Source organism: Hylobates moloch, unplaced genomic scaffold (assembly GCF_009828535.3).
Source record: "Hylobates moloch isolate HMO894 unplaced genomic scaffold, HMol_V3 SCAFFOLD_21, whole genome shotgun sequence".
Classification (NCBI taxonomy): domain Eukaryota; kingdom Metazoa; phylum Chordata; class Mammalia; order Primates; family Hylobatidae; genus Hylobates; species Hylobates moloch.
This window is the reverse complement of record NW_026652296.1, coordinates 1499002-1638873: the sequence shown is the minus strand read 5'-3', so window position 1 is coordinate 1638873 and position 139872 is coordinate 1499002. Positions and strand designations below refer to the sequence as shown.

The 139872-nt window shown below is 57.0% G+C and overlaps 2 protein-coding genes across 7 annotated transcripts; both read left to right on the top strand.

Moving 5' to 3' along the window:
* The first annotated feature begins 19671 nt into the window (after positions 1–19671).
* On the top strand, positions 19672–65947 carry SLCO4A1 (solute carrier organic anion transporter family member 4A1). 6 transcript variants are annotated; one of them, XM_032142175.2, is made up of 12 exons: positions 19673–19770; positions 33716–34592; positions 35989–36079; positions 37753–37874; positions 38534–38645; positions 42215–42369; positions 43570–43765; positions 44931–45096; positions 45197–45369; positions 45660–45724; positions 46113–46261; positions 62638–65947. In XM_032142175.2, the coding sequence occupies exons 1-12, from the start codon at positions 19690–19692 to the stop codon at positions 62938–62940; spliced, it is 2490 nt and encodes an 829-aa protein (XP_031998066.1). In that variant the 5' UTR covers positions 19673–19689; the 3' UTR covers positions 62941–65947. The 6 variants fall into 6 exon arrangements, with proteins under 6 accessions (XP_031998068.1, XP_031998066.1, XP_058288878.1 ...); XM_058432895.1 differs by having other exon boundaries at positions 43528–43765; XM_058432897.1 differs by lacking the exon at positions 62638–65947 and adding an exon at positions 61075–62623 and having other exon boundaries at positions 43528–43765.
* Positions 65948–82973: 17026 nt separating this feature from the next.
* On the top strand, positions 82974–134262 carry NTSR1 (neurotensin receptor 1). The gene is made up of 4 exons (XM_032142758.1): positions 82974–84054; positions 126880–127081; positions 129460–129550; positions 131521–134262. The coding sequence occupies exons 1-4, from the start codon at positions 83341–83343 to the stop codon at positions 131768–131770; spliced, it is 1257 nt and encodes a 418-aa protein (XP_031998649.1). The 5' UTR covers positions 82974–83340; the 3' UTR covers positions 131771–134262.
* Positions 134263–139872: the final 5610 nt, after the last annotated feature.

Here is a 139872-nt window from a genome sequence, read left to right as displayed (position 1 = left end):
GCGGAGGGAAAGCTCTGGGGAGCAGACACCACAGGGGCAAAAGCCAGCGTTAGGGGAGACCACCCACGGGAGGGGGTCCTCCGAGTGGGAATGCCCCCCAGGCAGGTTGGATGGCGGCCCCCATGACAACCATGTCCTAGTCCCCCAAGTCTGTGACTGTCACCTTACTTGGCAAAGGAGTTCAGAACCTTAGAATGGGAGAGGAGCCTGAATTATCCAGGTGAGCCCAGTATAATCACCAGGGCCATCTAGGAAGGAGGCAGGAGGGTCGGAGGCAGAGGAGGGGAGTAGAGGTTCGAAGGCTGCAAGGAGGGGCTTGAGCCAAGGAAATGCAGGTGAGAACGACAGAGACATAGATTTTCCCTCAAAGCCTCCAGAAGAGCTCATTCCTGTTGGCTCCTGGTGCCCCAGTTCAGTCCTCTGCCTCCAGAACTGTAAGGTGACCTGTGAGCTGTGTCGGCCCTTCGCTGGGGCTGTTACTGCAGTCCCCGAAACTCACCTGGCCTTCGAGAAAAGGAGTGCAGGTCTCACTCTGAGGCCCCAGGAGCCTCGGGAGTTCCCAGCAGGAAAGGACGTGGCCTCCTGCATGTTTCTAACTTAGGAGCCACGGTGGGAGTCCGGCCCGAGCCAGCCCTGGCCCACGGCTCACGCTGCCCTGGGTTCTCTATAGCGTCGTCTCCCTGCCCCTCACGGTCCTGCTGTCCCCCGCTTTACAGGTGAACAAGCCGAGGCCCAGTGCTGCCTGGGTGCTGGCCCTTGCGACGGCCCAGCTGGTTGGGTTAGGGCCATGTAGGTGCCAGGCAGGCTGGTGCTGCCTCCTGTGCAGTCACCTCCCGGGGACGCCACTCGGTCACCAGGGGAGGCGGCCTCAACGGTGCCTGCCGTGTGACGCTCCCAAGCCTTGGAGGTGGCCGTGGCTCCAGGGCCTATGGCAGGCCCATCAGCCCCAACAGGCGGGCAGAGCAGCCTGACCTGGTTGAGCTGGGACCTCCAAGGCCGCGGATGTACACACCGTCCTCCACAGCCATCAGGCTGCCCGGGGTGGTTTTGGTTCCATCAGTGAAGTTTTCTGTGGTTCACTCAGAGCGGAGCTGGGCATGGCTTCCAAACTGTGTCTCCTTTGGAGCACTTCAGAACACTCCCGGGGCCTGTGGAGCCTGAGGTGTGTGCTGGCACGCGTGGCACAGGCCTGGGACTCCCAGCAGCGGCAGAGAAACCCGGAAGGGGCCAGGTGCCCTCCACCCACAGAGAGGAGGTGTGCGTGAAGAGGAGGGGTGGGACGAAGGAGGAGATGTGTTTTCTGCTTTAATGATTTAATGGGTATTTAACCCTCCCTTGGTATTTGCCTGGCTTCCGGGTGCTCTGAAAAGTTTCCCTAAAGGGGCTGGGGGAGGGGAGCTGGCGCCATGAAGGCATGAGTCAGGTGGGTGAGGCTACGCTTGCTGGAAGGAGTCCACGTGCCTTCTGAACACACAGCTTACAGCCTGCACCTGTCCCAAAGGCCATGCTTCCCTGTGACAATGACTGGTTTCTGCCCACGTTGGGAAAGCCTTGGACAGCCTTCTTGGCCTCCAGAGAACCAGGGGAGTCAGGCTTATCAAAGTTCCTGGGAGCCAGTGCTTCTCCTGCAGGCTGAGACCAGCCCAGGAAACTTCACTCTCAAACCACCGCCCCAGGGTAGAAACTTCCCTGGCTGCCTGCCCTGGTAATTTTCCAGGGTTGAAATTTTCCTCTCCAGGGGCAGGAAGGACCTTCAGCCACTGACAGCTCAACCAGAAATGTTTCTACCCGACCACAAGTCACAACCGCCCAGAGTATGACTTTGCTCAACCTCAGGGGCGGGGCTGTGGGGAGCAGTGGTCGGGGCCCCTCCCACCTGCAGATCAGGGGTGTGTCTGGCCACGCCCCACCAGCATCTGCGAGGGACAGGACGTTCCAGGGCAGGCGGCACAACAGGCCGAGGACTCAGGACCCCGGCAGAGGGGTAGGGGCTGCAGGAGGCCACCCGCTCCCCGCTGACCTTGGCAGGAGCCCCTGGGAAGCTGTGATGAGCCCACCTGGGTCTCCTCTCGGCCCTGAGGTCGCAGGACTCCAGCCACTGTGGAGACGAGCGGGAGTGTGGCTTCCCCTGAAATGAAACCAGACCCAAACCAAGACAAAAACCTCCCACGCTGATCCTATATTCCTGCTCTTCCTTGAGAGAAAGGGGCAGGATTTGACTTCCCCCAGGGGTGGGGGGCACACGTGGCCGCTGGGCCCATGGGAAGTGGCTGGAAGGGCCGCGTGTCACCTCTAGTGGAGACCCTGGGACCCAGTGTGCAGTGCACCCCGGCCCTGGCAGCGACACCTGCAGCCTCCAGGTGGTGCCCCTGGGGGCCCATGCAGGGATGAGGGACCAGGGCCCTGGCTGCTGTGGGGCCTGATCTGTCTGTGTTGACGGACACACCTCAGAGCCGGGAGAAGGCCCAGAAGGACCAGGAGCCCAGCCTGCCTCCTAAGCAGCTTCCAGGTACTTCTGTATTTGGATATATTTAGGGGAAGCTCTTTATTATCCAAAGATGTCATCATCAAAAAAGGGAAACGATCATCCACCCACACCTCTGCCAGTTTTACCGAAAGAGCAGACTGTGCCGCAACTCAGTGCTTAAAAGGACAGAGCAAACCCCTAGTCTAGTCAGAGAGGAAGGGCACGTCCGCCCCACCTGAGGGAGGAACAAGGACTGTCCGCTCAGTAAGCCTTTGCAAGGAGTGCCAGGGTCCTGGGAACAACAGCAGCCTGTGCTCCCGAGAGTCACCCGAGTCGGGCTGGACGGAGCCTGCAGTGACCGGACCAGGCAGGTGAGCGTGTGCCCAGGCACGGGCTCCGGGTTCAGGCACACAGAGACCCCAGCCTTTGCTTTCCTCCCCACAAATGACGGCAAAAAACACGTAAATCCAAGGCCCAGGGATGAGCTCGGTTTTTCCGTTCACAGAGATGCCTGGGATGTGGAGGAAGAACCCACATGAGGCTGTAGCGACCCGGCCCGGGCCGCCGAATGCTGAGTCAAGCAGGGCATTGCATGGGCCCTGGGCGCGTGGGCGCAGGCCAGAGGTGGCTCTCCCCTGTCCTCCGTGCAGCCAAGGAGTGTGTTCCTTCATCATCACAGTCACATCACACCACCCAGCCCCATGAAATTCCAACCCTTTCATTCCTTAGCTTGTAAGATAATGCTGCGTAAACCAAGACAAAACACAGCCAAGGGGGCCAGGAGGGTGGCGGACACCGTGCTGCAGGCTGAGTGAGCTGCCGTGCCAGGCGACCGCTGGGCCCGGCCCTGCCGAGGGTGTGGTCAGCCCGGGAGAGCCATGCCAAGCAGCGGAGAGAGGAGTGGCCCCCAGCCTCAGCAGGGCGTGTGCGCGCACTGCCAGGGGCATCTGGGCCCAGACACGGGTTGTGATGTGGGACGTCGGAAGAGACAAGAAAGACATGGCTCCATGAAATGGGAGCAGCCTCCGGCTCTCCAGGAAGTCTCACCCTCCGGAGGCAGGTGGAGCATTGACTTGGCCGGACCCCATGTCCCGCAGGCCCGGCGGCCCCTCGTGGGCATCTCAGCTGGAACGAGGCATGAGCAAGGGCACAGTGGAGCCGGCTAGGGTCCCACAGGGGCTGCTCGGTTCAGAGCGAGAAGCCGACGGACGATAGAGTGGGTGGCACTGTGAACTGCAGGGCAGCCCATTCTTTCCCTGGAGCCCCCTCTGGGTGCCTTTCCCTTCACAGCACCTTCCCTCCAGCTCCAGACACCTCAGAGCCCACCAAGGTCTCACACTGGGCGTGTAGGTCCTTCGGGATTCCAGACTGGCCCTGCAGTGCCTGGGGCGGGCCTGTGGGCCTGGGGAAGGGGCCGGCAGGGGTGTGTACCACAGTGGTTCTGCTCATATGTGTCTTATTTACTGGGGTTCTGGGTCACAGTTCAGTCCCGCTGCCTTCAGAGCTAGGAAGCTGAGGCTCTGAGGAGGGAAACCAGAGGAAGGGCAGGGACGGGTGCCCTCGAGGTGCCACCTGGCAGGCGTCTTCCTGAACAGTCCTGCTCTGCGGTGCCGCTGCTCCCGCCTGCTGTGCCTGCTCCCAGACCCAGCTGGCCTTCCCCACCTCAGTCCCAACACAGGTCAGGAGGTGCCCCCACACTCTTGCCTCACCTACTGGACCACCCGGGGTGCAGCCTCCCAGGCTGCCTGTGGGGTTGGCAGGACCCAGGGGCGTCCTCCTGATGTTGAGCATGTGTTGGCCTCTGGACTGACCCCCCAGGCAGAGGGGCACCAGGGAGAGGTTAGTAGCCTCTCCTCAAGCTCCCTGGGCACTGCTGGCAGCCCCAGGGCACAAGCAATGTGCCAACACCCCCTCCCCCTCCTGCTCTTCCAGCCCACACTCACTTTCACCGGCAGCCTCACCCGGAGAGCACCAGCCTTGGTCTAGGTAAATGCCACCTCACCTCCACAGATGACCCTGGATTTCTCACCTCTAAGCCTAACTGCCCCCAAAACCCAGAGTTCCATGTCCAGCTGCTGACCCACTATCGCCTCTGGCACCCAGCAGGTGTCTCAGAGTTTTCCTGCCTAACTCAGAAATTCTTCGGCTTTTCCCCAGTTGGCTCTCCCTGCCCCACCTGTCCTCCTCACCTTGAGAATGGCCTCTTTCCCTCATCTGCCACCTCTGGCCTAAGAGTGAGTCCTGAGCCCTATCTCCAAAACTTTTCTCAAGTCTGTGGCCTCCTCGCCACCCCTCCTGCCCATCACCTCTTACCTGGTCTCCTGTCTCCATCAGTCTCTCTCCATGCCACAAGATCTCCTAAGAACACACATCAAATTATGTCACATGCAGTTAAAATTTCTGTGGTTCTCTGTTGCTCTTTAGATAAAGTTCAAGCTCTTTACCATGTGTTGGGAGGAGGCCTGGCATGAGGAAGACCTTCATACATCATTGTCATTGTCATCATCACCATAACTCTTATCACCGTCACTACCAGCATCATCACTACCACCACCAACCTCATTATTTCAACTGTTACCATCACCATGATCATCATCACCACCACCACAACCATCATCATCTCAACCATCATCATCACCATCACCAATCCCATCATCATCCTCATCACAACCATCAAACTAACATCATCTCAACCATCATCACCATCACCAATCCCATCATCACCACCACCATCAATACCACCACCACTACCCTCATTACAACCATCACCATCACCACCATCATTACCACCACCATCCTCAATACAATCAACATCATCACCACCACTACCACCATTCTCATGATAGCCATCATCATCACAACCATCACCACCACCAATACCATCACCATCATTGCCAGCATCATCACTATCATCATCGTAGTTTGCCTACAAAGCAAGAGCATCTTGGCTCAGTGTAAACAGGCTTTGATACTCCAAGCTCACCCCTAGAAGTGGCAAGCCAAGAACCAGGAGGCAGGAACACCCCCAGACAGTGCCTCTATCACTGGGAATGAGGCCTGTTCAGAGGGAATTGCCCACATTTGTTTTGTGCTGCTATAACAGAATACCACAGACTGGATAATTTATAAAGAACAGAAGTGCATTGACTCACACTTCTGAAGGCTGGAAAATCTAGGATTGAGGGCTGGCGTCTGGTGAGGGCCCTCTTGCTGCATCCCCCCATCGGGGAAGTCAGAAGAGAGGGCAGGAGAGAGAAAACAGGAGGAGGCTGAACTCGTCCTTTTATAAGGAACCCACTCCCAAGATAATGGCATTAATCCATTCACTCTGCCCTCATGGCCTAAGTTTCCAGCACAAGCATATGCAGGGACATACCCAAACCACTGCACAAGTTAACACCTCTCAGGCCATTTAGAGATATAAATAATGAGGGTTACGATGACAATGTTTATTAGCACTCTTGGGGTTTTTCCACTTCCCTGATCTGATGCAGCCGTGAATAATTTGCCACTAGGAGCTGCGTCAGCCAGGCCCAGGAAGTGGCCCCTGCCTCACTCAGCCAAGCATAAAACCTGCCATCCAGCCAGGGCCAAGATCCAGGCACAGACAACCTTTCGGCCACTTGACGCCCCTAGCGAAATCTGCAGTAGCCCCTGAGATCAGGAACTCCCCCAGGGCCCCACCCAGCCCTTCCTTGCTATGTTCTGGCCACTCCAGTGGGCTCTGTGCCTGCCTCCAGGGCCTGTGCTCTTGCTGCCCCCTCCTAGGGCATACTTTGGCCAGTCATCCACTGATGACTGGCGTCTTTGCCTAAATGCCATCCCCTGGGAGAGGCCTGTGCTACCCACCCCACCCCAGCCAGGTAGGTCTGTGAGATTTCCCTGTATGTCTCATCACTACTTAAAGTTAGCTTGTTTATTTGCGTGTTTATCTTTCTGATCCATCTTCCCCGAGTGCCCTGGGAGAGCCACATTCCTGGAGCCCAGACCCAGCCCCCTGCAGGGCTTGATGCACTTTGTGGAGTGAGTGGATCACCATGGTTACCTGGCCCTGAACCTGCCGGGCAGAACCCTTTCTATGTGCCGTGGCATCGGTGCTCCCAACAGCCCTATGAGCTTGATGTTCTTATTAACTTCATTTTAAAGATGAAAATCCTGAGGCTCAGAGAAATTAATATGCTTGCCCAAGGTCACACAGCAGGTATCTCTCAAAGTCAGTAATCCCATCCAGATCTGCTAATCCCAGGCCTGTGCTCTCAGCAGCTGCACACACTGCCCCAGCCTGTGCCACACAAAGCAAGTGCCCATTGCAGGTGGTTTTTAAAAATCATTTTTAAAGTAAGGTATACACACACGCACAAATATAATTATGTGTGCATGTATATATGTAAATAGGATATTATTTATATATATAAAAACAGGGTATTATATAAAGTAAGCTATATATATATATATATGGGGTATTTAAATTAAGGTGTAAGGCCAGGTATGGTGGCTCACACCTGTAATCCCAGCACTTTGGGAGGCTGAGGCAGGTGGATTACCTGAGGTCAGGAGTTCGAGAACACCCTGACCAATATGGTGAAACTCCGTCTCTACTAAATATACAAAAATTAGCCAGGTGTGATGGCACATATCTGTAGTCCCAGCTACTTGGGAGGCTGAGGCAGGAGAATCACTTGAACCCGAGAGGCAGAGGTTGCAGAGAGCGGAGATCACACCACTGCACTCTAGCCTGGGCAACAGAGTGAGACTCCATCTCTAAATAAACAAATAAATGTGTAAGTAAAGTGAGTGACAGAGCAACAGGGTCTTGCTGTGTTGAGTGGATGCTCCTGTTTCTCCATCCATCCCTGGGGAAAGGGTGTGTGGTTGTTTCCAGTTTGGGGCAGTTCCCAATAACCCCTCTGTACACATTTGTGTTCGGGCTTTGTGTGGACGTGAGGTCTCGCTTTTCTTGGAGCAGGTTTGCTGGATCCTACAGCAGGTGCGTGTTCCACTTGGGAGGAAGCTGCCACATTTCCACACACAGCACCTTCTGCATCCCACCAGCAGTGTGGAGGAGCCCTGTCTTTAGGCGTATTTTTTAAAGCTATAAAATGGTGTTTAAAAACACATCACATAAAAGTTCCTACTGTTACGGGATCCTGGGGTGTCGCTTTGCCAGCTAGAAGCCTCTGTGGCTGCTGGCGACTTTGCCTGAGTTTTGCTGGGGCCTGCTAGGCTTGTTCCACCCACTCGGCCGGGCAGGCTGCACTCAGCTCCTGCTACCAGCCTGGATCCCACACCTGCTGAGGGCGAGCAGAGTGGCAAGGGGTGTGTGAGTGAGCGTGGGATCCGGCCACTGCTCACAGCCAGCCATGCCAGCTGCAGCAGGGCGGGCAGCTCCAGACACCAGCATGGGCACCGGCTCCCTGTGAGGCTGCAGCTGGACCGGGTGGACCATAAGCAGCTTCCATGGCTGACACTGGGGAACGCAGTGGTGCCTGGAAGCTTGGAGCTACCAGGAACTGCAGAGCCCTAAAGAGGGTATCACAGCCCTGGCTCCGGGAGCTCCTAGGTCTGGGCTCCCCAAAAGGCCACAGCTCTTCTCTCCTTCTCTCTTCTCTCCTTCTTGTCACCCTCAATGTGGTGAGCAGGGGCGTTTTGTGTTACGGCTCTTTCAGCCCCGCCATTTGGTGGGTCTCAAGTTCTTGTCCTGTGACCAGGAAGAATGAGGTACGCAGACAAGTGGAGGGTGAGCAAGAAGAGGACGAGCGTTACTGAGTGTTAGAACAGCTCAGAGGAGAACCGCCGTGGGCAGCTCCTCTCTGCAGCTGCTTGTCCCATCATCTTTTCTGGTCTGGCTGAGTCCGGGACTTTTTATGGGCCTCAGAGAGGAGGAAGTGCATGCTGATTGGTCCACGGGCAGCCATGGACAGGCCTGGAAAAAGCACCACAAGTTCCCACTCTGGTCCATGGAACCAGCAGCCCAGCCCCCAGGTTTCAGGCCCTCCCTGGCTTAAAGGTGGGTCTTCACCAGGGACTCACCCCTTTCCACCAGGGAGCCTGTCTGCTGCTGTTCACGGCACCCAGGCTGTTTGTGCCAAGGGGCACCTGCAGCTCAGCACCGAGCTGCCCTCAGCACCTCCCTCAACCACCCTCACATGCTCATTGGCACCCAAAGTCTGGAGGGGGCTGAGGTGGCAGGGGGCTGGCATGTGAGCGCTGCGCCAAATGTGCGCACAACTGGCCAGGTTGCAACAGTGCCCAGGCTCAGCTCAGCTTTCCCCCATGATCAGGGCGGGTGCCAACAGTGGGAAGTCAAGTCAGTGGGAAGCACTTCTGGGCCTGTGGGGACAGGGGTCCTTCCCGGGCTCCCAAGAGTGCAGGGATGCCTGGGTCCACAGCCATGGCTTGGACGGCTGTAGCTGTGCCCAGGAGGGCGGGGCTCTTGCCTGCTCCCACCTCCCAGAGCACAGGGGTGACCGGGTTGCAGCTGCGGTCTGTGTGGCTGCAGTTGTGCCTGGGGAGCTCTGGCCAGCTCTGTGGAGTGTGGCACCACCCTGGGGGCCAGCTCTGCCTCAAGACCCCTCTCTCCCCACCCCTCCATGTCCAACCATGCTGCTTTCCTGCCAGTGGGTGACTTGGCCCAGCCCCACTGCGGTGGCTCCCAGGGGCAGCCGGCTTGGTGGGGTGGGGGGTCCCAGGGGTGGGGACTGCCTGCCTCCTCTCCGTGTCTTCCCTGCAGTGGCAGTGGACGAAATGCAGGTGGCGAGGTGGTCTCAACCACCTTTGCACAAATGAACCTGACACACTCGGGGCCGGCCCCACAAGTCCCGCTGTGCCTTCCGCCAAGTGCTCAGGGGTTCCCGAGACACAGTGGGGAGTGAGGTTGAGGCCGTGGTGGAGGCCCTGGGCCTGGGAGTGGGTCCTGGCCGGCCGTGTGAGGGTGGGGGTGGTGCAGTCGGCTGCCTCGGGGACGTGGGGCATGGGGGTCCCATCACCGCCATTGCTGCTCCTGCAGCCACTCCTGCCACCACTGCCAGCACCTTCCTGCTGCAGCTGGCGTGATGGCAGCGGCCGCTCCAGACGCTCCACACGCTGCAGCCATCACTGCCTTTGCCATGTTGAAGGGTACGGTTCAGTGGCACTGACCGAGCACATTCACAATGTGAATTCATCACCACCATTCATTTCCAGAACACTTTCCATCTTGCACACCCAAAACTCTATACTCAGTAAACAATAACTCCCCTTTTTTCCTCTCCCCAGCCTCTGACAACTGCCATCCTATTGTCTGGCTCAGTGAACTTGACTAGGGACCTCCTATAAGTAGAATCATGCAGTACTTGTCCCGTTGTGTCTGGCTTACTTCACTGAGCAGTATGTCCCCAGGGTCCTTCCATGTTGTAGCAGGTGTCAGAGCTTCCTTCAGTTTTCAGATTGAGTGATATCCCCTTGTGTGGATGGACCATGCATCTGTCAGGAGACATCGCGTTGTGTCCACCTTTGGTGATTGTGAATATAGCTGCTGCAAACAGGGATGGAGGAATATCTCTTCATGCCCTTGCTTTCAATTTCGGGAGCTATATACCCAGAAGTGGAATTTTATTTTTAGTGTTTTGAGAAGCAGCCTTACTGCTTTCCACAGTGGCCGCACCGTCATGCGTTCCCATCAACAGTGAGTGCAGGTGCACTTTTAAGAAATCCCTGGAAATATGACATCGAAACAAAGGCAGCACAAACACACACACCTGAGAGTGCACCAGATTAAACAGCTTCAGCACAGCAAGGGAAACAAGCAGAGGAAAACAAATATTTCCTCCGGGCGGGAGGAAATGTTTCCAGCCATACATTGATAAGGAATGGACATCCAGACACATGTGGGACTCACACGGCTCACCAGCAAGAAAGCAAGGAACTGAATTTTAAGACGGTCAAAGACCTCCACAGAGATTTCTCCGAAGAAGACAGGATAATGGGCAACAGGCACATGACAAAAGTGTCCCATCAGCACGCATCAGGGAAATGCAAATCAAAACCAAATGGGCTATTGCCTCACACCCGTTAGGAGGGCAATTATGAAAACACAAAAGCCAGCCGGAGTTGGGGAGGATGTGGAGAAGAGGAACCCTGGTGCACTGCTGGTGCAAATGTAAATTAGTGCAGCCGTTATGGAAAACACTATGCAAGTTCATCAAAAAATTAAAAATACAACTGTCCTAGGATCCAGCAATCCCTCTGCTGGGGAGGCACCCAAGGGAAGTGGACGCTGCACCTCGGGGAGACACCAGCACCCCCGTGTTCACTGCTGCACTGTCCACAACAGCCAAGATATGGAAGAGTCGGATGGCAGATGAGTGAATTTTACACATGTGGTGTAGATACACGTGAAGTACTACTCAGCCATAAAAATGAATGAGATTCAGGCCAGCTGCGGTGGCTCACGCCTGTAACCCCAGCACTTTGGGATGCCAAGGCGGGCGGATCACCTGAGGTCAGGAGTTCGAGACCAGCCAACATGGTGAGACCCCATCTCTACTAAAAGTACCAAAATCAGCCAGGCGTGGTGGCACATGCCTGTAATCCCAGCTACTCAGAGGCTAAGTCAGGAGAATCGCTTGAACTCAGGAGGTGGAGGTTGCAGTGAGCTGTGATGGTGCCTGGGTGACAGAGCAAGACTCTGTCTCAAAAAACAAAAAAGAACGAGATTCGGTCATTTGCAACAACCTGGGCAAACCTGGAGGACATTATGCCAAGTGAAATAAGCCAGGCACAGACAGACACCGCGTGCCCTCACTTACACGTGGATGCTAAAATTCAAGTTGAACTCATGAAACAGAGAGCGGTGGGGTGTTTACCAGGGGCTGGAGGGGGCAGCAGAGACGCCGGCCAGAGAGCACAAAGTTTCAGCTCTAAGATGAGTAAGTTCTGGAGCTCTGATGTACAACATGGTGATTACAGCTATTAATGTATAGTTAAAAATTGGAAGGAGTGGACTTTAAATGTTCTCACCACAAAAAAATGTAAAGTATGTGAGGGATGATGGTGCTAATCGCTTCATCGAGCCATTTCACAGAGCGTACGCACGCCGAAAACCATGGCGAACATTTTATGGAGCATTTTTGCTTGTGGATTTTTTAAAAATGAGTTAATTAAAATTTGAAACCTGAAGTTCCCAGAAGGCAGGGAGTCGGGGGCTGTGCAACGGGAGGCGGGGGCGGCCCTGTTGGCTGCCCTTACTGGCCGCGGTCTTCCCAAATTCAGGCTTGAGAGAGGCTGAAAAGGGGCCCTGGAACGTGCGTTCCTCCCAGCACGGAGCCTCCCCTGCAGCTCTGGCGCATGCAGCAGCCGCTCAGGCGTCATTTGCTAAGATCAAGAGGATGTGCCGTCAGTACAAGAGGCGAGAATAAACCAAGACCCTCGCAGCTCCTCAGACACAGGAGGGGCTTCCAGGCTCGGGGAGTGGGGTCCTCAAGGGAGGGGGGCAGAGGCAAGGCTGGGGCACCACCAAATGCCAAGTGCCCCAGTCTGACACTCGGAACCAGCCCAGGAGAAAGGGAAGTTGGCTGAGAACAACCAGGCCCAGCCAAGGCCTCCAGCCCCCGGCCCCGGGATCGTCTCCCTGAAGCTCCTAGCGTACCCCCTTATTCTCTCCCGGAAATTGTCCCATGTCACCTGGCCTAGCCTGCCCTGCCTGCCGGGAGCCTCCCTCTCCTGGGACCCCACCCCCATCCAGAGGCCCTACCCAGAGCCACAGGGTTGGGAGGGGTGGGTCAGCTTCTCTGGGGGCTCCAGGCCTGGGGTTCAGCGGCATCCTCCTGCTGGTGGTAGTAGGGGTGCTGGGGGCATAAGCCTCCTGGACTGAGTGGGGGAGCCCAGGGGCATGCTGGCCAAGGGCAGTCCTGGACAGTCAGGGGGGTTTGGGGGGTGGCAGAGAGGGAGGGCCTGAGCTGTGTGTTGGATGGTGACACCTCTGGTCAGGTGGAGGAGGGGCAGGAGACAGAGACAGAGATAGACAGCGAGGGTGGGAGGCACCGGCGGGTTGGAGGCGCCGTCTTCCCAGCCCCTGACGGACCATCCTGGGAGATGCCTGGTGTGGTGGGGCCTGGCTCGGGGCAGATGTGCCCTGGGCTGTGATTGTGGTGATTCCTGCTGGGTGTAAGGGGCCACCCAGGGAGCTGGCACCCACTCGGGAGGAATGCACCCTGTCTTAGGACAGGCCCACCCAAAGAAACAGCGCTTCTCTCTTGGTGGACTTTTTAAGCAAAGAAATAGGTGCTCAGTGGACCAAGTGAGGAGCGTTTAGAAGGTGGCACCTTGTCCAGCTGCCCTGTGTCCCGCCCTCCCCACTGGCTGTCTGCTGGTGCCCCCCTCCCTGAAAGAGCACCACGGTTTCAGGGCCCCAAGCTGCGGTGCAGCCTGCTCTCTGGGATGGCAGCAAGGCTGAGCTTGTCTCCCTCAGTAATGCCCACCACTCCCAACCTGTCACTCACTCGACGGCTCCCCACAGGCAGACTCCAGGCTGTTTGCAGTTTGCTGAGCCAGGGTCGCGTGCATTGCATCTGATGACAGGCAATGTCAGGTTATTCTCCCAAAAGGCCCTGGCAGGTTACCCCACACCCAATCCTTGTTGATATCACCTTTGCCAGCTCCCTCCGGGGACCTCTGAGACGTTTCTCCGGGGCAAGAAACAGCACGAACATGTCAGCCTGCGTGGGTGAAACCAGGAAGATGGCTGCGAGCCGCATGCCCACACTGGGGTGTGGCCGTGGCTCTCAGTGTGAGGCTGGTGGCGAGGCTGCAGCACTGTGGAAAACGCAGGCCACGCAGTGAGGAGGCGAGTCCGTCTCCAGAGCTGGCATCATCAATGTGGCTATCACTGGGCAAGAAGAAAATATAGAAAATAGGAAAATCGCTGCTGGACTCATGTCCTTGGGCCTTCAGCAAATTTTCTCCTTTAAAAATTTCCTTTAATACTGTTGTAATGTTGCTTTTGCAATACATAAAATTCCTGGACAAAAAGAGAAGACAGAGAGAAAGATAGAGGCAGAGAGACAGAGAGGGAGAGAGAGCCCACAGTCCACCCGCAGCCCGCAGCCCGAAGCCCGCAGCCTGAAGCCCGCAGCCCGTGAGGGAAGAGGAGGGCGCCTGCAGGCAGCAGGGGGAAGGCTGCAGATGGGGCTGGACCTGAGGAGGGGCTGGGCCATGGGATTCTCTGAGCCCAGAACTTGGAGGATGCCTCGCTGCAGACATGGCCTGGGGCTGTGCAGGACACAGATGGCCGCAGAAGCCAGGGTGTGGCCGGGGCTAGGCCTGCCCTGAAGGCTGCCGACGCGGAGCAGGTGATGGTGGGGTGAGGACTTGAGGAGCAGGGGACACTTGCATTCCCAGAGGAAGCTGCTCACCCAGGGGTGCCTCGGTGGAGCAGAGCAAATGGAGCGAACAGACTGAATTCATGGCATTTTAGGATGGGGGACCTGGGGTGGGGGCTTGGATGGAAAGGCAGGGAACAGGATGAGCCCTGGGAAGGAAAGGGGGATGTGGCTGCCTCTTCAGGGGCTGGGGTGGGAGTCTGCCCAGGAGGGCAGCAGAGGAGGGGAGGGCAGTGCGGGTAGGGAAGGGAGGTGGCCACAGACGCTGGGAGTGCCCAGGTTTTCTGACAACCTCAGCCGCTAGGCCAGAGCGTCTGGAAGGATTTGGGAGCATGTCTCGGGGAATCAAGGCTCTGTGACAGGTGACAGCACAAAGGGGCCCAGCAGGCCTGGCTCCAGCGCCAGCCAGAGGAGTGGCTGGGGGATGAGACAGGCCAGGAAGGCACCCCAGGGAGGTGCAGCACGCACCGACCAACTCAGCCCTGGGCCCCGTAAGCAGGAGCCACCCCCTTCCTGCAGATGGAACAAACCATCTGGGGTCAGGAAATTGAGCTGGCTCTTCTAATCTCCTCTAGAGCTCCACGTTCCTGGGGTTTAAGTAGAACATCCAGGCCTCTCAGTGAGCCAGAAAATCCCATTTCTACCTTGTGATGGGGAAAATAAAAATTCTGTGAGTCTCCTACGTGGGAAAGGGTCCGGCTTGCCTGCAGGATGCTGACTGAGTAGCACCCAATCACAGAAAGTTCTGGAAGATTCCTTGCCCCTATGTAGGCTTAAATATCGTTCACTGGCTCCAACAGTTCACCCAGGCCCTGGGCAACTTGTTCCAGGGCAGAGCAGGTCGGCACAAGATGGACATGCTCATGATGCCATCCAGGGTCACGGGACCCTGGGGACAGCAGACACCGCCCAAGAAGGAATCTCAGGGACCTGTGGGCATCCTAGTTTTTGTGCCTCTGGGTTCTATCACCTGACTTCCCCCAATAATGAGCTCTGCACATGGCCAGGGAGCTCTGCACACGTCCAGGGAGCTCTGCACATGGCCAGGAACTCTGCACACAATCGCCAACAATGCAAATGACTGCATTTAACGCTTCTACCGTAAACACTCTCAACACAATATAATCTTGCTAGTCAGCTGGGTGGGCTGGGATGAGAGTTAGCGGAAGACCTGACGAGTCTGTGCCTCGGCGGGTCCGGGACTGCACGCAGAGTTGTATTGGAAGCTAAGGTAATCACTTACCTAACACGAGGCCCTTCCAGAATGTGAGGTCCCAGCCAAGTGCACCCTGTGAACACCTCCACCCCCAGACCCGCGGGCAGGCTCAGGAGCCAGGCAGACCGAGGCAGTTCCAGATGCCCTCGGGCTGGCAGACGTTTGCCTCTTTGTAAGAGTGTATGTAGAAGACCTCACAAGGAGATCACCAGTGAAATTCAGATGACCCTTCTAGAGAGGCTGTGGGCAGCCAAGGCCCTGGGTGTGGACAGGGCTGGTGCTCTCCGGGTGCTGGGGGCCAGCACGTCTCTTCCTGCAGCTCCATGTGCCTTTGCCACGGAGCCACCGGCATTCAGTGGCCTTTTCCCCACTTGGCTGCTATGTGTCCCCTAGAACTCAGAGCACTCCAGGTGTCCTCAAATCATGTCTCAGAGCTCAGGGCCATCTCGCCAGTCAGGGAAGTCCAGATTCCAATTTTTTCTACCCCAAACCTAATCTCTAACAGCAGGCTCTGAACACACAGGAATTAGTTGGTGGCTTCTAAAGATAACATGATACCATAACGTAGCTGCCTGTCTAGACGCTGAAGCCTGTGCTTTCGCTGGACCCTAGTGCTTGTGAATGATGGTCTCTGTTCTCCTGGATCAAAACTTCCTTCACCACCATCAAGAAGGCCACCCTTTGTCGGCAGGTTAAATGCAGTGTTATTTACATATGGTTTATCTGGGCATCTATAATCCCAGGGCGAGAGCCCACCATCCACCAGCATTTTGGAAGAACGCCTGAGACCTGAGACCTGGTGCAATGGAATCAGATTCCATGGTAGCCGCTTTTAATGGTGACAGATTCTCTGAAACAGACAAAGATTGAATTGAGTCTGTCTCCCTGGAGTCATTCTGCTCTGGGAGATGCAGAGGGAGGGCGGCAGGAGGGAGGACAGTGGGAGGGAGGACAATGGGAGGCCTCTGTTGGTCAACTGCTAGGCTGCTGTCACCAGATGGTGGACGGTGTTTGCACAGCACTAGCCAAGGGCCCAGCTCAGCAGGGCCAGCGCCTCAGGTCACCTCGCAGGCGAGCAAAGCAGTGTGGATGGAAGATGAAGATCTTCGTCCCACGGAGGGCTTGCTGTGTGCCCCGCAGGACACAGATCACCGGGAAGAGCAGGAAGCAGAAGCGCAGGAAAGCCAATGCCGTGCCCGAGGCATGGCCAGCAAGCCGGGCCCTCCAGCCACACCTTGCTCCAAAGGGGCTCCCGACAGGACAGACTGATGATTTCCAAGAGAGAACATGCTTTTTATCATCTATGGAATTTTGCTACCAAAGAGCCTCCCAGCCACCTGTGCCCTTCCCTAACCGACAATCTTAATTCCCCCATGAAACTCCTCCATCGCGGATGTTTGGACAACTCTGGGCTTTTTCCTAAGGCCACTCTGGCCTTGTGTGTCTCTTCTTTGCTAAGCTGTGTGCCAGCCGCCAGCCCACATCTGGGTTGCACCATGATCCTAACTCCTCACCTGAACATAGCATTTAACAGATTGAAACGTGCCACTCTGTAGCTGGGGACTTCAAGCCACGTTTCGCCTGCAGCCCAATCGCCTTCAACCTTCAGCAAAATGCTCTTTCTCATGCAAAACCGTGCAGTCATAACCTTAAATATTTTTTAGAAACTTTCTCTAGAGCCTCCACCACATGGCCACAGCCTGAGACTTTGAAATAATGAAACAATTCAATGATGTTTTCATCATTTCTGAGACTTGTCCATTATCACGAAGCTGAACTAGCCATTTTTTTGTAAGTCAAGGAAGGGCAGTTTCAAATGAGTCAGCTAAGACATATGCCAAATTCATAGAAAATAGAAATGAACTATGACCACAAAATGGAAGCAACCACAGAAATAGTAGCAGGATTTTAAGTATCCTCCTAATCAAGTACTAATAGCTAAGTGAGGTCATTTTTTGGATACCATTCCTGGTCAAAGCTGGGAATGATGTGTGTACCAGGCTGGACCCTCCAGGCAGAGGCACCGGGATCCCACGCTGTTTCTGGGTTGGCCGTTCACCTGCCCCTTGACCTGACAACGTTTCTCTCTCTTCTCTCTCTACACTTCTCTTCTGATCTTTAGATCGATTTTCCTCCAAGTGACAATGTCCATAAGGAGAGAGGGAGGCGGAAATACAGGCTGCCACATTTCAGCTCTTGGGTGCCTCTAAAGATGATGTCAGAGGACAGTAAGTGGCGCACAAACGTGCAGCGTCTGTTCCGAGCCTCCTGAAGCCGCCCGGACAGGCAGCAGTACAGCCCTGCAAGGCCACAGGGGAGCCAGGGGGTTCTTGCTTTCTTTTTCTTTTAATTATTCCCTCTCAAAAAAAAAAAAAAAAAAAAAAGAAAAGAAAGAAAAAAAGCCCCGCTGGTATAGAACTTATTGAGTTCAGAATGTTCCAGGGCACATAATCAGGCTGCCCTTGTTCCAAGACACTGCTGTGCTCTGTAGCTGACCCCCCGAGTCCTCTAGGGCAAGAGTAAGGACAAGAGTCAGCTCCCGAAAGCTGGCGCAGATGGACCCCACCATCTTGGGCCTGGAGTTGGGCCAGACCTGCAGACCCCCTTGATGGCCTGCGGCAGGACCCTTCGCCTGGGTCAAGGCCTCCTGGCGCTCCTAGGGGCCTCTTGAGGAGCCTGGGCACCAGGGTTTGCCTTTGAGGACAGGACTGAGGACCTGCATTTTGCGTGAATGTGCCTGAAATGTTTGCTCTGGATTTACCTTTCCAGTGGTGCCTATGCAGGAATCCTGAAGAATGCCTGGTGGGGTCTGAGGCGGGTCTGAGGCCGGGAGCCCTCCACAGGCAGCAATATTTGGCTAGAATTTAATACCATTTTGTTTCTTTTTATCTATTTTTATGGTGACCTCTTGGTGGTAATTGACACTGACTTTTTTAAAAATAAACTTACCCTTTTAATCAAATATGCGAATTGTTTAAAGGAAAAACATTGTGTAAATAATGTTTTCAGGGGGTAGAATCCAGAAGTGAGTTTTGGAAACAGAGTCAATCCTGCTTTTGACATTTGAATTGCTTCTCCAGCATCGTCCCCAGAAGATGGGCTACCTCTGCTCACACGCCTCCTGTAACAGGGAGCTCACCGCTTCTCAAAGGCACCTTCTGTCAGGTCCGCCTGGAAATGCTGCTCCCGCAGACTCCGCACCTGAGGCCAGGTCTGCGGCGAAGCTCAGCCCCCTTCCTTCACAGGGGAAATACTTCTGGGTGTGCACCTTCCACTCCTGGCAGGGCCGTGAGCCCCTGTGGCAGTGCCTCACCCTCTGGGAGGGACCCTCTCCATCTGGGAACAACGCGGGGGCTTTTTTCTCTTAAAGGGCAGTGTCAGGAATGGAAGCAGATACCCAAAAGCAGTGGGTCTCGCGGCCTCGTGTCTGCTTCCGGAAGTGGAGGGCGGCCTGGGACGGCGGGAGCCCTGAGGACACCGCCAGGGGGGTCCCGGGACCAGATACGAGTGGGCACGAGCCCCAAGCCCTGGAGGAAGGAAAACCATTTCATAAATAACCGCGTGGGGTTGTGGGCCTTTTCTCACCAGCCGCAGCACCTCCTTCGTCTCTCCGCGGTGAACGCGCCCGCCACGCTATGTCACCAGGCCAGGTCCTGCAACACCGCCTCCATGGCTAGGACTTCCTCACCAGCCTGGGGCGTGGGGTGGCCATTTCCCCCTTACTGACTTGTCTCAGGATTCACACACACACACTTGACTTTCGGAAACTTCTTTTAAATTAATTTCACTGACACTAAAAGGGAAGCTTTGTGGAGTGTGATTGTGGTTACCTGTTAATACTTGGCAACAGTTATGAGCCCTGATATGAGCCAACTTCTTCCGTCTTATCCCCTTTGAGGACGCTCTGTTGTCGCCCCCATTTTACAAACGAGGAAACTGGGGCTCGGAGGCCTGGAGCAACGCGTTCCAGGACAGACGGCAGGGAGCCGGGGTAGGAATTCCAACAGGGAATTCCCTCTGTGGTAGGGAACGTGGCTGGCACCTCCCTGCCTTCCACCCTCAGTGCTAATGTGAAAAAGAAGATGGTATTATGGAAAAGGCAACAGGCTGGAGATGCCCCGGATTCCCAGGCGAGGGCGCCGGTCTCACCGTGCGCGCAGGTGGGGCGCGTGCCAGAACAGGGCTTGGGGGTCAGGCCGAGACCGGCGGGCACCTTCACCAGGGCCGCCCGTGGCGTCCCCCCAGCCCCTCTGCCGCGGGCCCCACGTGGCCCCGACCCTGCGGCGGCCTTTCGGAAAGGCGGAGCTGAGAAACGGCCGCTTGGCTCCACTCGGCCCCACAGCGCCCAGGAGCGAATCCCGAGTCCGCTCGGAACCGCCTCGCCGCGTGGCCCGGGGCGGCGTCGCCACCGCGCGTTCTCGGCTTCCCGGCTGCGGCAGCGATGCAGGTCCTTGGAGCTGGAGCGGGGAGTCCGGGAGGCGGCAGCGCTCCGGAGACGCCCTGGTCCCCCGCCGCGCGTTCCCGCCTCTGTGCCCTCGGGGGCGGGGTGGGGGGGCGGTCGCCGCTGCCATTGGCCGTGGGGGGTGAGGCGGGCCCAGCGCAGGAAACCCCGCCCCTCCCTCTGCGGCGGGGGCGGCCCCAGCGGATGAATGAAGCGGCGCGTGGCTGCCGGGGAGGCCAGAGCGTGGAGCGCCGCGCTGCGCGGCGGCCGGGCCCTCGAGACGGGGACGGTGAGTGCGCGGGGAGCGGGGAGCTGGCGCGGGTGCACAAGGCACGACGTGCTGGCCTAGGAGCGCGGCAGGTGCCGCCATCGTGGGCGAGGGCTGGAGCGCCGGGGGGATGCGCGCGGGGGCGGGAGGCCTGGGCACCGGCCGAGCGCCCCGAGCCTCTCCGCGGGGGAGGGCAGGACCGAGCGGAATCGGAGGCCAAATTCGCCGCTTCCCGCCGCCGGCTGCGCAGGTAGGAGCTCCCGAGTCGCCCGCAGGAGGACCGAGGCGAAGGAGCCCCCCGCTGCAGCGGGTGCCGGGGGTAAGCGGGTGAGTAGGGGCTGCGGCCCTGGCAGGGACTGTCGGAGTGGCCGGGGCAGGTGACCTGGGCAGGTGGCCGGGAGCGCGCGCAGGCGCAGGCCCCACAGATCCAGTTGGGGACGAACGCGCCTCTGCGGAGCTCCAGAGTTGCGGAGTCACCCACCTGCGGCGGCCGCTGCTGCCGAGTCAAGGAGGAAACCTTCATGCACGGAAGTTTCTCGGGGGCGGCCGGGCTTTGTTCGCGCCAGAGGCGCTCGAGACACCTCCGGGAGGGGAGCGCGGGCGGAGCGCGCAGGGCTGGTTTCCAGCAGCGGCGGCGCCCCTTTCCCTGCTCCACCACGCGACGTCCTCGCCGTGGCTTGGGGGGACCCGGGCGCCCTCCAGGTGCAGGCAGAGGATCGGGTGCCCTCGCGTTGCTGATGGGCGCCCCTGACCAGGGAGGATGGAAAGGAAGGAGCAGGCAGGCTTGGCTGCCCTAGACCGGCCCTAGACCGGGAACCTGGGAGCAGATCTGACTTCCACTTCCAAGGGAGAAACCGCCTCCCGCATTGGCGCCCCGAGGGGAGAGAGAAGCCCAGCTAGGTTTCCGCGTGGTCTGCGTGGTTGGTGAACCCTCAGGCTGGGGGGTGCCCCACTTGGCGTGCAAGGCCCTCTTTGGAGCTGCCTGAGACCTGGCTATGCGTCCTGTTTCTGTCTGGAGGCGGCTGGAACGCGGTAGTTTTCCACATCGATGCAACCAGCTTGTCAGCTGCTGCTCCTCAGCTGTGGTTTTTGGAACTTGGGTTACCTCCATCTAATCAGAAACTGGCTCTGCGGAGCCCGGTGTCAGCGACGTTTTCATTCCCAGCAGCATGGAGCAAATAGATCTCAGAGGACAGCTCCTTGGTCTCAGCCAGCTCCGCTTGTGAATCTGGTAATGACAAGGACAGTGACAGCAGGGGCTAGGTGTTGAGTGCTGGAATGTGCCAGGCATGGTACCTCTGCTTTGAGCATCATCTCATTCAGTCCCTAGCAACCCCACGAGGTGGCCATTATCACTCCCACTTTATAGATGAGTAAACTGAGGCACTAAGAGGTTAAGTGATTGACTCTAGGCCACACAGCTCGTAAGTGCTGAAGAGGTCTGACTCCAGGTTTGTCTGATCCAGGCTTGGGCTCCTGTTTTACGACTCTGTTCTTAAAGAGGCAAAAGGCGACTGCAGGGTCAGGCCAGAGACCCAGAGCAGCGTCCCAAGAGGTGGGCCTGCGGTTACTGGCAGAGTGTCTGTTCTGGGTTGTCGGTGATCGCAGGAGACCAGTAGGATGTCGCTCGGGCGGAGACCACACAGCCCGACTTTCCTCTGTGCTGCCGGAGGGAGCCAGGGCAGAGGCCGGCCACTCGGTGAGACCTGGACGCTGACCACAGCCAGGCTGCCCTGACCGCCCTCGGCAGGCTGTGTCCTGCCTTCCTGCTGGGCAAGGTCAGTAGGTGGTGCCTGGAAAATTCTTCATGAGGGAGCTTCCCTCCCGAGTGGCCATGACCTAATCTGTAGCTCACTGGGTGTGGCCCCTAAAGCAGGTGCTGGGCAAGTCCCTACCATGGTGGAGAGCTGGCTGGGCACGTGGCAGGCAGGGCAGGCTGGGCCAGGTAAAGGGTGGCCAGGTGGATGGACGTGCTCTCTTTGCTAGACTAAGCCCAGAGAGGCCGGCTCTCCTCGGGGCTCTGATGGGCGCCTTGGCTTGACCAAGCCCCATTGCAGTTTTGGTTCCAGGTCGGTCTGACTTCCAAATGGCAAAGTTTTTCTCAGCCCATTGTAGGATGAAAAGTTAACTTATGGAACTTACTATTGTGCCTACAAGGTCTTTGATCTGGATGTCTCCATGAGTGTTAATCCATTTCTGGGGCGGGTACTGCTGAGCCAATATACATTCCTGGCTTCCTGGACTCATCCACTGGAACGTGTTGGGTCCTGGTGCTCTCCCCAGCGGTTGGTTGTAGGTGGTCAGAGATGAGCCACAGAAAAGCCAATGTGCAGCCTGGTGCTGGAGGCAGGAGGGAGCGGGGCCCTCGGAGCGCCGAGAGAGAGCCATGCCAGGCCAGCCCTCCTGCTTCCTCCAGCAGGCTGTGGACAGAGGCCACAAAACGTTCCCTCACGAGCCACGTGACTGCCTCATTCACAAGTGGCAAGGTGCACACTATTGGCTTTTGGACAAGGACATGGGACAGTCCTCAGACCTTGCCGTCGCCTTCGTTCTGGGACACGGACAACTGTCTGGCCCCCCAGTGAGCTTGCTGAGTGTCAGTTGACTTCAGGCAGGATCTGGGTCTTGCCCACTTGTTGGAATGGGCACGTGGGGATTGCACCCCTTGAACAGGGAGGGAGGTGCCAGCAACTCACATGCTAGGTTAACAGGTTCTGGGTGACTCGGAGCCTTGGCCCTGCCAGGGGTGTGGGGAGGAAACTGGCCCTGCTGCTGGGACAACAGACTCCGGGCGTGTCCTCCCGTGGGTCTCTGCAGAGGAAGCAGACTGGGGCTACAAAGAACAATCTGGTCCTGGGAACCCTGCTTCCTTCTCTGGCCCCTGCCAGCCCTTCAGGCTGCAGTGAGGGTGCAGGTGAGGGTGCGGGTATGGGTGCAGGTGAGGGTGTGGGTGAGGGTGAGGGTGCGGGTGAGGGTGAGGGTGAAGGTGCGGGCGCACTGGGGTCTGCGGCTGTCTCCCACCCTTCAGTTCTTTTCGGTAGCCTCCTTCCCACCAGCATCACACAGAATTAGACCCTGGGACTACATTTCTGGCGGAAGGTGACTGCTTTTTCAAACCACGTGCCTTCTGCAGAAGCCGCTCCCCCTGTAGCCCAAGCTCAGGGTGAGACTTGGCACCACTGGCCGGTGTCGCTTATGGGTGCCAGAGAGCCCAGATTCCTCTCCCTCCTGCGCACAGCCAGGCCCTTCCTGCCCACGGACCTTGCCTTTTCTTGGTGATTTTTCTAAGAAAACAAGCCTTGGGGGGCACCTGAGGCATCGCCCCTCTGGCCCAAGCCGCAGGGAGAGCTTGGGATGCTTTGGGTGGCGTGTGTCATCCAGTCTGCTCCAGGCTCACATGGGGCCCTTGCATTTGCCACTGGGCTCTGCCCTTTGGTAGACGCTGTGGACCTGATATTTGGACCCATGGGCCTAGGAGGCCACTTGGAAGGAGAGTGGCCCAGCTGTGCCAGGCAGGTTCCTCATCCGGAGAGAACCTGCCCCCCACAGCCTCTCAAGCCCCCCGAGGGCCCTTCTGGGTCTTGTCTCTCCCACATGTTGGGGGTCAGGTTTGAGCCCCTTCGCTGGCGGGCCCTCTGAGCTGCCAGCTCTTCCCTCCCACCACCTGCCCTGCCTCCTGTGGTGCACAGGGCTCTCCTGGAGGAGGGAGGTCATGGGCATCCCCCGCCTCCTCACCTTCACCCTCAGGAGTCCCAGAACCCTGGCTGCTCTGCACAGCAGGCTGGGAAGCAGGCCCTGTGCCCGAGGACTAGCCTGAGAACTGGCTAGTCCTTTCCCCAGAGGACAAGGAGACCCGTGAACACCACGGGTCTGTAAAGGGCCCCCCCCACATGCAGGAAAACATGAGTTGTGGCATCACTTACACCTTCACTCACCAGTAGCCGAAGCACGGCGGGGTCCTGAGCATGGGCAGGGCAAGCCACTTCCACGCCAGCCATGGAAGGAGGCTGAGGAGGCCGGGGCAGCCGTGGGGACCTGCGGCAGGCAGGGCCTGCAGGGCTCCGGGCCCGACAGGGTGGATTTCCATTCCGAGTCTATTTCCCATGAACTCGAGTGCTGACTGGACCCACCTTGAGTAGGATGCGCAGTGGCTCATTCTCATTCTCGTGATGTCTCTGTTATGGGGGAAGCTGAGGCAGAGAGAGGCCCGTGACCTGTGTGGCTTGGAGCCAGCCTCTCTCTTTTTCTCAAACACGCCCTTGAATGGCAGGAGGGTTTTCAGTTCCATGATGGGACGATGAGTCAGAAGGAAGAGTAAACCTGCACACACCCGCGGCTTCACCCGTCCTCCCCACGCTCCCAGGTTCAGTGGGTGGAGACTGGGTGCAAGCAGGGACACCCAGGTTGAGGGACAGGTCCTTCTGGGCTGGCCCTGCTGCCGCACCCGGCTCCCTCTTGCTCACACAATCCTTCGTTGTCGGCCCCATGCAAAGCAATGGCTTCCTGCCTGCTCGCCTGTGCGAGGTCACCAGGTATGCAAATGGGGGTGTATCAGGCACAGCTGAGGCCCCCATATGCTGCTCCCAGAGTCTGTGCCTCAAGCTTAAGAAGTGAAAGCTCCCTTCATTCATTCACCTAGCTTGAGGAAGAGACCCCGGGGTGAATTTGGAGATAGAGGAGAGAGTCCCAGGTGTCTTGGGGGGCTGGTCTGACAAGGGAGGCAGCCGAGGATGGTGTGGGGAGCAGGCAGGTGCTCAGGGCGGGGCTGGATGCAGGGCAGGCGTGTGGCTGTGGCTGGCAGCCTCAGAGCCGTCAGGTGCCAGGAGGAGGGACTCGGCTTTGCCAGGCAGTGCCTGGGCTGGAATCTGAAGAGAAAGGAGAACCGAGACCCTGTGGTCCTATCTGGCCTCCAAATTCTGAGTGGGGCCTGGAAGCTGGGACTGGGGCATCCCCTAATGTGGAGGGGTGCTACCCACCCAGCCCAGCTCCAGGCCTCCCTGGGGACATTTGCTGGGCCACAGTAGGTCAGGCAGGCCAGGCCCAGGGGCTGGCAGGCTTAAAATAGGTCTCTCAGGGATCCTGCGTCCTTTCCACGCACTGCGCTGAGAGCGCTTTGCAGGGAGCCAGACTGGGAAGTAAGTGGATGGGGCCTAGGGAAGTAGGTAGGCTTCTAAAAGTGGCACAGGCCGGGCTGTGTCAGCTGCCCACACACGGGGATACAGGCTGGCACCCCAGTTCCCACAGGCCAGGCTGTGTCAGCCACCCGCACGTGGCCACTGGCTCCTCCCAGGCCACTGTCCTGGCTTGAGAGGAGGGGGAGGAAGAGGTTGGATTCGCCTCTAAAAGACCCTAGCAGAGGAGTCAGGGCCTCCTATCCCGGAGATGCAGCTGACTGACCAGGCCGGCATGAGGAAATCGGAAGAGAACTCTGGCCCCCATGGCCTCCTCCTAAAATAGCGGGCACAGACCCATACACAGGTGCACACGCATGCATACAGCCTCCCCAGGCCTGCCGTCAGCCGGAGGCTCCAGGGACACATTATCCCCCGGCTGATCGCCTTGGCCTAATTCACGCCCTGGCTGCCAAGGCCTCTGGCGGCAACCTCCCCCCTTCCTCCCCTGCGGAGTTGTTGTGGGTTAGAGCAGGGACAGGGCCTGAGGGGGCTAAACTCCCAGGGAAAGGGCAGCTGGCTCTCTGGATGCACAGGAGGGGCAGGGTGGTTTGTATTTCTTTCGGGCTGAGAGCCACTTAAGGCTCTGCTCGGCTTCTTCTGGCCTCAGATGTTCTCCCATGGACAGAGGCATCAGGGCAGCTGGGAGAGGACGGGCCAAGAGGTGAGTGGGTGCCCTGGGGCAGGGTAGCCACAGGGGTCCTGAAGTGGCTCTCAGGCGGGGCCGCCAGTCAGGGCTCCGGGCCTGGGCACGTGGGCAGGCTCTGCTTCCAGGGGCTCCTTCCCACCTGCCGGCTGCGTGGGAGCTGTGTGGCCGGAGCCACAGGGGAGACCTTGTCCCTCTTTCTGGAGCAGCCGTCAGGAGTACAAGGCCATGGGAGCGGGCCCTACTCCATGGAGGTGATGGACCCTCCTCCTGTGACGGGGCTGATTTCAGTGACTGTATGTGCACAGGAGAGCTCAGCTGGTTCAGGCCTCCAGAAGGTCCCCGGGCGGCGGTGGTGGTGGTGTGCTGTCAGAGCCTCCTCCCGAAGCCCGGCTCCCAGGGCCTTGGGTGATGACTGGAATTGACTCCAGGCTCCATGCCTCTTGTCCCCACCGGCTCTCTGCAGCCCAGGTGGTTCTAATTCGCAGCCACGGGCAGCTTTTGCACCCAGCTCTCAAGTGAAGGCCGCTGGGCTCCTCATGGGTGCGATGGTCTCCTGGGAGTCCCTGAAGCCCAGGCTTCCCACACAGCAGGCGTTAGGAAGCGGGTGCCAAAGCATGGAAGGACTGGCTTGTATTAGTCTGAGTTATCCAGAGAAACACAACCAACAGGATAGGTGGAAAGAGATTTATCCTGAAGACCTGGCTTAAGCACTTATGGAAGGGGCAAGTCCCGAGACCTGTTGTTGGCAAGCTGGAGGCCCGGGAGAGCGGATGGTTTCGGTCCAGTCTGAGTCCGAAGGCCCAAGAACTGGAGAAATGCTGCTGCAGGTTCCAGCCTGAAGGCTGAAGACCCAAGAAAAGCTGGCATTTCCGTCCAAGCCCAAAGGCAGGAAAAGACCGAGGTCCCAGCTGCAGCAGTCACAGGAGGATGCCCTCTCACTCAGCCTTTGGCTCTACGTAGGCCCCCAACTGATTGGACGAGGCCCACCACCCTGGGGAGGGCCACCTCTTCACATGCTAATCTCACCTGGAAACACCCACAGCACACCCAGAACGATGCCTGGCCAAATGTCTAGGCACCCAGGGCCCACTCAGGTTGACACATGAAATTCACCATCACAGTGCTCTTTGGCCCTGACCCTGAGACCATCGCACATAGCGTCAGAGGCTGTAGAGTGGGCCCTGCAGAGGCCAGGAAGAAGATGCGCTGGTGTTAGATGCAGTCAGGGTGTTCGGATGAGGATGACAGTGGACTAGACCTGGGGTGCTGACAGGAGCCAGGGCGGCCTCAGGGCTGGCCGCTGGCCTGTCCTTCCAATCCCTGCCCCGGGTCTCCCACCCCCTCCTCTGCCACGTGGCTGCCACTGCCCGGCTTCCACAACTGCCTCACAGCATCACCCCACCTGCAAACTCCTCATCTGCAGCACTGGGGTTCGCCTGCATCTGGCCTCATCAGCGGGTGCAGTTTTATCTGCATATAAACCAGCCCACCCCATGCAGCCAGCTTGGGATGAGAGGACGGTCATAGGGTCCCTGTGGCCCTTGGAGGGAGGCCTTTGGAAGAGGCAGGTCCTTTGAATTTGGTCTGGGGTCAAGGCTGCCTGCAGCTCCCTCCCCAGCTCCGTAGTGGGGGCTGTATCCATGCATCAGAAGAAGCCGCTGCCTTTTCCGGGGAAAGCTGAGGGTGTGGCTCTGGGATGAGGATGAGGCTCCATCCCTCACTGTTGCAGGGACAAGCTTGGGAAGCTGACGCACCTTTTTGTCAAAACCAATTCCAAGTGGAAAGAAACTATAGGCACGTGTGCATGTGTACACACCCCTATACAGACGTGCACACACAGGGTGCCAGAAAGAAGAATCAAAAGGACAGGCCTCCCTTCTTCCCCAAGCCCAGCTGCAATGTCCAGTTGCCCTTGGTGGGGCCAGTCCAGGGGCCAGGCAGCCTCTACGGGTGGGGCTGCCATGAGGCCCTTCCAGCCCCTGAAGCTCCCTTGCCCCACCCCACACCAGCTTACCCATAATGGGCCTGAGACCAAAAAACCAAAGGTGTGGGCTGCCAAGCTGCCCGCCTTCACGCGGACCAGACATCGTTACTCCAGTCTCCATTAGCAGTGAACACAGAGGTGATGTTCACCTTCTCACTGAGCCATGAGCGCATCTGCCTTGGCCATCTCGGAAGCTAGCAGATCCCAGAAGGAAAGCCACATGTGAGTGGCGTGGGTGGTCCCCGTGGGCCCCAGCAGTATTTGTCATTGATGGAACTGATGACTGAGACCAGGACGGGGGCGCTGGCTGCCTCCACCAAGCATGCGTCTGGCTGTCCACATCGCTGGACTCGGCTGCTGCCGCTAAGATGCTTTCATGTTCCACGTTGGGCTGGTTTTCGTGTCAAACGTTAGCCCTGAAATGTAAGTCCTGCACCGCATTTTCAACAAGGACTCCCTCAGGTCCGGGCCAAGCATTGACATACATGCTGGGCACCCACTTCTCCAGGCAGAGTTCTCATCCCTCTGGCTCACCAGCTCAGAATGGCACGCTCAGTAAATGCCAGTGCTTAGGACGTATCCACGTGAGGTCTTGGTACAATCCTGGAAACTTCCTTTGGAAAATGCATGAATGTGGGACCGGCCCATTGCCCTGAGAGTCCAGAGTGTTGCCTGCCCAGCGTCACTCAACAACCCATCTGTCCCCTGGTGATGGCAGGGGCCAGGCCAGATGCCCCATCATAGCCAGCTTTTGTATTTGCTCCTGTTGTCCTTTAGCCCCTGAGTCATGGAAGGCCCACCCTCCCCTTTCCAATCTAGACACCGCTGTTTAAGGGGGAAACAGCCTCCCAGAGAAGATTTTCAGCTTCAGAAGAGAACCCGGAGCTGAAACTCTTGGGCATGATGAAGCTGGAATGGGTACTGTCACACGCATGCCGCTTGTGTGAGGGCAGGTACAGATTCAGATAAGGGGAGGCTGGCCCGAAGCCAGGTCGCTGCTGGATCTCGGAAAAGACGTCAGAACCAGGCCCCAGCGGAAGCCCCTGGAGGTGCACAGCTGGTGAGCTGAGTGGTCCCGCGTAATTCTCATCGTCTGCGGCCGTCTGATGGGCATCCGTCTGAAGCCACATGGCTAATATTTAAAATAGGATTTTAAATTTGCTGATTTAAATGTGCATAATAGGTAACTTTCGGCTGAGCTTTACATATTTATGTCAGAGCTTTTAATTCAGGTAAAACAGCCTTCAGCTTGGAGCTGTTTGGACACCTTCAACTACCTGTTCTATCTCAGTTGTGACTTTCATTTTCAAGCAGGAAGTCCCTCTGTTTCTCTGTGGCCATTGCTGGTCACGAAGCTTAGCAATCTGGCTTCCTCTCAAAGCTGTGCCGATGGGATCCTCCCCCTTCCCCCTTCGGCCCCAGAGTGTGGTCCTGAGGCCAGGGCTGAACAAACTGCCTGTACGAGGCAAGCCCAGTGCCCGGGCGTTGAGTGGGTGTTTCACGGCAGCCAGCGTCTTGGTTGGCAATGGTTTATGTGGGCTTGCCCACCACTGAGCATCCCAGGGACCCCATCAGATCCTTTGCAGAAGTGCTGCTGAATCCGACCCGCTCCCCCTGCCCCCGCCTCCCCCCCCCCCCCCCCCCCCCCCCCCCCCCTGCCCGCCACCTCCCCAGCCCACCCCCCAGCCTCGCCCCCAGCATGTGCAGCTAGGCGGAACCTCTGAGCACTCTCCTGCCTGCGTCAGGCTGTTCCTTGGCCCTGCTGAGGCTCCTTCCCTTAATGTTCTGGCCCAGCCCGGAAATGAGGTCAAGTTTCTGCTATTTATGTGTGTGCATGTGCACGTGTGGACCTTGACCTCCAGGCAGTCCTCAGGGTACTTCTTGGCTCTGTGTTTGTGCACTAACAAAAACAATGCGAGGGAAACACACCCAAACGCTGCCTGGGGAGTCTGCGTAGCTCTGAGCCTGGCCTGTACTCCCCCAGGCCTCTGAGGTTGCTTTCTGTTTCAGCAGCGAGATCCTCCGGGCTGCTGAGCGGCACAGCCATTGCGCCTCCTCGCCAGTCCTGCCCCGGGGCTCTTCCTCCTCCATCTTTTCCACTCGATTCCTGGCATTCGAGTTCTTATGTTAAAAATGCTCCTGGGACGTCATCCTTGTGACAGCTCGCTTCAGTAGCAAGCCTGTGGCTTGTGGGTGGCAGTGGGTGGCTCTCTGGCCCTCGGGGACGCGTGGAGCATTGCTCTTACAATATAAAAGTCTCTCCTTCCACGCACGCTCCTTTTCTGACACGGCAGGTCCCAAACCAGCCTGGCCTGCCAGCTCGTGGATAGGTATTGGCATTGTAAATAAAACCCCGGGTGTGGCCACGGGCACCCAGGGAGCAGGCCCCAGGAATGACTGCTGTGGAATCTCTGCTGTTCGAGGCCTCCAAATTCAACCTCAAACAGCCTCACAGCAGTGTCCAAGGTCAACAGTGGCTGCACGTGAGTGCCACACGAGTGTGCACGGCTCTTTCAATAGGTGTCAGAAGGCAGCTGTGACGCAGACACTAGGCTCTGGGGCCAGACTGCGGGGGCTGCCTCCTCATTGCCACCGGCGGGCTGCGTGGCCTCGAGCGAATGACTGACCCCCCTGGGCCTTCTTCCCCTACTGTGAGGCCTGGGACGGTGCCTGGTACACAGCCGGTGCTCAGTGTGCACAGCGGGTGTTAGCACCCTGCCACCCAGCCGGATTCTTCACAGCAGCTGCCTGCATTCGTCCCAAGGAGTCTGGGGCTGGAGCATCCATTCACTAAGAGGGCGAGACCTCTGATTCCACAGAGGAGCCCTGTGGGGACCGTGCTTCGGCGGAGGATGTGGTGGGAGGACCTCAGAGCCCAGCTTTGGGGTCTCAATCCTGAGATCCATGTGGCCTTGGGGAAGGGGTGCTGGTACTGCCAGATCTCTCCAGATGTAAAACAAGCCTTGCCTGAACCTGGGGGAGATGCCATGGCCTGCTCCCGGCCTGACCATGCTGGGCCCAGTTTATCTGCCTTCACAGATGAAGTTGCCCCTTTATTAAAAAACAAAACAAAACAAAAAAAGCCAGCAATTTGTCATCCCCCAAACGCTGTAGTGTCTGTCAGCATAGGCCTGTCCCAGGGCTGGTTCTGAGGCCCCTGTGTCCCCTCGCAGCCCCATGGCGGATCACCGGCTGCGCCTCCGCTCCCACCTGCCACGCTCACCTTACAGTTTGTGTGTCTGTTAAGCTCTAACTCTGCCTCAACCCCAAGGTCATCTCTCCGGGCCCTCCTCAGGCCTCTGTCATCTCCCAAATTCAGGGGCACATGTGACACCTGTTCGCCTCCGTGGGGGTTGCTGTAAGAAATGATCACACACCAAAGGGCTTAAAAAATAGTTTATTCCCAACCAAACACTGCATGTTCTCACTCACAGGTGGAAATTGAACAATGAGAACACTTGGACACAGGGCAGGGAACATCACACACCAGGGTCTGTTGTGGGGTGGGGGGAGGGGGGAGGGATAGCATTAGGAGATATACCTAATGTAAATGACGAGTTAATGGGTGCAGCGCACCAACATGGCGCATATATACATATGTAACAGTACCCTAGAACTTAAGATATAATAAATAATAGTTTATTCCCCCCAGCTCCGGAGGCCAGGAACCCAAAATCCACATGGGCTGTGCTCCCCCTGGGGCGCTGAGGAGGGTCCTTCCTGCCCCAGTGGCTCTCCGGGGCTCCAGATGGTCCTGGGAGCGCCACGCCCATCTCTGTCTCTGTCTGCAGGTGGCCTCTGTGTCATCTTCTCTAAATGCACCTGTCACCGGGTTTAGGGCCCACCCTAATCCAGGATGATCTCTTCTCAGATCACTCATCACATCTGTAAAGACGCTTTTTCCAAATAAGGTCACGCGCTCAGGTTCCAGGTGAATGTGACTGCCCGGGGAACGTGGGGGGCACCGGTCCATCCACCCCAGCCCCAGCGCAGGCCCAGTGGGCAGACTCTGTAAGGAGCTGCCAGGAGGATCCTGGGGCATCACCCAGCCCAGGTCCCCACGGGACTGCCTGCTGTCCCTGCGTCTCCGTGCATCTCTGTGCGTCGCCGGCTGTGGCTGGAAGGAGACCCCATGGCCGGATACTTAGGGCTTCGGACTCTGCAGAGCCCTGAGCGCGGCTGATGTGGCCCCGGCCTCAGCCCGACGTCAGTGGGCAGCATTTCTCACGCTTTGTGTTTTGGAGCCTCCCAGGCTGTGACGTTTCATGGACTAAATAAGCTCCAGAAGCGCCAGGGTCCCTGTTGAATGTGATACAATGTGGCCCAATATGGACACGCCACCGCCCACCCCACTCCACCCCCACAGTGAAGACAAAAGACCCCAGACTGTGGACTTAGACAACGGAAACGAGGCCCCCTCTTACTGCTGAGGATCAGAAATCAGGGATCATGGTGTCTGCAAGGCCGGCCCCCTTGGAGGGAAGGAGCTGCTCCCGGCCTCCCTCCCAGGCAGGGGAATGGTCTGCACATCCACATTCTCTTTTTAGAATACGGACACCGGTCACATTGGATCAGGGCCCACCCAATGTCGCTGTTTAACCTTAGTCAGCTCTTTAAAGGCCTGAGTTTCAAAAACTGTCATATTCGGAGGTATTGGGGTTTAAGGCTCCAAGACAGCTTCTTTTAGGGGTCACAATTCAGCCATAATAGGAGGTGCCCCAGATGGCAAGCACCTTGAGGTCTGCGGGAAAGACCCTCCCAGGGTGGGGGTAGCACAGGTGTTCTGTATCACAGCAGCCCCAGGAAGGACCCGCCCAGGGCGGGGGCAGCACAGGTGTTCTGTATCACAGCAGCCCCGGGAAGGACCCTCCTAGGGCGGGGGCAGCACAGGTGTTCTGTATCACAGCGGACCCAGGAAGGACCCTCCCAGGGTGGGGGCAGCACAGGTGTTCTGTATCAGAGCAGCCCCGGGAAGGACCCTCCTAGGGCCGGGGCAGCACAGGTGTTCTGTATCACAGCAGCCCCGGGAAGGACCCTCCTAGGGCCGGGGCAGCACAGATGTTCTGTATCACAGCAGCCCGGGGAAAGACCCTCTCAGGGCGGGGGGGCAGCACCGGTGTTCCACATCATAGCAGCCCTGTTTATTTGCCGGTTTATTTCTGACGGGGAAACCCCTTAAGATGCAGAGAGGCTACAGCCACCTGGGTTCCCCAGAAGGTCTTGGGCAGTAGGGGGGAACTGTTGCTCCAAGAATTGGTGTGGGGAGGGAGGAGGTGCCCTGCAGAGCCTCGGGATGGTGGGGAAACAGGGCCGGTGAGGGCAGTGGGGTTCAGAAGGAAGGTGGTATGTGGGCACGTTTTCCTGGTAACTGGTCCACGTGGCTGCCAACTGCAGCTTCTGTTAGCCACAGGCAGCGACGCCAGCTGCCACAGACCAAGGCCGACCCAGCACCGGCCAGAGCTCGGCGGCCAGGGGTGTCTCCAGTGCTGGGGGCTTATGTGGCCCAGGAGGCTGCTTCCAGCTCATTCCTGCACCTCCCAAACTCTGCACTGAGAGGAGCTCCTTTTTCATGCCACAGGGTACAGAAAGCTGCCAGGGTGTGAATTTAAGGAAGAACAAGGTCAGGCTCCAGGACCAACGTGGTAGGCCCCCTGTGGAGTGCATCAGGGCCACTCGGCTGCAAATGGCGGGGGACATGGCTGACACCGCGAGCGGGGGCAGGCGGGGTGCAGGTCGGGGTGACCTGGGACCCCAGTGTCTAACTCGGCCTCTGCGTCTCAGCTTCACTCTCCACCGCGTGGCCCCGTCTCAGCTTCACTCTCCACCGTGTGGCCCCGTCTCAGGCCCTGCCCTCGTCACAGCCTGACGCCACACCGCTGAAGCGGCAGCTTCTCCTTCCAACAGTTCTAAAAAGGGCAGGAATCAAGTCCCTGTGAGCAGGCTGGGCACAGCCCCCCACCTTCCCACAGTGGAGCTGTGGCTGGGAGACACCGTGCCTGAGTGTGGATCTGGCCAGACGCCACCCTGGATTTGGGAGGCTCTTGAGACAAGGCAGGCAGAGCTTTGAGCCACCCCCATGATGGGTGTGCTGGAATGTTCCCGCCTGGACGTGCTGTACCCATGGAGAGACATGAGCTTGCTAACCAGACATTCTTCTCACAGGACACGCCAGCCCCTTGGATACCACTTGGCCACTCCCACTGCGTGGCTGAAGCCTTGAGGTCACCAGGCGGAGGCGCGGAGATGCCCCTGCATCAGTTGGGGGACAAGCCACTCACCTTCCCCAGCCCCAATTCAGCCATGGAAAATGGGCTTGACCACACCCCACCCAGCAGGAGGGCATCCCCAGGCACACCCCTGAGCCCCGGCTCCCTGTGCTCCGCTGCCCATAGCCCCCTGGACACCAGCAAACAGCCCCTCTGGCAGCTCTGGGCTGAGAAGCGTGGCGCCCGGGGGACCCACGAGGTGCGGCACGTCTCGTCCGGGCAGAGCGTGGCGTGCGGCTGGTGGGCCTTCGCACCCCCGTGCCTGCAGGTCCTCAACACGCCCAAGGGCGTCCTGTTCTTCCTGTGCACGGCCGCGTTCCTGCAGGGGATGACTGTGAATGGCTTCATCAACACAGTCATCACCTCCCTGGAACGCCGCTATGACCTGCACAGCTACCAGAGCGGGCTCATCGCCAGCTCCTACGACATCGCCGCCTGCCTCTGCCTCACCTTCGTCAGCTACTTCGGGGGCTCAGGGCACAAACCGCGCTGGCTGGGCTGGGGTGTGCTGCTTATGGGCACGGGGTCGCTGGTGTTCGCGCTGCCCCACTTCACGGCTGGCCGCTATGAGGTGGAGGTGGACGCGGGTGTCAGGACGTGCCCTGCCAACCCCAGCGCGGTGTGTGGGGACAGCACCTCGGGCCTGTCCCGCTACCAGCTGGTCTTCATGCTGGGCCAGTTCCTGCATGGCGTGGGTGCCACACCCCTCTACACACTGGGCGTCACCTACCTGGATGAGAACGTCAAGTCCAGCTACTCGCCCGTCTACATTGGTGAGTGGGGCTAGCGGGGTAAGCACAGGCAGGGGTGGCCGAGGGCAGTGTTGCAGGAGTGAGGGTGACTGGCTAGAGCCAGCGCCCCCCCCGCCCCGCCCCGACACCTTCGTATGCCCCTTGTCTGCATGGCCCCGGGGCTGCTGCAAGAGGTGGCAGGGGAGGGGGGTCCGGCCTGAGGCCCAAAGCTGACGTAAGGGACTCCGGCTTTCTCATGCAGACCCTGCTCAGGGCTCCAGGCCGCTGTGCCCGGGAGCCTCAGTGCAACCCCTGCATGGTGTCCAGCCCACCTTGCCAGGACCAAGGGGCACAGTCACCAGGCGCTGGGTGGCACCAGGTCCAATGGCCGACCTCATGCTCCGGCTGGGAGCCTGGCACTTGCCTGGGAAGGAGTTTGATGTGGGATAAGTGACGAGGGACACAGCCCCAAGGCCACACCCATGTCTCCCTGAAAGCACCATGTTGGCTCCATCAGCCACACACAGGTGGAGGGACAGCGCCCTGAGACCACACCCATGTCTGCCCGTAAGCCCCGTGTCTGCTCCGGCAGCCACGTAGGGGTGCGGAAAAGACCGAGCAAATGTGGAGAGTCAGAACTTTAAGGGGAAAAATAACATGAAGCAGCTCGTGGCCACTTCACAGCCACCTAAGAGGAAAGATCTATGTTACAACCCCATGCCCGGCAGCTGAGCTCACTGCCCTGGGGCAGCCCTGGGCCCCTCACTGGCTTCTGGCTCCTGTTTGTTGAGACGTAGGGAAGCCCTATGGCCCGTCCGACATGGCCGAGTTGACCCGCCTGACCCCACTTCTCGGCGTCCACCTGCCTGGCTTGGCTCTCCCCGGAAGGGCATCGTAGGGGTGGTCACGGGGAGCAGCTGGCCCCAGGCGGACTCTGCAGTGACCTCAGCCTCCTCGTGTCCTCCTTGAGCTCTGCTCATCCCAAGGACCTAGGCGGGCGTTGAGATCACCTCACTCCAGCGAGGGGACGTCCCACCACACCGACCCTTCCAAATCCCGGCCCGCGGGAGCGTGAGCTTGGCTGGGTGGAGGGGCTCAGGTCTCTCTGGTCCCTTTCCCCACCCTGGGCCCCTAATTCCTGCCAGGGTCCATTTGTGCGGCTTAGACACCCTGGAAACAGGGCTTCGAGGGCCTTTGCCCTTTCGTAAGGGAAAGAGTGCGCTTGGCTTTGAGGGGAATTTTTAAAAGTTGACGCTGACCCACATCAGGCCCAGTGGCGGCTGCACAGACTCATCTAACTTAAAGACGCCCACGAGGGGAGTGGGCCGGAGATGCAGAACGGCGGGTGCGGGGCTTCTCTCAGGCACGGGGCCCCACGCGGCCCTCCGCAGCCCCTGGGCGGTGCACAGCGGCCCTGACACCTCTGCCTCTATTGCAGCCATCTTCTACACCGCGGCCATCCTGGGCCCCGCTGCCGGCTACCTGATCGGAGGTGCCCTGCTGAATATCTACACGGAAATGGGCCGACGGTGAGTGGCTGCGCACCCTGCTGTCTGCTGCGGGCGCACACCCACGGGAGCCCACCCAGCTGCCTGTGCTGGAGAGACCTACATGTCTCTGGAAGGGGGTTCAGAGCCAGCAGGGCCCACTCTGAGTCAGGCCAGGCACAGCAAAGGGGCTGGGCACCCCCGGGGCTGGAGGAAGTCGAGGCTGGTCTTGGCTCTGGAGGACTCGGAGGGATCTGCAGGGGCCTTGGGAGTTAGCCCCAGGGCAGGGGGCAGGGCAGACAGACAGTGCCCGAGGGCCCAAGCGCTTGCAAAGCCCAGCGAGCCCTGGCCACTGGTTCCCTAATGGAACTGAGATTCTTCTGTTTCTTTTCCTTTCTTTGTATTTTGTGTGTGTGACCCTAGTTTCTGTAAATGTAAGCAGGAGAAAGCAAGGAGGGGTGGAGAGGGAGAGGCTGAGAAACAGAGACAGGGAAAGATGTGTAGAGACAGAGAGGAAGAGACAGACCAAGAGACAGAGACGGATACAGAGGGACAGAAAGAAGACAGCGACAGGCAGAGAGAGACAGATGGAGAAGGGGAGGGAGAGAAGACATGTCCTTGCTGACCTGCCAGTGCTCTGTGGGTTTTGGGCCCCCCATTCATCCCTTGCCCAGCCTGCACTTGTGAAGTTTCCAAGGTCCTCTGTGACGCGGCCTGGGCACCGCTGCACCTTGGGACTCTTTCTGCAGATGGCGCGTCTCCTGGAGGTCTCTAGCACTCTGACCTCTTACAAAAGCCCCTCTGGCCTCGGATTGATAATGTGGGGTCAAGTGCGCGCGTTCTGGGCAGAGCCTTGGAGGTAGGTTGGGGCTCGTGTCCCGGGTCTGGATGCTTCTCAGTCTCTGTGCCCCTTCTGGCTCCGGGATCTGGACCCGCTTTGCACAAAGCGGGGGAGGCAGAGCGGGGTCTGGCCCCGGAGGCGGCCGCAGCATTTCTGCACTAGAACAAGCGGGTGCCGCCTGGCTGCAGCCTTGCAGGGTGTTGGCGCCTCCTGCATCCTGTCTCTGCGGCTCTGCTCCCAGCCTTTGCTGGCCTTTTGCCCTCCCGCCACCTCCTCACTGTGAAGATGCATCCATGAAAGCCCAGAGCTGGTCTCATCACTGTGAAGATGTATCCCTGGAAGGCCAGAGCTTGGATGGGCTTCTGCCACTCCACGGCTGCCTCAGCCCATGGTTCTCTTCCACTCACCGTTTCATTTGAAAGCACTTATGTGCAAATTGCCACGTGCACAACAGTCCCTTTGTGGGGAGCTCTGTGAGCTCCAGCTGAGCCCTTTGGCTTCCCTGGGAACCCCATCTGTCACCCTCTGCGCTGTGGATGCCTCGGCCCGCTGTTGCCTGGAGCGCCTGCTCCTCTTAGCGCCCAACCCCACCATGGTCTCAGGACCAGGCCACAGGTGGCATCTCCAGCCCTGGAGCATGGGCCAAGGCATGGAGCCATCTGTCTTGGGGGACAGCTAAGCCAAGGTGGTGTTTGCTTTAGTCTGCAAGGAAGGGACAGGACCTGTGGCCAGCAGCACCGGGGGGCCTGTGTTGACCAGTGTGCAGACAGACCCTGGAGGTCTGCCCGGAGGAGAGGCCAGGGGCCCCCAGTGTGTGCCATGGAGGGCACAGGTGGGCTGCACGCTGACCCAGGTGCCACTGCCTCTTCCACAGGACGGAGCTGACCACCGAGAGCCCACTGTGGGTCGGTGCCTGGTGGGTCGGCTTCCTGGGCTCTGGGGCCGCTGCCTTCTTCACCGCCGTTCCCATCCTTGGTTACCCTCGGCAGCTGCCAGGTGAGTTTCCCTTCCCCAGCCCAGCCTTCACATTGGGAGACTGTCCCTTAGTCTTTGTGAAGGGGGCACCCCATTTCCTCTGCTGTTTTTGCCCCGCCATGATCAAGTCTGTGGCACACCCTCACTCTCAGTCTTTTGATCTGCATCTTCCCATCTGGGTGGAGAGATGCCTCCTCCTGGCTGTGGCACAAGGCAGGTTGTGTGTCCATCCTGTCTTGTGGCCTCCCCGCTGCCCCAGCGGCTTCTCCCCCCTGCCCCAGCGGCTTCTCCCCGCTGCCCCAGCAGCTTCTCCCCCTCAGGCCACGGAACAGGCTTCTCCCCCTCAGGCCACAGAACAGGCTTCTCCCCCTCAGGCCACGGAACAGGCTTCCCCCCCTCAGGCCACGGAACAGGCTTGTCCCAATCAGGGCAGGGCCTCCGTCCCCTCCTTCCCCCAGCCCCACTTTGGGCCCCAGCTCTCCCACACCTCCAAACCCGGCTTGTGTTGCATTCTCACGTGGTTTCTGTTCCAGTGCCGCTCCCCAGGGCGGCGAGGGCCGCAGGGATGTTAGACCACGACGTTCCCAGACTGGGGAGGCGCAGAGGAGTGGGGGCAGAGCCTCCCTCGGAGAACTCCACCTCCGGGAGCCCCCAGCCCCAGCTTGACTCTGCCCTTCCAGGCTCCCAGCGCTACGCGGTCATAAGAGCGGCGGAAATGCACCAGTTGAAGGACGGCAGCCGTGGGGAGGCGAGCAACCCGGACTTTGGGAAAACCATCAGAGACCTGCCTCTGTAAGGACCGGGGGCGGGAGGGTTCCTAGTGTCCTCAAACCCTTTAATGGCCCCCATCTTGGGGGAGTCGGTGAGAGACCCCTCCAGGATCGTGATGGGGATGCAGCCCCTAACGTCTGTCGTGACCCTGGGCCAAGGGATTTAAGGAGCAACAGAGCCTCCTGGGCCAGCGGCCGCAGACCCCGCCTCAGGGCTGCAGAGCCGTGGGACAGTCCCAAAGTGGGGCCGGGGCCTCGGCCCGCACCCAGGGAGCCATCACTTCACCCCCACAGTGTGGAGGCTCCTGTGGGCTGCACCTGGCTCCCAATGGCCACAGAGCAAATCTCTTCCACACCAGCAAGTCTCCCCATGGCCTGCGTGTCCCGGGGTCCCCAGGGAAGCTGCATTTGACTTGAGCCCCTTCACTCACCATGAGCCCCCACACTCTAATTCCCTTTCATCAGGCATCACCTGAGCCAGACCCCCCGGGCTCTGGGATGTTGCCCCCTGTCTCCTTCCCTCCCTCAGTCTCTGAGGACCTCCCCCCTCCACCCTGCGTGTCCCACTCACCCTCCGGGGAGGTTGCTTGCTCTGCCGTCTGTCTGGGCTGCCTTCCCTTCTTTCTGCTGAGTGTGGTCCGGCCTTGCTTTGCTGTCTTGCTGCACTGCTAGGGTGAACCCGGGGCCCTGAGCCGGTGGGGTCCTAGAGGGACAACATAGGGGCCCAGGCCCTCCCGGTCTCTCCTGGGGATCATGCCTTCCCTGGGGGGGGGGGGGGGGGGCTCTCCCCAGGGCTGGGCACAGGTGGCCCTCAGGGTGGTCACCACCCAAGTCCTCAGCCTCTGAGGCCCCAGCACGGGGAGACTCTTGTGCCCCTTTAGCAGCACGTCCCTGAGCTCACAAATGGCTGCGTCTCACTGGCCATAGTGGGTGGAGGGTGTGGGCAATGGATGAGTCCCCGCTGCCTGCCCTCAACCAGGACAGGAGGAAGGCATCAGGGCCAAAGACGGCCCCTCAGAGAGAGCCCCAAGCTGTCCACGGCAGAGAGGAGCAGGGCTGGATGAAGTTGGGAAAGAGAGGCCTTATTAGGGCCCTGATAGACCCCCAAAGGAGCTGGGAGCTGCCTGCTAAGGAGGGTGACTCCATGGGCCAAGCTGACCCGGGGCCACGTTCACCAGGAGTTGGGAACATCGTGCGGGCACCGGCTCACCCTCTCTCCTCCAGCCGGCAGCAGAGCGGCTTAGAGCTGAGGGCCAGGCGCCCTGTTCCCAGCGTGGCTGTGAGCCCCCAGCGTGGACCTGGGAATCCTGGGCCTCTTTCAGTTCATCAGGTTGATAAAGAGGTTCATGTCCAGGGTTAGTTCCCTAAACCAGTTGCTGGGAAGAAATCAATCATGGGACATGTTCCCTTTATTAAAGTCATGACTAATTCTCCAGGCAAATTCAACACGACTATTTCAGCCGAGCAATCAGTGATTAAGAAATGAAGTTTGCATAGCATTTCAGAGAGTCATGGCCTCCTAACGCAGCCACACACCCCAGAGCCTGGGCAGGTCTGGGAAAAGCCCCAGGGAGGGGCTCCCCCAGGGTGCCCACCCGAGCCGTCCCCCCACATGCCAGGACCCCTGCCCAGGATGCCTACCCCAGCCCTGTCACCCCACACACCAGAACTGGCTGGGGAGGAGGGGGGCATGGGCTGGGGTCTCCTTTGTCCTCTGTCTTGCCTTTTCAAGACGTGGGACCCAAGTAGTTAATCAGAAAGAAGAGGCTTTTCAATCCTCAAGTCAGGAAATAAATTTTGAAAGAATTGGGCTCTCCCATTTTAATCAGGGAAGGGAACAGAAAGAACCCATGTTCATGGTTGCTGAGGTCGGTCTGAGCGAGCCAGCGAACACCTCCAAGCGGGCAGAGTGTCTGTGAGGCTGGAGTGGAGTTTCCGTCGCCAACATCAGCTCTGCAAGGCACCTGTGGGCCCGTCGGGGCTCAGAGGCTAACTAGGGCTGCATCGTCTGTTCCTAATTCTTCAGAATCCATTTACATTTGGCCACGTCCTCAAAAGAGCATTTGAATGTTCCAGGCGTTCAGAGTTGCGTTCATCGGAACCAGGCTCTGGGTGTGGCCGAAAGAGCCGCCCTCCTGTCGGTGGGGGTGATGTGAGGCTGACACTCTGCTCTGGTGAGAGGCTGGAAAGTGCAGGTGTACAGGATGTCGCTAAGCTGCAGACACAGGGATTCAGGTCAGCGACGCTGCGGTGTGAGCAGAGGCGACGTGCTCATGCCCCTCCCGTGTGGTGGACGTGTCATTTATTGCAAAAATTTGCATTATTGTGGGCTGATGTGAGGCTATTGTGCCATGACCTAGGGCTTCAGGAAAAGTCTCTGCCCCGGTCCGTGTTATGAGTTCGGGGGACAGGACAATAGCTGCATCTGCAAACACCCCCACCTGAGGCCGAGAGCCCCCCATTCAGTGGGGGAGAAGGGTCACGCATAGGAGCGTGCTATGAACAGGGTACAGGCAGCTGTGAGCTGGGGTGAATGTGAGCTTTGCCCAGTCTGGGTGATCTGTGTACCCCAGGGAGAGCCGAGCCCCTCTTTGCAGAGGCGGTTCCCCTTCTGTGTCTGCCTAGCTCACTGCTCTGGCTAGGAGGGCTTCGCTTGGTTTACACCATGCAACACGTTTTCAGTCTCAGCATCTTATACGCTTAAGCAGCGGTTGGGAGTTAGCCCTGCTCGGCCCTCCAACACTAACCAAAACAGAGAGAGCCTCCATTCACCACCCAGGGCTTCGTGTGAAGGGATGGGCAGGCCCGACGCACTGCCGTCGGCCGCCTCCTGGACTAGAAACTGCAAAGCCTGATGGTGGGGCCTTCCCAGCTTCCAGGGGGGCATGTCCTCATCCTGAGACCCCACAGCCAGGACTGCAACAGGCAGACGTGGAGGCTGAGGCTGAGCCCTCAGGGCCAGTACAGGGCTCAGAGTTCCCACAGTTCCCCCCAGGGCTCCAGGCCCATGCACCAAGGACTCGCCTTGGTTGAGGCCTCACCACCCCCAGGGCCACCAGCCCCCAAGTGCAAACCAAGCCAGCCAGATCCGTCCACCCAGGGGCTCCTTGGATGGAGGATTCGAATCTCAGAGGCTTCCTGCCCCACTTCTCCCGGGGGCTGGTGGTTCCGTTCCCCTATCCCAGGGCCTTTCCAGTCCTGGACTTGGCCTCTGCCTCCCCCAGCCAGTTCCCTTTTTCAGGCCCTGCTGCTGGCCACTGATGAAACAGGGTCCTGGGTCACTTGGGGTCTCTCCCCACCTGAGCTGAAGCTCTGGCCAAGGCACTGATAAGGTTTTTCCCTAATCAGGGACTGCAGCTTTCAGGATAAGTGGGCCACAGGCATAGGCTCAGCCTGGCACCCCCTGGGTTTCTCTGGAATAAGTGTGGGTGTCCCCCACCTGCCTGCACCCCACTCTACTCCCTGTCAGAAGAGGGATACTTTGTGCTCAGAGCAGGGAGGTGACAGCCTCAGGAACAGCCGGTTCCTCGCACCCTGGGTCTGGCCCACTCTGACCCTCGGTCTCTTCTCCACACCCCAACCTCTGCCCAGCTCCATCTGGCTCCTCCTGAAGAACCCCACGTTCATCCTGCTCTGCCTGGCTGGGGCCACTGAGGCCACACTCATCACCGGCATGTCCACGTTCAGCCCCAAGTTCTTGGAGTCCCAGTTCAGCCTGAGTGCCTCAGAAGCTGCTACCTTGTTTGGTGAGAAAACTCTGAATCTTGGGGGTCCTCTGCTTTTATGTCAGTTCTCAGAAACAGAGAGCCTTCAAGGGCATCTTCTAGGAAGACCCAGACAGGGCGCATGGCAGTGAGTGCCCTCCCACCCCCACTGCCAAAGCAGGTGTGGAGAGCGCCACGGGGGCTGAGCGACTCTGTCCACAGACCGGGGGAGTGGTGGTCCCGCCCTCTTCGTGGGACATGCTCCCTAGGCGGAAGGGTCCGCAGTGGGCTCCACCCACTAGCCACCCAGTCTTGGCTTCTGTGACTTGGTGTAGGAAGGGTTTGGACCTGGCTGTGAACCAGGCGATGGTGCCTCAGGACCTCCTGGGACAGTGCAGCTGAGGGTTTCTCGGTGCCAGAGGCAGGCTGGCCTTCCCAGGCTGGGGCAGGTCTGCAGAAGGTGGGGACCCCTCCGCAGAGCTCCTTCTCCTGCCAGCGTTCACAGGGTAGCCTGGGCCATGGCGAGGTGCCAGGCATGTGGGCCACCACCACCAATCTACTGTGCTCTACCCTCCTGGGGTCCATTATCTGGACAGGAAGAGGGCATCAGATGAGGGCTCCCCTCCCTCCCCCACAGGCCCATCCAGGCCTGGCCCCTCTGGGCTGACCTCGCAAGCCCACACTCAACAGCCCCCCAGAGGTCAGCCCTACTGCCCCTTGGAGAGCCTCCCCACCTGTCCCCCGAAACCTGTCCCCTCCTCACTTGTCGGCCCAGAAGCCAGGTGTCAGCTAATCCCAAATTTGTACTGATGGCAGCCACTCAGGCTTCGACAACTGTCCTTGTGAGTTAGCCTGCAGGGACGCGGCAGAGGCCCCTGGGGGAGGAGGGGTGTGGCTGCCCTGGAGAGGGGTCACTGGAGGAGTCACTGGCTTCCCACTGGGGTAGGGGCCGCTGACCTTGGAGCACTATGGGCTCTCCTCCTGCCCCTGCCCCTACCCCTGCCCTGCATCTTTTGGCCTCTGAGGCATCCCGGCTGCAGGCCCTGGACAGAGGTCCCTCCTAGGGCTCCATCAGTGCAGTACTGAGCGCTCAGGTGTGGGGTTGAGTGCTGCCATGCAGGCAGGAATTGATCCCTCTATGCCTCAGTTTCCCCACCTGTAAAGTGGACCCGGCTGATGTGCCGCCCTCTCCCACCACAGCCTCCTGCCCGAGTCCCTGGCTGAATCCCTCCCTCTCCCCAGGGTACCTGGTGGTGCCAGCGGGCGGTGGCGGCACCTTCCTGGGCGGCTTCTTTGTGAACAAGCTCAGGCTCCGGGGCGCCGCGGTCATCAAGTTCTGTCTGTTCTGCACCGTTGTCAGCCTGCTGGGCATCCTCGTCTTCTCCCTGCACTGCCCCAGCGTGCCCATGGCGGGCGTCACAGCCAGCTACGGTGGGAGGTGAGGGCCAGGTGGCACCTGGGTACAAGTCGCGGCCCCGAGCACCCGTGGTCCCTGGGGAGGAGGAGGGGTGTAGCACTTGGGAGACGTGGTTTTTGGAAGGGGCTACGTCGCAGGACAGCAGCAAGGGCAACACGCGCTCAGCAGGGCACCCGGCAGCATCCACATGAAAGGGCGCCATGCCAGCTCTCAGAAATGCCTGCTCTCCGGTCCCAGGTGTGCCCCTGGGCAGTCACATGCCTCTCTCGGCCTCAGCCCTCTGCTCTGTAGCTCTGTCAAATGGAACAACAGCCCCAGCGTTCGGGGTCCTTGAGGCTGGTCTCTCGGTGACATAAAAAGTGTCCCAGGATGCGCTTCTGGTATTGCCATGTGCTGGGAATGGGAGGGGGATCTGCTGGTCAGGTGGCAATTAGGGGATATCCAAAATATGCACAGGTAGCCTGCACCTCGGCCCTGCCTGCAGGCCCCGGGAGTGCACCTACAGGTGCCGTGCAAGGCCGAGAAGCACAAAGCGGCCGTTGTGGCATTATCGGAAACAACCTAAGAGTCATCCGGGTGGACAGGGTCACTATGCTGTCCTCACAACAGAGGCCCTGCCCACGAAGGAATGGAGGAAGCTCATCCTGGGCCACCGCCAGGACACGCCGTGAAGTGGGAAAAAGGAAGGAGTTGGACAATGGGCGCAGTGTGCTCTGATTCAAGCGAGAAGTGCAGATGTTTGTGACTGCCGAGGGGCGTGTACGTGCAGACGACCCCTGCAAACACACAGCCGGCCTGTGGCTGGAGAACCGAGGACTGGGGTGGGGCCGGGGCCGCAAGGCTGCCTTTGTGTACCTGGCGCTCTTTCTTTCCTAACGTTTGCATTTGATCCATATGAATGTGTTGCCTGTCCAAAAACGAACTAGGGAAAGGGGCTGTGCATCAGGCAGATGGTGCTGGGGGGCATGGGTGTGCCTTCCTTGTGTGAGAAGGAAAAACCATTCTATCACCAGAAGGCAGTGCCCAGCTTGAGTGCCCAGCGTGCTAGGGGCGGTGCAAGCTTGGCAAATTTGTAGACCCAAAATGCAGGCTGCATGGGGACGAGCCCCAAGCCTGACGCTGTGCCTGCTGGGCGCCAGCATGGCTCTGGCCTGGGCCCTACCGCTTGCTTGTCCCCACTCTGCAGCCTCCTGCCTGAAGGCCACCTGAACCTAACGGCTTCCTGCAACGCTGCCTGTGGCTGCCAGCCAGAGCACTACAGCCCCGTGTGCGGCTCGGACGGCCTCATGTACTTCTCACTGTGCCATGCGGGGTGCCCTGCGGCCACCGAGACGAATGTGGACGGCCAGAAGGTGAGTGGGGCTGCTGCCTACCGCCTCGTCCTCCCCTGGACCCTGGGAAGGGGCCCCTGTGCCTTCCCCTTGTAATCGGAGCTATTGTTGGGCTTCCCAGGTGTACCGAGACTGTAGCTGTGTCCCTCAGAATCTTTCCTCTGGTTTTGGCCATGCCACTGCAGGGAAATGCACTTCAACTTGTCAGAGAAAGCCCCTCCTTCTGGTTTTCATATTCGTTGTAATTTTCTTTACATTCCTCAGCAGCATTCCTGCACTAACGGCAACTCTACGGTAAGCCGGGGTCGGGTGTGCGCTTGTCCAAAGCTTTCCTTGCAGCACCCTGAGGCGGAACTCTGCAGATCCTGAGACGGGGGCACTCCAGGAAACACCCAGGTCTAAGCAGGCCTGTCTGTCACTGGTGGCAGGAGAGACCTCACTGTCTCTGACCTCTGACGAGGGGCTTCCCACTTGGGGAGGTGACAGTGTGCCTGGGGGCTGGTCCAGGAGGCCACTGGCCTGGGGGGTGACTTGGCATGCAACCCCACTTCTGTGGGTGCTTATGCTGTGGTTTTCTATTGCAGATGTGTCCGTGACCCTCAGAGATCCTTTGCCCTGGGAATCCAGTGGATTGTAGTTAGAATACTAGGTACTGTGCAGTGTGAGGAAGCCATGGTCAGTTGCGCAGTGTGCTCACTGCACAAGGGCGTGGGCAAGTGTCTAACTACCAAGCGGATGTGGTTTCCAGCAGGGGGCTGTTCCCGCCTGGGAAGGGGTCCATTCCCTAACTGTCCACTAGAGGGGCCCATCGTCATTTATTTGCCCAAAGGCTTTCCCTGGGAGATCATGGGAAGCTCGCAGCCCCAGTGCTGAATGCCCAAAGAAAGGAACATTTAAGCTCTCTTTGCACCCCCTGAGAACTCCAACAGCCAGTATCACCTTCCCAGAGCCCATCATTCCGGGCCTTTTGGCTGCTTGCCTCCTGCCCGCCCCCTGCCCACTGGGAGCATGGGTGCTGAGTGGGCTTCTCTCCGCAGGGGGCATCCCGGGGCCCATCGCCTTCGGCTGGGTGATCGACAAGGCCTGTCTGCTGTGGCAGGACCAGTGTGGCCAGCAGGGCTCCTGCTTGGTGTACCAGAACTCAGCCATGAGCCGCTACATACTCATCATGGGGCTCCTGTACAAGGTAAGCAGGCCCAGGGAGGGGACAGAGGGTCTGCTCTGAGGGCGGCTGGGGGCTCCGGACACGCCGCAATCTTCCAGCAGCTTTGACCACAGCCTAGTACATCACAGATGTCCCCGCAGCCGGTTTCTAGAAGGCCCTTCCCGCATTCCTCATGAGTTGGTTGTGGGGGGAGGCAGGCCAGCTGCAGGGCCTCCTCCTGGGGTTCACTGTCCAGGCCCCCAGCAGCTCCAGCAAAGCCCAGGCCCAGGCGCTTCTCCCTCTCCCACCTCCTGGGGCTGCCCCTCCACAGTGTGGCCTTTCACGTACCTGGGGTGCCCGTTAACTAAAAGCTTTGCAGAAATAAGCAGCTCCTCCTGTTAGAGCGGCTTGATTAGCTGGTCCACTCCGGGCCTCGGTCTGGGGGGCCGGTGGGCAGGTTGCAGCCTCTCCATGATCAGTGCACCTTGAATTCCGCTGGGTCTCTTTGGCCCTCATTTTTCAAGCTAACAGAAACTTTCTGTTGTGACTCTTGGCGTATGCTACCTGGGAGGAAGCTCAGTATTTGTGTTTGGAATTTGCCCCCATTAGAGGAGAAAGCACAAAACCTTCTAAATAAAATGCGGTCCCAGGGCCAGCTGTTCAGAGGATCTTGACGCTCTTCCTTGGCTGATGGGCCCAGGAAAGTTCATCCTGCAGGAACCCCTGGCCTCAGGCTTTCCAGGAGGGAGGTTAGAGAAAGGGAAGGAGCCCAGCTGGTTCACCTCCCCTGGCATTAGCAGAAAATAGGCGAGTCTGAGCAGGGCCTTGCGTGGCTCTGGAGAGAAGCAGTGGGTTAAAGAGAAATATACCTGTTTCCACCTCATCTGAGGTTTCACTTTCCACAGTTTCAGTCACCCGAGGTCAACCACAGTCTGAATGTATTAAATAGGAAATTCCAGAAGCAAACAGTTCATAACTTAAAGCATGCACCATTCTGCACAGTCTGGTGAAATCTTGATCTGTCCTGCCCAGGACTCGGATTCTCCCTTTGTCCAACTTTGGAAGAAGCAAGGTCAGAAATTATTGTGCAGGGAGCTTTGGGGATATTGGATACTAAGGCCCAGGCCCTCTGTGATACGTCTTTCGCTTTGGCATAAAATAACAGATGACTCTGTCAGGCGCATCTCTGCTCAGGGAGTGGTGGTGTTTGGGGAGGCCCAAAGGCACATGAGCATCAGGAAATTGGCCAGATGACTTCATAAGACATAACCTTTGTCCAGCGTGTCCAGGCTGTCCACGCCACCACCTGTTAATCACTTAGCAGCTGGTGTGGTTACCACATTCCCCATCACCGTATCACAGTGCCATGTTCAAGCCACCCTTACTTACCTAATCATGGCCCCGAAGCACCAGAGCACTGACGCTGCCGTTCACCTCTGCCAATGGGAAGCCGGAGGTGCTTCCTTCAGTGAGAAGGTGTGGTTCCTTGGCTGGGCTCAGTACCACCCTTGGAGGTCACGCGTCCACAGGGGTCTCAGTGTCTGCGGATGAGGGGGCTGCTGTACATTCCCAGGGAGCCACCCCCACAGTCTCTCTTTGCTGTGTTGGATGCATCCCTTAGCTGGTAGCAGCAGGCTGAGAACCCTCCACACGCAGCCATCCCCTGGGCTCAGCACAGCCAGCGGGAGCTGTGTCCAGAGGGTCAGACTTGGCCTCAGCAGCACGTGCGTCCATGTTAATTTTAGCAGGGGAGCACACGGTGTCTCCTTATAAACACCCTCGCATTCCACTTTGTCCTGCACCGAGTCAAAACAGCCTCACTCCCTGAATGCAGGCTCAGGGCCATCAGCCAGGCTGACACTCCAGGAGGCACAGTGGGTGTTTCTGGCCCACGCCCAGCGTGGAAATCATAGTGGTGCACGTACTCTGCGTGGGCACTGCGGCAGCATCCGTGCTTGGACCGCACCACCTCTGGGGCCCACGCGGGATTCCTGCTACACCGTCTCCTAGCCCTGCAAAGTTGGTGCGGCCCCTCATTGTTGACAAACCAAGACCCTGAAGCTTAAGAACTGCCCATGATGGCGGCACCGGGGCTCGAACCCCGGCTGTGATGGTGACCGGCGACTGGCTCTGTGTGAGGTTCCTGTGGCTGCCACGACAAAGGACCGCAAACGGGGTGGCCTAACGTAGCAGAACCAGATTCACTTACAGATCTGACGCCAGAAGTCAGAATCAAGGCGGGGGCAGGGCTGTCTGCAGCTGCACGTGGCCTTTCCCTCTGTCCCTGCCTCAAGTCTTCCTCTCCTTTCTCTCATGAGGACACCAGTCATTGGATTTGGGGCCCACCTTAGATCCAGGATGATCTCATCTCAAATCCTTCATTACATCTGCAAAGACCCTGTTTCCAAAAAAGGTCCCATTCACAGGTGTCTGGCAATGTCCAGCCCATGACAAGCCCCCCAGTCCTGTGCCTCTGTTTTTAGTCAAAGGGTCTGTTTCATTCCCTCTTTGACAGTATTGGTGTCTGCTCTACAAACCGGTTATTTGGGAAAGATACCCTCTCAGGGCAGGATGGGTTTCCGTGGACCTGGCGAGGGTGCTGCAGGCTGGGGCAGGGACAGGACTGGGACAGGCCCACCAGTGTCCAAAGGCTCTGGCCGGGCTCCCCACAAGGTCCGGTGGGCTCCTGTCTCCCCAGGTGCTGGGCGTCCTCTTCTTTGCCGTAGCCTGCTTCTTATACAAGCCCCTGTTGGAGTCTTCAGATGGTCTGGAAGCTTGTCTGCCCAGCCAGTCCTCGGCCCCTGACAGTGCCACAGAGAGCCAGCTCCAGAGCAGCGTCTGACCACCGCCCACGCCCACCCGGCCACGGCGGGCACTCGGCATTTCCTGATGACAGAACAGTGCCCTTGGGTGATGCAATCACATGGAAACTTCTGTTTGACCTGCAACCTTCTACTTAACCTGTGGTTTAAAGTCGGCTGTGACCTCCTGTCCCCAGAGCTGTACGGCCCTGCAGTGGGTGGGAGGAACTTGCATAAATATATATTTATGGACATGTATTTTGCATCAGAACATATTTATAGAATGTGTTTTATACCCGATCGTGTGTGGTGTGCCTGAGGGCAAGCTCTGCAGCCCGAGGAAAGCTTGTGTGTCCTCAATTAAAACTGTGCATATCGAAATATATTTTGTTATTTAAGCCTGTGTCCCAGTACCGTGTGCTTTATTTCTATGAGTTTGCAGAGTTTGGTGGTCTCGCCATCCTTGGCCCCAAGTCCTGTAGTCAGCCCTGTGGAATCCGCCGGTATGAAAAGTCGGCCCTCCTTATCCGCAGGCTCCCCACCGAAGGATTCATCCCACCTTGGATGGAAAATGCAGTTTTTGTGGGAGACGGAACTGGAGGGTACAGAGGGCCGACTGCACATACAAATGTGCATACATGAGTGCACATACGTTCTCATAAAATATGAACGTGTCAGGAAAATTGCTCCTCATCTTGTGTTACGTTTCCCTTGTTATACTTGGGGTGAACAGCTGGTGTCAACTGCCTTGTGTCCCCCAGAGCCATATGTTGAAGCCCCGGCCCCAGGATGGCTGTGTTTGGAGGCAGCGCCTTTAGGAGATGATTATGCGCAGGGTCATAAGGGTGGGTGCAGGTCCCACAGGACTGGTGTCCTTAGAAGGAGAGACCCCTGCCATCCCTCCTTATGGCCACACCCTTCCCGCTCGCTGAGCCCTGCAGCCCCAGGCCCTCTCTGAGGACTTAGTTTCAGCTGGGTCAGATCAGAACCCACAGGTGGTCCCCAGCACTGAGGACACCACCCTTGCCCTCCGGTGCTCACAGTCTGCAGTGCCTGCCAGGAGTTCTCAAAACCCAATGCGTCAGTCAAGATCCCCCCCAAATTAGGGTGCAGTCCAGGGCTGGTGACATTTTGATTTGCCAAGTAAGGAGATAAAACACAGCCATAAGGAGAGGGGCCCTGGGCTCACCAGGACGCTTGTGTGGAGCTCACTGCTGTGACTGCTGGGCCAGGGAGGAGCATGGGGGGCGGGCACAGAGGGCCGAGTTGGGAAATGAGGAGCAGGAGGTGCAGGGAGAAACTTCCCGGGGGAGGTGACGTCTGCATCCATTTCGAGGTGACAGAGGGGAGCACAGGGACAGACCCCAGAGGGAGTACGGGGGCTCCAGGGAGCCAGGGAAGTGGATCGCCACTCAGAAGGGAGTGGGGAGGACGAGGAACCTCACCAGGTCCCACCTTTGCCATGTTCATCAGGAGTCCGGAGATCTCCGCTGCGGTCGGGAGTCATCAGAGGTGGGTGAAGCTGGGGTCAGCATGAGGCTCGGGCATGCTGGGCAGTGCCAGCTCCCAGTGACCTGCCTCCTCCAAGTGTCACCGGGACCCACTTCCAACAAGCAGGACTTAGTGCAGGGCAGATGCCACATCCCTGACCGGGTTATGAGAGACCACGACACCGCCCAGCCCACCTTCTCGCCACTCTTCTCAAGGGCTGTCCTGGCGGGAACCCCACATGACCAGGAACTGGCCTCTGCCCACGGTCGGCAAGAAACCGGATGCTCAGCCCCCAGCCTTCGAGGACCGGAATCCTGCCAAGGGCCACATGAGCCAACCAAGAGTGGACGATGCCCTGCAACACCTGGAGACCTGGCTCCGTGGCACCTGAATTCTGGACACACAAAGGCTTTGACGTAGTCAACGTGTGCTGCGAAAAGTCACCAAATTCTGAGGCAGTTTGTTCTGCAGCCATAGCTAACCGACACATTGGGCAACAGCACAAAACAAGGGCCAGTCCTTTGCTGCTCACCCGTTCTCCGTGGGCGTGGACCTCGCCCCCCAGGCTCATCTATGGCAGTGGCTGGCTCCTGGCCACTGGGCTGGGGCAGGAGGGAATCGGCAGAAGGCGCCAGCCATCTCCTCCCAGAGTCCCACGAGACCGTTTCAGTGGATGCCTGCCCTCATGTCCTCTGCTCAGAGCTACGTCCCGTGGTCCCGATGAGTGGTGGGGGAGGCAGGAACCAGCCGTGCTCCCAGCTGAAGGAGGCGTTCTGGTGCCGGATTGTAGGTGTTGGGGCACAGCTGGCCACACCTGTCAGAGACGTGTGGCACTGAGCATCCATGTGGAGGTGTCCCCAGGGCCCTCGGGGAGACTCATGGGAGCTGTCAGCCTGCAGGCTGAGCTGAGATTGGTCAGGGGAGCTTATCCGGGAAGGCTGGGCAGATCCAGATGGAACCCAGGGACCTCAGGACTGAGCAGGTGCAAGAGGCTGTGTCCTCACATCAGGAAAGGGGAGAAGAGCCCAGGAACACTGGGCAGAGAAGGGATGGGAGGGAGGTGGCACACGCGGTCTAGCCACCAAGGGTGGTGCCTCCTCTCTGCTGCCAGTGGTCGGGATGGTCTCTGACTCACAGATGACGATTCCAAGGGTCTGTGTGGCCCTGTGTGTTCCCCGATGTCTCACAGTGACAAATGGACAGAGGCAGCGGCTGTGGACTGACAGCATCCCCCAGTTCATAGGTCGAAGCCCCAGCTCCCGGTGTGATGGTGTTAGGAGCTGGGACCTCCAGGAGGTGACTAGGGTGAGATGAGGGGGTGAGGGTGGCCCCCCGATGGGATTCGTAGCCCTGTAAGAAGAGGAAGAGACCAAGCTCCTCTCTCCTCTATGTGCTGACACGGCTAGAAGACAGCCATCTGCAGACGAAGGTGAGGACCCTCCCTGGGAGCCCAGCCTTGCTCATGGGCTTTGGGCCTCCAGAACGTGGGCAAGGCGTGTCCGTTGTTCGAGCTGCCGAGCTATGGTTCTGTGACGGCCGCCGAGGTGACAGAGGTCGTAGAGTTTCGACTCCGGTCTGGGGGCTCCAAGGGCTGTCCCACTCCATGCCCTCCCCCACCCTGGATGCCAGGAAGGAAGAGAAACGCCCCGAGCTGCAGAGAGGATAGAGAGAGGGAAGGAAGAGGACCAGCACGTTCGCACAGGGCACACAGTGGAGGCTCCGGCCCAGGATGGAAGGCAGGGTATTCCAGGGAGCGGCCCCCAAAGCGACCGGGTGTATGCTGGGCTGCTCATCGGCGTGGCAAGGCGTCCATCTCCCTGCAGGCAGCGAGACTTCACGGTGCGTGACGGATGAGGCCATCAAGCCCAGACTCCCTTCCCAGGTCCAGGAGGGCCCCTCCGGTGGGCAGCCCGGGCTGCCGGCCACCCGCTCAGGCTCTCCCACCCCTCAGGCAGCTCCCAAGAGCTGCGGGGTCTCTGCAGCTCTTGAGCTCTGCTGCCCTTGTCTCGATCTAAGCTCCCCTTGCCTTTCCCATTGACAATTGGCCTGGCTCTGACTCAGGCCCAGGGAGGAGACAGGAGTAGATGGCTGACAGGGACAGTTGGGACACAGGGGGCAGAGTGGAGTCTGGTTGCAGCCTGGTCCCGGCCCCAGCCCCCCAGGCCTGGTGACCCAGCCTCTGTGTGACTCAGTGCAGGGAGCGTGTGGCTCCTGGCCCTGCCACAGAAGCCAGAAGGCATCTGCAGATGCCCACACAGCCCCCCACTTCTCCGGGATCATGGGCGCACCCAGCCTGGCGGGCACATGGGCCCTGGGTACGCCCTCGGCTCCATGCTGGCCTGGGTCCTGGCTGCCTCCCACAGCCGGCCCCTGTCCTCCCACGTCCTGGGAGGAGCCCCTGGGATTAGCCAGGAGGGTGCCGGCCACAGGGCCTGGCTGCCTGTGGGGAGAAGAAAGACATGCGTCCTGGGAGAGGGAGAGGCAGGCAGGAGTCCTCCAAGCCCATTGGGTTTTCCATCGAGAGATTTTCCACGGCTGCTGGGATGAGGGCTACTGGGACCTCCTGTGTGCTGTGCATTAAATGCTCTTCCAGAGTCAGACGCCAGTAGCAGCTGGAAATGTCAAATTTTCTGGTTGTTGGACAAGTTCCTCTTGTTCTTGTGTGCATTTAAAAATTATCACTGAATTTGGCCGGGCACGCTAGCTCACGCCTATAATCCCAGCACTTTGGGAGGCTGAGGCAAGCAGATCCCTTGAGCCCAGGGGCTTGAGACCAAACTGGGCAACATAGCGAAACCCTGTCTCTGCAAAAAAATACAAAAAATTAGCCGGGCATGGTGGCGTGCGCCTGTAGTCCCAGCTACTTGGGAGGCTGAGGTGGGAGGATCGCCTAAGCTTGGGAGGTCAAGGCTGTTGTGAGCCATGATTGTGCCACTGCACTCTGGCCTGGGTGGCAGAATGAGACTCTCAAAATAATAATAATAATAATTCCTACAACCCAACAATTAAAGGATGATCCAATTTAAAAATGGGCAAAGGATTTGACTTTTATTTCATCACAAAAGACATAGAAAAGGCCAACAAGCCCAGGAGAAGATGCTCAAGATTTTCCCACTCAGGGAAGTGCAAACCAAAGCCACAGCGCTGACTGTATCAAAAACAAAAGCAACAAACAAACAAAACCAGAAAACGACAGGACGTGGAGAACTTGGAATCCTCACACACTGTGGGTGGGAATGTAAAACGGTAAAATGGCACAGCCACTTTGGAAAACAGTTTGGCGGTTCATCAAAAAGTTAACCAAGGAATTAGCAGATGACCCAGCAATTCCACTCCTAGTATCTACCCAAGAGAAATGAAGACGTATGTCCACATAAAGACATGCATACAAATGTTCACAGCAACATTGCTCATAATAGTCAAAAAGTGAACCGGCCCGAATGTCAACTGGCTGATGAGTAGGTAAATCAACGTGGGCTGTCCACACAGTGGATCTCGCTTGGCCGTCAATCAGAAAGAATGAAGCCCAGCGCTATGGTGTGCAGGTGCACATGGACCTTGAAACATGCTCAGTGAAAGAAGCCAGACACAAAAGGCCACATGTTTTGTGATTCTTTTATAAGAAATGTCCAGAATGGACAAATCTGTAGAGACAGAAAATGGACTAGTGGTGCCAGGGGCTGGGGGAAGTTGAGGCAGGAGCAACTGCCATGGGTGCAGGGTGTTTTGGCACAGTGGTGAAATGTCCTGCGGTTAGATAATGGTGATGGTTGCACAACTCTGTGAACACGCTTAAAAAACCGAATTGTACACTTTAAAGGGTGAATATTTGGGGATGTGACATATCTCAGTAAAGCTATTATTAAATACATCCATCCATGCATTCATCGCTGACTGCCTGCCGTGTGCTTTCACTCCTGTAGACCCTGGAGATCTGTTGGTGTATCTGTGTCTGTTCCATAACTTTCTGGTGTCTATTCCATAACTGCAACTCTGCCAGGAGAGCATGTGTGGGCTCCATGTTCAGATGCACCACAATCTCCCTCCCTGCTCACTTCCTTAGGATGGCAGGAGGCAGGAAGGGGGCTTAGAGACCTACACTCCAACCCCACTGAGGCAGATGATATTTTCCAACAACGGCCACAATATGTCCCATTACCTCTGCTGGAGGTGGGGTCTGTGCACCCTCTCTTTGACCCTGGCAGGCGATTGGGACTGCCTCATGGCAGAGGTGACACAGCTTCTACTGGCAGTGCCTTCTGGGCACGCTCACCTTGGGAACCCAGGGCCACGCTGTGAGGAAGCCCAGGCCACGGGAGCCCCCACTCTGTGCACCAGCTGTCGGCCAGGCCGAGTCCGCCATGATGGGGGTGCCGTCTTGGGTGCGCCAGTCCCCAGCTGGGATCTCTGTCCTCACTGCCCCTGTAGGGGAGGGAATCAGCCCTTCCCACCTAGCCACACCTGCAGATTTGGGAAGGAAAGAAGTAACGATGCTGTTTTAAGCCTGAGGGCCTCTGCTGTCAGTAAAGGCTTGAAAGAAAGTGAGGCAAAGGTTGATGGAAGCTGGAGGAAGGGAAGGCCTCAGAAGACAGGAACAGTAGGTTATGCAGCGCTGTGGCCTGCAGGGACACACAGACAGAAAATGTGCAGATGCCCTGGGCGAGCGGCGACTCCAGGCAGAAACGCCAGCAGACTTTATTGCAGCTGTGCATAAGAAGGAGAAGAGAGGGTTTTGTTTTTTAACTTTAGTTTTCAAGCAAAATTTAGATAAAATTAAAGCAGTCAGGACTTAACAGAACGTAAAAGAAAGCTGTTGACAATGCCAAGTGCTGATGAAGACTTGGGCAGCTGGAACACTCACCCGTCACCGGTGGACGTAGAGAACAATACGGCCGCTCGGGAACCCAGCTTGACAGTTTACTATAAAGTTAGCCCTGCACCTTCTTATAACACAGAAATGCCACTCCTAGAAAAAGGCAAAATTATATTCGCTTGAGTTCAAGCGATCCTCCTGCCTCGGGCCTCCCAAAGTTCTGGGATTACAGATGTGAGCCACCATGCCTGGTTTATAGAATCACGTTTTACAAGCCAGTTTTACTGCACAATAGCTTAAAAAATAAAATCAAAAACACTTTCTCATTCCAAGATTCTCCAGGTGGCAAAGGATTCTTAAATTAATAAAAGGACGTCAGGCCCAGGCCACAGCAGCAGCAGAGGGTCTAAGGAGGGAGTCAAGGGTGTGGCTCAAAACTCCTCTGTTAAAACATCAGAAAAGTTTCAGGCGATTATTCACAGACTCTCTCGGATAAAGGAAAGGTCTGCAGTGGATCTTGAGGGTATACCTTAAAGATTGTCTACACGAAACACAGAGTTTCTAAGAATCTTTGGGGAGTTGTTCCAGGCCAACCCCCAGGAAACCCCCAGGAGAGGAGAGCTCATCTTGACAAGATTTGTAGATCGAGATTTGGGCTGATGGGGTGAACCTGAGGAAGAGCCATAGGACCCACAGTGTTTTTATAATGATTGAGTTTAACGTTCGTAGAAACTGCTGCTGTATTTGAAATTTCATTTCCCAGTGCCCTCTGCTGGTGTGTAGAGATGGCGGTTGAGTCTCGTGTGCTGACCCTGTGTCATGAAACCTGCTAGGCCCGCTTTTGTGCAGATGCCATGGGATTTCTACATAAACAGCCGTGTCATCTGTGAAGAGGGAGAGCTTTTATTTCTTCTTCTCCAACCTATATTCCTTTCATTTCTTTTTCTTGCCTTAGTGCACTGGCTGGAACCTCCAGTACAATGTCAATAGGAGTGGTGAGAGAAGGCATCCTTTACTTGTTCCTCACCTTAGGAGAAAACAGTCCACCTCTCAATGTGAAGTGTGATGTTAGCTGCATGTATTTTTTTAATGAAAGCTCTTTATCTGTTAAAGAGGTTCCCCTTGTATTTCTAGTTTGCTGACAGTTTGTTTTTTTTTTAACCATAAATGGGTGTTGAGCTCTGATGGCCGTTTCTGAGTCTGTTGACACAAGCCTACAGCAGATCTTCTTCAGTGTTGATGTGGTAGATTGCACTGATCGCTTTCAGAATGTTAAGCCTGCCCCCCACCCCCCGGGATACACCACACTTGATCATGGGCTATGCTTTTAAATATTGCTGGATTCAATTTGCTGGTGTTGGGTTAAGGATTTTTGTGTCTACATTCATGAGAGATATTGGTCTCTAGTTTTATTTTCTTGTACTGTCTTTATCTGGTTCTGGTATATGGGTAATGCTGGCTTCATAAAATAACTTGGGAAACGTCTCATCCTCTTTGTGTTTTTCCAGACAGGGTCTCACTCTGTCACCTGGGCTGGAGTACAGTAGCGTGAACACGCCTCACTGTAGGCTCAACCTCCCCAGGCTTCAGCTCAGCATCCTGAGTAGTTGGGACTCAGCATCCTGAGTAGCTGGGACTATAGGCACAAGTCACCACGCCCAGATAATTTGTGTAAATTTTGTTGCCCAGGCTGGTCTGTAACTCCTGGGCTCAACTGATCCCTTGGCCTCCCAAAGTGCTGGGATTACAGGCATGAGCCACCTTTCCTGGCCTTCTTTTCTTTAAGTTGAAATAATGTTAGACTTCTATGCACCTGTAAGAAATAAACAATACAAAGAGATCCCTTGCACACTTTGCCCAGTCTCCCTCAATGGTAACATTCTACAAAACTGTACTTCGATATCACAAAAAGCCAGCCCATCAACCTTATTCTGATTCCATGGTTCTGCTTGTACTCACTCGTGTGCGTGCGTATTAAGCCGTGTCACTTGTGTGCGTGTTTATTAAGCCATGTGTACACACTCGTGTGTGTGTATTAAGCCATGTGTACACACTCGTGTGTGTGTATTAAGCCATGTGTACACACTCGTGTGTGTGTGTATTAAGCTGTGTGTACACACTCGTGTGTGTGTGTGTTAATCTGTGTGCTGTTATATCTCCTGTGCAGGTTCCTGTATTGACTGTGCTCGAATATCCATGTACAGGCTTTGTGTGAACATGATGAGCTTATCTCTCTGGGTAAAATCACCATGCTGTGTGGTAGTTGCAGTGCCCCCATCCCTTTGTATATTTGTTAGAAGAGATTGCATACATTGATGTTACTTAGAATTCACCAATGAAGACATCTAGGCCTGGATATTTCTTTTTCAGAAGGTCTCATTGAAAAACAAATCAATTTCTTTAATAGATACAGGACTATTCACTTTATCTGTTTCTTCTTGGGTGAGTTTTGGTAGTTTGCAAAAACTTTTCAGCTACGAGGATGAACTAATTTTATGGAAAAGGGAGGTCGACCCAGAGGATGGAACTGAGAGCTCCGACGGCAGGGCGGCCCTGGAGAGCCATCCCCTGAGCTAGGACTGAGCCCTCAGCCCAGCCCGGTAACTTCACTCACCCGGATTTCAAGACCGCATGCCCGGGAGACTGCTGCATGCCTCTCGCTCCCTGCTCTTTGAAAGGAGAGCCGACAGTGTGGTCTATGTCTGTCCCACTACTGGTGTTAGCTTGTCAGAGACAGATCACTCTTCAGTTCACAGCTCTTCAGATGGAGAAGGGGGTGCACCTGGGAGCCGCACGCCTGCAGCACCTTGTCCACACCTGGACCTGGCTTGCAGGACAAGACCCTGGGCTTGAGTCAGAGTTTGACGTCACCATGGAAAGAGACCGTAGGGCAGCCAGGGCAGAAGGTGAATTTATTTTGCATGAGGGAGAATTGTGAATTGCCGGGGCCAGAGTAGACTATGGCAGATGGCACTTTTCCAAAATGCCCATGCATTTGGACACAGGAGCGTGGAGACCACAGAGGGGACAGATGAGCACGGTGACCACTGAGGGGACAGATAAGTGTGGTGACTGCTGAGGGGACAGATGAGCATGGAGACCACGGAGGGGACTGAGTCTCTCCACTCAGGGGGATGGTGGGACATTCCATGAGTCTGCAGAAATCTGGGGCACCTGCCAAAATCCAGGCATCATCCCATCAGATAGCAGCATGTGTGCATGTGAACATGTGACCTCACACACACACGCACACACACCGTTGTCAGGCAGTGTCCTGGTGAATGGTGGCTCCTAGCCCAGCCTGAAGTTGGGGTCGAATCCTGGCTCTGCCACTTCCAAGTCGTCTGAACTTGTGTGGATCATGTGACCCCCTGACTTAGTGTCCCCATCTGTGAATGGGGCCCATACAGGGACCCCCATCATAGGGCATGGCGAGGGTTAACCGCTGCACCTGTGCAGAGCTCTGGGGACACAGCTGGCCACAGCATGAGGACGGCCAGCATCCCCGCCAGTCCAGGGCCACACGGTGATCTATCTGTGCTGAGCTGGAGGCTCGAGGCCGTGGACCCTGAAGCTGTGCAGGCTGTGAGGGCGCCCTGGTGCTTCCTCTCAGTGTCAGCTCCTTGGAGAACACAAAAGATGAACCGTAGGGAGCGATTACTCAGAACCATAATTTGCACTTAGATTGATTTTAATCGGCAGCACATTAGAAAGGCGCACGTGATCACCGTTTAATGACTGTGATAGGCGTAATCCATTTTATTCTCAGCTGGCTCCCGTGGTAATTACATTTCTCTTGTGTTTAATTCATAACTTGATCATTTATTCCAAGTCATGTTGGGCCTGGACCTCGGGCTCTCAGGAATGGCCGCTGATGGAGCTCAGACCCAGCACTTCTGGAGAGCCGGCCGCTTGCTGCTGGCCGTGCCTGGTGGTGGCGAGGACGGGCTTTTCCATCACTCTCGGTGGGGGCACCTGCTCCAGGGGCAGCTCCACGGGCGCTTGGCGGGACAGAAGCTGCGGGAATAGTTGATGTTGAGGTTGACGGCGACAGTGAGGACTGAGAGAATACAGTCACGTACCGTGGAATGACGTTCAGGCCAGCGACGAACCCGTAATACCACAGGGTCCCGTACAATATGAGACCTATTGTTGCTGCACCTTTTCTAGGTTCAGGTGTGTTTAGAGACACAAATGCTCACTGTTGCGTTACAGTTGCCTCTCATATTCAGCACAGCAACACACAGTGCGGGTTTGTAGCCTTGGAGCAACGGGCGACACCATGTGGCCTCCGGGTGTCGTGGGCAGCACTGTCTGGGTTTGCATGAGTGCACTCTGCGGTGTTCGCAACCAAACACCGACTTTCTCAAAACTCTCTCCAGCAGTAAGTGATGCACCGCTGCACCGGATGCAAGATCACGTGACCACGCGCTTCCCACGCACGCTCACGCAAAGATCTCACGTGATCACACGCTTCCCACACACACTCATGCAAAGATTTCACGTGACCACACATGCACCCAAGGCCTGCCTGTGCCTCCCCACCGCCCCCCTCCTCCGAAACCGAGGAAACCAAGGCACAAGGAGCTGATTGGCCCGTGATGGCCTCAGGGCTCATCAGCCAACCCCCCACCAGGCTCCGCTGCCTCTTCTGGGAGCCTCCAGTCTCTCCAGAACACCTATCCACTGGGGTGACGTTTGTCCAATGCCCCCACCACAATCACAGGGGAGCCTGCTTGTCAGGACAGGGCCGGCCAAGCTGGCACCAGTTTAGTCCCTAGGGAGGGTCTTTCCCTGGCATCCCGGGGACTGAGCTGTCATTTAAGTTTAGGCCACTGACACCTGCTCATTCATCCCCCCACGCCCTCCCTCAGATTTCCTGAGTGTGCAAGCAACCCCCCCCACTGCCCTGGACGTGCTCATTCCCACCAGGGCGATCAGGGGTCCCTATAACTCATCAGGGCAGCCCCCGCCCCAGCAATCCCCACACCTGGAAGTCGCTCATTAAGACCTCATTAGCCTGTGCTCCACCTCCCACCCCATGGCCACGGTGAGTTTAGTCTGCAGCAACGACCCGACCACACCAGCTGGGCGACGAGAGCCACAAGAATGGCAGCACTGTCTACTCTCCACTTTCCCCAGAAAGGCCCGGCCAAAGCATGCACGGGCAGCCGCGCCAGGGGCTCCTGCAGCACCTCAGAGAGACCAGGAATGGGGCGAATTAGCAGGGGTCAGGGGTCTGGGGTGAGGCCACAGTGCATGGAGTGCATGGAGGTTGGGGCATGTGTGACCAGCCAGGGTCATAAAACACACACGGTCAGAGCAGGGGACTCAGCTGCCGAGGAGGGGGGTGGTGAGGAGGCACGGGCAGGCCTTGGGTGCAGTGAGAGGAGGGGGGTGGTGAGGAGGCACGGGCAGGCCTTGGGTGCAGTGAAGCGGGCGGGCAGGGGAGGGTGGCAGCAGGGTGTGGGGGCAGGAGGAGGGGGGCGGTGGGGAGGCACGGGCAGGCCTTGGGTGCAGTGAAGCGGGCAGGTAGGGGAGGGTGGCAGCAGGGTGTGGAGGCAGGGAGGAGGGAGGCGGTGGGGAGTGGGGGCTGGGTCCTGGCTGCCCTGGCTGCCCCCACACACCTTCCCCAGCTGGTCAGTGCCCAAGGGTGGGTTCGTGGGGCAACTGCGCCCACTCCCTTCCACTCTGTCTGCTGTGGCCTGACCAAGTGGGCTGTTTTCTTGCTTTGTTGCTTTTTTCTGAAGGAAGAAGAGAATGAATTTAGAAGGCTGTAAACTCCATCTGAGCCTTACGCATAGTTCTCCTCTAATTGGATTTTCACCAAGGCCGTGATGGATGTGGAGTGTCGGCTTTCTGACAACGTCTTCCAGAGCAGCCTTTCTCTAGAGGGTGGACTGCCTGTGTTCTCCTGGGAGAGAATGCATTTTCTTCCGATGCCCAGGGCACGAAAGAGCTGGATGAAACAACAGAAGCGGAGGGGGTGGATTCTCTATCTGGGAAACCCAGCAGGGCACGCTCATGTTAGAACTAAGACCTTATAATAAGTGTGCAGATGCACCTGTTCTAAGGAAATAAAGGGTCCTGCCCTCCTAAGAATTCTGCCCTTGCACAGGGCGTGAAACCTGCAGAGCTGCTTCCGGGCTTCTTCCTCCAGGAAGCCCTCCGTCCTCCTCCAAGCTGTAGACACAGGGCTGGTAAACGGTTAGCCAGGCGCCCCCACAGCCTCTGTGTGGGTCCATGGCTGAGCAAGTCCCGCCTGGCCACTCCCATCTCTGATGACAGAATGTACCATGATGAGAGCCACTGAGTTAGGAAGACAGTGAGGGAAGGTACCCTCCGGGGGCTGGGGGGCCTCTGGACTCCGAGAGCCCCTGCGTCCATTCCTGGTTATCGTGGCCACTTCCCGTCTGGGCAGGAGGACAATCTCTGTACCTGGGGAGTGCAGCCGCCCATGGAGACGGCTCAGAAAAATGAGCTGAGTGTCTCCGTGTAGCTCCCGCCCCAGTGTGGAGCTCCTGGTACGGGATGGCAGGTGGTGTCTAAATAGCTATTCACGAGGACATTATCTCCAAGCACCCGGTGGAAACGAGCCTTCCTCCCCCCAGCTGAGAAGTGACAGGCACTTCCCTGTTTACTGAGGACAACAGTCAACCGCAGAGCGGAGCGGCATGGAGCTCGCAGCTCTTCTGATGTCGCAGTTGTGACTGAGTGTCACGTCCTAAAGCTTCAGGATGAATGCAACTCTGCTCCACCAAGGGCCGGGGACAGAGTGAGAAGACACTGGCGCCAGGAGCAGGGAAGAGGGGAGGGGCCGGCTGCTGCCTGAAGATCAGGCCCTGCAGCTGTTTCTGAGCCCCCGAGGGCCCTCTGACCCCAGACACCTTCCCTGCCAGCTGAGCACCATTCCAGAGTCAGATCTTGGTTTTGTTTTTGTTCTTTCTTTTAAAAATATTTTATTATAAGGTGAAAAGAAAAGGAGAGTACACTAAGCCTTAGCCGTGATTGGCCCTTTAGTCTGAATTAGTATATCAGCTATTTTACCAAGAGCAGGTTTGGACGGTGCAGAGAGAGGAAGAGAGTATCAGACTGCCCAGCGCCACAGAGAAGGGGTGGCTGGACATGGCGCCCATTGCAGGCAGATGGAAGGGGTGCCCCCAAACAGGTACTATGGGAAAGGCACCCCCAAAAGGAGCGATGGGAAGGGCACCCCCAAAAGGAGCGATGGGAAGGCACCCCCAAACAGGAGCGGGGGCCTCTGAAGGCAAGTGGCAGCAGCTTCCTAATCCTGGCCCCACGTTGTTCCAAAGGTCCATGAAGTTGACCAAAGGCCACACAGCCACGGGAGACACAGTGGCCACCCTGGGGCGTCTACAATGAAGGCCAAGGGCGTGTGGAGGAAGAGCCGTCTGAGCCGAGGCCTCGGGAGGAGCCAGCAGGCAAAGGAGGCCAAAGAAACCACGCAGCGGCGTCCAGGGCAGGGCAGGTGCGTCATCCGGACACCGGATGCAGAGACATGCCCTTCCACCAACCATCTGAGGAGAACTTGGCACCCACACGTTGAGCCTGGAAAGGGCCATGCCAGGAGGCAGCGCACAGGGCAGAGCCTCTGAGCCAGACAGGGGGAGGTCCCTCGGGAGGCCCCTGCCATCTCCCGCTCTGGGTGGGCCTCTCCAGCCAGACTCTGCTCCCCAAGGGCAGGGCTGGGCCTAAGCCACGCCTCGGGGTGCACGGGCTGTGGGGGGCCGCTCCTGGACACGGAAGGACGACACCAGCTTCCCTGTGCCTCTGCTGGGGCCGCAGGTCCCATGTCGTCAGCCTGGCCACTACGCTGCCAGCCTGGCACAGCCTCCAGGGCAGCCATGGCCCAACCTGCCTTCCTAGCCTCAGGGGTATCCCTGAGCACATGGGAGTGCAGGAAAATGTACCCCCAGGGGATCCCCACTCACCTCCCGGCCACGCCCTACCAGGCACTAGTGCAGTGCTGCAGCCACCCCTGGGCCTTGCCCACCCCCACCCACTCGGTCCCAGCACCACCAGCTTCATTGCCTTCCAGGCACTCAGCAGCATAAGAGACCTACACACACACACACACACACACACACACACACGTGCACACATACACAGAAGGGGCTGACTCACACACCACCCCATATGCAAGCCCCAGAAGTTGGGCATCCACTGAGCAGCAGAGATACGATCCCAGAGGGCAAGGAGGATCCCTGGGGTCCCCACGAGGACACCTCACCCAGGTCCTGCCCACGCCCCCCCACGAGGCCCCTTTGGGAGGGCGGCTGCCCCCTACACCACTCAGTGCTAGGGCTTACCCATGCACCTCCAGCCCTGTGCAACCCTGCCCGTGCACCAATGACCCCACTCACCCCTGACCCTGCTCACCCCAACCCCGCTCACCCCTAGCCCCACCAGGTTCTTAAGCAAAAGCTCAGTCTGTGTGCACACAGCAAACACAACTCTGCCTGTATTTCCTGGGGGTTTGGGGCTCACATTAGGCACTGGAGGCTCTCCTGAGTGAGTAAGAGCAGCAGCTCAGGCTTTTGAAGGCAAAATGGAATGGACGCAGGGCCCAGGAGACACCAACTGGGTGAGAGCGGGGCTCCAGAGCCAGCAGATGGCCGGGGTGGGGGATGCACGACCCTGCCACCCGCTCCAGCAAACCCGGTCCCCTGACTTGGGTTGTGTCCAGCAACCGCTTTCTGGGCTGGAAGGCAGAGCTGCCAGGAGGAAGGAGTCCCTCTGCAATGTCAGAAGCACCAAACACAGGGGAGACCCGACTTCCAGGGCCCGGGGGAAGCTGGGGTGGCCAGGCTGGTGGGAAGGAGATATTAACATTTTCCGAGAAGCCCTTTAATTCTTCCAAATAAACCGAACGAGTACAAACCTCAGCATGGAAGCACATCTTTCTAGAAGCTGGAAAATCAGACTCATCACGAAAGCTCGAGCAAAGTTAATTTTCTCTGACATTTCCTCTTGTGGTTAGTCTTGGAACCGGCAGGTGGCCAGAGGCGCCCCATTCTTCCCCATGAATGGACGGTCTCTAAGGAATCAAGTCAGGCCCTCATCTCCAAACCCTCATCCCATTTTTCCCCGGCCTGCACGTGGCCAGCTGTGCCCTGTGCCTTGCAGGCCTGTCCCTGGCCGGCTGTGCCCCGTGCCTCGCAGGCCTGTCGCTGGCGCGTGCCCCGTGCCTCGCAGGCCTGTCCCCGGCTGTGCCCCGTGCCTCGCAGGCCTGTCTCCGACTGTGCCCCATGCCTCGCAGGCCTGTCCCTTAGGCAGAGTGGCTCCCTCTCTCCATCAGTCCTTCCTCCATCACACCAGTGCTCGTGCAGAAGCCGAGGCTCGCAGACATCACCTTAGGCACTGAGGATACCAGCTGCCCGAACGGACAGACGGACAGATGCTCAGCCTCCTCAGGCGCTGACCCATGGCTTCGCAGGCTGAATGAGTAGCAGGTCTCTACGGGGGACATGGCAGAGGGGACCCCAGCCCCAGCAGGGCCCAGCGAGCCGTGTGCCCAGCACAGCACTCACCTGAGCAGCCGTCTCCACCTCGCATGGAGCCCCTCCTGGGGACCGCCCCTTTCCAAAGACTCCCTGGTCATCTAAGACCCCCAGACCCTCTGGACGGCGACCGCCATGCCTTGAGAACTCACGGAGGCTGAGGCAGAGCCGTAGGGATCCTGCCAAGCTGCCTGATTCCTTGTGTTCCTGGCAGGGGGGATCCACATCATCCTCACCCCACTCCATTTGTGGGACAGGGCACCCAGGAGTGTCCAGGACTGAGGAAGGTGGTGGGCCTGAGGGAACCCCGACCTGCAGAAATAATCATGGAAGGGGTGGAGCAGATGCGGGGGACCCGCGTCCCCACCGTCACCCCCAGGGGCTGAGCTGACGCCTGCAGCCAGCGCCTGCATTCCTGTTCACATGGGCTTCCCTGGCCTCTGCGCCTGCTTTGCGCCTGCACAGCAGGTGAACGACCCCAGCCCCCTTGCCTGGCGAGTGGGCCTGTCTGCTGTGGATTCCCCAGCTGCACAGTGTCTCGGGTGCCCGCGGTGGTCCTGCCCCCCGCCTCGCGTCGGCCACCTCTGTGCTCCAGCGGTGCTTCCTGTGTGTCCTCCCAGTAAACCTCCTGCACCTGACCCCAGTCTCCCCTCTGTCTCAGGGGGCCTGACAACCTCTGGGTGCCCGACATCTCATCAAGTCCTTTGATACCCCAGGGGAGTAGGGTTGACAGTTTTCCAGGGGAGGACGGAGCTCAACAGAGGGAGTCACCTGCACGAGGTCACCACAGGCTCTGACCTCGCAGCCAAGGAAGGCTCTGCAGGAGCCCCGGGAATCCCAACCACAGAACAGGAGGGAGCTGCACGCTCTCACTCCACGCCCGCCCTCCACCGAGCCACAGGCCAGAGCCCTGGCCCCACCATTACTCACTGTTATCTCAGATTTACCATTCATTTTACCAGGAGAGAAACTGCGAAAGGAAATTAACATTTCCGTACTCTGCAGCGAGATACTTTCATGGACGCATTCTGAGATTTATTCTTTAATAATGGAAAGGAAACACCCTACTGGTTTCCAATTCAGGGCCTGACAGTTCATCCTACTCCAGGCAGAGAACCGCAATTCAATAAATGCGCTTTCATTTGTTTTGTTTTGTTTTATTGACTTTGTTGTGTTAACTTTGTTGTGGGAAATGTGAAACATGGTAAACAGAATGAGGTTGGATCATGAACCCCCCTCCCGTGCCTGCTGTCACAGCTTCCACTGTCAGCCCTCACCTCTCACCCACTTGCCCGCCTGCAGTCTTCCCCAAATTATAGTTCTAATATTATCTGGCAAAGTCAAGAATTCCCCAATGATCCGTTGGCAGATTGAGAGTGGAGAAGAGCAGTCTCAGGGGGCTGCCCTCGGCGCTTCTGTTAAAGGAGAAGCTCCCCAGCTCTGGGATGGCCCCGGGGGTCTCCAGTACACCCCCATCAGGAATGACAGAGTCCCCAGGACTTCAGCGCAGCCTCTGCAGACCCCAGGCCAGGGAAGGAACCGAATACAGGGCTGTCCAGGAGTGTTCAGAGTAGAAACCAGCTGGACCACAGCCCCGGAATGTTTTAAAAGAAGTAATACTAAGACCCTAGGATTACATTTCCTCAAACGTGTTTTCTTTTTCTTTCTTTCTTTCTTTTTTTTTTTTTTTTTGAGACGGAGTCTCGCTCCATTGCCCAGGCTGGAGTGCAGTGGTGCGATCTCGGCTCACTGCAAGCTCTGCCTCCCGGGTTCACGCCATTCTCCTGCCTCAGCCTCCCGAGTAGCTGGGACTACAGGCGCCCGCCACCACGCCCGGCTAATTTTTGTATTTTTAGTAGAGACGGGGTTTCACCGTGTTAGCCAGGATGGTCTCGATCTCCTGACCTCGTGATCCGCCCGCCTCAGCCTCCTAAAGTGCTGGGATTACAGGTGTGAACCACCCGCCTCGGCCCAAACATGTTTTCTGAAGTGACTGGGCTGTGTAGACAAATCCGTCTGTGGCAGCGACGTGCTGTGATGAAGCTAATCATTAGCTGTCACAGGAAGCAGCAAATTATCTCCAGTCGGCTCTTCTCAGATCGAAGCATCTCAGGAACTAATGTCTTTATTATCAAGCCTTGCAATTTCCAGAGAAGACAAGAACCTATTCATGCACGACGCTGTTAGAATGTTTTAACTGGTTACAGAAAATGAAATCATGGGCTGGACCCCGCCGCTTGCCCACCATTTCCTGCCTTCACTTGTGGAGTAAGAGGCTCAGGAGCCACTGGCGAGAGACCCCCGGGGGCGTCTGGAGGGCCCCGCTGGCCACCTGGGTTCCAGTGCCCACGCTCACCATGTCTAGCTGCAGGTGACAAAATCCAAGTCAAACCAGCTTGAGGAAAAGCAGGGGGCAGGGCAGGACTCAGGAGCTAGAGCGACACCCCCAGAGCTCTGTGCCTCTTCCATCCCCAGCTCTGCCCACGGCCACCAGGAACCCACTCGGCATCCAGTGAGTGGGGCCGCCCTTCCCAGCAAGCCCAGCAAAAGGGCTCTGGGTTCCACACTGGCTGATGCCCCCATCCCAAGACCCAGCCCTGGGGCCTCGGGAATGGGGCCTCTGGTTGCTGGGGGAGGGCCAGCCCATCCCCTAGACCATGAGGGATGGGCTCTCTGTGACCCCGCAGGAGGTGCAGGGCTGGGGCGGGGCCCCCGTGAGTCTGGGAAGCTAAACCACCACATGACCCCTCTTATGCCTGGGTGCCAGCTGCCCACTGCAGAGCAGGGCTGCCTGGCCGGCTGTGATGGCCAACAAAGCAGCACCAGATTCCCCTCCAGAGGACATGCTTGTGAAACAGAAGTGGCATTTGGAAAGGATTACAGAGCCAGACTCCGGGATGCGAGGGCTGCTCAGGATGTAAGATCCTTCATTTGGCGATATCCGGCAGCCTCAGCCCTTTTTTAAAGAAAAATAAAATAACAGGTCTTCTCTCTTAGCCATCAAACCCATTACATATGGGCATATATTTAATATATCATGTACAACTTGTGTGTGTGTGTGTGTGTGTGTGTGTAGAGGGAGAGGGAGGGAGGGAGGCCGGGCGGGCAGGAACAGGGTGGGTATCAACAGGGGCGATGCGTGTAACAGGATTCAGAGCAATGCAGGCACGCAGCATGCACCAGACACCAGCCCCATGCCCATGTGTGTGTGCACAGGCTGAGCATGTGTCATTTATGAACATGAGGGAGGTGTGATTTCGGCAGGTCCTGTGGGTTTGCAGGGCGTGTCTGTATTCTAACTGCTCATTTCTACTAGAACACATTTTCCTTAATTTAATGCTCCTTTTTTCCCTCCAATGATATTTTAAAAACCAGATTGCAGAGCCGTGCTGGTTGCTAAAAGAGATTCCAACCAGCCGGTGCCCTCCTATGCCAACGTTTTTGGGTCCCTGCAGAAGCACATGGCCGGAGGCACAGGAATCCCGCAGGCCCCGCCCCAGGCTTCCCAGGACTGTGACCAAAAGGGGGTCCACACTGTCCCTAGGCCTGGAGGAGTCACCCCCCAGGTACCCTCAGGGCTGCCCATGAGCAGGGGTGAGAGCCACTTGGGCTGACACCTGCTGTATGTGGAGCCCCTGGAGAAGGTGGTGGCTTCCTCCACACCCTGTGGCTGGTGACAGTGAGAATAAGTTCCCATTGTCTTAAACCACGCAGCCCACCAACAGCAGTCGCGGGGGAAGGCTCTGTTATGCCCACTCTGGCCGAATGCCAGCCTGCGCTGCCCGAGACACGCCTCCCGTCGGCCTGAATATGTGGAACATGTCTGCATCTGTCCCCCCCTTGGCCAAGGGTCCCTTAAAATCTGTGGGCTCTTCTATCTCCTCATCTCATTGTTCCCTGAAGGACCAGGGGTGTCCCTGCCAGTGAATGCCTCCTGGCAGGCTCCCCAGGAGCCACCATCTCAGCTCCGGTTCCCCAGAAGCAGCCCCTCATGTAAGTGTCCCCAAGGTCGAGATGAAGTCCCAGGGTTAAGTGCCAGATGCAGCCGTGCCTCAGCCAGGCCCCCAGGGAGCAAGCTGCAGCTCAGATGCTGTCCCACCTCCAGGGACCGGGTGGTCCTGCAGCACGCTCTGCCCTGGGGGTGCAGCACCTGGCTGATCTCCACGGTGCTTGAGCAAGGCAGCTCTCAGGACAGTCCCCGAAGGTCCTGGCTGCAGCTAGGCTCAAGATGTCCCTGCCCCAGTCCTTGATCCTGTAAAGTGCAGGTTTGATCAAGGTACAGACCTCAAGGCGGGAAGGTCTGAGAAGATATGGGAAAAAACCAAATTGTTCTTCCTACCCTCACAGCACTGGACACAGCACTCCCAACCCGGAGAGTGGTGATTTTTTCCCAACACCAGGCAGTTCTCCAGCCGATGCCAGCTGGTGTCCTTCAATTCAATTCTGACACTGTCCACCTAGAGATGGCATCAGACCCCATAGAGTGAGGGCTGAGTCCCACAGGGCTGCCCCCACTTCCTAAGTCAACTGCAAGCCTCAGGGGCTTCTGTCCACACAGCTGTAAACCAGGTCCCATGAGCCCCTCCCCAGGCTGGAGTGATTCGCTGCAGCAGCACCCAGGACTTAGGGACACAGGCTCACTGGTTTATTATGAAGGACGTTGCAGGGGACACAGATGACCAGCAGGTGGATACCTGGGGGAGGTCTGGGGGGGCCCGGGTGCAGGAGTCTCTGTCTGTCTGCAGTTGGGGCCGCTCTCCTGGCAGGCAGACGTGTCCTCCAACCCCAAAGCTCATCTGCAGTGAGTCCTTCACGGGACTCATGGAGGCTTCAACACATAGGCATGATCGACTACGTCATTGACCATCAGTGATCAACTCAACCTTCAGCCCCTTTTTCTTTCCTGAAGATCAGAGGTTGGGGCAGAAACTTCTAATCATGTGGTTGGTTCCTGTGGCCACCAGTCCCCATCCTGAAGCTGTCTAGGAGCCCCCCAGAGCCACCCCATCAGCTCAAAAAATGCTCCTATCACCCCAGAAACTCCAAGGGATTGAGAAGCCCTGGGTGGACGCGGCTATTCCTCAGGAAATTGCAAAGACTATAGGAGTTCATTGTTAGGAATTGGGGCCAAAGACCAAGTATCAGAACAAAAGATTCTCTTAGCACCCCTATTGGTCAAGAAACTGCAAGGGCTATCGTCACTCTATGTCAGAGACCATTTAAATGTGTATTTATTCTTATATCACAACATGGCAGAAGCTGATCCTGGATGATCTGGGTGGGCCGATTCGATCACAAGTCCTCCACAGCAGAGAACCGCCTCTGCCTGGCATCAGATGCAGTGGCGAAGTGTGGTGCTGGCACCGAGCCCCAGGGCCGGGGGGGCGGGGCATTCCTGCCGAAATCAACAGTAGGGTCCAGTCCTGAGCTTCTCAAGTGTGGCGTTATTCACACCACGCCCCTGATGCGTCCGTCTGCTGTCTGCACCTGCACCTGCTCTGTGTCCTGGGCGAGCTCCAGGCTGAGGCGCCTTGGGCGGGCTTTCCGGCTGCCCTGCAGGCTCACTCTGGATTTGAGTGGGAACCTGTGGGCAATGTGGACAGTGCTGTCTTCCCGCTGTGACGCTTCGGGCATTCCAGGGCCTCCTTGAGCAACGGCAAAATCAGAGAAATAAGGATGTGGCGTCTCAAGGCGTTTCCTTTGATAGAAAATGTCTGTGTTCCATGCTGAAGTTCTGGAAGCTTGGTTAAGCTGCAGATTCACTTTCCTGGAGCCACACATGTGCCTGTCACCTTGTAAGTCCATCCCACACACGTTTACCGACCACCCTTATTGCCTCGTTAATCTTCCCTCGTCCACCTGGCAAGGCAGCCAGCATGGTCTTCACCATATCATATTCCAGGCGCTGAGACTTGGAGGGGCCACGTTCCCTGCCCAAGGCCCTGGTCAGAAGGGCCTTGACTCCCTGGGTCAAACCCCCACCTCTCTGCACCAGCTGTGAGGCAGGGACAGCATCCTCCAGGGCCCCCAGGAGGCTCCGGACAGGCAGCATTTGCTCCCATCAAGGCTTGTCCAGAGCGGGAGGGTCACCGTCTATCCTGTGGCTGTGCGAGGAGCGGGTGGCTTGGAAGGTCTGCATTCGGAAAGCGATTCTGAAAGAGATGGCCACTCTCAGTTGTCATTGCATTCTCTAGACACACACACGCAGCAACGCACAGACACACAAATGGGGCCACGTGCAGATGCAGCAACGTCTACCTGGGGCAACACAAAGAGGACAACAGGAACACTTGGGAACGCACAAGTACACAAATGAGGCAATGTGCAAATGGAGCAACACGCACACTTATAAATACGGTAACCCCAACATTTGGCAACATGTCGTTGCAGCAATGCACACTTGCCTGTGCTTACGGCAGGCATCCACCCGCCTGTCTGTCAAAAGACTACATATTGGAACATGTCATCTAACGATGCTAAAACATCTCACCCAGCAATTGTTTGAGGGGAAGCTCTGGCTTCCAGCGCCTCTTACACGGATGGTGCACGTAAGGCTGTGGAGTGTGCCCGTGCAGTGGGGCTGTGCAGTGCACCTGTGCAGTGGGGCTGTGCAATGGGGTTGTGGAGTGCACCCGCGCAGTGGGGCTGTGGAGTGCGCCTGTGGAGTGTGCCCGCGTAGTGGGGCTGTGGAGTGCGCCTGTACAGTGGGGCTGTGCAGTGGGGCTGTGCAGTGGGGCTGTGGAGTGATATGGTTAGGTTTTGTGTCCCCACCCAAATCGCATCTTGAATTACAATCCTCAAAATCCGCATGTGCCGAGTGAGAGACCAGGTGGAGGTGACTGGATCCTGGGGGCGGGCACCCCATGCTGTTCTCTTGATTTTCTCACGAGATCTGGTGGTTTGATAAGGAACTCTTCCCCCTTCATTCAGCCTGTCTCCTTGCTGCCGCCTTGTGAGGCGCGGCCTCGCTTCCATTCGCCTTCCGCCATGATTGTAAATTAGCTGAGGCCCCCCAGCCATGCGGAACTGTAAGTCTATTAAACCACCTTCCCTTACACATGATCCAGCCTCAGGCAGGTTTTTATGGCAGTGTGAAAACAGACTCATACATGCGGTGAGGCTGTGCAGCACAGCTGTAGAGTGAGGATGTGAAGTGAGTGTGGAGTGGCTGTGGGGTGTGGAGTGGGGGGTGGGGGGTGGGGGGTGGCATGTCGAGTGGGGTGTGGAGTGGGGTGGGGTATGGGGTGGGCAGTGGGGTGTGGAGTGGGGTGTGGGGTGCGGAGTGGGGTGTGGAGTGGGGTGTGGTGTGGAGTGGGTGTGGGGTGGGGGGTGGGATGTGGGTGGAGTGTGGAGTGTGGGGTGGGCGGTGGGATATGGAGTGGGGTGTGGGGTGTGGAGTGGGGTGTGCAGTGTGGGATGGGGTGTGGAGTAGTGTGGGGTGTGGTGTGGAGTGGGTGTGGGGTGGGGAGTGGGATGTGGGTGAGGTGTGGAGTGGAGTGTGGAGTGTGGGGTGTGGTGTGGAGTGGGTGTGGGGTGTGGTGGGGGTGTGGTGTGGAGTGTGGGGTGTGGTGTGGAGTGAGGGTGGGGTGGGGAGTGGGGTGTGGAGTGGGGCCTGTCCTGCCTGATAAGACAGTCCTGGTTACATGGGGACCTTGGGCCAGGCTGGATGGTCTGTGCTATTGATGGGATTTGTGGTGGGCGTTTTGGGCCACATGGTGTCAGCTGCGCCTCTGGAGGGATCAGAGACCGAGCTGCCACACATGGTCGCTTGGCAGAGCCTGTGGGACTGAGCCCCAGCAAAGCCCTGAACTCCAAGGCAGGCCATCAGCTCGGGGAGAAGCAAGTGCTGTCAGGCCGCCCAGTGGGGAGACCAGCAGCCTGTGCCTGGACCATCCTGGACTCTGCCAGTTCCCTTCACCGATTCTAGACGGCGCCCCTTGGCTCTAATGAACGGCAACTGTGAGCACAGCAGGTTTTCGGTGCTGTGTGAGCCTTCTAGAGAATCGTGGAGACTTCTAGAGAATCGTGGAGTCCAAGTGTGGTTTGGGGACACCAGAGCTGCAGGGGGTAAGGCAGTGACTGAAGAAAAATAGAATTCGTCTGATCTGTTCCCCTAGGCATTCAGGCTATTTAATGAGCCAAATAGTCATACACCGTGTTTGGGGACTGTACGGATAAAAGTCTTCTAGTGACTGGGAAAGCCTGCTGCCTGCAGTGCCGGGTGTGGAGCCTTTTGGTCCCTGGTCCTACCACAATGGGCTCTTTATTCCAATAGCTTCCTCCCTCGCCCGGCAAAGGGGCGGGGCTGCTGGGGCTGAATGCCTGGCCAGTGGTGGGGACGTGTCTTACAGGCAGCACAGAACACACCTGAGAGGATCAAACCATGTGTGGTCTCAGCACCTGCCGATGGAGTCGGGGGGTGAGAGAGAATAAGAACACCCGAAAAAATCGGGGAGCTGGGGACAGGGACCGGTGCCTAGACCAAGGAGGAGCAATCTCATTCCTTATCTAGAAAGCGCAGGGGGAGGCGGCACTCAGGGCCCAGCACCTGTGTGTGTTATTTTTAGAGAAGTTTTACACCCAATTATCCATGTCAAGCTCAACATAATTCATTATCTGAAAAGAAAATGAGCAACAGTTAAGCATCCCAGCCCATGGTCTGGGCTTCTTCTCCCAGAGAAGTCCTCTGAGACCAGGCTAAGCTGGTAGGGGTTGAAAGAGCAGGTTCTGAAGACTTAGAAGTGCGGGGGTTGGGGGGTGATTAAGTGGAAAGGGAGGGCTGGGCCCAGCCTTCGGGGAGCACGTGGTCCAACTGGCAAGGCGCTGGGTACAACACTGGGTACAGTGAAGGGCTCCTTCCTCATCCTGCAGCCTGAGGAGAGGCGCCTGGTGATTTTATATGGGGATGGGGAGCAGCCAGGGAAGGGCCCCGGGGGGAGACCCCACACTCTGTCCTTCAGGGGCCTGCCCGAGAGGCTGACCTCTCTCCTGGGCTTGGCTGCTCTGCTCTGTCGGGCCCTGGATCGGATGCCCGTGCCCTGGTCTTCTGCCCCCTGGACTCAGTTTCCCCTGATAGGAGAGCAGGGTATCAGGGCCTGCCCTCCAGGTATCCTCATCCCCTAGGAGGTGAATAAATGATAGAGGTGTCTCCTAAATTCACAGATGACTGTCCCAGGGCATCGGGGCACATGGCAAAAACCCAAGTCAAACAGCTCGAGAGAATAAAGGTTCCATGGGACTGAAAGCCCAGGGGGCAGCAGGGAGGGCCTCAAATGGTGTCCTCAGGAAGCTGCAGGCTCCATTTGACTCCCAGAATGGTCCCAGGAGGATGGGGGTCCCAGGAGGGCAGGAGTCCTGGAAAGCCATGGGGTTCAGACCCAGAGAGGGCTCTGTAATCAAATGCATGCCTGTGGCTCCTCCAAGTTCCTGCGTTGGAATCCCAGCCCCTGTTCCTCCAAGTTCCTGCATTGGAATCCCAGCCCCTGTTCCTCAAGTTCCTGGGTTGGAATCCCAGCCCCTGTTCCTCCAAGTTCCTGCGTTGGAATCCCAGCCCCCCAGGCAAAGATGTGGGAGGTGGGGCCTTTGGGAGGAATTTGGTGGTGAAGGTGGGGCCCTCATGAATGGAATTAGTGCCCTTACACAAGGGTCTGCAAGGAGCTCCCTCACCCCTCCCACTGCAGGAGAACGCGGCAAGAAGGCGCCCTCCGTGAACCAGGAAACAGGCCCTCGGCAGACCCTGAATCTTCCCTTGATCTTGGCCTTGCAACTCCCAGGCTGTGAGAAGGGATTTCTGTTGTTTAGGAGTTCCGCCCAGCCTCTGGTGTCATGTGTCAGCACCCCGAGTGGACTGAGACAGGCTCCCGAGTGGACCGGGACAGGCTCCCGAGTGGACCGGGACAGGCTCCCTCTCTCTTGCTGCTGGGATGTCTCCCTGGGAGCTTGCGTCTCTCGCCACCCTCACCTCCCAGCCAGAGGGAAGCCAGGAAGCCAGGGAGATGTGGCCTGACCGGCCAGGGTGCCCTCTCTCCACACCCCCGGCCAGAACTTACTCTGTGGCATGTCTAGCTGCAGGGGAAGTGGGAGATGGAGCCCTTAGCTGAGACTTGGGGTGAAAGGGAGGGAGGATTCAGAGGCGGCCGGTGGACCAACCCTGGCTGTGTCTGTGGCTCATGGGAGCCCAGATTTGCTGTGTGGACTGGACTTCGCGTCCCCAGGCTGGCCAGGCCCATGCTGGCACCTCTGTGGACCCTCTGCTCTCTCTGAGGGTCATGGAGGGAGTGGGCCACCCTCAGTGAGCCAGGCACCTACCCTCAGCCCCTCTTGCCCCCAGAGTTCCTTTCCCCTTGGCATGGCCTCACGTCGTTAAAGAAAGTGTCTCGAGCGGGCCTTTGCAGCTCCAAGGCGAGAATGACAAAGGAAGAACCGTTTCAAGGTTTTGCTTCTGGAACTCCTAGGAAGCGACTACAAAATGGAAGACATTTTTCCTATTTCAATATTTCTAAGCAGGGAGGACTCCTGACTGCAGATAAAGGCGTATGCTTTGGATCTCTGGAGACGCAGAAGTCATGTTTATGCAAACTCCATCCTTAGCCCAAGGAGGAAAGAAGCCTGAAAGACAGGGAAGAGATGCCCGCGTCATGGCACCCAGTCGTGCCTTTCCCAGAGGGCAGCCTGGCGGAGCCACGTGGAAGGAAGGGCGGGCATGACGAGACCCTCAGCTTCCTGCTCCAACTCCAACCCTGCCTCACGCGTCTCCTCATCCCCTCCAGGCTGGGGGGCCGGGCTGCTGAGCCTTCAAGAGAATGCAAGAGCTGCCCGTCCCTTCTCTCCTGACAATAAATGGAAGACTAATATTAGCCGAATGCAACCCTTTTAGCTTTACATCGCCTGGTGTGCTCACAAGCATGCCTGGAAAGTTAATCACAAATTGGTGCATTTATAAGAGCCATAAGCCCGCAGCTTCTGGGTGAGAGCAGACAAAATGCTACTTCTTTTTTGCAGATGGAACAGATGGGCTGGCTTGGCCCTCCGCATTGCGTGTGTTGCCTGTATGTTGTCTTTTTCCCAAAAGCAAATTGCAAAAAGAAAATGGCTTTCTGCTGGGGGCCCAGCAATTAGGAACCCTTCTTCCAGCAGAAGGAGGCAGAGAGGAGGGTATAGGTTGGGCCAGGGAGGGCAATGAGGAGAAAAGGGAACAGGCTTAGGGGGCTGGGGGCTGCTATTCATCAGTTTCAAACCTTCTGGTCCAGAGAAATCGGTGAGAACATCACAGGAAATTCTAAGGGACACCCTCTGTGTCCATTGGTCTGAGGTGCGTGTCATAGCAAGCCCTTCCCAGGAAAAATTTCTAGGAAACTGGGCTGCATTGAAACATGTCTTGGAAATGGATCTTCTTTCCTCAGAAGATAATCTACCTCATTCCCTGTTTCCTCCAGAACATCAGCTTTCTTTGTATGTCTCTTGGCTGATTTCTTTAAAGTTGCTGATGGGTTTCACGATCCAAGGCGACTCCAGGCCTTCTCTGCTTCACCCTTCCACACGGTTCTGCTTAGCAGGCCTGGAAAGGCGCAAGGTGAGATTCTGCTTGGAGGTGAAGGCCAGGACGGGTGCAGCCAGGGTGGGCAGAGGGAGCCTGGGGGACCCTGAGCCCCTCACGCTGTCTTGGAGGGAAGAGGTCTGGTGCACGGCAGAGACTGGGCCCCAGCAGCCTCTTCCCACCTCCCCAGCCCGCTTCAGCCACCCTTCATTCACTCACCATTCAGCCAGGCTCTCTGGACACAGCCAGTGGGGGATGCTCACAGCTGGCCTGCTGTGAGGCCAGCACCGTAGCTCCCTGGGCGTCCAATGTGCCAGACCCTCTCAGGCTGCCATCACTCTGGTTCTCCTTCTGCCTCTCTCTTCCACATTTAAGGACCTTTGTGACTCCTCTGGGCCCAGGACAGCCCAGCACAGCCTCCCCATCTCATGGCTGATGAGCTGCCTTAATCCGCCTGCCCCCTAATCCCCTTTGGCAGGCACCCCAACAAATTCACAGGTTCTGGGGAGTCTGGCATGAACATCCTTGGGGTCCTTACTCTGCCCACCACGTGGGCTGCCCCATCTCATCCACACCCATGAATGTGAGGCACAATTAACATCCCCATATTTCAGATGAGGAAACTGAAGCTCAGGGTCACCTAAGGTGGCTCACTTTGGAGGTGGCAGAGCCAAGATTTGAAGCCCCTGGGTTGGACTGCAGATCCCGAGCCCTCTGCCTGGCTGGGTGGAGCAGAGTCTTATTCACATTGAGAAACCAACCGCAAGCAGGAGGAGAGGGTTCCCGGAGCTGCAGCCAGGGGAGAGCGTTCCCGGAGCTGCAGCCAGGGGAGAGCGTTCCCGGAGCTCCAGCCAGGAGACGGCTCTGTGCATCTAAGCAGAGAGAACACAAAGCACGGCGGGGCAGGCAGAGGACGCCCTCCTCCCTCCCCGCTGGGCACAGCCTTCTTTGCCAGGTGCATGCCAGCCCTGGGGAGAGGAGACAGAGCCTCCTGCGGGGCCTCAGAGCAAGGACAGGAGATGAGCCTGGGAAGGCCTGCTTCTGCCAACGAGGACCCTTTGAGACCCTGGGTCTGGGAGCCCAACATGCATGCAGGTATACACACATGTGCACACACACACGTATGCACACCCACAGACCGTGTGGACAGCAGGCGGTTCACAGGAAGACTTGGTGGTGTTGGCACCCAGGCGAGGGGAAAGGCTGAGCAGGTGAAGTGCCAGCTGTTCCCTCCAGGTGCTCACGATTCGCTCAACACACATCTCCCTGTCCACTGGGTACCAAGCCTGTGCCAGATTCCCGCAGAACCAGGTGGAAGGCAGATGGCTCTTGGGGGCATGAAAATTAAGGGAACTTGGCCGCTTTTGCCCACTAGGTGTGAGCCCTTGAGCCAAGGGCTCACCGGGAGGCTCTGGCCTCCGGGCAGATGGCAGAGACACACTTGTTGATATATGTTTGACGACTGCGTGAGTCAGACCATCCGGCTGAATCAGAGCCGGGAGGAAATACATGATTGAAAACTGGGCCCGTTACAGAGCAGCCAGCTCTCCATGGAGCCATGTCAGGTTTGAATTAGAAGATTCTTGGCTTCTTAGCCATGGGAGGAGAAGGAACCCTGGATGATTTGGGATTTGGAGGGAGTGGTGAGACCTGGTCCCAGCAGGGGAGACCTGGGCTGGGGGCTCAACGGAGCAGGAGAGAGCATGGGAAGGGAGGGAAGCTGCAAGAGCAAACTCCCACAGCACACAGCCAGGGTGACCCTTAGCCCCAACTGCCTGACACTGAGAGGGCTCCAGCTCCCAGGTCTCTGGACTTGCTGTGTTAAAACCTCGAAAGTTCCAGGAAAACCAGAGTGAGTTGTTTGTCTTACCCCGAGCCTCCCAGCCTGCTGGTGCCATCTTACTCAGGCAACCTGCGGGCACCATGGAACAGCCATCCCAGCTCACCTGAGGCCCAAAACTGGATTGCCGAGTGTCTATAACGCCGACAGGGACCTCACATAACTCTGGTGGCCAATCACTCTCCATCCTCAGCCTAGCACACAAGACAGCCACGGCAACGCCCTGAGCGTGTCCCCACTCGGGCAAAGGCGGAGTGTGTGACCCCACTCCAGGCCATCCTTCTCCCACCCAGCCTCTCCAGCTGCCCTGCAGCCACCAGGGTGAGCTCTGACCTCTGTGTGGAATGAAGTGTGTGCACATCACAGGAGGCTCACAGCAGCCGGTGACCTAGGGGCCATGTCATGCATTTCACACACGGGAAACTGGGGGTCCAGGCCTGGTGAGGCTGGGATTCGAAATCACCTCCTCTCCAGCCTGTCACCCTGACCTGCCCTCGGCATCCCTGGCCTTCCCGGGGCCTATCCCATGCAGCAGCCGCTGCACTTGTGGGCAGCCACGCCCGCTTCCTCTTCTGGTTCTTCCCTGAGAACACAGCTCACGGTTCCAGAAAGCTGGCCCAGGTCCAAGGGGTGGCCTGGGAATGTGAGGGACAAGGATGCCAATGAGTGAGGCTTGATCGGCCTGTAGCGCAGCCCCCAGAATCTGCCAACAGCCCCAGAGATGCCTGGAGCGCAGCCAGCGTGAGGCTGGAAAGCGGCTCCGCCCTCCTTGCCGGCCTGCGAACACTCGCCCTGCGTACACGTGTGCAGGTGCCGCTCTGTTTTCAAAGATCCTCCTTGGAGTACTGTCCGTCCTGGAACACGTGCGATTTCCATGCTGTGGGTGGGAAAATCTATAGCCAAGCTCCACCAATTATGTTTATCACTTATCTTCTGTGCCTCTAACACATCCACGTTTCTGCCCCACCCGCCTTCGTCCTCATAGGAAACCAACTACTGCTGTCACTGAAATAATAAATGCCTGTTGTTTTAAGCCACTGAGTGTGGGGGCATTTCGTTATGCAGCGATAGATAACTGATGTAGGTGTTATTGTCAACTTAATTTTTTCAATTTTAATAAGAAGGTTTCCTGCTAGCAAGAGTCGCCCAACAGTGGTTGGGGACCTGAGGGAAGAGAAGGATGGAGGCCGGAGAGATGGTGGCTCTCCTACATTCGGAAGCCTGAAGCCTGCTGCGAACCAGTGACAGGTTTCACACATCCTGCTGGCATGGCCTCATCCTGTTCACCATCACATCTGCTCCACTAGTGCAACACAAACCCACTAAGCACCAACTACGTGCCACCCAGAGTTGGAGGGACTCAGGGTAAGCTAGCCAATGAAACAAGCAGGGACCCCCACCCTTGGGAGCGTGCTTCCAAGGACCTCTCGTGTGGTGACTCTTTGGACGTGATTGTCACCCCAGGCACAGATGACTACCTTGCTTGGTAATAAGGACATGGCCTTGCTCACACCGCTCAGGAAATCGCAGAAAGCCAGACTGTCCCCAGCATGCTGGCTGCCCCTGTTCAGCACTCCTGCTGCACCCTAGAATCACAGCCGTGTCCGTGGACCTCGGTCCTCGATGCCCATGGGACCGGCCGGCTCCTCATCAGGCAGCATTGGGAGTGTTGGGATAGGGGCAGCAGGTCCCCAAGGCTCTCCAGCTTGCAGGAGACACTCACCCCCGGAGCCCTGCCCCCTACAAGGCTGTGCCCAGCTTCACGTGTCAGTGAAGGCATCTGGCTGGCCAAGGGTGTGGCTGCATCACCAATGGGCATGACCGGACCCAGCCTGGCGCTTCCCAAGCACCTCACCGGCGCTTTCTTTCAAGAGTCTCAGCTGTTTAGGAAGGGCTTCTGTCTGCAGAAATCAGAAGAGAAAGGGGCAAACAACGTGGAGTTAAAAGCTTCCAGCTGCTGAGCCATCCGGTTTGTGAGTGCACAGAAGAGCTCAGAATGGCCGAGTGGCGTGGCTGCCAGGGGTCCCCACCGGAGGCCCGCCATCCGCCTTGTGTGGAACAAGGCCTTCCACGTGACCTTTTCCTATGTGGTTTTAAGCAAATGCTCCATCACAATATTTGCACTAAGTTGCCTTTTATGATTTTTTAAGCTCCCAGGCTAACTCAAAGATAAATCTTTGAAAATAAGGGCAGCTTAGCCAAAAGGTCAGGGGTTTGAAAACCAAACAATGAGCTTAGGCAGAGGGAGGGCACAATCGCAGCGTCCTCCTGCTCTGGCTGGCAAAGGGACAGACTCCAGTGGCCATTGCTGTGGACTTCCTTTTTGTGGGGGTCTCAACAGAGGCGCCTGATGGCCCAGCCCGTGCTCAGGCCCCAGTGTTACCAAGACAGTGGTAAGCGCCTGGACCTGACACTGTCCAGCACCTGTACTCCCTGGCATGGCATGGACACTAAGCTCCCCGCCCAAACCTCTGTACTTGGCTGGGCCCAGTGGTTCACACCTGTAATCCCAGCACTTTGGGAGGCTGAGGCGGGTGGATCACAAGGTCAGGAGATCGAGACCATCTGGCTAACATGGTGAAACCCTGTCTCTATTAAAAATACAAAAAAATTAGCTGGGCGTGGTGGCGAGCGCCTGTAGTCCCAGCTACTCGGGAGGCTGAGGCAGGAGAATGGCGAGAACCTGGGAGGTGGAGCTTGCAGTGAGCCAAGATGGCGCCACTGCCCTCGAGCCGAGCCTAGATGGCAGAGTGAGACTCCATCTCAAAAAATAAAAAAATAAAAAATAAACAAAAACCTCTGTACTTAACTGGTGAATCGTGCCTTCCAGAGGACAAATCTGGCCTATTCCAGCCTATTCTAGTTGGATGGAACACCTCGCCTCACACCTGACAGCCCATTCAACCTCGTTCATTCCCCGTGGAGACCCATCAGTAACAGCCCTGCCCTTCATTCAGCCGCTATTCCCATTTTACAGATGACTCAATCGCGGCACAGAGACGCCAAGGACACTTGCCCAAATGTGAAGTAGCAGGGCCAACGTTCAAACCCTATCTGCTGGCTTCTGAGCCTGCTGTTCAGGCTTCCAGCAAAGGGACCACTGGCGTTTCCTTTGATGCTGAGATTTCTAAGCTCTGATGCTTGTGAGCTGCAGCCCCCTGACAAGAGTATCAGGCTTCGGTTGAACAAAGAAGCCCAAAGCAGGGTGAGAACGGACGAATAAGCACAGAGTCCTGCTGCCAGCCATCGGCTCAGAAGCCTTGAATTCTCCTAGCTGGGCGGGCCCGGGAGAGGGTTCCTCAGCCTCCTGCTTCCCTCAACACCCTGCGACCCTCACCCCAGCCTGCCCAGGTTTCCTGCTCCCAGCACAACAGGTGCAGCCAGTGACGTGCACGAAGGCCAGGCTGGTTCCCCCGGCTGCACTCGAGCAGCTCCTCCTAGCCCTGCACACATGGAGCAGAAGCTCTACCCAACGTCTCCCAGGGGTTCTGGGGAGGAGGGAGCAGGGGAGGGGCGGGGAGGGCCTAGAGAAGGGACAGTAGTGCCCTGGGCAACCCAGACATGGGAGGGCCAAGCTTGTGCCTGGCCACCTATGCCAGTGCCACCAGGCGCTGGGGGGACGCGGAAAGGACAAGAATCTTGCCCTCACCTGGCTCCCGAGCCAGGGGCTGGGGCACCCTGTGAGGACGCTCAGAGGGAGGGAGTGTGCAAAGCCTGCAGGACCTGGGAGGATGCGTGCTGGGGCTGCCCCTCCCAAATCCTGCTGGGGCGCAGACTCCCAGGCTGATTTCTGATGACAAACCCAGGCAGTAATAAGGGGCCCAGGGGTCGCATCCCATAGCGTCATGAGACCGGCCCCAGGTGCCAGGTGCGGGGCCCTGAGTGGGGAGGGTGCTGTTCTGGGCACCTGCTTTCTGCCCTCTCTCATTCACCCCTCCCCAGACTTTGCTGAAACCGTCTGTGGCTCCCGGCCTCTGCAGGACCCAGCCCCTCAGCTCCTCAGCCCCTTCAGGTGTCCCTCGGTACTGCCTCACGCCATCCTGCCCCAGGTGATAACTATGCTCTGAGCCCCCACCATTCCCACTGGGCATATCCCAGAAATACGCATTCACAGACCAGGCACGCCAATGACTGCGACCAGATTTTAAAAGGAATCACAAGAAATGTAATCTCCAGTGGTCCTAGAGCCCCCTGGGCACCCAGCTTCTGGCACCCTGTGGACACCCAGGAATGGAGGTCGGCCCAACCAGCTGCGCAGCCGCCCAGCCCTGCCAGCGGGGAGCTTCCTCCCTCCCTGCCCTCCGGATACACCCTCACCCCAACTGAGAGAGCCCAGGGTTGGGGGAGGTGCACAGTTCCCTTCCTAGCCGGTGCGAGAAATTGCGGAGAACAGGGAAGAGGGTGGCAGGAAGGGTCCGGTGCACGATACACGCCGCGCCCGCTCGGAATCCTGGTTCCCTGGAGCGTTCACCCCAGCCCGCCCTGCCCCAGGGAGCGCGAGGGGGCGACCCGCCAGGCTGCACCCAGGCGGGGCGGGGACGGCGGCGGGGGCTGCCTCCCTCCTCCGCCGCCACCCCCCACTGTTGGGTGCGCCGCGCGGCCGCCGGCTCCGTGGAGACGCGCAGAGCTGGGAGGGCGCGGGCGCGGCAGGAGGTGTGCGGGGCTAGGGTGCGCGGAGAGCGCGAGGGAGGAGATTCTGAGCGAGGGAAGGGAGCGCGCCGGGGCAGCAGTGCGTGCGCTCCTCCCGGCGCCACACTCTCGCCCCGCGCAGTCCGGGCTGGGCGCTGTCCTCGGGGGCCTGGGGAACCGCGCGGTTTGGAGATCGGAGGCACCTGGAACCCGTGGCAAGCACCGAGCCGGGAGACAGCCCGAGGAACCACGGGGTCTGGAGCCAGGAGCTGGGAGCTGAGAGTCCGGAGGAGCGCGGAGCCCGGAGCCCAGAGCCCGGGGCGGCGCGTCTGGGTCTGGCGCTTCCCGGCTGGACGGCGCGCCCACTGGTCTTCGCCACGCGCCCTCCCCTGGACTCCCGTTCATCGGTCCCCGCCTGAGACGCACCCACTCCCGCCCGGACTTCCAGCCCCGGAGGCGCCGGACAGAGCTGCGGACTCCAGCGCCCACCATGCGCCTCAACAACTCGGCGCCGGAAACCCGGGGCACGCCGGCCGCCGACCCCTTCCAGCGGGCGCAGGCAGGACTGGAGGCGGCGTTGCTGGCCCCGGGCTTCGGCAACGCTTCGGGCAATGCGTCGGAGCGCGTCCTGGCGGCACCCAGCAGCGAGCTGGACGTGAACACCGACATCTACTCCAAGGTGCTGGTGACCGCCGTGTACCTGGCACTCTTCGTGGTGGGCACGGTGGGCAACACAGTGACGGCGTTCACGCTGGCGCGGAAGAAGTCGCTGCAGAGCCTGCAGAGCACGGTGCATTACCACCTGGGCAGCCTGGCGCTGTCCGACCTGCTCACCCTGCTGCTGGCCATGCCCGTGGAGCTGTACAACTTCATCTGGGTGCACCACCCCTGGGCCTTCGGCGACGCCGGCTGCCGCGGCTACTACTTCCTGCGCGATGCCTGCACCTACGCCACGGCCCTCAACGTGGCCAGCCTGAGTGTGGAGCGCTACCTGGCCATCTGCCACCCCTTCAAGGCCAAGACCCTCATGTCCCGAAGCCGCACCAAGAAGTTCATCAGCGCCATCTGGCTCACCTCGGCCCTGCTGGCGGTGCCTATGCTGTTCACCATGGGCGAGCAGAACCGCAGCGCCGACGGCCAGCACGCCGGCGGCCTGGTGTGCACCCCCACCATCCACACCGCCACTGTCAAGGTCGTCATACAGGTGAGCCTCAGTAACCAGCCCCGGGGCTCCCCTCTCCTTCACCCCAAAAGCAGTGCCAGTGGTGTGCCTTCTGGGTAGGGAGTGGGAGAGATTTCACAGAGACAGTCTACTCCTGCGAGGCTGGGAAGGTGGTTAGGGCAGCTTGGGGGCAGCTCCGGAGTTGCCAGGCTCAGCCCCTATCTTCTCCCCTCCTGGTGAGGGGATGGAGCCCCTGCCTGTGGCCTCTCTGGTGTCGGTGGCTGGGCCTCCGACGTCTCTGAATTCCTTAAGACCTAATGGAAACATGTGCGCTGGCACCTGCATCTCCAAAGGAAGAGTAACACTTTCATCAGCTTCTCAAGAGACTTTGTGCCCCAACAGGTGATGTTCCTTCCTCTGCAGAGAAGCCCCCAGACTGGCTCTGCCTGTGCCTCCCAGCTGCCTGCCCTGACCCAAACTTGGGAGTCAGAGCAGAACCCGATGCCCTCTTGGGCCAGTTCCTAGTTTAGCCTCAGCTTCTGCATCTGTGTGATGGGGTAGTCATAGCATTGACCTCAGAAGGTAGAGCATTCGAGAGAACGCGTGGGAAGTGTTTGCATGGCCCCTGACACGTAGAAGCGCTCACAGGCACTATTATTGCTGGGTGCTGGGGACCATGTTTCTGCGGGGAAGGTTGTGAGGATCTGCGTGTGGCGGCGGTGTTGTGGTGAGGTGTGTAAAACTGGAGCCGAGTGACTAAGGGCCCTCCGAGGGTCTGAGCAAAGCGCCGTGGGAATGCGGGTGGGAAGCCCCCTTGGGAATCAGCTTGGCTGAGGTTCGTGGCACGGGGGGTTCCAGCGCTGGAGGGGAGGGCTGATCAAACCAAAGCCCCGAGCAGGAGGCCGGTGTCCAGGGAAGAAGTCAGGGCCGGTCGGGCACTTTGAAAGGCATTTCGCACATGAGCAGCCTTAGAGGTGCGGGGGTTCCTCCGTTTCTGGTGGGCTAAGGAAGCCAGAGCGTGAAGGATCCGGGTAGAGTCGCCCACCTCTGCCCAGCTAGAGGGGCCAGGGTGGCTGGCTGTTCCCCCTGGCTCCCCACACACCAGCATCAGCAGGCTCCCAGCTAAGCTTCTGTAGTTGCATGAGCAGCCCGCGTATGCCAGTATGCCTGGTGGGGGTGGGGGCACCAGTGCCGGGCAGGGCGTCACCTGCCTGTCACTCCCTGGGCCCTAACTGACCCTCCACTGGCCACCACCCAGGTGGGCTGGGGTGGAGGAGGGTAGAACTGAGCTTCCAGTCTCCCTGGCCGCACATAGAACTGGTGGCTACAGGTGTCCCCTCTCGGGGAGGCCCCTCCCACAGACACTGGCAGGCAGTGAGTCAGGGCTGCTTTGCCTCTGCGGCAAGAGTCCCTCCCCTCACCAGAGGCAGAAGTAGGCACAGCCCGTGGGGTAAACACAGTGAGAAATGACCTCTCGCTCCCTTTGAGGCTTCATCTGCTCTCCCCAAGCTCCTGTCTTTGATTGGCATTGGCCAGGGGGAACCTCTCCCCAGTCTGCGTGGAGGGGCCCCAGGGGCGACAGCCACTCAGTCCTTCAGAAGGTGGGCAGTGGAGGGGTCAGCGCTGTCACTGCCCACCCAGTAGGTGCCCCCGCTCAGACCCCCGATCCTCCCCCTCCCCTGGCAAAAGGCCAGGAGCCCACCAGCCTCTTGCAATCCTCAAAAACAAACAGCGAAAAGCACGGGGGCGTGACGACAGCTCGGCTCCACCCCCAAGAAAGTGTCCTCCCCGGCGTGGGCGTGTGTGGGCTCTCTGCCGGGTACTTGGGATTGGGCACCTGTGAGACATCACTTTGCCTTCCAAAGCACCACCTGCCCAGCCTTGTTGCTCAGAGGCTGCGAGGCAGATTTGGCCAAGTCACGCTACGGCCGGCCACAGGCACTCATCCAATCGCAGAGGCCTGTGATACATCAACCCTGGGACAGCGGCCCCACGCCCTGCAGACGCCATGCTGGCCGAGCGTTGCTGAATGCCCCTGGCGTCCTCGGCACCCTTGGAGAACGTAGTTTCCATTTTTCTTTAAAGGGCTCAGCTGCGTGCCTGGGAGCGTCTGATTACAAGGGTGCTCCTCCATCCAATGCTGACCACCTGGCTTTCCAGGGCCCCGATGCCAGCTGCTCTGTGTGCTTGAAAAGAACATTCCTCGTAGGAGAGGCCTTGGCTTCCCCCAACCCCTGCCCTGCCATTTGCCATTTTACAGGAGGTTTCCCCAGAATTAGGGGGTTTACGGTCCCCACAAGGGCTTCTGGGCCATTGGCAGATCTGGGCGAACATCCACAGTTTTCAAACGGTGACGTATGGCTGAAGAGGGGCTGGATACCCTGAGCTAAGTGTCTCCCTCTCAGTGACCACGTTTGGAAGTGTTGGGGCAGTGGCCAATCAAATGGCCCCTCTTTCCAAAACAGGGGTCCTTTCCTGCCCCAGCGTCTCCTACGAAATTTTGGCCTGGGCACTTGCAAACAGAAATTGTGTTTAGAAATGAGGTGGTTTGATGATAACACTCTGGGGCAGCTTACAGTCACCCTCCCTGAAGCCAGCTGGGCATTTTCCTAGTGTGTGGCTGTGGCTGGGGGTCGATGGTGGAGTGGGCAGGGCTCTCAGGCCAGCAGACAGGACCTGGTGCCCAGGACCCTCCCAAAGGCCCCAGACCTGGCCCCGGTGCCAGCAGGGTGACTGGGAGGAGGTGCTGGGGGCTCAGGGACCTACGGGTGCCCCTGGGCTCCCCTGGACTGTCCTACCCCTCCTCTAGCCCACCCGCACATGCGGCCCCACACAGGCAGATGGCCCTTGCTTCCTGGATGGTCCCCCACGGCCCAGGCCCAACCTCCAGCTCAGCTTTGACCTTGGCTGTGAGAGGGTCTTGGTGGCACAGGCTCTGTGTGGCAGGGCTCAGGACTGATGGCCCAGACGGTGGGTCATCAGAGTCCCATGCTCATCCGTCCACGGCATGTATACTGAACGTGTGCACATATGTGTGTGTCCAGGGGCCCACAGTGGCAGGGGCCTGGGACTTCAGGTGTCCGATTCAAATCAGATGAGGTGGCTGCAGCCTTTGAAGCAGTTTTAGAGACCCACCGCGACCATGGCCACACACAAAAGCAAACCCTCCCAGCCTCATAGGCACGAGTCCATTAGACCCTCCTGAGCGGCCGTGAGGACTCCTTTCATCATTGCCATTTTCTGCACCAAGGGAGTCTTGCTCCTGCAGGCTCAGCCTCCCTGCCTCCTCCTTTGTTTTCTCTGAAAGCCTTCTTCATATTGAGGACAAACAGCAGTGCTCTTCGCTGGGTTAGACCCCAACTCAGAGGGCACCTGCTCCCTCCCAGGGGCAGACAGGGGCCTCAATTTGTGCAGCAGGAACTGGTGTCCTACAACCCCTGCTCCAGAGGCGTCCAGGAGCAGACAGATCACAGGGTGACTTGGCGAACACCCCAGCCGTTCAGGGCTGGCAGAATTCTGTGAAAGGAGAGGCAGCTGAGACAGGGAAGGAGCTGGGTTCCCGTGAAGTCTGGCCATGGATTATTTCAGGGCTCCTGTCCCGTGCCCCAGGCTGTGCCCAGCAACCTCCACAGGAAGGATACAGAGGTGTTTAGAGTGTGGAGTCTGCAACTTATTCTCAAATCATTCAGAAATAAGGGTGTGGCCAAATGGAAGGAGAGCGAATAGTGAATCAAGATAGTGAATCAAGGGAGGAGACCGCTCGCTGGCCATGTGGCATTGGGCTGCAGACCTGCCACGGGCAGCCGAGCGTCCTGGGTATTCTTCCTGCTACTGTTCTGCAGTAGGAACTTTTTCAAGTTAGAAAGTTGCAGGAGGCCGGGCACGGTGGCTAACACCTGTAATCCCAGCACTTTGGGAGGCCGAGGCGGGCAGATCACCTGAGGTCAGGAGTTCAAGACCAGCCTGGCCAACATGGCGAAAACCCATCTCTACTAAAAATACAAAAATTAGCTGGACGTCGTGAAGGATGCCTGTAATCCCAGTTACTTGGGAGGCTGAGGCAGGAGAATCGCTTGAGCTTGGGAGGCGGAGGTTGCAGTGAGCCAAGATCACACTACTACACTCCAGACTGGGTGACAACTGTCTCAAAAAAAAAAGAAAAAGTTTCAGAAGAAGGAGTTCCTCAAGGGATCCTTAGGAACAGCCTGCCCCACTCTGACCTCCCCTGGGGACGGGAAGGGGACCCACACCACGCAGCTGTGGGTGGCTCTGGCTCTGGCTGTAGTGGCCACGGTGTCCTCACCTGCAGCGCAGGGCATAGAGGACTGTTGGTGTGGGGCCAAGAGTCACACACTTCCTCCAGTCTGAAAAGCCCATGACCCTTTAGAGGAAAGGAATGGAGTATTTTTCCTGCCTTTTCTATTCAAACGGTACTCTAGAATAACCCAAGAGTAGATAAAAGGCAGCGTCTCAGCACAGAAATGTTCATCAATAAGTGAAGAAGGAGCAGGATGGTCAGAATACCACCCAGCAGGTGCAATCCTGATAAATCAATGGATGCAGGCATGGATTCTCGACAGCTGCCGGGGTCACGAAGTGGAGAGAGTTAGGTGTGAGGTGAGCCCTGGTGTGCACACAGCCCCATGGCATCCTTGGAGCAAAGCCATTGAATCTGAATCTGATGGAGGCCCTGATGCCACTGCCAACACACAGGACACACCAGGGACAGAGGAACAGGGACAAATGCACCATTAGGATACAGCCAGCAAAACCCAGACCACAAGAAACACCTCCGGATAAACAACTCATTCTGTTCTACAAACAGTGAGGGAATCGGAGACAGTGGCCTGATTTCTTAGCAAAGACTCAGACAAGTCAACCTGTCACAGAAAGCCGGCACCAAAGCCGATCATTCTTCATGCCAAGAAACAGCAGAAAAGCCTGGGTAGTTGAATAGCTACAAATTCTTGTTGTCCAGAGCTGTTGTGGGTATGGTTTTCAAAATGGTCCTGCTCTCTTAGAGGTACATACGGAAATATTTACAGACAAAATGATGCCATGTCTCAGACTTACTGAAGCATGATCTAGGGGAAGGGGCTGTAGGAGGGCTACAGACGAGACAAGACTGGTCTTCAGTCTGTAATCGTGGAAAGTGGGTGTTGATGACGTTTTTGGCATATGTTTGAAAAATTTAGTAATTAAAAGTTTTCAAAAGGTTAAGGTGCTGTATGTTGGAAATAAAGAATTTGGCGTATGAAATCAGACATTCGGATGGTGATGCTGAGGCTGTGGGGGGTGAGAGGGAAGGAGAGGACAGGGAGGTGACCTTGGCCTTGTTCCAGGCACCAGACCTGCCTGTTGGAGCCAGGTGGGAGACGGCAGGGTGAGGACGTGCAGACGTGCGGGTCCACGTCTGTACCCTGTAACCCCGTTTCCCAGATGAAGCAGAGGGCAGAGCCACCTGTGCACATCATGTGGCTGGAGAGAGACAGGGCCTGGAGGTGCTCTCAGCAGGGAAGGCCTAGTCTGACCCTGTGGTGCACCCCATGGGGACAACAGTCAGGCTTTTGAGTGAGATGGGCAAGGGTGGGAGCGTGAGGGGCCCAGAGCTGGCCATGGCCGGCTCTGACTGGGCTTGGAGTCCTCAAGAGTGACTTGGCCCAGAGTGGTTCAGGCTTACCTGTTCACGGCTCTGCACTGCGACCCGGGGTCAGCTCTCCCGGGCTGTCCTACGCTTGGACTGACAGCATTCTGAGAACGTTCAACTCCAAGGACAAATGGGGTCCTGGGGCTGTGCCTGCAGTTCTGTGGGTGCTGAGGGCAGCAAGGGGGTACGGCCGCCCTGTGCTTGCCAAGAATCACCACAAGCCACCCCACAGGTGAGGCAGGCCTCAGGTAGCAGCCCAGGGATCTCCAGGTCTGTTCTCAGGGGCACTGGGGCTCCCAGCTGGTAACATCTGATGATGGGCAGAGAGGGCCCTGCGCTGAGCAGGGCCCGAGAGGACGTCCGGCCTGTACACGAATCAGAGGCTGCCTTCGTTTTTCTCAGTCACAGAAATAAATTCCCATGTGGTGATCTAGTAGTTTGTATTAAGAGAAGAAAGAAGCTTTTCTTTATTTTTGATTCATGGTGAAACACACATCACTTAAAATGTGCTGTTTTACCATCTGTAAGGGCACAGTTGAACGACGTGAAGCATGTTCACATTGCTATGCAACCGTCACCACCATCCACTTCCAGAACCTTCTCTCTCCCCAGACTGAAACTCTGTCCCCATTAAACCCTGACCCCCAGCGCCTGGTAACCTCTTTTCTGCTTTCTGGCTCGATGACGTGGATGACTCAGACTGGCGGAATCTCAGGCGTCCCCTGGGTCTTCTTTAAAATGCAGGTTCTTGAAGGCGGGCTTTATGCTGAAAGACACCAGACTCCAAGGCCCTGGGTGATTCCAAGCACTTGAGGTTCTGGAAAATGCTGAGCTGTTGGGACAGAAGGAAGGTCAGGGGAGGGGTGGGGTGGCCATAGGGGCGCTGGGAACTCTGGGGTGATGGAAATGTTCTGTATCTCGGTTGTGGTTCAGAGCTCATGGTTTCAGCGTGTGTTAGTCCTGCCTCCGTGAGTCTGTGTTGGTTGTGGTTCAAAGCTTGTGGAGCTGTAGACTGAGGGGTGGATTTCAGCGCGTTCGTCCTGCCTCCGTGAGTCTGTGAGAAACAACAGCAGCAGAGAGTGGCCGAGCTGCCGTCCGCTCAAGGCTGTTTCAGGTGGCCAGGTCCTCCCTCCTGTGGGCCTGTGTGCACTCAAGATCATCCTCCTCTGGACGGCCACGAAGGGCTGTGGGGAGCATGAGCCCCCAACCCTGCAGCCCCTCGCTCCCTGACCAGGCTGCTGCCTGCACAATGCTAGCTCTGCAAGGGGGGCACGGAGGGGAATAGAGATCCTGGTTCTTGGCGCTTGGGGGGATGGTGTTACTGAAGTCACAGCCATGGGGTCTGCCTGCCTCAGAGACCCCCGCTGTTCCCCAGCCACGCCCTGGAGTTTGACCTTGCCACCGCCAGTGAAGGCGCAGTGGCCAAGGGGCTGTCCCCGTCCGTGTGTCATCCCAAGGGGAATGCACAGCTCTGGAGGGGGACCACCGGGCTCTGCAGCGCCAATGAAGAAACTGAGGCCCAGAGAGGGGCAAGGCGCCTGCCCTACCCCGGTGCCCACTGCTCTTCCCAAAAGTATTGCCAGTAGGGCACCACCCGCCCCAGGAGGCCGAGGTGAGAGCCCTGGGTCAGGAGTGCCATGTGGACCTGGCACAGGTTGGAGAGGGGAGGTGCCCAGCGTGCTGACCCACGCGAAGCCACCTGTGCTTGCTTTGGGATTTTACATCCCTGTGCACCTGTGAGGGCTGCGTCCTACATACCCAGGGCTGGCTCCTGAAGGCAGGTAGGGGAGCAAGAAGGAGATCAGGAGAATGCTTCCCGAGAATAGGTGGTTTTGGGTTGTCCCCAGTGGCTCGGAATGGCTGACTTGCCAGAACCCAGGTTCAAATCCCAGCTTCACCGCTGGCCAGCAGCACGACTCTGGGCAAGTGGCGTGACCATCTGTGCCTCTGTTTCCCCATCAGCCAACTGGAGGTAGCGATTGCCCTGTGGTCTCATGAGTTAATGACATAAAACGCTAGAGACTGTGCCTGGGGCGGAAGAAGGACTCAGTCGCCCCTGTGCACAATTTGTGTTCTCCCCTGGACAACAGCAGAAATGCAGCAGCGCTTGGGAGGGCCGGGAGCCTCCCCAGGCAGGAGGAATTCTCTTCTGAGCATCTGGCCTAACATCTTTCCTTCCTTCCTTCATTCACTCATCATTCATGCACTGAACACCTACTACATGCCAGGATGGGGGTATAGTAGCCCAAAAAACTGGCAAAAAGTTCTGGCCCTTTGAACTCACGTCCCATCAGAGAAGACAGAAAATAAGCAAAATAAATAGGCACGATACATGGCTGGCAGGGAGTAACAAGAGCCGCAGAGAAAATCACACGGGGGAGCGTGGGGGTGCGGGCAGGTCAGGAAGGCCCTATGGAGACCTGCGGGAGCACTCCGGTGGGCATCGGGGAAGATGCCAGGTAGAGGAACAGCAGGTGCAAAGACCCCAGGGCAGCCACGTGCTGGGTGTGCTGGAGGAACAGCGCTCGCCTGGCAGGGTGGCCAGAGCAGAGCGAGCAGAGGGCCCTGTGAGAAGCCACAGGCAGATCACGCGGGGCCTCATGGACCTCGCTGCAGCTTTTATTCTAGAAGAAGTGAGTGGGCGTGGGAGATTCTGGGCAGAGCCACCACGTGACTTACATGTTAAAGGGACAGTTCTGACTGCTTTGTTGAGAATGCATTTAGGGGTCAGAATGGTTGGGAAGCTGCTGCCGGATGCCTGGGGAGTGACCAAGGAGTCCTAGGCCAGGGTGGGGGTGGAGAAGGTGGCAGAGAGGGGTTGGATACCAGAGACGTGCTTTTTGTTGTTCCTTCTCCATTTTTCGACTGACAGGCAATAAGATTCCCTTCTGTGCTTGTTCCCACCTATGAGCTTCGATAAATGCAGCCATGTATCCCCACTTCAGAAGACACACCGGCCCCAGCCCCCCAGCCCTGTGGCCCACCCGCCCCGACGCCCGCCCCTCCACCTGCTGGTCCGCTCTCCTCCCCCACAGCTTTGCCTTTTCTGGGACGTCGCGTGAGTGGAGCCAGCTGGGCTGTGGCCTCTCGAGCCGGCCTTCTTCCTTCACTCCATCTTCTGAGCTGTTGCCTGCATTTACCAGGCGTTCCTTTTATTGTGGAGTCAGATCCATTGCGTGGATGGACCACGTTTTGATGAGGCATTTGCCCACGGAAAGACTTCTGGGTTGTTTCTAGGTTTGGGCGATTATGAATAAAGTAGCTACAAATATTCACATATGATGAATTTTGTGTGAATAAATATTTTCATTTCTCATGAGTAAATACATAGGTTTCAGATGGCTGGGTCATACAGAAAGTGTATGTTTGCCAGCGTTTCCAAAGCGATGCACTGTTTTGAACGTCCCTAACCCTAGCCCTAACCCACACGAAAGCACTGGTCCCTCTGCATCCTGGCTGGCTCTTGGTCTTGCCTCACTGCTCTGGCTATGACTTCCAGTATGATGGTGAATAGGAGTGATGAGAGTAGACATCCTTGCCTTGCTTCCAATCCTTTTTATTTCTTTCATAAAAAGTTTTTCATTTATGTAAGTTTTTGGTAGAGCTCTTTATAAAGTTAGGAAAGTTTCCTTATATTCCTAGTGTGCTGAGAGATTTTTTTCTTAATCGTGAATGAATGTTAAATTTTGTGCAGTGATTTTTCTGTCTGATTGTGTGGTAAGATCATGTGGATTTTCTCCGTTAGTCAGTTAATGTGGTGAATTATATTGATTACTTTCCAGTTGTGATAAAATGTACATCACATAAAATTTACCACTTTAATCAATTTAAGCGCATAGTTCTGTGGCATTAAGTACATTGTCACATGACCATCCTCACGCTCCCTCTCAGTACGTCGTCATGTGACCATCTCCACCCTCCCTCTCCAGAGCTCTTTTCATCTTCCCAAACTGAAGCTGGGCACCGGTTAAACACTAACTCCCCATTTCCTCCTCTCCCAGCCCCTGGCAACCACCATTCTACTTTTTGTCTCTGGGAATTTGACCACTCCAGGGGCCTAATGTAAGTGGAAAACCTTGGTTAATTCTTGAATGATGAACCAGCCTCACATTCCTGGGATAGACCTCATTTGGTCGTGTATTAGCTGGTTTTTCCTTGCTAGTATTTTGCTGAGAATTTTTGTGTCTATGCTTATGAGAAATATTGGTCTGTAACTTTATTTTCCTGGGTTATCTTCGTCTGGTTTTCTGGCCTCATAACATGAGCTGGGAAGTTCTTGTTCCTTCTATGTTTTCTGTCAGAGGTTGTGTAGAGTTGGCATCATTTCCTCTTTAAAGCTTTGGTAGATTCTCCAGCAAAACCATCCAGGCCTGGAGTTTTGTAGGAAGGTTTTTATAAATTCAATTATTTTCAGAGAAACCAGGTGTAGTGGTTCATGCCTGTAATCCCAGCACCGTGGGAGGCCAAGGAGGGTGGATCACCTGAGGTCAGGAGTTTGAGACCAGCCTGGCCAACAGGGTGAAACCCTGTGTCTACTAAAAATACAAAACTTAGCCAGGTGTGATGGTGGGCGCCTGTAGTCCTGGCAACTCGGGAGGCTGAGGCAGGAGAATCGCTTTAACTCGGGAGGCGGAGGTTGCAGTGAACCGAGATCACGCCGCTGCACACGAGCCTAGGTGACAGAGCGAGACTCCATCTCAAAAAACAAATTATTTTAAAAGATAAAGGAATATTCAGGTTATGTATTTCTCCTTGAGTAAGTGTTAGTAATTTGTATCTTTTAAGGACTTGGTCCATATAATCTATTTTGTCCAATTTTAGAGCATAGATTTATTTGTGGTATTTTGTCATCATCCTTTTAATGTCTGTGGGGTCTGTAATAGTGTCTCCTTGTTCCTTTCTAATACTGGTAATCTGTGACTTCTCTCTTTTCTCCTTGGTCAATATGGCTAGGATTTTATTAACATTATTGTTCTTTTTCAAGAATGAGCTTTTGATTCCACTGATTTTTTTTCTATCGTCTTTTAGCTTTCAATTTTATTTATTTATATTTCTTTCTTCATTTCCCTTTTCTGCTTGCTTTGGGTTTAATTTGCTCTTCTTTTCCTAGATTTCCTAAGGTGGGAGCTTAGATTATTGATTTAAGATCTTTATTCTTTTCTAACATAAACATGAAATGCTATAAACGTCCTCCTAATTAGTGCTTTAGTGGCATCTCAAAATTTTTGAACATTGTATTCTAATTTAGATCAAAATTTTTTTATATCTCTTGAGACTGCCTCTTTAACCTTTGAGTTATTTACAAGTGTGTTGTTTAGTTTCCAAATGTTTTGGATTTTCCAGGTATTATTTTGTTATCCATTTCTAATTTAACCCTATTATGTTTAGAGAACAAACTTGCATGATTTAAATTTTTAATTTTGTGAATGCTTGTTTCATGGTTTAGGATAATGGTCTATGCTGGTGAATGTCACAAGCACACTTGAGCAGAATGTGTTGTGCTACGATTGCTGGGTATATTAGTCTATGAAGGTCAATTTGTTGGATAGTGTTATAGTATTTAATTCTAGAATTTTTATTGGTTCTTTTAATATAGTTTCTTTTTCTCTTTTAAGAACTTTCATTTTTCCATTTATTTCCAGAGAGTTACCTTTACATCAAGGAGCATGGTTATAATGCCTGCTTTAAAGTCTTTGTCTGGTAAATCCATCCTCTGGGTCATTTTGAGGGTGGCATATATTGATTATCTTTTCCTTGAGAGTTAGTCCCATTTCCATGGTTCTTTTTCTGTTAAGTAATTTTGAATTAATTCCTGAATATTTTGAATTTTGTTGTGGTTCTTTGGGTTATGTTAAAATCCTCTGGAGGGGCAGCCAGCTTGGTCAGAGCTGCCACTTTTGTCTCACCGTCTGTCTGTGGTGGTTCCAATGTCAGGCCTGTTTTCAGGTCTTTTGCCATTCAGCCATTCCACATGCAAGCGCCATTCAGGGGCAGGCTTAGATCTTGGAGATGGTTTACATCACAGAGGTTTTCAAGCCCTTCACTATAATTGTTTAGGTGTGTTCCTTATATATGGTAACTCCAGGACTTGTGTTGACTCATACACAGAACTGGGGGATCTCCTTGTTCAGCTCTCACCTCTCTGAGATTTCCTATCACACTCTCCAGTTTCCAGGGATCCTTTTCTTAGTCCTCCAGCCAGGAAGCCAGAGTATTCCATGTTATGTCCTCTGCTGACTTCTTTAGATCCACCTCTCTGTATTTGCTCTTGGAATGGTTGCTCTGGAATATCAGTATGCCTCTGAGTGGACTCTGAGTGGTCAGAGTCTGATCAGATTCATATCATGCTGATTTACACCTGACACTTCCTGCTTCTCACTTCCACCTTGAGGTCTGTTTCAATGGACTCATTTTTTTCTTGTCAATGGGTCACATTTTACTTTCTTTGCATATCTAGTAATTTTTAACCTATACTAGACCTTGTAGATGACACATTAAAGAGACTGGATTGTGTTGTGTTCCCTTGGAGAGTGTTGATTCTTATTTTAGCAAGCAGTTCAGTGGCAGACTCATCATCTTGAACTTGGGTCGGCTTGGTTTCATGCTTAGTTGAGTAAACAACTACAGAAAGCCCAAGGCATTCTCCAATATCCCTTCTCACTTGGAAGAACTCAGTGTGTACCTTCGGCCTCCTCTGTGGATTCTGTCTTAGCTGGGATGGGTTTGGAGGCCTCGCTCTAGGGCTTCTCCGTCCTCCTGTGGCAGGGCTTCCTGGCATCTCTGTTGGCTGCTTCATGTGTTAATCAGACTTCTTCCCTCTAGCTCTGCCAGGATGCCAGCCACCCTCCAATAAACCTTTCGTGGCCTTGTTCTGTACATGCTGGGCCAGCAAAGATCCCATAGGAAAGCCGGTGTAGGCTTCTGAGGACTGTCACCATGCAGTCCCCCTCTCTAGCACCTGGCTCTGCAGATGCAGCCACAGCCACAGCCCCCGTCTCTGATCTCTGCCTCCTTGGCTCAGATAGTAACGTTCTGCCTGGACCTCAGCTCTTACGTCTCCACCAGGAAACTGTCCCCAAACAGAGGTGTGGTGATGATGGGCTCACCTTGCAAGTATCCCTGCCCTCAGGGACCACAGTCCTGAGGTTTGTCCAGGGTCTGAAAACAACTGCCTGATACATCGTGTACAATTTTATAGTTGTTTATGGCAGGAGAGCTAGTCCAGTACCCCTGGTGAAAGTCATCCGTAGATTTTAAACACTGCCTACTTTCAAAAAGATCTGACGCAGCTTATGATAAAAGGCTTGGGCTCAAAGGAATTATTAAAACAATGTTGCAAAAGAACACAGAACAAAGAAATAGAGTTATCCAAGAAACATGAGGCTGAGGGCAGCTTACACTGAAGCTTATGAAAAAGAGCAACATTATTTGGACTTAAACATTTTTAGCCTGTTGTCTGTGAAAAGGTGAACTTACTGTAAATTTCAGTAACTCTCCTTTGACATATTTAAAGGTTAAGAGAATTCCTTCAAGAGCCTTGTTTTCTTATAACTCAAACACGGTTCCTCCTTAAAAACTCACACTTCCAGGCTCTCAGCGTTCAGAGAGCGCGGGAGCTGTTTGGGAATCATTCCTGCTTCGGCATCGCTCAATTGTAACTGCTCACAACAGCCATGGGAGGCTGCTGTCTGGGGTGTCACTTCCCAGTTGTTTGGCAGAATCACGAAGCCCCCGGCTCCTGCAAGTCAGGGAGGGACCGCAAGTGTGTCTGGGCCGTGTCACTCCGGAGTTGTGCACAGAGCCGTCTGGGATGTGCTGGGCAGGAGCCAGGGCAAGGAACGCTCATTTGTCCACCTGTCGGCTTCAGGCTGCGTGCCCAGCAGGATGTGCACAGTAGGAAGCAGCTGTCGGGGGTCACTATTTATTGCCTGGAGCTGAGGGATAAGCCGTTCCATCTGGGCTGACCCCATGGTGGAGGACCAGATCCAGGATCCCCGGACCAGGGCTCACCAGCATTTCCCATCACCGCCGCCCTGCCCTGCACCCTGAAAACACAGAAGCTGCCAGTGGGGACAGAGGTCTTTCCAGCCCAGGGACCTCCTCAGACACAGCAGCCTGAAGCTCGCCTCTCTGGACTGTCCTCAGTACAGGGAGCCCCCAAGCACGGGGCTTTATTTCCCCTGCACCTGTGATGGGCTGAGGGAGTCAGGGCCGAGCCAGCGAAACGCTGGGGTTGCTTTGAAGCCGGCTTCAGGTGAACACACTGGCCCCCCGGGTGGTCTCCAGGTGGTCTTCCCATGGCAGCAGGTCAGGTGGAGGCAGCAGCCTCTGAGGCAGGAGGCAGAGATGGGAGGGGCCATGGGCAAGGGGTCTGGCAGCTCTGTGTCTGCCCAGTGGCTTCAACCAGCTTGTAGGAGGCAGTGGGGAGTGGCTGCCCAAACGGCCCCACTGTCCCCACAGGCCTGGCACAGGGTTGAGGGTCCAAGATTCTGCCCCGCTCAGAAGTTTGCTTTGCCAAAGTGGCCCAAACTCTCAGGGGACCCGAGCCACGGCCTCCCAAGTCCTGGGAGGAGCCAAACTGCACCCAGACCCTTGCTGCACCTAGACCTCAGCTCAGAGGGCAGCAGCTCTCAGCAGAGCCCCAGGACAGTGGGGCCCCTGCAACCCCAGAGGCCCAGAAAGTTAGGGACAAACACTCAGATGCTAGTGCAGTGACCTGGAAGCATGCCTCTAACCAAAGGAAGCATGCCTGGAATAGTGAGGGTCCCCGAGGCCCCTACCCTGGTGAACTTGCCACAGACTAGAAGCGGGTAATTGCAGGGCACTCAGACAAGGTTAACACCCATTAAACTTCCTGCAGTGGATTTTCCTGACAGCTTCTTCAAAAGGAGCCCATCTAATGTATTAAAAATACCTGCCTTTGTGTCTGATCAGCACAGAGATGCTCAGAAAGCCTCCAGTTAAAACCAGCGGGGCGGAGATCTGTGTTTTGACAGCTCCAACCCCAAATACCTTTCGTGCTTCTGCCTGTCATGAAGAACCACAGAAACCCTGAGGGTCTCCTGGGCAGGCACTGGTCTCTTGGGGCTGCAGAGGCTCAAAACACAGAAATGTGTCCCCCACGGCTCTGGAGGCCTGAAATCAGGGTCCCAGGCCCACACTCCCCGGAGGCTCTAGGGGAGGACCCCTCCTGCCTCCTCCAGCTCCTGGAGGCTCTTGGCATTCCTTGGCTTGTGGCCGAATCGCTCCTTTCTCTGCTTCTGTCTCCACGTGGCTTCTCCCTGTGCGTCTCTTGTCATCTAAGGATACCGGTCATTAGATTTAGGGCCCACTCTGATCCAGGATGATCTCATCTCACAGTCCTCAGTTACATCTGCACACTCTTTTCCCAAATAAGGTCACACAGGTTCCAATGGATGTATCTTTTCGGGACTACCAATTACTCCACAACACCACAATTTAAGGGGAGAGGCAGCAGGCACCAGACCTCCTCTCCCAGAACGCAAGAGCTCTCTGCGGGCACTGCTCCCCAGGGCACAGGATGGGACTCGCTGGCTCCTGGTGGAAAGCAAGCACCAGAGCCCCAGACAGGTGCAAGGGGAGGAACAGGAAGGGGCTGGGGGCTACCCCAGCCCCCAGCCCCAGCTCAGTTGCCTAGAACAGTCCCAAGACCAGCATCATTCTGGCCTCCCTGCAAGGGGGAAGGAAGAGGAGCAGGGGTAGGAATGACCTTTCACAGCCACCCTGGCCTCATCTTGCAGGGCCTCCAGCCAGGTGAGGCCCATGCGAGACACGGTGGGAAGCAGGAGGCGGGAGGCAAGTGGGCTCAGGGCATTTGCCGCCCTCTCCCTGCTGCACTGTCGGCCCAGTCTCCCCCCGGCTGCCTCCCGGTCCTGTCACTGCCCACTCCTCTTGCTCCCTGGGGGATAAGTTGGAAAGAGGTCCCCTGGATTCAAGCCTTAGAATCCTGCAGCCACCCAACCGGCCGCCCATCTGTCCACGCCTCGTCCGTTGTCCCTGAGCTCAATGTCTTCCAGTTGCTGGTTGGAGGTGCCAGCTGGTTCCCGGTGGGTCTGTCTGACAGTGGCACAGGGAGGTTCAGGTGGGCATGGACGCTGCCGCCGCAGCTCTGAGTGTTGTTGATATCACCCCCCACCTTGAATCCCAGCAAACCAAGAGGAGAGAGGAGGACGGAGGGAGAGGGAGAAGAAGGGAGGTGGAGGAAGGGGGAGGTTGGAGGAGGGAGGAGGACGGAGGGGGGGGTTGGAGGAGGGAGGGGGAGGGAAGGGGAGGGAGGGAGGGGGAGGGAGGCTGGCAGTGCTCAGGATCACCCAGCCCAGGAAGAGCGTGGAAAGGAAGCCGGCCCTGGCTTGGGGGTGGGGGGACTCTGGGTGGCTCTGCCCTGCACCCTGAAATCTCTGTACACCAACCTCATGGGCCAAGAGATCTGCTGCCCTGTCCCTGCCCTGGGGCTTGACCAGAATGTCAGGGGCAGCATTTGGGGTAGAATAAAATGGACATGCTCACCTGCCCTTCGGGTTAGCAGCCCCCACCTGGTCACCGGCAGCTCCATTCTAGCCCGAGGGGTGAGCAGCCCTTCCAAACTGGTCTCAACCCTTTCTGTGGGGCCACCATTGTCCTGATTCTCTCCCCAAAATGGTCAGCTGGGATCACCTTGCAGAAACCCAGTTAAAACCCAAGCACAGGACTCCAAGGAGACGGATCTCCCAAGAGCCTCCAGCCTCCAAGAGCTGGCAGATCGGCCTGCATCTGTCAAAGGAACTGCCGCAAATATTTGTCCATAAATAAAACCTGTTTTCATTTCTCCTGCCCTCAAGAAACTGCTGCTATCTGAGACCAGGCCCAGGAGGGTGGGCTGCTTATAAAGGAAACCCAAGAGGCACCAGCAGGACCTTACTCAGCACTGCATCCTCACTGCCTGCCTGCCCGTCCCCAGGAGAATCAGCCATCCCGGGCATAGCAGGCTTTAGGATGCTGAGATTGCCTGGGCTTGCTGGCTGGTGCCTGTAGCCCCTGCCTGGGAGGCTGAGGCAGGAGAATCGCTTGAGCCTGGGAGGTCAAGGCTGCAGTGAGTCGTGATGGCACGACTGCACTCCAGCCTGGACAGCAGAGCAGGACCCTGTCTCAAAAAAAAAAAAAAAAAAAAAAAAAAATGGTGGGAACAGCGTCACAACCGTGGAGTGCTTTTCTCATTTTACTAGGTGAGGAGGAACAGGTCGCTGCTCCCCGAGGCCCAGGCACCTAAGACAAGCCTGGCCCCGGCCACGTTGGTGGAGGAGGCTACAGAGGGCCAAGATGCTCACAGGCCAGGCACTTCCTGCCCGGGGTTCCAATGTGGCCCCATCCACACTGGGATGGTTTTGAGAACCAGGTGACGGCACGTGCACCTGTCCTCTGAGCCCTATCTGGAAAGTGCTTTGTGGACAGCCGTGGCCTTGGATGAAAGGGGTCCTCGCCGGAGCTTGAGGGGTGTACGGCCGGAGGAGAAGGGTTTCTGCGTCACCTGTTTTCACTGGTTCCGAGGCTCAAGGCCCTCCTGGAGTCCCCGAGAGACTGCCTCATCCACCTGGGAAGCAGGTTGCCTGCATAAGCCAGGGCAGGACACATCAGCCCCATCCTGAGCTGGGCTCCTGCAGGCTCCCCGGCCCCACAGACCTGTCACCATGTGGATGCGCTCTCTGCGGCTCATAGGGCCTGAGGACAGGGTTTCCTCTCCACCCTCAGGGAGCAGCAAGGGCTGGGTGGAAGTGGGGGGTCCCAGCAAGTCCCAGCCCAGAGTGAACAGGTGAGCTGGAGTGAGGAGCAAACACTGAAAACACACAGGCTGTCACTGCCTGGGGCCACGGGTTCTGCCCCAGAGAGCGCCAGCCGGATGCTGGCGGGTCTGGAGCCACCTCTGCACCCTGCCAGGCCACCGGCACTCAGCACTGGTCTGAGGAGAGTCCACTGCAGTACGGCCACTGGGCAGTGGCTCCGAGCCCCCGCCTCCAGCATCGAGGTGACTGTGGGGACAGCACAGAGAGGGCAGCTGGACATGGATTTCCTGGAGGGGAGGTGGGAGTGCCTGAGCCACAAACAGGTTTCATCACAAAACCTGTGTCTGTCTTGGTGGCAGGGGGACCTGTGGGCTGAAAGCAGCGGCCCCTGGATCAGCAAATGGCCCCGGTCTCAGAACTGCACAGCAGCGGCCACCAGGCCACAGCCGAGGGCCAGACCTCAGTCTTCTGGAGTTTCCTGAGGGCCAGAGTGGGATAAGAGCAAGGGCAGGTGGGCATGGGTGCCGTGGCGAGGGTGGGGCCAAGTGGGCAAAGGGACAGACCTGTGTTCCCGGCGCTGCCGGCGTGGGCTGACCCAGCACCCAGGGCCTGCACTCACTCACCTCCTGTCACAGCAGACGGGGGCCCAGCGGCTGCCTGAGGCCCACAGTGCCTGCAGGGCCAAGGCAGGGCCAGTCTAGGCCCGGCCCCATCATCTGGCTCTTTACTCCCCCTCCTGGGGCTCCTTATGACCACAAGGACGAGCCACATTGGTGGATGAGGGGTGTGGACTGGACAGCCGGGAGGGCTTCCTGGAGGAGGGGCCGAGTCGGCTTTGAAGTCCCCTCAGGGGAGGGGAGTAGTGCACGGGTCCCCCCGAGTCTCCCAGCATCCGAGCCTTGATCAACAGGAGGGAGATGGGCATCTTGGGGTCAGTGCTCTCTTTTTCCCTCCCTGGCTACTCAGCCGGACCCCAGGGTCACCTCCTCCATGAAGCCTCATTTCCCCATCACCGTGGTCAGTGTGTGCGGCAGCCCCACCCTGAGGAGGAGGCGGAGCCGGGTGGGTGCAGACACTGCTGGTGATGAACAGACAAATGTCCCCACAGGAGTGGACGGAGCTGCCGTTTCCAGCACCAGCTTCACTCCCGGGGATTTTTACTGTTCAGTTTCTAAAAATGGCAGAGAGTGCATTTCTCAACATCCCCTTGGCAAGGCTGCTTCCATTTCGGTGAAAGTGGAGGCCGTTTGTGGTTTCCTCTGCCTGCCAGAGGCTGGGCCACGGTGTCTGGGGAAGACGCCATGTGCATAGCCGGGCTTTCTTTGTGTGTGCCAGCATTGCTCAGGAAGGGGAAGGAAAAGGAAACGGAATCGTGAAGGGCAGGCCAACACCCAGAGGCCAAACAGGTTTCACAGCAGCCGCTTCCGCCAAACGCCAGAGGCACGTCCACCAGGTCACCTGGAGAGCCCAGCCAGATTCCCACCCAGCTTCTGTCACCTGCACCGAGAACCAGCCCTCAGTGGAGTCCTCACTCCAGACAGAGGGGCTTCGGGACGCTGAGAAGGGTCTTGGGGTAGATTCTTTTCTGAAGGGAGCTGGAGATGCTAAGTTGGAAAGGGACCCTAAGACTGTCCCCTGACCCCACCTAGCCCTTCCGGCGACACCCAGAAGAAGCTGCTGGCAAGAGCCAAGAAATGGACGTCCAGTCCTCGGTCTGTGCACACCTGAGGGGCTCGTGCCCTGCAGGGAGCTGAACCTGAGACTGAAGCTGTATCCAGACACTTACAGCATGTCCCAAATGCCTGACACCCACGGATCCACCCAAGTCTGCTTCTCTGCTGTGCCTGCAGCCCCCAGGAGTGGCTATCTGCATGGTCAAAGCCACTCCTCCCAACTTGGGGGCTCCAGGAGGAGGGCAGGGTGGGGAGAGAGTAGCTCCCTGGGAACCCCAAGGTGGCCTGTTCAACACAGGCTCTGTGGCTCCCAACCCACTGGGGAGAGATGAGACAAAGGAAGAATGGAAAGATCTGGAATTTCTTTTGTGCATGGAGCAGGGGCAGCCCTCAGAAGCACAGCCTGAGACAGGGATTGGGGTGCAGGTGATGGATGGAGGGTGGGCCCGGAGGGGAGGGGAGGGAAACACAGGTGACACAGGTGTAGCTCAGAGCCTTAGAGCCTCAGGAATCTCCCCCAGGAGTGCTTCCAGAACGCAGACCCCAAGGCTCACCCCAGACCAACTGGATCAGAATCTCCAGGGCAGGGACCTAGAACTTGGGGCTTGGGGTTTCTAATTTTTTTTTTTTTTTGAGATGGAGTCTCGCTCTGTCGCCCAGGCTGGAGTGCAGTGGCACAGTCTCAGCTCTCCACCTCCCAGATTCAAGTGATTCTCCTGCCTCAGCCTCCCGAGTAGCTGGATTACAGGCGTGCACCACCATGCCCAGCTAATTTTGTATTTTTAGTAGAGATGGGGTTTCTCCATGTTGGTCAGGCTGGTCTCAAACTCCTGACCTCAGGTGATCCACCTGCCTCGGCCTCCAAAAGTGCTGGGATTACAGGTGTGAGCCACTGCGCCCAGCCGTGTAATTTTTTAATTTTAATGAAGTCCAGCTTGTTCATTTTTTTTGTGGATTATGCTTTTGATGTTGTATCTAAAAACTCATTGCCAAACCCAAGATACCTAGATTTTATTACCTAGAAATTTTATCTTGTATTTTATATTAAATAAAATGTGTTATTATCTATAAATTGTATTATCTCGCATTTTATATTAAGGTCTGTGAGGCCTTTTGAGTTAATTATCCTGAAAGGTGTAAGACCCATTTTTTGCTACATGTGGATGTCCAGTTGTTCCAGCACCATCTGTTGAAAGACAGTCTTTTCAACGTCAGTAACTTTTGCTTTTTTCTCAGAGATCATTTGCCCATGCGTGTGTCCGTCCACTTCTGGGCTCTCTCTTCTGTTCCATTGGAATATTTGTCTGTTCTTTAGCCACGATTACACTTTACTGGCTGGGTGTGGTGGCTCACGCCTGTAATCCCAGCACTTTGGGAGGCCGAGGCGGGTGGATCACTTGAGGTCAGGAGTTTGAGGACGGTCTGGCCAATATGGTGAAACCCCATCTCTACTAAAAATACAAAAATTAGCCAGGTGTGGTGGCAGGTGCCTGAAATCCCAAGTGCTCAAGAGGCTGAGACAGGAGAATCACTTGAACCCAGGAGGCAGAGGCTGCCGTGAGCCAAGATTGTGTCACCACACTCCAGCCTGGGCGACAGAGTGAAACTCCATTTCAAAAAAAAAAAAAAGAAAGAAAGATTACACTGTACTGATTACTGGGCCTTTATAGCAAGTGTTGAAATCGGTAGTGTCCATCCTGTGAACTCACAGTATGACGTTAAATAGGAGTGAGGAGTGAGGATGGGGGGCCTCCCTGCCTCCTTCCCTATCTTAGGAAGACAAGCTTCAGGTTTGTCACCATTAAGTATGTTATGGGCTGTAGGTTTTTAGTAGATGTTCTTCACCAAGTTGAGGGAGTTCCCTTGTATTCCTGGCTTGGGAAAGGTTTTTGTCACAGATGGGTGTTGGGTTGTGGGAAATGGTTCCTGTTGCCATGATGGATTTCAATAATCTGTTTCTGAACCCTGGAGCAGCCTCGCGTACCTGGAACAAATCCTGTGGTGTCTAATTCTTAGCATGTAGTGCTGCATGGGATTTGCTGCCATTTGTATAATTCTTCGTATGTGGTGCTGGACTTGCTGCTGTTTGGTTGAGGGTTTTTGCATCTGTGTTCATGAGACATCTCGGTCTGCGTTTTCCTTTCTTTAACATCCTTGGTTTCGTTATTGGGGTAATGCCGGCCTCGTAGAGTGAGTTATGAAGTGTTCCTCTGCTTCTATTTCCTGGAAAAGATTGTAGAGAGTATCTATCATCTGTTCCTTAAATGCATGATAGAATTCTAAGTCAGTGTCCCTGCGTGGCTCCGGGCATGCTGGTTCCCGATCTGACCCCTCCGCTTGCTCTTCCCTGGGCTCTCCCTGCCGGGGCCTGGAGGGTCACAGTGGGCACAGGGGGCGGCTCAGCCTGAGAACCAACTCTGACATCGCCTAAAGGGGGTTCCCGGCTGGCAGCCTCCAGGTGCTGGAAATGTTTTTCGGTGAGAAGCCACCACAGGCGTCTGTGGACTTGTCACGTCACCCGCAGGCATGGCCCCGAGGCCACATATCCAAACAACAGTGCCATGCATATTCATGTCGGCAATGGACTTGCAAATTCTGAGTGAAGTAAATGTCATCGGCAGTGTGTAGACGTTCAAGATCTGTCAGAGAAAATGCAGGCTGATTACCAGCCTAAGAGAAATGTGCATCCGGTCCCCGAAGGGCCGCCCTGGAGGCGCCTCTGCACCTCCCAGGCACAGCTCCGGGGAGGCTGAAAATTCGCGCCAATTAGGGAAGAATGAAGCTCTTGGTTCCCTCCTGAAGCACTCGGTTGAAGCTTGCTGCACTCCTTTCTGGGAGCAAATGAGCATCTCTCAGGACAGTTGTGTTTCCCTTGGGCAGGGAGCCACTGGCAGCTCCCCAGTGGGAATCGTGCCTTCTAGTCCAGATTTCCACTTTGGAAAGGGAGGTTCTAGAAAGTTCTGGAAAGCTCGGCTGTGGCTGACTCCTGGCTTGGGGCTCAGGCCTGTCTCAACTAGCAATGCAGGGTGAGCCATATGGGCCGGATTCTGGGGATGGGGAGGAGAGAGACAGAGACACACACATGGAGAAAAAGAGGGAGATAAAGAGAGAAGAGAGAGGGACAGAGACAAGGAAAGAGAGGAGAGAGGGAAAGGCAGAGAGAGAGACAGAGGGAGAAACACAGAGAGAGAGAGAGAAGGAGAGAGACAGACACAGAGAGAAAGGGAGGAACAGAGCAGAGAGAGGGGAGGAGGGGGAGGGAGGCGGCACCCTCTTCTCCCTACCCTTGCCTGGAGTCTCGGCTGAGAGAGGGAAGGCTCTGTGCTGGGGAAGAGGCCTCCAGAGAGGAGGAGTGACTGATGAATGTATGATTGCTACATTATCTCGATAGAGAATTCAAACAGCCCCCAGGCAGGATGGCATTTTTAATGACCGTTTTGGGTGCTGAGCCAGCCCAGCTTGGAGGGGGTTTCGTTTCACAGATGAGGCGCCTGAGGCTGGGGGAAGCCACTTGCTCGGATGCACACAGCTGGGGCCCGCGGCAGGTTTGCCCGACCTCGAGTCTGCGCTTCTCATCCTGGAAGCAACCGCCTTGTCCCCTCTGCAGCCTCCTTCTCTGGCTCAGCCACATGGGTTACTACTGAGTTCACTCTTCAACCCTGGTGGGGGACGGGCAAGAGAGGAGACGGGCAAGAGAGGGGGCGTGAGGGGCGGGCGGAGGCAGCAAGGTCTGGGATGAGAGCTTTTCTGGAGGCTTCTCTGGAGTGTGACTCCCTCCCCCTACAAAAAAAATCTTGGCTCAGCTCTCGGGCTTTGGTGCAGTGGGGGCTTCGTGGCCGATGCAAAGGAGGCCGAGCTCTGCTCCCAGAAGGACGTGGCCCCTCATCTTATCCAGGCTCAGCGGGGACCTCGTGGCCGATGCAAAGGGGGCCGAGCTCTGCTCCCGGAAGGACGTGGCCCCTCGTCTTACCCAGGCTTCATTCTGGGGCCGTCTTTTTAGGTGGTTGAAAATGAGTAACTCATCCTTGACCTTGTGCAATGCCCACGCCCTGTGTCTGGGGCTCACCTGGGGGCTCTGGGTTCTCTGCCCAGCAGAGCTGGGGCCAAGACCACCCGTGGGGAGCGAGGGGCAGACGCTGGTGTGCCTGGCCCAGGTGGCTTCCCATAAAAGCTGCAGGCAGCCCTGTCTAATGTGGCAGCCCTGGGCCACACGTGGCCACCGGGCATTGAGACATGGCTGGTCTGAGTGAAGATGAGCTTCGGCCTGAAATCTCCACCAGGTTTTAGAGTTAATGCGGAAATGCGGTGTACAATAGCTCACTAATACCATTGCACGTTGAAATGGTATTTTGGATACATTAAGTTAAATAAGATATCATATTAAAATTATCATAGCTGTTTCTTTCCACTTTTGTAACATAGCTACTGGTACATTTAAGCCTCGCGTGGCCTGCGTCCTATTTCCACGGGACTGTGCTGCCTGAGCCCTTCCCCGCCGATGAGAAGCAGCCCTCGGTGGCCTCAGGGCGTGTCCAGAGCCTGTGCAGCCTCCCCTCGGGGTGGGGTGCCGCGTGCGGGGTGCCAGGCGCCGGCTAGCTGAGGCCCCATGTGGAGGCAGCCCTGCATGCTGGGCAGCAACCAGCGGGGTGCCATCATGGGCGGTGAAGTGCACACTAAAGAAAGAAGCTCAGCTCCCTCCTCCCCCACTGCCTGGCCGCCAGCTCAGTGCCAAAACCATGGGCAGGGAGTGGGAGGCGGCAGGTGCTCATGGGGAGCTACCAGGCCTGCGGGGTCCTTGGCAGAGGGGCAGTGCCCAGCACCAGGAGGACACTGTGCGGGAAGGTCAGCCTGTCCCCACAGCCAGGGATGCTACATGGGGCTCCCAGGTAGCCCCATTCATAGTTATTTGAATTGCTGTGATGGAGGCAGGCGGAAGAGGTGGGACTGCGAGGGAAGGCAGGGGCCCCCCAGGGAGACAGTGGGTGCCTCCTCCACTTTCCTCAAAGCCCGAAGGCCTTGCAGTGAGACTGCTGCTCTCTACAACAAAGAGCCAGCACCGCTGTGCACGCTGGCATCTCACAGATGAGCCAATTATGTCTTTGTGACAAACACATTATTAGGAGTGAGATGAATTCCTTCTGTGGGTGGGGATGATTCAGAGAGAGGCGTCCCAGCCCCAGGAACAGCCTCCCCACAAGGTGGCCTCAGCCTCCTCCACGCTCCCCTGGAGGCCTCTCCCTGGCTCGGGGGGTGGGTAACACAGGAGTCCCCCTGACGTGGCGAAGTGAGCTCACCTCCTGAGGCTGGGGTGCAGGGAAGTAGGAAAGGGCACACACTGCGACCGAGGACCAGGGACGGGGTCTTCCCCACTGTGACCTGTGGGGCTGTGCAGGGGGCGGGAGCAGCCCCCATCCCGAAAGGAAATGGGACAGGAGTTGCCAAGAACAGGCCCCCTCACCCTCCAATTCCTCATGGGTTCAGCACTTTCTCTGAGGGGGTCTGGTCTGAATCCCAAATTTAGATTCTGTATTCAACTGTTCCCTTCATTAGAAAGAACAAATTTCAGAGCCCAGTAATTCCCGTTTAAATTTGTCAATTTTCATCCCTCGATAGAAACTAGTATGTGGTGATTACAAAAGCCGGGGTATTAGCCCAGTGGACAGTTTGTTCTGAAACTTGTCCCTTCAGAGCAGGGCCTGGGTTAGGAGGCCTGAGATCCGCCTGGAGCCTGGCGTGCCTCGGGGAGGGTCGTCGTGGCTGGGGGTTCTCTGCACTTGCCCCATGGAGCAGGGCAGGAAGGGAAGCCAGGCTCCTTTCCCAGTCTGGGCCTGGGGCTGCTGCCCTTGGCAGCTGGGGAGACCCTGGGACCCCAGAGGCAGAGCCCCACTCTCTGTACCCTCAGGCGCAATCCCCTGAAAGACGGGCGCCACTTTGTCTTCAGAAAGGCAGGAACCAAACCCCTCTCACAGTTCCAGAAGCTTCCCTGAGTCCCAGTTTAGATGCAGAATCTCCTCTGTGGATCACTCCAACTGGGGAACCAGGAGAGGGGGTTTGGGAGAGAAGGGAAGAGGCTTCCACCTGCGGGTGAGGCAAAGCAAGGGCTCCCAGCTATGCAGGGCGGGCCCGACCCTCCGGGAGAGCCTTTTCCCAGCGAGGACTCCGACGACTCCGAGGCCCTGGGAACGACCTGGACCCTCAGCATAGGACCCGCAGGCTGAGACCCTCCTCTGTTTTATTACTTCATTTTCCATCTGTGACCAGGGCCCAGACCACATGCACACACCTGACGTAGGAGTTACTTAGTGATGTGTGTGGCTGTGTCCCCGCCCGAAATCTCATCTTGAATTGTAATCCCCATAATGCCCCGTGTCAAGGGTGGGACTAGGTGGAGGCAACTGGATCATGGGGGTGGTTCCCCCCAGGCTGTTCTCGCGATAGTGAGTGAATCTCACGAGATCTGATGGTTTTAGAAGCGTCTGGTGTTTGCCCTGCTCGCACTCCGTCCTGCTGCCCAGTGAAGAAAGTGTCTGCTTCTCCCTCCACCATGATTGTAGGTCTCCTGAGGCGCCCCCAGCCCTGCAGAACCGTGAGTCAACTCAACCTCGTTCCTTTATAAACTACACAGTCTCGGCAGTTCTTTAGAGCGTGCGAAAATGGACTCATACACTCAGCCTGGGCCCAGGCTTTCCCGGACAGATGGTGCGATGATCAGCCCCGTGTTCATGAGGACGGGGCCCACGCAGCCCCACCTGGGTTGTAAAGTTTCATCAGCACTCAGCCCCACCTGCTCATGGACGTACTGCCGTGGCTGTGTCGGCCACGGTGGCCACAGTGAGTGGTTCTGCTCAAAAGTTGAGATCCTCCGGCCCACAAAGCCACAGCAACTCACTCTCTGGACCTTCACAGAAAGCATTCACCCACCCCACCCTAGGATGCACGTCCAGAGGTGAAATGGCTCCCTCCGTGCAGTCGGAGAGCCCCTTGACTCACGGCTGCACCCCTGCTCATCGGGCACAGCAGCAGGCACGTGACCTCTGTGGGGCCACTTGTCCCACTTGCAGGGAGGGGCCGAGCATGGGATGCAGCCTCCACGCCTGCACTTAAACGAGCCCTCTGTGGCCTTGCCCCACTCAGGGGCTGAGGAGAGCCTGGAGAGAGATGCCATCCCTACCTGGGCTCTGCGATCCTCCTTCCTTCCCACCTGCCCTCGCCCCCACATCTGCCCATCGCCAGGTCCCGCCCCAGATGCGGGCTACACCTGGGTCCCTCCCTGGCCCCAGCCCTGAGAGCAAACCCAGAATGCAGTTGTGGCTGCAGCGGCCTCCTGCTTTCCCTCCTGCTGCTGCTTCCCACTTCAGAGCAGCTCCAAGGCCAGGATTGATGACCTGACCCCTGCCCCCAGTCCTCCCCGCCCCCCACACCCCTGCACCACCTCACACACTCTTACCTCCTTCCTCCTGGCCCACAGACGCCCTTCAGCCCTGGAACCTCTGCGTAAAGCTCCCTCCTCTGGAAAATGGCCCCTTGTCTCCCCCAGACCACACTGCATGCCCCCTGGTCCTCCACCACAGCCGCATCCCTTTCCCTGCAGTGCCCATCTGCCCACGTCTGCCCGCCCCTCCCCCTCCTCTGCCTCGCGAGAGGTGCCTCAGATGCATCAGGTGCACCGTCAGGGCTTGTGAAGGCTCCACGAGGCGGGCCTGGGCATGCAGTGCACGCAGAGGGTGATGGAGGGTGCTAGATGGCTGGCCTGGATGAACCCAGGGAAAGGGACAGACAAGGCAGGTGCAGCCAGAGTTCTGGAACATTCCAAGAAGAGTCATGCAAACTACTCCCTGCTCAGGTCTGCAGCCCGGCTTGGGGAGAAGCCTGCAGCTGTGGGGTCAGCCTCCCAGCTGCCAGCAGTAATAACCCGAGCCATGGGGAGGCCTCATTTCCTAAAATGGCCTCAGCTGCCGCCGCGTTCCTGCAGAGTGGAAGGACAGGCTGCTGACCACCAGCAAAGCATCAGGAAACTCTCCCGGCGCGCCTGTGAGCCGTACATCTGTCTCTCTCTAGAGACAGGCTTCTCCTGGAGCCAATCAGCCCTCTGGCTTTCACGGGCCCCTGCCTTGCAAGGTGGCCACAGGCCTCAGCCGTGCCTGGGTTGGCAGGGAGCCCTGCGCACCGCCTCTCTTCTGCCCGTGGGGTTAGCATGGCAGGAACCCGGGCTGGAGGCTGGGAATGCGTCCAGGCTCGCACTGGTCCTCGAGGTGGCTCCAGCCTTGCTGCTCTTGGCAGCAGAGATGGCGGAGGGTCTAGGTCTCAGGGCAGAGATCTCCAAAATGGACCAGCCCATCCCCTTCCGTTGTGAGGACGAGACAGGGCCAGCACGAGAAGGGAAATATGCTCAGGGTCACTCAGCGAGGCCAAAATCCTGTTCTTGACTCTAGGATCTAGAAATGGGAAATCTGGGACTTGTCGCCTCCCCAGTGATCCATCTTTTACACACGCATGTTTTCATGCACTGAGCCGTTCATAAAACAGAAAAGCCAAGCCTGCTCACTGTTGTAAAGGAAAGCCCTGTGTGGCTGTGAGGGAGACGCATGTGGAACCTCATGTCGTGTGGCGCCATTGGGGACCCGTTGGGCTCTTGGGACTGAACCGGGACAGGCTGAGAGGCTCTCCAGGACACTTCTGGGCAGCAGGCCCCCTCTGGCTGTGCTTGACCCCAGCCCCTGGGCTCTCTTGGTTCACCAAGTCTCCCGTGTCCCATGCTCTTGAGATCCCGGACTCGGCATTGGATGGGGTGGCCCTGGGTCCTGCTGCTGTCCCACAGCACTGGCTCTTCCTCTCGGCCACGCAGGGTAGAGGCTGGAGCCCCTGGAGTCACACAGAAGGGGTCTGGCTGAAGCACAAAGGGTGGAGATCTGGGGTTAAGCCAGAGCCTGGGGCCCCTCTGAGCCCAGGGGCTGGGCAGCTGGGGAAGCAAGGAAAGCCAGGTGTCGCTGAGTCAGTCCCTCCCATGCAGGTACTCGGAGGTGTGAGGGGCAGCCCCCAGCCCTCCTCTCTCACCCCTACAGCCTCTTCGAGTGGGTGAGGACACTTGGCTCTGTGTTCACCATAATCAGATTCACCACAACAGGGCAGAACACTAATTCCATTGACACTGCTGAGATGCTGTGTAGAGCCAGATGTCCGTGGGACACGGCAGCCAGCTTTGCCAGTGCGTGGCCACTAGGCGCTGGGAGGGGCAAGATGTGCCCGATGCCCATATGTCTGCATGGCAGAAAGGCACACAGAGAACCGTGGGGCTAGAGGTGCAGCAGCCGGCGACCGCCAGAACTGGAGAACAGGCCGGCGGGGTGTGGGGCACATCCTGCACACCCAGCCCTGGCACATGCTGTCCTGCAGGCAGCTGGGAACACTTGCTCTTTTCCAAATGTGTGCTCTGAAATGGAAAGTTAAGTCCTGCTGGAACTGCTGGCCCCCAGCCACACTGCCTCATCCCCAGCTGCAGGGCCTCCCCCTTGATCACAGCAGCTCCTCCTTGGTCACGGCTGGGGCTTTGCACAAACTCCCCGGAAACCCAGGGCTTGCGTTTGCAGGTCTCCGGGCTTTTCCTGCATGGAGCAGAGAACTTTTCCAGATGGTGTGGCTTTTTTCAAGGGACTGGGCTCCAAAACCCTCTGTGCTAAGTGTGTTGGCTCCACTTCTAACCTGTCGAGTTAGTGCCCTGCATTTTAGAAAAGTGTAAATAAAAACCTCAGCCAACCTGATCAAACGGGCTCATTCGTAGTCACAGGGTGAGCGGCAGGCAGATCTTACAAGCCGTGCAGGCCGGAAGGAAAAGGGCTGTGCCGACAGTCTGAGGGTGGAGACCAGAGCTGTGGACTTGAGCCCAGGGGAGCCCCCACCTGGCCACGGTTTCCTCATCTGAGAAACAGGAGTGAGGCCCTACCAGGGATCCTTCCCGCTCAGATCCCCAGAAAGGTGGGGGCCGTGACTGGGGCCAGAATTCCACCCCTGACTCACTGCTCTGTGCAGCCTCCTGTGCTTGTCAAGAGTTTTTAAAGCCCCATCGTTGCTTCTCAGCAGATGCCTCGTGGGTGTGAGTGTTCTCATGGGCTTGAAGCTGGCAGATATTTGAAAACATGGCAGAGACCTGCAGCCTGCAGCCTCAGCCACTGGCTGTCACCTGCCGCTGCCTGTGATTTACTCTTGAGAAGTGCTGGAGCAGCTGAAAAGCAACTCGCCACCCCAGCACTGCCCTCAGAGTGACTAATGGGGCACACCGGGGTCCTGGGCCCCAGCCAGGCTGAGCGAGGGGAGGGCCGGTCCCAGGGCTGAGGGCCAGGGGCCTCCCCTCCTCCTGTCCTGGAGGGCACCTGCCCAGCACAGGTAGAGGAGGCGAGGGTGTCAGGAAGGCTTTCCCTAATCTGACCGAGGCCCTCTGGCTAAGTCAGTGGTCTCCCGGCAGCCAGGCTGCTGCCAGTCCAGCAGCTCAGCCGGGCACAGACAGGATGTGGCTTCCAGGGGCTTCTGTTCTGCCAAGTCCCCCCTCAGACAGTGGCCTCTATAGCTCCAGCAATCAGGAGGGAAGATTCCAACTCCCACACACAGGGCTCTCTGCTGCCTGGAAGAGGAGAGGAGGGCACACCTCTTGCAGACGTGACGGGTGACTCACCTGCTCCACTCAGAGGAGGGGTCTGCAGGTGGCCAGAGTTCTCCTGATGGGGTCCTTGCTCCCAGCTGGCTTGGGGGTCCGCACACCGGCCCCCTGCCCCACACCATGTTCATGTGCCCCTTCAAGCGTGCCTGGGCACTGTCCGTGGTACTGAACCCCTGAGGCTCCCTGGGGTTCTGGCATTCTCTTGAGCCTCTCCCAGAAATTCCAAACCAGAAGAAAAGTGCAGGGAGCAGAGTGGAGGAGCCATGGACAGAGGCTGTGGGGCAGGCTTAGTCCCTGAGAGGTCGCCAAGGAGCCGCAGCCTTGGACTAGATGCTCTCAAAACCTGGCAATGGCCCACAGAAGGCATCTGCTCAGGTGAGGCACGTGCCGCAAAGCTTCACCAGTGGGGACAAGGATCTGCTTGTAGGATGGCCCCGATGGAGGAAGTGAGAGCTCAGGCTGTGGGGTCAGGCCCCTGGGTTCACAGCTGTACCTGGGTCTCTTTATCTACAAAATGAGGCTGACAGGAGCCTCTGCCTCACAGATGAGACCTGTGTGTCTGAGGTGGTGCACACAGAGTGTGTGTAGACCCCAGGACAGTTGACGGTCAGCTGGAAAGTGAAGGTTAGAGGAATTCAAACCGCTATTTTTAATACCGAGCCAAAACCTGCACATCAGAGCTCTCTGATGGAGGCGTGGACGGGGTCGTGATGGGCCAAGCACCAGCCGGAAGCTGCGCCATTTCATCCCCTCCCCACGGTGGCCCCACAGACACCAAGGTGGCTCACACGGCCCCTCCAGGTCACACGCCTGTCCTCTCTCCGGTCCTGCCCTCAGGGACTCAGAAACACTGGCGTTCCAGGAGGTGGTGTGTGGGCTCGTCCTCAGGCCAGGTCTGTGGTCACTGCTGACCACGTGGCAATGCACGGCTTTCCAGGCCCCTGTCCACCGTGGGTCAGGCGTGTCCCCACTGGTCAGCAAGTCCCACAGCTTTGCATTCCAGATCCCAGCAGCCTCTCGAGCCGGGCCTGGTACTGCTTAGATGCCTGGGAGGGATGACCAAGGGCAGAGACTGGGGACTGAGGGGTAGCACAGTATCCCAAGCTGGCCACTACCAGAACCTTCTAGAACAAGGTCACACTGCCAGTTCTTTATGCCTTCCATCCTCTGCTCCCCAGACACCTGTTTACATAGAGCTCTAGGTCTCAGGTGTCCTGTGGGTGGCCCGGGGTGGCCGCTGCTTTTCCCTGGGTCCCTCCATGGTGTCTCCTCTGAGGACAGCCACTGGTCAGAGCCTCCTGGATGACCTCACTCCTGGAAAGCACTGGGCTGTGTCACCTTAAAGACCTCTTTGCTCTCTTGGCTCTGGCACCCCACCTCTGGCATGGGGAGCAGAGACCCACCAGGGTTCCCATCCCTCTCCCGACAGTGTTTCCCCAGTTCCAGGGCTGTGAGGTGGTCACAGTGGCTTTGGTGTGGCCGTGGGGTTCCTGTTCATCCCAGGGCACCTGTCACGGGACACATCCACAGCAGAGGCAAGTGGAACGTTCTCTGAGTTTAGCTTTGTTTGTGTAGGTAGTTCACTGTGGGAATCTAGCTTTTGGAGGACACACCTGAGACCCTCCCAGCTACCCTGCCCTCTCCCCAAATCAGCTCAGTGGGCTCCAAAGCAGAGTCAGGCTGGGAGGGGAGCACAGAGCCGCCCCTGCTGGACGCGTATCCTGGGCATCTCAGGCCCACCCATTGCCTCATTGCTCCCTTCCCCTGGTCCAGTCAGCTGAGCGCCCCGTGGTGTGGGTGCGACGTGACATGGCGACCAACCCCAAAGGGTGGACCTTTGAGTTGTTCCCCAATCATTGGTGTTTTGAACAAGCCTGTGCTGACAGCCCTGGCACACAGCATTTCTGAATTAACTCTGCCGTCGTTCCTGGCCTCAGCTGTGGTGGGGAAGGCAGGTTGGGGTTATGAGAACCCTGAGGGTTGCTCCCAAGTCAGTGTTTGATGGGTCTAGGGGGTCCTCTCCACCTGGAGTCTGTCTGGGAGGTTAGAAGAGACTGTCCCTGAGCCTGGGCCCTGCTGGGGCTGGTCATCCGCTCAGGGAGGGGGCGATCCCCTGCCAGCCCAGCAAGGCCACCCCAGCGGTCACCCCCTTGGAGGGTGTGGACAGGAGCCTCTCCTCCCACCTGCCCCGCAGCCTCTGCAGCCGTCTTACAAAGCCTCTGGGTTCTGCAAAGCGAAAGTGTTTTGCACCTTCCCACTCAGCACAGGCTGGCTGTGGAGACAGGAAGCAGTGTGCCAGTCTGGGGCTATCTCTTGATCTAAACACCATGGGATGAATTAGAGAGAAAGGCAGAATACAAAACAAGCAATTGCTCTTGAAGAGCGAGGTGAGAACGCCCTGCCCAAGGTCGAGGGGCTGAGGCCGGCTGTCTGGAGCCTGTGTCGGGGGCACCCTCCTGCTGGCTGGCTGTGCCCTCACCTGTGGGCAGGCATACCGTGTGCACCCCTCCCGCTCCCCACCTGGTCTCCACGGCAAAGCTCAGACCAACCACCCGGAGGCTGCGCCCCCGTCCAGATCCCCCTAACACGCCTGCTGTTTCATTATCTAACCTTTCACTCCACCTCCCTCCTCCCCAACAAAATTACAGATGCGAGGGGCAGAGGCCAGGCTGTCCCTCCCATAGGTCCAGCCCCAGCAGCCGTCGCCCCAGCGTGTCCCATCCCAGCCTCCCAAGCCGCAGCCCTGGGCCCCCCAATATGCTTCCTTTCCCACAGCCAAGGGAGCACAGTCAGTACTCCGGGAACTGAGGCAGCACCTCTAGGCTCGCTCTTTTAGAAATGAGGCTGAGGGGCTGGACGCAGAGGCTCATGTTTGTAATCCCAGCACTTTGGGAGGCCGAGGTGGGCGGGTCATGAGGTCAGGAGATCGAGACCATCCTGGCTAACACGGTGAAACCCTGTCTCTACTAAAAATACAAAAAAAATTAGCCAGGCGTGGCGGCGTGCACCTGTAGTCCCAGCTGCTGGGGAGACTGAGGCAGGAGAATGGTGTGAATCCAGGAGGTGGAGCTTGCAGTGAGCTGAGATCACACCACTGCACTCCAGCCTGGATGACAGAACAAGACAAAATTAGCCGGGCATGGTGGCGCATGCCTGTAATCCCAGCTACTCAGGAAGGCTGAGGCAGGAGAATCACTTGAACCTGGGAGGCGGAGGTTGCAGTAAGCAGAGATCACGCCACTGCACTCCAGCCTGGGCAACAAGAGCAAAGCTCAGTCTCACAAAAAAAAAAAAAAAGAGAGAGAGAGAGAGAGAGAGATGAGGCTGAGGCCCAGGGGGACCTGTCGAGCTCACAGCTGGCCAGGGAACAAGCCAGGCACCCGCTTCTGGCACCAAACCCCAGGCACTCGGCTGCTTCCAAGAGGCTTGAGGCTCTACCAACCACTCAAACGCCATCCCCAGACCCAGACAGGGCTAGGAGGCAAGGGGCGGCAGCTGAGGGGTGCACACAGCAGAGGATACTGCCAGAAGCACAAATGAGCTTCCCATGGAGGCAGCCCTACCTCCAGACCACCACGGCTGTCATAGCAGACACCCCTGTCTCCCACCATGACCTTCTGCTCTGGAACATCCACCCCTAAAACCCCAGACCCAGCCACTGAGGCCCATGGCCCAGAGCCCAGCTACCCAGCCAGCTCCAGGGAGGGTGGCCCAGCCAGTTCCTGCCACCTGAGGGTGTTGGTACACACACCAGACTCAGAGGGAGACCCAGACAGGCAGCGACACAAAGACAGAGAGAGACCGAGAGGAAAGCAGAGACACAGAGAGACATGGAGAGAGACACAGAGACAGAGAAACAGACACATAGAGGAAAACAGACACAGGGAGACAGAGACAGAGATACATAGACAGAGACACAGAGATACAGAGACACAAGAAAACAGAGACAGAGATAGAGACAGAGACACAGATACAGAGACACAGATAAGATACAACAGAGATAGAGACACAGACTCAGGAAAACAGACAGAGAGACACAGGAGAACAGAGACACAGAGATATAGAGATAGAGACACAGAAACAACAGAGATACACAGCGACAGAGACACAGAAAAACAGTGAAAGACAGAGACACAGAGGAAAACACACAGATATACAGAGAGAGACACAACAGAGACACAGAGACAGACACAGGAAGGAAAACATACAAGGAGACAGAGACACAGAAAAACACAGAGAGAGACATCACAGGAGAAAGATACAAAGAGAGACAGAGACACATGTTCTGTCTCACCTCCAAATCCAGCTTGGCGTAGACCTTGCTGGGACTGGACGGCCTTCCCTACAGCTGCTGAACAGCCTCACCGTCCCCAGGGCTTCCCTGCTGTTGGTCATGACCCTCCCCTGCTGCTTGGAATTGCAAAGCCAGGCGGTCTGGGAGTCCCAGCCACCACTTGTCCCCCAGAATATTCATGGGGCTGGGCCAGGTGACACTCCCTCTCTCTAGAGACAAATCGAAAGGCACCAGCGTGCTGTGGCATCAGTGCGCTGAGGCATCCTCTGGCCGGCCCTGCATGACCTTCAAGCTGCTTGAGTCCATTAGACAAAGTCCCTCAAGGCCACCCTATGTGGCCAGGGCTGAGACGCCTAGAGAGGTAGACGCTCAGCCTGGGCAGGGACGGGGGCCACACCTAGCAGGGATCAGAGAAGGGGTCAGCCAGGGGGAAGGTCAAGGCTGCCGCCCGGTGGGTCAGCACCAGGCCCCCACACTACCCCAGCCTGGCCGTCTGCTTCCTGTTCAGTTCTCACCCCCTGAGTTTTCAGGTCCGTGAGTTTGCCTCTCTGGACCGTCTGCCAGGAGAGCTCAGGGTCCCTGCAGGCTTGTGGGTGCCATCAGGTCAGAGATGAGAAGTCACCTCCAAGCAGAGGCCTTCCTGGAACCCCCAGCACTACTGCAGCCAGGCTGCCACCAGCATCGCTGTCTCTGTAGCTCTTATTGGCCCTGAAGTCACTGCAGGTGGTTCTTTCAGTGGTCTCTCCTCCCCAGGATCCAAGACCCCTGATGGCAGGGGCTCCTGTGCCTTCTCCAAGGCAGTGATGTTTGTGGGAGGGGAGGAAGGGAGAAAGGTGGAGGGAAGCTAGACTAACCAAGAAAAAAGAGAGAAGACATAGCTAAAATCAGAAATGAAAGAGGAGACTTTACAAGATGCCACAGAAATCAAAAGGATCATAGTAAACTGTGAACAATTTTATACAAACCAGCTGGACAGCCTGGAAAAAAAGGGACACATTCCTAGAAACTCACAAGCTTCCTAGAGTCAATCGTGAGAAATGGAAAATCTGAAAGGACCAATAACAAAGAAGGAGATTGAATCAGTTGCCAAAAACCTCCCAAAAAAGAAAACCCCAGGGCAGGGCCAGGTTGCTTCGATGATGGATGCTACAAACATTTAAAGAAGAATTAACACCAGTCCTCATACAATTCCGAAAATATGAGGAGGAAGGAACACTTTCTAACTCATCTTACAAGGTCAGCATTACCCTGATACCAAAGCCAGAGAAGGACGCTATGAGAAAAGAACCAAGAGGCAAAAATCCTCAACAAAGTACTGGCAAACTTCATTCAACACCATGTTGAAAGGATCATCCGCCATGAGCAGGTGGGATTTATCCCTGGGATACAAACACTGTTCAGCACATGTGAATCAGTAAATGTGATTCACCATATGAACAGAATGAAGGACAAGAGCCATTCGATCATCTCATTTGATACAGAAAAAGCATTTGACAAAACTCAGCATCCTTTCATGATAAAAACACTCAACAAACTGGGTGTTGAAGGCATGCTACACAATAAAAGCCACGTATGACAGACCCACAGCTAACACCACACTCAGTGTAAAGGCCACGTATGACAGACCCACGGCTAACATCACACTCAGTAAGAAGTAGAAAGCTTTTTCTCTAAGGTCAGGCAAAGCAAGGATGCTCTACTCAGCATGGTCCTGGAAGGCCTAGCCAGAGCCATTAAGCAAGATAAAGCAGTAAAAGGCATTCACATCAGAAAGGAAGAAGTAAAACTGTCTCTGCAGATGACATGAACTTATGTATAGAAAACCCTAAAGACTCCACACACACACACACACACACACACACACACACAAATGTTAGAACTAATAAACACATTCAATAAAGTTGCAGGATACAAAATTGACTTATGAAAATGAGTTGTGTTTCTATGCACTAGCAATTAATTATCCCAAAAAGAAATCAAGAGGGCCAGGCACAGTGGCTGACACCTGTAATCCTGGCAGTTTGGGAGGCCGAGGTGGGTGGATCACCTGAGGTCAGGGGTTCGAAACCAGCCTGGCCAACATGGCAAAACCCAGTCTCTATTAAAAATACAAAATTAGCTGGGCATGGTGGTGCATGCCCCATAATCCCAGCTACTTGGGAGGCTGAGGCAGGAGAATCGCTTGAACCTGGGTAACAAGAGTGAGAATCTGTCTCAAAAAAAAACAAAAAAAAAAACAAGAAAACAATCCCATTTACAATAACATCAAAGAGTACATTTAACTAAGGAAGTAAAAGACCCGTACACTGAATATAACATGATGAAAGAAATTGACACAAATAAATGGAAAGATACCTCATGTTCATGGATTGCAAGAATTAATATTGTTAAAATTTTCATACTACCCAAAGTGATCTACAGATTCAGTGCAATCCCTATCAAAATTTTGATGACGCTTTATGCAGAAATAGAAAAAAAAAGTCCTAGGATTCATATTGAACCACAACAGAGCTCAAATAGTCAAAGCAACATTAAGAAAGAAGAACAAAACTGGAGGCATCACACTTCCTAATTTCCTTTTATATTACAAAGCTATAGTAATCAAAACAGCATGATACTAGTACCACATAGACCCATGGAACAGAACAGAGAGCCCAGAAATAAACCCGCTTTTATACAGTCAAATAATCTTTGACAAGCTGCTATGGTTTGAATGTCCCCTCCAAAACTTATTAAAACTTCATCCCCAGTGTGGCAGGATTGAGAGGTAGAGCCTTTCAGAGGTGATGGGATCTGTGAGGACTCGGCCCTCATGAATGGATTGATCCATTCATAAATAAATGAGTTAATGGATTAAGGGGTGATCACACAAGGGGAGCTGGGGGCTTTATAAGAAGAGAAAGACCTGAGCTAGCATGCTCTGCCCCCTCTGCATATGATGCCCCACGCCACGGCAGAACTTTTGCGAGAGTCCCCCCCCAGCAAGAAGGCTCTCACCAGTTGCATCCCCTGGGCCTTGGACTTCCCAGCCTCCATAACCATAATAAATACCTGCCGTTTCTTTATAAATTACCCAGTTTCAGGTCTTCTGTTATAAGCAACATAAAATGGACTTAGACACAAAGGCACCAATACACAATGGGGAAGAAGCAGTCTCCTCAAACAGTGTTGGGAAAACTGGATATCCCCATGCAGAAGAATGAAATTGTAGGCCGGGCGTGGTGGCTCACGCCTGTAATCCCAGCACTTTGGGAGGCCGAGGCGGGCGGATCACAAGGTCAGGAGATCGAGACCACCCTGGCTAATATGGTGAAACCCCGTCTCTACTAAAAATACAAAAAAGTAACCGGGCGTGGTGGCGGGCGCCTGTAGTCCCAGCTGCTCAAGAGCCTGAGGCAGGAGAATGGCGTGAACCCAGGAGGCGGAGCTTGCAGTGAGCGGAGATCGCGCCACTGCACTCCAGCCTGGGCAACACAGCGAGACTCTGTCTCAAAAAAAAAAAGAATGAAATTGTACCCTTATCTCACACCATGCAAAAAAAATCAGCTTAAAGTGGATTAAAGATCTAAACATAAAACCTGAAACTATAACACTGCTAGGAGAAAACATAGAAGAAAAAGCTTCTTGACATTGGTCTTGGCAATGATTTTTTTATGACAGCAAAAACACAGGCAACAAAAGCAACATAAATGAGACTACATTAAATTGAACAGTCTCTGCACAGCAAAAGAAACAGCAAAACGAAAAGGCAGTCTACAAAATGGGAGAAAAATAACCAATTTAAAAATGGAAAAGGGGCCTGAGTAGACATTTTCCAAAGAAGAGCTACATATGGCCAATGGGTTGATGAAAAGGCAGCATCACTAGTCATCAGGAAACTGCAAATCAAAACCACAGTGAGCTATCACCGTACACCTGTTAGGATGGCGATCATCAAAAAGCCGGCAGATAACTCGTGGTGGGGACAATGTGGTGAAACGGGGACCCTGGTGCACTGTTGGTGGGAATGTATTAAACGGGTACAGCTGTTACGGAAAACAGTATGGGGACTCCTCAAAAAAATTAAAGATAGAACCACTGTAGGATTCAGCAATCCCACTTCCGGGTATCTATGCAAAGGAAGTGGAATCCGGATCTTGAAAAGATCGCTGCAAGCGCACGTCCACTGCGGCACTGTTCACAATAGCCAAGATACGGAATCAACCCAAGTGTCCCTCGACAGACCCACAGATCGAGAGAGCATGGTGCAGATACACAGCAGAGTGCTGCTCCGTCTTGAAAAATAAGCAGCTCTTGTCATTTGCAGTAGCCGCAATGAACCTGGGGGCATTATGCTAAGTGAAATAAGCCAGGCGCAGAAAGACAAATGCTGTGTGATCTCACTTATGTGTGGAATCTGAAAAAGCCAAACTCGTGAAGACAGAGAGCAGAACGCTGAGTGCTGGGGGAGGGGAACGAGGAACGGGGAGGGGACGATCAAGGGCTGCAAAGTTTCAGTTATAAGGCGAGTAAGTTCTGGGGTTTTGAGGTACGGCATGAGGACCAGAGTTAACAATACTGCATTGTGGCCAGGTGCGGTGGCTCACGCCTGTAATCCTAGCACTTTGGGAGGCTGAGGCGGGCGGATCACAAGGTCAGGAGATGGAGACCATCCTGGCTAACACGGTGAAGTCCCGTCTCTACTAAAAATACAAAAAAATCAGCCAGGCGTAGTGGTGGGCGCCTGCAGTCCCAGCTACTCAGGAGGCTGAAGCAGGAGAATGGCATGAACCCGGGAAGCGGAGCCTGCAGTGAGCCGAGATTGCGCCGCTGCACTCCAGCCTGGGCGACAGAGCAAGACTCTGTCTCAAAAAAAAAAAACAATACTGCATTGCACACTCAAAATGTCCTCGGAGAATAAATCTTGTGTTCCCACCACAATCAAAGGGGGTAGCTATGTGAGGTGATGGATGTTTCATTAGCTTGATGGCAGTGATCATTTCACAATGTATACATAGACCAAAACATCACATTGTACACAGTCAATAGATACAAATTTTTTTGCGATGGGCATCTTGCTCCGTTGCCCAGGCTGGAGTGCAGTGGCGAAGTCATAGCTCGCTGTAGCCTCAAACTCCCAGGCTCAAACAATCCTCCCATCTCAGCCTCCCAAGTAGCTGGCACTATAGGCATATGCCACCATGCCTGGATGATTTTTTTTAGTTTTTGTAGAGATGGGGTCTCACTGTGTTGCCCAGACTGGTCTCAAACTCCTGGCCTCAAGGGATCTTCCTACCTCAGCCTCCCAAAATACTGGGATTACAGGAATGAGCCACGGTATCCGGCCAATAGATACAATTTTTTATTTGTCAATTATCCCTCAATAAAGCTGGGGGGAAAGGTTAAAAATATATACATTTAAATTTCAAACTTCCATGATTTCTTATAGTAATGTTACGGTTTTGGGGTTTAGGTTTTAATCTTCTCACCATGTGGAATTTTTTTGGTGTAAGATCTCTATGAGTTAGGGTACAAACTCCGGGAACTAAGTCAAATTGTCTTATCCCTTAAGAAAAGGAATATTTATTTCGCTCAAGACACACTGAAAGTCCAAGAGTAATAGCTGCAGGCACAGCTTGACCCAGGAGCACAAACAATGTCACAGGGTGCTCTGTTTCACCGGTGCTGGCTTCATTCTTAGGCAGGTCTTCTCTAAAACGTAGGAGAATGGCACTGACGGCCACAGATGCATTTCCTGCTCAGTGAGCCCGGGCAAAGCTGGTGTCTAGCAAAGGTCTGGGGCTGGCCCTCATCAGACAAATGTGATTGGTGCAAATATTTGGCTGACCTGTCCAATGAGGGCCTACCCAGGCCTTTTGGGATGTGTTGATTGGCCAGGTCTGGGTCACATGCCAGCTGGATGGAGGGTGCACGGCTCCCCAGGGGAAGGAGGCGGGTGGGACAGGGGCCCTGAGGACCCAGCTTCCTGTGGTCCAGGCCATCAGCTGTCCAGCGCCATGCCTGGGTGGCCAGTCTTCTCCCCGATGATCTGGATGCTGTCTCCATCACAGATGGAGCTTCTGTCTGATCTGGCACTGTCAATGCCAAATTCTCCTCATTAAGGTCACTCTCGGTGACATTCAGGTACATCCCAGTGGCTGGCAAGGCTGACGCTCCCTTGTCCTAGCGACCTGCCACGCTGCCTTTTGAGAGACTTTCTGGCCATTCTGAGACTATTTCCCACTTGAACTGTAGAGTCCGTGTGTCTATGCACAATAGCTCTCATGTTTTATGGGGACTGGATGTAGAGACGTGATCTCAACAGGTCCTTCTGTCTAGGAGGGGGCCTGTCCTTCCCCTCGCTCAGTCCTCCCCTCAGCCCCGGCAGCATCGCAGCCTTTCCTCCGAGTCCCTGAGCTGCCGATGGACGACGGACGTGCTCCCTTTGCTTGTTGTGGAGGTGGGGGCGGCTTCTTACCCAGAGCGGGAGAGATTACAGGAAAGCACGGCGCAAGCCAAAGCCCGTGCTTCCAGCTGTGCGCGTCTGGGAAGAGAAGGCCGGCCCCAGGAGTCGGGGTGCATTCCCCTCGCCCCCCAATCCTACCCGGCTTCAGTCTCCAGGGTGGGCGGGTGGGGGAGGGCCAGACTCCCTCTGCAAGGCCCCGCCTCTGTCCCCACACGTGGCCCTGTGGCAGCCTCTGCTCCCTCCGTCTGGAAACTGCAGGATCCTCCGACGGGGGCAGCCAGGGGGCGGGGCCAGACCCCACAACCCACCAGCCCCCAGAGGTAGCTATTTTTGTAGCCTGTGTCGGTGAGGTTGGTATTTTAAATGTTTTGACATTTAAAATCTGTGTTGGATACATTGGTGCTGTCTAAACTATCCCGGGGCTGCGGTGACTCACAGGGAATTGGTTTGTTTCCTGAGGCTGGGCCTGGCCTCCCCCGTCCCCCCTCCCAGCAGCCAGAGTGGGAAGAGGGAGTTTTTACCTGCCCCCCGTCTCACCAGCACCTTGTTGTCCTGCAGAAGGTGGACTTCAGCCAGAGCAGCAGAACATGAGGGACGTGGGACGGCCTCAGATCCAGACACCCAAGCAGGGGAGGGCAGAACAGACCCGCCACCCAGCCAGGGTCAGCAGCGGCGGTGGTGGCTCTCAGGAGCCCACACAGGTGGCAGGAGCAAGGGGCGCTGGGCTGGCAGGTGCAGGACGCTGCCTCCCGGGGGTCTCAGTGCCCCCTCTCCATACACGTCCTCTGATCTGTTAGCAGAGCTCTGCTCAAATGGAATGTGAGGGTAAACTCAGGCTGCCTCCTCCCTGAAGGCCTCTGAGTGCGTCTGAGTGGAGCCAGGAGCTTCGGTGGGAGCAGGAAGGACCTCCAGAGGTGCCTCAGCCAGTGCCCAGAAGGGGCCGGGGAGAAAACCCGCCGGCATTCCCACGACCCCTGGCACCTCTCAGTGGCTGCCCTGTCCCATGGCCACCGCCGCCTGCATTAGCGGGACACGGCAAGGATTGTCCTCACCAGGACTGTCCTGACTTGGACTGTTGAGGCCACATGGCTCTGCCCTCCCTTGTGGGAGGAGGTTGGGAGGGAGGTGGCCCCTGCAGCCCAGCCCAGGGAATCCCACGGCAGATACCCCTGGACTTTCTACTGCAATCACAGCCACCAGCCGCAGAGCTAGTCCAGGCCACTTCTCCAAGACACCCAAAAGCTTCTTGGAATCAGAAATTCAGCATGAGAATCCCGGGCAGCTTGGCAGAGAGGGGGCCGCCTCCGTCTCCGGCACAAGATCGAACCCGCAGGTGCAGGAGCCAAAGATGCCAAGATCTGGCTTGCAGAGAAGACCATCTTACAAAGAATCCAAGGCCAAGGAAGATTTTAAAGCCATTGATGGCTGTTATTCCACTGCCCCGGGGAGGGGTGCTGGTTTCTCCACTGGAAGCTGGGCCATGGCCATCCCGGCTGGTTCTGCTGCTGCTGGTCCACAGACATGTCCCCTTCCTGTTCTGAGCAGCAGCTCTGGTTGAGGAGGAGGCTGGGCCACTGCCCATCTGGGGAAGTCACGGCCACCCTGCCTGTGCCTGCAGAGTCACATCTCAGCCAGGAGTCACAGAAGGAGTGGTACTCAGCTCAGGCCAGGCTCAAATCCAGCACAGCCCCTCTTGCACCGGAGTCTTTGGGCAGGACCTCTACCCTGTCCAGGACTCGGATCAGGTGCAGAGTAGCTGTGATGACCCAGCCTTGCGGGTTGATGAGGAAGCTAGAGGTGGGGAGCGGGGGTTCCAGGTGCTGATAACGGGCCCTGTACCTTTCAATGCCCTGAGAGGTAGCTGGGGTGGGCGGGAGGAAGGGGCCTCTATTAGTGTGGGCTGTCAGGACTTAGGAGAACTGTCTGCCCACAGCTACAAGGCCAGGGCTTGGCTCTCCCACAAGACAGGCCTTGGGGTGGGGCAGCCACATGCTTGCGGGCCTCAGCCACGGACACAACATGTCCAGACCTGGGAACCTAGAGGCCAGGGCCTTTGCCACAGCCCGGACACCCCAGTGGTTGTGTTCCTTGCTGTGTACAGGCGGGACCCTCGGGAGGGGCTCATGAAGATGGGGGAGTCTTCGAACTTCTTCCCAGTCAGAGGCAGGGTCAGGGGCAGGCTGAGGGCCAGCTTAGAACAGTGGCCAGGAGTGGCCGTGTCTTCAGGGCAGCCGGGATAGGGCCGGACCTCCTGAACTTGTGTTGATTGAGGGCCTCACACTGAGCAGGCCTGACACCCCAGTCAGCACGGCAGGCATCCCAGCTGGGGTGCATGAGTCCCGCTGCTGGCTCTGACGGCCTCCCCCTTCCTCTCCTGCAGGTCAACACCTTCATGTCCTTCATATTCCCCATGGTGGTCATCTCGGTCCTGAACACCATCATCGCCAACAAGCTGACCGTCATGGCACGCCAGGCAGCTGAGCAGGGCCAGGTGTGCACGGTCGGGGGCGAGCATAGCACATTCAGCATGGCCATCGAGCCCGGCAGGGTCCAGGCCCTGCGGCACGGCGTGCGCGTCCTACGTACGTAACCTCTGGGCCCTCCAGGGGCGGGAGGCAGGCCAGGGCCAGCAAAGGCAGTGAGCGCTGAACCACCCCAAGCCTGGGCAAGGTTTAAAGACATAGGGATGGAGCTGTCAGGCTAAGACCCAAGGGTGCCAGCTCCCCCCGGGGTGAGTGCCATTCTGTACTCTATTCCTCCATCCATCCATCCTTCCATCCATCCTTCCCTCCCTCCATCCATCCATCCCTTCCTCTTTCTATCCCTCCACCCCTCCCTCCTCCCTTCATCCCTCCCTCCATCCATCCCTCTCTCCCCCCCTCCATTCACTCCTCTACCTCTCCCTCCCTTCCTTCCTCCCTCCCTCCATCCATCCATCCCTCCCTCCCTTCATCCTTCCCTCCCTCCCTTATCCCTCCCTCCCTCCATCCATCCTCCCTCCCTCCATCCCTCCTTCCATCCCTCCCTCCCTCCCTTGTTCCATTCCTCCCTCCCTCCATCTATCCATCCCTCTGTCCGTCTGTCCACTTGCTCACATGCTCACTTATTCATTTGCTCAGCAGTTGGCTGAGCGCCCACCCTGGGTCTCACTCATTCTTGCTCACAGGCATGGGGGCAGCAGAGGCAGGGGCATCCCTGCACTCTGGGGGAGCAGGGGCTCCACCAAGGACACAAACACAGGCACCAGGCACCTTCAGCCAGTGATGAGCATGAAGAAAAAAATACCACCACCACCACTCCCGACTACATCTGGCAGCTGGGAGGGGCTCTCAGAGCAGGTGGCATCCTGCAAGTCCCAAGGACCAGGAGCCCGTCTGGGCAACAGAGCTGCAGGCGAGGGGATGGCTGGAGCAAAAGCCCTGTGGTGGGAGGTGCTTTGCAAGAAGGCGGGGCAGGGGCAGGGCAGACGCTGCCAACCACACAGGGCTTGGAAAGTGTGATGGGAACTGGAGAAAATGAAGCCCTTTCATGCCTGAGACCCAGGTCTTCAGTTTGGTTTGCATGAAGTATTTGGCATTACCCCAAGAGAGCCTGGCTCTGGGCTCGGCCTTCCCTGTTCATGGGAACCAGCCAGGGCTTTGGACACGGAGCTCTCAGGGCTGGCAAAGCCCAAGGTGCGGCCCACAGCAGGGCAATGCCCATCTTATCGGAACCCTGAGAACCAGCCTCAGCTCGGGATGGCTGGCTTGCCGACCTCCGAGGTGTGTCCTGGGCCCGGTGTGTGCCTGTTGTTTTAATAGTAGCCATCCGAATAGATTTGAGGTGGCGTCTCTTTGTGGTTTTGATTTGCATTTCTCCAGTGGTTTATGATTAATGATTAATAACATCTTTCATGTGCTTGTTGGCCATTTGTATCTTCTTTGGAGAAACGTCTGAGTCCTTTGCCCATTTTTGAATTGGATTGTTTGTTTTCATGTCGAGTTTTAGGAGTTATACTCTTGAGGTTAACTCATCATCAGATGTGATTTGCAAATATTTTCTCCCTTTCCGTGAGCTGACTTCCACTCTCCTGATGGCATCCTTTGATACACAGAAATTTAGTGTTTATGTTGTTCAGTGTATCTACTTTTTTCTTTTGTGGCCTGTGCTTTTGGTGTCATACTCAAGAAATCATTGCCAAACGCAATGTTGTGAAGTCATTATCTTTTCTCCTAGGAGTTTTATGGTTTTAGTTCTTATGTTCAGGTCTTTAATCCACTTCAAGTCCATTTTTGCATATGGTGTGAGGGGAGGATCCACCTTCATACAAGTGGATATCCCGTTTTCCTAATACCCTTTGTTGAATAGACTGTCCTTTCCCCACTGAATGGTCTTGGTGAAGATCACTTGACCATAAAGGTAAGGGTTCGCTTCTGAGATTTCTAGTCTATTCCCTTGGTCTACGTGCCTATCTTTATGCCAGCACCACACTGTAACTTTGTAGTAAGTTTTGAAATCAAGAAGTCTAAGACCTCCAACTTTATCTTCTTATAAGATTGTTTTGGTTGTCCAGTATCCTTTGAGATTTCATATGAATTTTAGCATAGATTTTTCTGTTTCTGCAAAAAGCATTCTTGAAATTTGATACGGATTGCATTGAATCTGTAGAGTGCTTTGGGTAGTACTGACACCTTAACAATATTATGTCTTCTAATCCACGAACATGGGATGTCTCCCTGCATCTCCCTCAGGCCATGTGTCTCCTTCTCTGAGGCCATATCTCTGAGGCCACATCTCTGTGTCTCTAAGCCCATGTCTCTAAGCCAGTGTCTACCTCCCTCAGCCCATGTCTCTCCCTCTCTGAGCCTGTGTCCAGTCTCTGAGCCCGTGTCTCCCCCACTGAGCCCACGCCTCTGTGCGTCAGGTGCAGTGGGTCTCTGAGCCCATGTCCTGTCTCTGAGCCCACGTCTCTGTGCCTCAGGTGCAGTGGTCATCGCCTTTGTGGTCTGCTGGCTGCCCTACCATGTGCGGCGCCTCATGTTCTGCTACATTTCAGATGAGCAGTGGACTCCGTGAGTACTGGGAAGTTGGGTGCTGGACAAGTAAGTGCTCCCAAAACAGATGGTGGGTGTGGCAGGCAATGCTGAGAGGACCCACTCAGGGCAGGGGTGTGATGAGTCCCCTGGCGACCCCCTGGGCAGGGGTGTGCTGTGACTGGGTCTGGGAGAAGGTCATGGAGGGACAGGTTCAAGGCAGGGGCTATTCAGGCCAGTCTGGTACAGAGAAGGAAAGTTGGTCCTAAGAGAGATGGCCCAGGCAGTTTCCCGAAGGCGAAAAGGAGACATCCCTGGCTCTGCTGGGGACATGGTGGGGGTGTCACCTCCTCATATGGCAGCTGTCAGAGCCCCAAGACCACCCAGGTTGGACCCACAGGGCTCAGCCTGGAGTTATACTCAGGGCTGTGACTTATCGCAGCAAGAGCTGCAATACTGACAAAGCTTGGCTTATACAGCAAAGTCAGCAAAGGGAAAAGACACGTGGAGTGGGGTCAGCGGGAGACCAGATGCAGCTTCCAGGGCCCCCTCCCAGAGGAGCCTCACAGGACAATATGGGGGCCGATCACAGGGGCACCCACTGCCTGGCAAAACCCCTACTGTTTGCACCAACAGTTCAGGTGCAGGGAGCCCCTCTCATCAGAAAATGGAGGAAGTTCAGGTGCAGGGAGCCCCTCTCACCCGAAAATGGCAGCGCCTTCCCAAAATCCAAGGCCCCAGGCACCAGCCAGAGGCCAGCCTTGCCAGCTGGCCATCCTGAGATGGCAGCTTGGGGCCCACTTGTGAGCCCTTTTCTGTGCAGTGGGGCTGCCAGATCCCAGAATAAAAGGCTCCTTCCAGTGACAACCACTGGGGAGGGCACACCTAGGACCAATGAGGAGGAGAAGGCACGAGGAACAGAGTGCGGCCCCCGCAAAAGCTTCTGAAACTCAGGGCTGCCTGGTAGTAATTGAGCTGCCTGGTGAGGGCATGAGATCACTGTAGGGGGAGGCAACAAGCTGAGGGCAAGGTGTGTGGCTGCTGGGGAGGCATGGAGGGGGCTCCTGCCCTGGCTGTTTGGTTAGGCTGGGACCAGCCAAGCCCTGGACCCTTGGATGCACAGATCTGCAAAAGGCAATGCAGGCGGCTGCAAGGAGAGGCAGGGACAGACAAGCAGAGCCCACACCCCACCTAAAGAAGCCGAGGCTGCCGGGCGCAGTGGCTCCCGCCTGTAATCCCAGCACTTTGGGAGGCCGAGGCGGGTGGATCACGGGTCAGGAGATCGAAACCATCCTGGCTAACACGGTGAAACCCCATCTCTACTAAAAATACAAAAATTAGCTGGGCGTGGTGGCGGGCGCCTGTTGTCCCAGCTACTCTGGAGGCTGAGGCAGGAGAATGGCGTGAACACGGGAGGTGGAGCTTGCAGTGAGCCGAGATCGCACCACTGCACTCCAGCCTGGGGGACAGAGCGAGACTCCGTCTCAAAAAAAAAAAAAAGAGCGCGGTGGCTCACGCTTGTAATCCCAGCACTTTGGGAGGCCAAGGCGGGCGGATCACAAGGTCAGGAGATCGAGACCACGGTGAAACCCCGTCTCTACTAAAAAATACAAAAAATTAGCCGGGCGCGGTGGCGGGCGCCTGTAGTCCCAGCTATTCGGAGGCTGAGGCAGGAGAATGGCGTGAACCCGGGAGGCGGAGCTTGCAGTGAGCCGAGATTGCGCCACTGCACTCCAGCCTGGGCGACAGAGCGAGACTCTGTCTCAAAAAAAAAAAAAAAGAAAGAAAAAGAAGCCCAGGCTGGGCGGGAACACGACCAGAACTTGCAGCTGCTCAGGAGAAGCCAGACCCTGGAGCTTGTTATGAAATGTCCCCAAACAACCATTCTCAAGTGGTGTTTTAATTAGCGTCTGAGCCACCACGTCCCTCGGCAGCTGTGGCCCCGGCTGTCACCCTGCCTTGGGGCCAAGAGTTCTGTCTGGGATCTGAGCGCCCCTCTCTCCCCGCAGGTTCCTCTATGACTTCTACCACTACTTCTACATGGTGACCAACGCACTCTTCTACGTCAGCTCCACCATCAACCCCATCCTGTACAACCTTGTCTCTGCCAACTTCCGCCACATCTTCCTGGCCACGCTGGCCTGCCTCTGCCCTGTGTGGCGGCGCAGGAGGAAGAGGCCAGCCTTCTCGAGGAAGGCCAACAGCGTGTCCAGCAACCACACCCTCTCCAGCAACGCCACCCGCGAGACGCTGTACTAGGCTCTGCGCCCCGGAACGTGTCCAGGAGGAGCCTGGCCATGGGTCCAAACAGACAGGGCAGCCCCCACCCGGAAGCCTTGATGGGGGTCGGGCAGAGGCCAGCCTGTGCTGGAGTCTAAGGCCTGGGACCCCCCTCCCAGCCCCCAAACCCTGTTTCTCATCAGTGTCTTCCGGGCTTGTCCCCAACTCCTCCCCACCCCTCCCCCATCTCCTCTTTGAAAGCCAGAGCAAGAGAGCACTCCTCTCCCAGATAGGAAAGGGGCCTCTAACAAGGAGAAATTCATGTGCAGCAAAAAGCAGTTTTCTTTGTTCTCAGACTAATGGATGGTTCCAGAGAAGGAAATGAAAGGTGCTGGGTGGGGCCGGGCCTCGGGCGGCCGGGCTGCTGTTCCCATGTCCACATCTCTGAGGCCTGCACCCCCTCTGTCTAGCTCGGGGAGTCCAGCCCCAGTCCCGCAGGCTCCGTGGCTTTGGGCCTTGCCTGCAGACCCTGCCGTGCAGACCTACGCCCCCCTCCCTCAGGCAGTTCCAAGAAAGCTCCCTGACTCACCCCTTCAGGCCTGGCAAGCTGGGGTCCCACCACCGTGGGGATTCCCTCCCACCACCCTCGCCGCAGGCAGCTGCGGCCCCCAGAGGGGACCACAAGCCCAAAAAGGACAAACATGGGCTGGCCTGGAATCGCCCAGACCCCAGCCTCCCCTCCTACCCTCCCATCCTCACCCAGGCCAAGGCCCAGGAGCTCTGCCAGGACACCACGTGGGAGGAGGCTCAGGCCTCAGCTTCAAGATCTTCAGCTGTGGCCTCTTGGGCTTGGCAGAAGGGACGCCGGATCAGGGGCCTGGTCTCCGGCACTTGCCCAGGTGGCCGTGGCCAGGATGGGGTGCGCGTTCCGTGTGCTTTGCTTGTGGCTGTGCAGGCTGAGGTCTGGCAGCCAGGCCCAGAGCTGGCTTCAGGGTGGGGCCTTGAGAAGGAGAATTGGGACGCAGTGATGGTGCCTGGTCCCTGAGTAAGATGCCAGGTCCCAGGAACTCAGGCTTCAGGTGAGAAGGAGCCGTGTGTCCAGGCACTGCTGGCCGGCAGCCCTGGGCTGAGGCACAGATTCATTTGTCACCCTCTGGCGGCGGCAGCCCTGGCCCCAGCCTCCAAGCAATTGAAAAAGCTGGCGCCTCCTTGGTCTCTAGGATCCAGGCTCCACAGAGCACACGACTGGCCAGGCCCCTGGCTTAAGAAGGTCACCTGAGCCTGAGAGAAGACAGTCCCAGGAGAAGCTGGCCGGGACCAGCCAGGAGCTGGGAGCCACAGGAAGCAAAAGTCAGCCTTTTCTTCGAGGGATTTCCCTGTCTCAGAGCAGCCTTTGCCCTGGGGAAATGGGCTCTGGGCTGGCTGCCTGCACTGGCCACGTGGACCTGGGACCCGGACACCTGGTCTTGGGCTGCGTTCAGCCACTTTGCCTTCTCCGGACTCAGTTTCCCCGTCTGTGAAATGAGAGTCGAAAGCTACAGTATCTGCAGTCACTTGGATCTGGCTGTTGAGTTGATGGGTTCCTTGAACCCCACAAAATCCCTCTCCAACCACAGGACCCTTCGGCTCACCAAGAACGGGGCCCAGGAGAGTCAGGCCCATTCGCCGCACTTCCTGCCAAACTTTGCCTCCCACAAGCCTGGTCGTCAGCCAGGCAGCCCTCCCAGCGCCCAAGGGCCACCAACCCCAGGGAAACAGGGCCAGCACAGAGGGGCCTTCCTCCCCCACAGAGCTCCATGACATGGTCTGCTCTGGGCAGAGGAGCTTTGCTGCCAGCCAGGGATGTCCAGAGGTCAGTGCAGCCCCTACCCCTGCTCACGAGTGGGCTCAGAGTTTAGCAAATGCTAAGGCCCCTCAGGCTGGGCTCTGAACGAGGACCTGGACTCAGAGCCAGACAGGGCAGCGTCAGACCCTTCTCTGGGGCTCCTGGACCTTGGGCCATAACTTCTGAGCCTCAGTTTCCCCATCTAAGAAACAGGTGTGGTCGTTCCACCCTCGCAGCTGGATGGGACTGTCCTGGAGGACCCACCTGGAACAGACAGATGGTGTCTCAGGATGGTGCTCTGAGAGAGGGCAGAGTGGATGCCCCACTGCCCCAGACCCTCGGTAGACATGAGGTCTCCGGGGCGGGGTCTGTGGCTGGGACTGAAGTCGGCTTTTCCTGTTGATGTCTTGATGCTCCTATCTGTGCACTTACTGTAGGTGGGGACACATGTCCACGCACCACAGACACACCCACGACACCTGATCTCGTATCACTAGCTCGCGGCCAGGTCATGATGTGACCCCGGAAGCTGGCCCTGCGTGCCATGAGTGCGTCGGTCATGGAGTCCGGAGCCCCTGAGCTGGCCCCCGGTGACGACGCAGCCCTCACAGCTCAAACGCCCACCCCCACTCCTGCCATCTGCAGTTGGTGAAAACAAACCCCGTGTATCTCTCAATAAAGGTGGCCGAAGGGTCTTCGATGTGGACTTGAGTGTTGAGGGCCTGCACGTGCCCACCCACCCCCTCAGTCATTCACTCATTCATTCAGACACGCACCGACGCAGCAGCCAGCCTGCACTGGGCCTCTTACCAAACTCTACAGGGCTCTGGTCCCAGAAGCTGGCAGGTGGGGAGCGCCAGGATCCCTCTGCTCACAGCCCACCCACCCTCCCTAGTGCTTCAAGGAGCAGTGGGCCCCCTGCAGCGCCTAGTGACCACCAAGGGGCCTGTGTGGGCAAGTCCTCACCGTCTCCTGAGCTTCAGTCTCCTGATCTGTGAGCTGAACACAGAGGCTCAGTGAAGCGGGGAGCCCGGGGTCCCATGACCACTCAGCTCAGATCTCCATGGCCCCCTCTAGCCAGCCCAGGGGTCCTGGCTGGGGTTGTGGGGGAGGGGGCCATGGCCCCATCGAGGCCTTAGCAGTGGACAGATAGGCCCGGGTGCAGCACCGAGCCTCTGGCCCTGCCTCCCCCTCCCTGCAGCACTTAGAGATTCTCTGAGCATTGTTTTCCTGTGCCTGGGGGCTGAGGACTCCTTCCTTCGGGGGCAGCGGGGTGGCAGCAGGGCTGGGAGGGGTCTGGGTGAGGGTGGGGAGATAAGCTATAACCCTGATCATCTAAAGGGGTCTTGGCACACGCTGCCAGGCGCCTCCCTCCCAGCACCCAGCACTCACCTTTACCTGCCCTCCCAAGGGGCGCTGCCCCAGATCCCCACCAGGCTCAGCCTGTCCTTATCTGTGCTTAAAGTGTTAGTGGCCACAGCATCTCCTGGTAACAAAGATCCCCACACCTTAACCCAAAGGACAGCAGAAACACAGGACAACTCCACCCACCCTAGGGGCATGGTCACCCACCTTCCCCTCCGAGCCGCACCTGCCCAGCTCAGAGGTGGGGATGGCTAGAGAGAGGACTCCTGGGCCCCTGATTCAGAAGAGGCTGCAGGGTCTCTGGGAAGACCCTCTCACCCAAAAGCTGCTCTCTCCAGGAAGCCTTAAACCCCCAACAGAGGGAAGCCAGAGCCAGGAGGAGGCCGGATGGGGGCGAGGAGAGCCTGCTGCCTCGGGGTCCCCCTTCCCCTCGGCTGTGCGTGGCCACAAGGTGGGCACAGGGAGAGGGCACCCACCATGTGGAGCCCTTGGGGGGCCTGTGTTGTGCACCCAGAGGCTGAGTGGTGAGCACGGGGTGAAGAGGGGATGCCAGCTCTTCCCCTGGCAGCACAGCACAGCGCAGCTGTGAGGGCGCAGGTGCTGACGCACAGGGTCCTGGGCAGGACCCCAGCTCTGCCACTGTGAGCTGGGACGTGGGATAAGGTGGAAGTTAGCACTCAGGGCCCTGCCCGCAGGACCAAGGTTGGCCCCTTCAGGGGAGCTGGGAGGGAGGCGGAGGCTGCCTTCCTTGGCTTCTGGCCTTGGCAGCCAGGCCAGTGTCCCTCCTGGCCCAGAGCAGCACCCGGGCCCTCGACTGCTGCCCTCCACGGGCTCCCTGCCTGAACCTGTCCACACCCCCTGAGCCTTCAGAGGAGGACAGTGGCCCGATTTGTCCCCACGGTTTGACACTCCGTGATGTTTAAGGTTAAGGAACTGGTGTCAATCATGAGCCTTGTGCCTGGCTGCCCAACTCCTTCTCCTCCCCGGCCTAGTCTGAGCCCCCTCCACCAAGAGCGGAGCCTGGTGCCACCCCCTCCTGTCACTCTGGAGGTGGCCCAGGGTATAGCACTGCCTGCAACCAGGTCCCTGCTCTCCTCTCCACTCTAGAGCCTCTCTCCCCTCCAAGCCTCTCCCTGGTCTGAGCCTCCCTCCCCTCCGAGCCTCCCTCCCCTCCGAGCCTCCCTCCGAGCCTCTTCCCTCTCCTCTCTTCTCCCTGCTCCTCTCTCTCCCTGCTTCCTCCCTGGAGCTGGGGGCTGTCTCTCTGACTGCATCTCTGGAGGAGGAGGAAGAGGATTGGGAGACAGGACTTTAAGGGCAGATTCTGCCAGGCATCGCCCAGGAGCCCTGGCTGAGCCCAGCTGTGTGTAGGGAGCCTCCGGCAGCCCTGGGGCTCAGCATCCTTAGGCCATTGTTCCCGTTTGACTGGCCCAGGAAGCCGAGGCTCTGGTAACCTGCCAGGGACCCACGGCCTCCCTAAGCTCGAGGACCATGGTCCTATCAACCCTCATGTGCCCCGGTGACCCACCCTACAGGCCCACAGGCCAAAGGCGAGCTCCACCTGTTTCACAGCTGGGGAGGCCAGGGAGGGGGAGAGCTGCATGGAGCTGGTGTTGGTTCTGCCCTCGCCATTGTGGAACCTTCAGAAGACCCCACCTCCCAAGGACTGTGACCTCTCCTGGGGAGGGCATGCCTCCTCAGGAGCTGCCAGTTGAGCCCACAGCCTCCGGCACACCAAGAGCCAGGAGCAGTGAGAGGGCGGAGCCAGGCTGCTGCCCCAGGGGCTGGTAGGGACCAGTGAGGCAACAGGGGAGCTCTTGGGAGAGAATTCTATACACTCTAAATACCTCTGAAGGAAGAAAAGCCAGCCACAGCCACTGAGGCCTGAGCTTCCTGTACAGAAAACGTTCCCTCCCGCCTCCTCCCTCTCTCCCAGCTCCCCACTCCCTGCAATTATGACTGGAATTCCAGTTTTTATCAGAGCACCATGGAAACCATGGCCAGGCTGCATTTATGAAAGGAATGACGCCAAGCAGAGGGAGAACCGGTGAGGGGAAGGCGGGGAGCCAAGGCAGGCAGCGAGAGCAAGGCAGATGAGGAGGGGCTGGCACCCGCACGGCGCCTGCAGCACGTGGTGAGTGGGCCCTCCCCAGCACACACGCACGTACATACATGCACCCCATGCACATGCACACAGCATGCACACATGCAAGCACATGCACACCCATGCACACACACCATGCACATGTGCCAGCACATGCATACACACAGGCACACTCATATATACACACAGGCACACTTGTGCACATCATGCACCCACGGGCACACACACCATGTACATGTGCCAGCGCATGCATGTGCACACAGACACACTCGTGTGTACACACAGGCACACTTGTGCACATACATGCACCCACATGCACACATTTACACTCAACTCGCACACACACACGCAAGTGCATATACACATGCCAGCACGCACACACAGGCATGGCATGCGAACATGAGTGCACACACACAAGTGCTCACACCTGGGCACACTCAGCCTGCATAGGGCCTCCCATCTCACCAGGAAGGGCCCGTTCCTTGGGTCTGTGAGACCTGCCGCTTCTCATCCTGCCAGGCCAACTAACCAGATGACTAGCAGAGCAACTGGGGACACCCCTAGCCAGGCCCAGACCCCAGCCAATTACCCAGGGCCTGGAGCAAGGCCCTCTCAGCTCAACCCCCGCCACCCGACCTGGTTCAAGACCCATGGCCACCAAGAGCCAGTCTGCAGCTGGGCAAAAAGGCAGGCGCCGGAGCCCTCAGGGTCAGCAGCTGTGTCTAGAGCTCTCTGGACAAAGGCCAGGCCAGGCACACTTCAGAAAGCACCCGCCTCCCACCCACTCTGGTCGGTCCCCCACCCCAGGCACCACGCGGCACTGAGGTCTCATCTCGGGCCCCGGTGCCAGGCTCTTGGCCAGCCCTGTCAGGATGGGGCAGAACCTTGGGGGTAGGGGGCTCCTGTGGCTGGGCCACCATGCTGCAAGTACAGCAGTGAGGATGACCGCTAGGAAAGGACATTGACGGCAATAGGGGGCTCTGCCCAGGGCTCTCTGCCTGGGTCGGGGCAGGCCGGCTGTCAGGCAGTCGCACCCCCAGAGTGACCTCGTTTGTTATCCCCACAGGCAGGAGTTGGATAAATACTCAGCCTCCTCTCCACTCCAGGGGAGTCACTGGAGGGTGCCCAGCAGGGGCACTAACCCATCAGCCCTTCCAGGCGCGCCCCCTTCCCTACTCCCTCTCTTCCTGGGTCACCTCCCAAAGAAATGAATGACTTCCACGTCAACCCTGGCCTCATTCTGCTTCCAGGGAGAGTCAGCCAAAAACATCAGGAGACAGCCATGGTGTGGAGAGCGTGAGGACCGGGACCCAGACGCCAGCACTCCAGCCTGAGGACCCGGACCCAGACCCAGACACCGGCACTCCAGCCTGAGGACCCAGACCCACAGCCTGAGGACCCAGACCCAGACCCAGACGCCAGCACTCCAGCCTGGACGCCCGCTCACTGGCATGCGCACAGGTGAATATGGAGGGAGGCAGGGGAACTAGGAAAGGAAGAGGAGGTCCCCTGGAGGGAAAGGCGAGGAAGCTGAGGCCTGGAGGAGGCAGATGAGAGGAATGTTCTGGGCAAAGAGACAAGCTCCTGGCCCTGTTGTTACCATGGCCCAGGGATCCCCTCACCCAGCTGACAGCACAGCCCCACAGAGCCCCCAGGTGAGGGCCTCATCCCCACAGAGCCCCCAGGGAGGGTCCCCCCTCACACAGCCCCCAGGTGAGGGCCTCATCCCCATCCCCACACAGTCCCCAGGAAGGGTCCCCCCTCACAGAGCCTCATGCCTGCAGACAGGGCCAGGTGAGGTGGACGTCTCTTGCACCTACACATCCTCGCAACAGGAGGATGCATGTCGTACAGATGGGGAAACTGAGGCTGGGAAAGGGAGTGTGACCTGCCCATGATCCCAGAGGTGTGGCTGCCAGAGCTGGAACTAAAACCAGGGTCCTTTACCAAATCCAGATGTGACTCGAAGTCCTGAGTACACGAAGGTCACATGAGGACAGAGGCTCCTGGGGCCTGCACGAACCACAGTTCCGGGCACGCCAGCTCCAGCAGGTGCGCACACTCCACCAGGGCCTGTCCCCACATCTACCCTGGGACAGAGGCTCCCGCCCCATGCAGCCGCGCAGAGAAAGACCACCCCCGATTCGCACCTGCAGAGGTGCCCAGCGGGGTCCCGCCTCCCCAGGGACAGCAAGTCACACCTGCCGCCTGCCAGGGCAGTCACACTGCCCACCCACAGGAGCCACAGGAGCTTTGCTCTCCTAAAAATCATGTTGTTGGAAGACCAGAGCCTTCAGGGGCTTAGTTATGCTCTGAGGGTCCTAAAGCCACGCGAGGGTAACTAAGGCCACCACGGTCCCCCACTCAGGCGGGGGAGGGAGGGCAAGAATGTCATTGAAGGTGGCAAACAAGGAAAAACAAGGAAGGGGGTCTCTGCCCTCTCAGGGGTCTCTGGCCTCTCACGGGGTCTCTGCTCTCTTGGGGGTCACTGGCCTCAGAGGTCTTTGCCCTCTGAGGAGTCTGTGCCCTTTCCAGGTCTCTGCCCTCTCCAGGTCTCTGCTCTCTTGGGATCGCTGCCCTCTGGGGGTCTCTGGCCTTTCCAGGTCTCTGCTCTCTAGGGGTCTCTGCCCTCTCAGGGGTCTCTGTTCTGGGGGTAGTCTCTTCTGTCTCAGTGCCATGTCCCTGCCCTGCCTTTCTCCTCTCTGGTCGTCCTAGGCTCCCAGGACCTAAGCTGGCCTTGGATGAACCCAGTATGGTGCCTCTCCCGCCTGTCTCGGGGCATCTGGGCACTGCCAGCGTCCCGTGACCGGACTCTGGTCAAGGAGCTTGGTGTGGATAACGGGAAGTTTT

Coding starts and splice junctions, on each gene's coding strand:
- SLCO4A1 (XM_058432895.1), top strand. CDS start 19,690: ATGAAGCGGCGCGTGGCTGCCGGGGAGGCCAGAGCGTGGAGCGCCGCG. Junction 45,097..45,196: donor CGAATGTGGACGGCCAGAAG/GTGAGTGGGGCT, acceptor TGGGCTTCCCAG/GTGTACCGAGACTGTAGCTG. Junction 45,725..46,112: donor GATTGTAGTTAGAATACTAG/GTACTGTGCAGT, acceptor TTCTCTCCGCAG/GGGGCATCCCGGGGCCCATC.
- NTSR1 (XM_032142758.1), top strand. CDS start 83,341: ATGCGCCTCAACAACTCGGCGCCGGAAACCCGGGGCACGCCGGCCGCC. Junction 127,082..129,459: donor GCACGGCGTGCGCGTCCTAC/GTACGTAACCTC, acceptor TCTGTGCCTCAG/GTGCAGTGGTCATCGCCTTT. Junction 129,551..131,520: donor TCAGATGAGCAGTGGACTCC/GTGAGTACTGGG, acceptor CTCTCCCCGCAG/GTTCCTCTATGACTTCTACC.